At 41.5% G+C, this 118,107-nt stretch overlaps 2 protein-coding genes and 1 long non-coding RNA gene across 3 annotated transcripts in view; all 3 read right to left on the reverse strand.

The window, feature by feature from the left end:
* LOC308679010 (collagen alpha-6(VI) chain-like) overlaps positions 1-3,200 on the reverse strand; it is a gene marked incomplete at both ends in the record, with an annotated part of 61,175 nt that extends 57,975 nt beyond the window's left edge. Inside the window, one exon of the mRNA XM_081346246.1 lies at positions 3,191-3,200. Within this exon, the coding sequence (XP_081202372.1) occupies positions 3,191-3,200 (10 nt within the window). The remainder of the gene's footprint in view (positions 1-3,190) is intronic.
* Positions 3,201-27,520: 24,320 nt separating this feature from the next.
* Positions 27,521-117,115, reverse strand: LOC308679011 (collagen alpha-4(VI) chain-like; the record flags this gene model as incomplete). Its single annotated transcript, XM_081346247.1, has 33 exons — positions 27,521-28,152; positions 33,033-33,244; positions 33,419-33,515; positions 34,485-35,156; positions 36,528-36,618; positions 42,393-42,886; positions 59,869-59,968; positions 60,875-60,937; positions 61,207-61,269; positions 64,167-64,202; positions 65,134-65,187; positions 67,937-68,002; positions 70,038-70,100; positions 70,558-70,611; positions 71,144-71,188; positions 74,906-74,977; positions 75,902-75,955; positions 80,981-81,073; positions 81,177-81,322; positions 83,718-84,109; positions 85,784-86,262; positions 86,814-87,153; positions 87,599-87,761; positions 89,176-89,254; positions 90,732-91,114; positions 98,480-99,055; positions 100,552-101,136; positions 103,948-104,505; positions 107,949-108,500; positions 110,013-110,636; positions 111,566-112,171; positions 113,077-113,664; positions 116,482-117,115. The coding sequence occupies 33 exons, from the start codon at positions 117,113-117,115 to the stop codon at positions 27,980-27,982; spliced, it is 9,207 nt and encodes a 3,068-aa protein (XP_081202373.1). The 3' UTR covers positions 27,521-27,979.
* LOC308677129 lies at positions 45,591-57,896 on the reverse strand. The gene is made up of 5 exons (XR_014028424.1): positions 57,830-57,896; positions 53,380-53,430; positions 46,966-47,001; positions 46,560-46,622; positions 45,591-45,636 (listed from the first exon to the last, which is right to left on the reverse strand). It is a non-coding gene; the product is annotated as an uncharacterized lncRNA (long non-coding RNA).
* Positions 117,116-118,107: the final 992 nt, after the last annotated feature.

Here is a 118,107-nt window from a genome sequence, read left to right on the forward strand (position 1 = left end):
GAAGGAGGAAAAATCTACAAGGATTTTCCAGGCAGTTGCAAGGAGTCACTACTAACTTGAAGGCATTAAAAAACTTTCATTTTAAAAACAACACTGCATTCATTCTTTGACATCACTACTATCCCTTGCATTCTTGTCCCATGACTACTTTATAAACAATCAATCCCTAATAAAAAAAAGTGGTTAGTAAATGTGTCACAAATTTGATTTTCAGATAAAGGTTCTAGCAAGTTTCAAAAATCAAAATATCATTAACTTGCTTTAGCTCCAGAAGACACAGTTGGTTACACTCTGTTGCTCAGATTTTCTGAGGAGATAGAATGCTCAGAATGTTTGCTATGCGAACATTCAAACACGTGGTAATGTCTGAACAAGTGCTATATTTGTATCCTGATCTTCCATCCGATGAGGCCTCATTTTTTCCATTCTTTGACATAAATGTATAATTTCTTACACAGGACAGCAGAATGTATGCTGAAAGCCAAATATCTTGGCAAGGCTTTAATTTGCTTTGCATATGGTATTAATCTTCAAAAGCCAAACTAAGTCCCTGAACATCAAAATGGACTTTAGAAAATATATTTATGTTTGTAAACTAAGTAATCTGTAGAACAAAAATTAATTATTCTTCAGCCTTAATTCTGCTTTGCCTTCTTTTCACCAATTCAAAATGTGTTCTCTCTCATTGTTTTTTTTAAGAACACCAAGGAAGTCCATTACTGTTGTGACAAATGAAGGCTAAAACATCTCCCCACAGTGATAAAGCAGTGTTTCAGTATACTATAAGCTATACATTTTTTTAAAAAAAATGTTACCATTCTAACATATAGGATTTGAAGCTGGCTATTATGGATCCCTATCGTATAAAATCACTGTCAAATACATGTTGATAGCAAACAAACTAGGTGATCCTAATTTTTGTATTGTTGTGCAAAGATGTTATACTACAATAAGGAAATTTTCTTCCTTACTAAAATTTCAAAGGTTTTGCCAAATTGTTGAATAAACTGATCTATATCTGATTTAGATTATCCTAACATGATGAAATCTCCAGTGATTTGCCACTTTGTCCTTTAGCAGATTTCAAAATAAAGCTACAAACAATGAAATCAATTGAATATCAAAAATATAACTCAGAATCTAAAAGATTAGTTCCATCTCCCAGATGAGATCTGCAGTGTGCGACTAGCCATTTGCTAGAAAATCACATAGATTACAAAAAAGGTTGTTACATTCAACTCTCATTATGATTCTAACAAAATTCACTATTATGTAGGCCCAAAATATTTTCCTGCTTGAGGCAAAGAGAACAAATTTGTCCCCTGTATAAAGGCAAAACCAGTCATTTAGTCATCTGAGGCAAATAAAAAATCCCATTAATGTCTCTTCTTATAATAATAATAAAAATAACAGAATAACAGAGTTGGAAGGGACATTGGAGGTCTGCTAGTCCAACCCCCCCTGCTCTGGATCTGGGCCAGATCCAGCCCACGATTTAGATGTGGCCCAGAGGGCCGCCCTAGAGAGGATAAGGGGCTGACCACGGCTGCTTCGGCCCTGGCCCACCCCAGCCAGCCCTGGTGCTCCACCTGGGTGCATGCACAGGAGGCAGCGAATGCATCCAATAAGCAGCACTCAGCTATGATGATAATGATGATGATGATGATGATGATGATGATGATGTTGATGTTGATGATGATGATGATGATGATGATGATGATGATGATGATGATGATGATAATCCTGAGGCTGGGCCTGGACAGCTATCGGGTGTGGTCCCTATGGTTATGGGATTACCGGTCTTCTGATTGGTAGTAGCTTAGCCACCGTGAACCAACCCAGGCACCTCCCATCACCAATGATGAGAAGAACTTAAAAAAAGTGCCATACCAAATCAGTTGTCGCCCGGGTCAACAAGGACCGCTGTGAGATGCTATGGCTCCTGGACATCTGTCAAAAAATGGGCCACAGGGCTCAGTTGTTACTGCTGGGGAACCAGAGCGTACAACTGTAAAGCAACTGGAACAAAAGCGCAAAACCTGGACAACCAAAGAAAATTGAGAAATCATCCAATGCTACTACCAGGCAGAACCAACAGCCAGGGGATTTTTAAAAAAATGATGCAACTGTGGAAGGAAAAGCATCCGGAAAGTGATGTAACCAGACAACGATTAATGGATCAAACACGTTTCATCATCCGTAATAAAGTTTTTACAGATGTGGAAATTCAACATCTAGGAACAATGGCTAAAAAGAAAACAACAAGCAATGATGATGAACAGGCTGAAGAAATTGTTCCAATACCTGAACAAACCGACCAACAAACTGACCAACCAACAGAAGAAGCCGCAACACAGGATGAAGATTCCCCTGTGCAACAACTCGAAAGTGTAGAGCTAAGTAATCTAGCAAAAATGCTGAAAGAAAAGATTGAAAACCACATCAAAGAAAACACAGAAAGAAAAAGACTGCCTGCCATCCGTGAAGTGCATAGCAAACGAGTGAAATATCTACTAAATGCTGTGAACAACATTTTAACTTCCATCCCATCCAGCACACTGTATGAAACAAACCAACTAATGTACAGTACAGCCGCCGTTATAACCACAGAATTGGGTTATAAAATGCCAAAAAAGAAACCCACTGGAACACCAAAGTGGAAAATTCGACTTGAAAATAAAACAAAAAAACTACGAGGAGATGTCAGCAAATTGAAATACTTGAAAAAAGGAAAACTAAAGAATGAAAAGCTGAAAAATAGTTTATACAAAAAATATAACCTGAAGGAAAAAACAATAACAGAAATAATGGAAAACCTAAAACAGCGTGTAATAGCAACAGCAAAGAAAATTGAAAGATATGAAGGACGAATAAAACAATATTGTGAAAACGTTCAGTTCAGAAGAAACCAGTACCTCTTCTATCGGTCACTTGATGAAAATAAAGTCCAAACTACTGTTCTACCATGTAAAGAAAAAACCTTAAACTTTTGGAAAGAACTGTGGGAAAACCCAGTGGAACATAATAAAACTGCCTCTTGGATCAAAGATATCCAAAAACAAGCAACACAAAACAAAATGGAGAATATTGTAATAACCACTGATATGGTTGCAAAACAAGTAAAGAAGGTCAAGAACTGGAGTGCACCTGGCCTGGGCTAGCTGCATGGATACTGGTTGAAACACCTCACCAGCCTGCATCACCGCATGGCCAATCAGCTTGATAAAATGCTTCAAAATGCCACAAGTGAAGAATGGTTAACAGCTGGTCAAACATACTTGATAGTGAAAGACCTTGAAAAGAGCACAGAACCAAGCAACTACCGCCCAATTACATGTCTGCCAACAATGCTCAAACCTTTCACAAGAATACTGGCAAATTCAGTATTCAATCATCTGATGGAAAACAATTTGTACCCAGCAGAACAAAAAGGAAATTATAAAAAATCAAGAGGAACAAAAGATCAGCTGCTCATTGACAAAATGGTACTTAAAAATGTAAAATGACAAAAAACAAATTTAAATATGGTGTGGATTGATTACAAGAAAGCATTTGACTCATTACCCCACAGTTGGATTAATGTGTGTTTGGAAAACTTTGGAATCAGCAAAAACATCTGTACATTTTTGAAAGCAAATATGCAAAAATGGAAAACAATTCTAACAGCAAATGGGGAGAACATTGGTGAAATCAACATCAGACGAGGAATCTTCCAAGGGGACTCACTTTCACCACTATTGTTCAACATTGCATTAATTCCATTGACAATAATATTACGAAACACAAAACTGGGATACCACATCTCAAGCCAGCATGGCAAGATAAACCATGGATGACTTAAAACTGTATGCGAAAAGCACACTGAACTTGAATCAATACTCAACGCAATTCAACTGTTTAGCAGTGACATCAGAATGGACTTTGGACTTGGAAAATGTGCTATATTATCCATGCAACGAGGAAAAATGGGAAAAATAGAAGGAATAGAACTGGGAAATGGAAGTATTATGAAAGCACTAGCAAAAGATGACAGTTACAAATATCTAGGCATATTGGAAGCAGATTACATCTTGAATGGAAAAGTCAAAGAGTCAACACAAAAGGAATACATCAGAAGAGTCCGCAAAATACTAAAATCAAAGCTGAATGCTGGAAATATAATTAAAGCCATTAATGCATGGGCAGTCCCAGTGATACACTACCCAGCTGGAATTATCAACTGGACATTGGCCGAATTGGAACACCTAGACCAGAAAACACGTAAACTTTTGAACATGCAACATGCTCTACATCCACGAGGTGTCATCGACAGTGTCGAGCCCCGCTGGCTCACCACTCTCCAGGGATGCCTCTCAACTCCAGGGGGCACCAGCCAGCCCGGTGTTACCTGCATCCTGCTTCCGATGCGCCAACTGGCCTCCGGTTCCTTCTGACGGTTCCGCAGTAGCGCAGAGGGCTCGACCCACCACCCACATAGCGCGGAACACCTGTGGAACAGCCGAACAGTCGGGGCCAGCGCAGGCAGCCACCGAACAGCTGACGGCCACACCTGCGCAGTCTTTTCCCTCTGCTGGGCCAGTGCAGGCAGCCGCCAAACAGCTGACGGCCGCGCCTGCACAGTCTCCTTCCTCTGCCCTGCCTTCGATAGGGGTCCTTGGGCCTCTCCGGCGACCGGCTGGCCGTGACCAATCCAGAGCGGCGCAACCACCCCAGGAGGCACATGGCTGTCGGGCCGAACTGATGGTGGGGATGCAATGGACACAGCAAGGAACGACGAGGGCTGTGGGCGTGTACGTGGGGAAGGGTTTGCGTGGTACAAGTGGTGGGGATGGGGAAAGGACGGTCGGGGAAGCGCGAGGAGGGGTTTCAGGGACTGGGCCAGGTGTTACCTGGCAGACTCACCTGACGGTTGCTGCCGTTGCACAAGGAGCGGAGCTGGCGTGCAGGGAGGAGATGGGCAGGGTCTTTATTGGATTGTGGGCGGATGCTGGTTTGTGTTGGCGGGGTGGGGCCGGGGCGTGTTCAAACGAAAAAGGAGTGTTGGAGCAGGATGCTGCCAACACTGACTTTATTCCAGTTTAGTCTGACTGCTTGCAAGAAGAATAAACAACGTCACTCGTACCTTGGATGTGTCTGTGGTTTGTCGTCAAGGAAGCATTGTGACAGACAGATTGTACCTGCCAAGAAGAATAGGGGGCAGAGGGCTACTGCAAATCCACCAAACTGTAGAAGAAGAAAAATGAAGTTTGAATGATTATGTGAATCAAAGTACAAAAAAATTGCTGCAGGCTGTGAAAACAGAGAGCATTATCAAAATAACAGAAACAAAGGCAGAATATAAGGAAAAACGGCTGGATGATAGATTAAATAGATGGAAAACCAAAGCTTTGCAAGGACAACATTTGAAAAACATTGAAGGAAAATGTGATAACAACTTGACATGGGCATGGCTTTAGATGGGAACCATCAAGAAAGAAACAGAAGGCTTAATACTGGCTGCTCAAGAACAAGCACTACAAACTAATGCCATGAAAGCGAAGATACAAAAATCTACTGACAATCCAAATTGCTGACTTTGCAACAACAAAGTTGAAACTGTTTCACATTTAATATGTGAGTGCAGCAAAATCATGCAAACTGATTACAAAGCTAGACATGACCGAGTTGCTAAACTAATCCACTGGGCATTGTGTAAAAATATGACTTGCCTGTGTCTGAAAAGTCATGGGAACATAGGGTGGAAAAAGTTGTTGAGAATGAGAGGGTGAAGATCTTGTGGGACTTCTGAATACAAACAGATCGCCATTTGGAACACAACACGCCAGATATCACAGTTGTAGAGAACCAAAGCGTACAGTTGATTGATATCGCTGTACCACAAGATGCCAGAGTTGAAGAAAAAGAACTGGAAAACATTATGAAATACCGCAACCTGGCCATCGAAACTGCGCGATTATGGATGAAACCCATAACAGTGATACCCATTGTCATCAGGGCAGTGGGAACTATGTCCAAAAACTGCAAAACACATCAAGAAATTGCAGCTTCCTGCAATAACTCGAGCAAAGCTACAAAAAACTGCGCTACTCAAAACATCTTACATTTTAAGGAGATACCTGGTTGATACCTAGGATGCTGGCAGCAACCCATGTCAACCATTAGTGCCAGTCAATTTGAGTGTTCAGTTGACTGTGTTTCATGCTTTATGAATAAAAGTTTTAATAATAATAATAATAATAATAATAATAATGATGATGATGATGATGATGATGAAGAAGAAGAAGAAGAAGAAGAAGAAGAAGAAGAAGAAGAAGAAGAAGAAGAAGAAGAAGAAGAAGAAGAAGAAGAAGAAGAAGAAGAAGAAGACTGGAAGAGACTTTGGAGGTCTTTCAGTCCAACCCCCTGCTCAGGCACGAAACCCTATACCATTTCAGACAAATGACTGTCCAGTCTCTTGTTAAAAGCTTCCAGTGTTGAAGAATTCACTGCTTCTGGAGGCAGGTTGTTCCACTGGTTAATTGTTCTAACTGTCAGGAAATTTCTCCTTAAGTTCTAGGTTGCTTCTCTCTTTGATTAGTTTCAATCCATTGCTTCTTGTTCAGCCTTCAGGTGCTTTGGAGAATAGCTTGACTCCCTCTTCTTTGTGGCATCCTCTGAGATATTGGAACACTGCTATCATGTCACCCCTAATCCTTGTCTTCATTAAACTAGACATGCCCAATTCCAGCAACTGTTCTTTATATGTTTTAGCCACCAGTCCCCTGATCATCTTTGTTGCTCTTCTCTTTACTCTTTCTAGAGTCTCAACATCTTTTTTACATCGTGGTGACCAAAACTGGATGCAGTATTGCAAGTGTGGCCTTACCAAGGCATTGTAAAGTGGTATTAATACTTCATGTGATCTTGATTTTATCCCTCTGTTAATGCAGCCTAGCACTGTTTTGGCATTTTTGGCAGCTTCAGCACACTGCTGGCTCATATTTAAGTGATTGTCCACTAGGACTCTGAGATTCCTCTCACAGTTACTACTATTGAGCAAGGTACCACCTATACTATACCTGTGCATTTGGTTTTTCTTGCCTAAATGTAGAACCTTACGTTTTTCACCATTGAATTTCATTTTGTTAGATAGTGCCCAATGTTCAAGTCTGTCAAGATCCTTCTGTATCTTAAGCCTATTTTCTGGAGTGTTGGCCATTCCTGACAAGCAGCTTGGTGTCATCTGCAAGTTTGATGAGTTCACCAAACCATTGATGAAGATGTTGAAGAGCACTGGGCCCATAACAGAGCCCTGGGCCACCTCACTACACACTTCCCTCCATGTAGATGCAGTTCCATTGAGAACCACACACTGAATACGGCCAGTCAGTCAGCTACAATTCCATCTGGTGGTGATGCTGTCTAACCCACATTTTCCTATCTTATCAAATAGTAGGTTGTGGCCTACTTTATCAAATGCTTTACTGAAGTCCAAGTAAATTATATCCACAAATTTCCTCTGGTCCACTAATTTTGTCACCTGGTCAAAGAATGCAATAAGATTTGTCTGGCATGATCTGTTTTTGACCAACTCATGTTGGCTTTTGGTAATGACTTTGTTTGCCTCTAAGTATTCACTGATTCATTGCTTGATTATCTTTTTCAGAATCTTCCCAGGTATTGAGGTCAGGCTGATAGGTCTGTAGTTTCCTGGATCCATTTTTTTCCTTTTTTGAAAATGGAAACTACATCAGCTCTTTTCCAGTCCTCTCGTAGCTCCCCAGTGCTCCAGGATCTTTGAAAGATATAGTTCAGTGGTTCTGTCAGTTCCTTCAGAACCTTGGGGTGTAATCCATCTGGTCCTGGTGATTTGAACTCGTCTAGCAGTTTGAAAGCACATAAAAATGCAAGTAGAAAAATAGGGACCACTACAGTGGGAAGGTAACAGCGTTCCGTGCACCTTTGGCATCTAGTCATGCCGGCCACATGACCACGGAGACGTCCTCGGACAAGCGCTGGCTCTTCGGCTTTGAAACAGAGATGAGCACAGGCCCCTAGAGTCGGAAATGACTAGCACGCATGTGCGGGGGAACCTTTACATTTACCTTTTAGGGTGGACAGGTGCTCACTTACAATTTTCTTGCCTATCTTAATTTGTGTTTCTGACCTTTTTTTTACAGTATTGTTTTTTGATAGGTTGGACTGTTTTTTTCCCTTTCTATAAAGACGGATGCAAAAAACAAGGTTAGTTCTGCTTTCTCCCTGTTGGTTGTCACCGTCTTGCCACTTTCTCCCACGAGTGGACTAATCATTTCCTTAATTTTTTCGTGTTTTTTACATGTTGAAAGAAGCTTTTTGTTGTTATTTTTGACTTTTTTCTCAAGCCTTAGTTCATTTTGAGCCTTAGCTTTCCTCACTTCAACTTTGTATGCTTGGGCTGATATTCTGCCTTAGTTATTTGCCCCTCTTTCCACTTTTATACTTCTATACTTGTCATTTTTGTCTTTCACTTTATCAGAGAGTTCTTTATGCAGCTGTGCTGGTTTCTTTTCAGAGCTGTTATTTTTCTTCTTTGTTGGTATTGTGCTAGCCTGGGCTTTTATTATCTCACTTTTTGAAATTTCCCAGACTTCTTGAGTTGTTTTCCCCTTTGGGATTCTCATTCATGGAATCCTTCCCAAGTTGTCTCTAAGTTTATTGAGATTAGCTCTCTTACAGTCCAAGACACTAGTTTGACTATGTTCTATTGCTTGTGCTTGCATAATGTTGAATTCCAATATTGCATGATCACTCCCCCCCCACCAAGGTTCCTGTGGCACCTTCTATCATTTCATCTCTATTAGTGAGAATTAAGTCCAATATGGCTGATCCCCTAGTTCCCTTCTCTACTTTTTGGGAGACAAAGTTGTCTGCTAGGTTTGACAGGAATCTGTTTGATCTTCCACTTGGTGCAGAGTTTGTCTCCCAGTTGATGTCAGGGTAATTTAAGTCCCCCGTTACCATTGTGATGTGCTTCCTACATACCTTAGTTAACTGACTAGCAAAAAGTTCATCTATTTCCTCTGTTTGGTTGGGTGACCTATAGTATACACCTATGGCAATGTTATTTTGCCTCTTTTATATTGACCTAAATGCCTTCAAGACTGTTTTCATCATTGTTGTGCTCTATGTCTGTAGAGATGTAGTTATTTCTTATCTAGAGAGCAACTCCAGCTCCTCTTTTATTTAGTCTGTTTCTTTTAAATAATTTAAATTCCTCTAGCTGTGTGTTCCATTTGTGTATTTCATCCCACCAAGTTTCCATAATGGCAACAATATCATGTCTGCCCTCATTTACCTGAATTTCTAATTCACCCTTTTTATTGCTCATACTCTGTGTGTTGGTGTATAGATATTTGAATCCTTTATGGCTGATCTCGTGCTTACTTTCTTCATAACCTGTGTGGTGCCTGAGTTCCCCTATTTCCTTACCACCCACCGCTACATCTGAGTACAGAGTCACAAGGATAATTTTTAAGTACATTCACTGTGTACAGTATTAATCATATTCTAGTGTAAACTTTTAATTTGAACTGGGCAAACCCTTTTTTCATTATGTTATTCTCAATGCATAGGGAACTTTTTTTTTCAATATGTCATTTGAAGTAAGTTCTACCAGACTATTTGCTTTCTCTTAAAAGCTCTTCAACACTTGAGATGATTAAACATTGTTCAATTGTCATTTGAGAAATAATTGTATTCTGGAAGCTGTTAAATACCGGTAATATTTCTTGACACTCCCCTGACTGAAGATTCAGATTTTTGTTTATATATTTGCAATTAGAATTACTGATATTTCTGAAAAGTCATTATTCATGTAACCCTGGCCAGTTAATTTCATTTATTTGTTTACAGATCATCATTTGCAGAATGATTTTTTTAGTGCAAATTATTATCTTTCTATTGAGGTTTTGCAAATATCAATTTTCAAATCTGCCACTTAGGATATCCATTTGCTATTCAGTGTTCATTCCAGGAGAATAGTGTCCTGATTTTTCCCAAAGATTTCTTTAACTGTACCAATAAGCTTATGAGTCCACCTGGCACCACCCTGAGTGGGTTATGAATGAATGTACACTAAAAAAGCAGAGTGCAATATTTAATATCAATGAAACAAAACACAGCATTAAACATCCAACACTTCATATCATCTTTTTAGGTTTAGCTCTGTGATAAGATATACAGCTTCATCAAATATAATTTGGGAATATATTTTTGACTCCTTTTTTTTCAAATATACAATTTCCCCCCCCCCCTCAACACAGCTTTCAAAAGCTGAAAGACATTTTTTCAAATTAAGTGTTTCAGAGAATAAATGTTGTCAGTTACTGTTTTGTGGGCATTTGGGGAGAGGGGAGCTGTTATGTTATGTTGTATCATACAGCCCGTAATTTTGAAACATCTTCATGTGTGAAAATGGGGTGATTTAAATTTCCTATTGATTTGGGGTTAAATCCAGCATTATAAACATTAGCTAATAAGAATCCTCATTATCCATTGTTAGACTTTTCAGAGACTCCTAATCTAAGTAAATTTGAGACACCCACAGAAAGAAATTTTCCCTTTTTAATTCCCTCTGCATCAGCTTCTATCTCTGTTTTCTTAAACATTTTACAATAGACTTCTAAGAAAAAAAACAATAAACTAGAATTCAGTAGAAAAATCATTTCAGGAAGTCAATGGAGGAGAAATTCTCGTTTTATTTAAGTAGCACTAAATGGCATTTTATTTTATTTTTTCTAAATTATTTTTTATTAAAGAACACAAATAATATAACATACAAACAATAACTAAGTTCACTAGGGTCTATAAAGTGGAAATGGGAAGCTGTTAACACTGTGGTGATTAAACATTTCAAAATAGAAAATCTATATCGATGTTAAAAAAATTTCTAAAATAAGCAACTCTATGTTCAAATGTATTTTTTAAAGTTCTAATCTTCATCTCCCTTCATTTTTCCAGGAATTCCACACCATGTTTTTTAGAAGTACCCATCGCCTATATAACTTGGGGAGTTTCATTTTTAGATGGAGACAAGAAATTTTCTTTCTTACCCTCTCAAAATCCAATTTAGTTTACTTCTTTCAAAGCAAATAATCACAAGGTAGTTAATTTTTTTTACAGATAGACTTACTTTGAGTCAGATAGATTCTTTGTTTTTCTAATGCATTCTAAATCATAAATGTTGAAGACATTTTAAAAGGTATTTGCTAAAAAAGTTCAGCTGTGTTTTGTTTGTTTGTTTGCAACAGGTTTGCCCAAACAATAATATTTAGACCTTCTTTTAATACACATGATCTTAACATTTTGAAGAAAAACTGATAATGGTTACTATAATAGGTCTTCATTGAAATACATAAGCTAAAAGGTTATAAGATGATGCCAAGATTTATACATCTTCCCTTATAAAAACTATTGTATGTCATTCTTGTATTTAAATACTTATTTTGGGGAGAAGATTGAAAGTGAGCCCAATCACCATAATTTAAATAGCCATGGATATCCAGAACAGATATTTTTTAAAAAAACAAATAAAGCTGCAATTTTATATGCATATCCTGAAAACAGTTTCTGTTGAACTCAGTACATATGAAGAGAGATCTAATAAGAGACATTGTGTGCAGTAATGAAGTCTCTTGTTATATTCAGCACCAAAGACAGTTGCTGTTTAACAAACCTGCAACTGGTCCAAAGAATCTCAGAGGTGGGACTAAGTCTCTCTAATTGATTTGCAGTCCTAGGATGTAGTTGTAAAAATGTTGCAATCAAAACTTTTTGTCCTCAAAATTACAGGTTTATTTCCCTGTTTCTTAATTCCCTGTTTTTCCCCAACCAATTTTCAATGATGATTCTATCACTAGCCAAGGAGAAAGTGACCGTGTCTAAATTTTGACCTATGAGAATTTTTTACTAACCTGAACTGCTCTTTGGGACTCAATCCAATCTGGTAAATTCCTTCTCCAGGAGCAGAGCTTCTCAGATGGTTCTGGTATTTTGTAGCTTATAGCAAGAGAGAAAGGGGGGAAAAACTTGAAGCATCCTAAAATAAATTCTTCATATGCCTATTTGCAGGGTTAAATATTTTCTCCTCCCAATAAAATTTTGGCAACCAAAATGATGCCCGCTGATAACAGTTCTGCAAAGTCAATTTGGAGGGGGGAAAAATCTGAGCTGTTCCTGAAGCTTGCTTTGGTGGCTGAAATGCTAGAAGAACTCCAGTGGGATGAACTTCAAGTGATTTTCCTGGCCTTCCTTAATGCACCATTCTTGGCATTAGACAAAATTAACTGGAGAAGTTTCTTCCTTGTTCAATCCCAGAAATGATTTTGGATTCAGAGTAGACAGGCAGGAGAACCATTGCTGACTTGTATAAATATAATATATTCTTCAAGGTTTTGCTGAAAAATGAATGGTATGTCCGAATACATGCTTTAATACTCATAATGTGAGAGTACTTAAGGTTATTTCCAATGATAACAATGGAGGAAATGGCATTTTAAAAGAGGCCTTATATTTCATATTGAACCATTGCCCTGTAGCAACCTAGTCAACGCCCAAAATCTGTTGAAGGGCAAAGTACCCAAGTCACTGTCTGGGACATTGGATTGATGTCAGGGATGCACATCTGTGGTCAGGACCACCTGTGTTTCTCAAATCACTGGAGCTACTTTCTGAAGTCCTTCCAAAAATTGTTTCCAAAACATGATTTTTCAAATAAGAGTAAAGAAACATATTAAATGCAGGGTAGTGTAGGGGGAATAATCACATCATTTGCATTTAATTCATTCTAATTTAATTTAAATTAGATGAGATTCAGTAGACTGTATGTTTTATCCTGGCTCTGTCCCACCTCTTTATGCAAATAAAAAATAAAGTCTTTTTTGCATAAATCTCAATTCCAGGTGTCTTCTAGGCAACTGTAGAAAAGCCATTTATCTATGAATTCTCCTTAGAAGTTTTTGATTTGTCACTCTACACTATAGCTGCCTATTCCTGATTGTCTCCCATCCAAATATCAATTAAGCCCAATCTTGCTTAGCTTCCAAGCCCAGCCAGTAGGACCTTTTTAGGACACCATACAGAGCCCTGGGTTGTGTATTCCTGATGTAAGAGATGCTCAATTCAAGAACAATGTACCCAACTTTCAAAGAGAGGGAACAAAAATACTGGAAATGCTATGTTAACTTATATAGATGACAACATTACTTAAAGGGGACAATGTTTCATTAACAATGATTTTTTATTACCATTGCAAAATTGTACATCAATATTCATTCACCAAAGAGCTGGTGTGCATGTACGTTTGTGTGAAAAGGAGTATAACTTTGTTCAGATCTCTACATCTGAAGAGCCGTGGTGGTGCAGTAGAATGCAGTATTACAGGCTGATTCTGCCCATTGCCAGGAGTTCAGTCCTGACCAGGTCAATGTTGACTCAGCCTTCCATCCTTCCGAGGTTGGTAAAATGAGTACCCAGACTGTTGGGGGCAATATGCTGACTCTGTAAACTGCTTAGAGGGGGCTGTAAAGCACTGTGAAACAGTATATAAGTCCAAGTGCCATTGCTATTGCTACATGCCAATACATAGTGTAGTGACAAGGGAAAAAACCTGTATCAGGTCACTAAAAACAAATAAAGTCAATAGCTGATTAGATGGAAATTGTGTTGAAGATGTACCATGCTCATGATAGTGTTTGGTAGAGTTCTATGCTGATTCTTTCCTCTGCATGAGAACCCTAAAACTAGGAGTGTCCATAAGATGGTGTATTTTTTAAAAAGACAAAATGGCAGCCATAACAATGCAATTGAAGCTTCACCTGGTTTTTATGGGCATCATACATACAATGCATACACACACACACATGCCGCACATACAGACACAAACACCCAAACAGGTAGAACTTCGGTCACATGGCCATAATCACCATCACCTTTTGTTATTGTCGGGCCTCGGGAGCCCGACACTCAAAAGGGGGTCCCTCCACCCCCCCGGCACACCCTGCCTCCCTCCCGCCGATCCTACCCGGCACCAAAACGGCTCGGAAGGCCCCGGGATCCACGCCGCCACTCCCGCCGCCTCCGGACGCGCCGCGGCTGCTGGCCTCGCTCGGCGGCGCGTCAGCTCACGGCTCCCCGGCCTGGAGGGCTCCGAGATCCGCGCCGCCTCTTCTGCCGCCTCCAGACGCGCCGCGGCTGCTGCCCTCGCCCGGCGGCGCGTCGGCGCAGGGTTCCCTGGCCTGCGGCCTGCCCGGTGGAGGCTCGGGCCGGCTCAGCGTCCCAGCGGCCTGGGAGGCTTCGGGAGCCTCGGCCTCGCGGCGGATTGTTACAGAGACTCCGCCGTTGCAGTCGCCTTCTCTGGCCGACGTCATGCCTGCACGGGACTGTGTGGATTGGGAGCCGGCGCTGCCATTAGGGGATGGGACCTTCCCCGCTGCGGTGACCGGGTGGCTGGGGGCCTCGGGCGTGAACAACGACAGGGGGGCACGGAGTTGGGCGCGGCAGGGAGTGGGTGAGGGGGGGAGCACGGTGGCGGAAACACACGGGAGGGGGCTTACCTGTCAGGCCGACGGGCGAAAGGCCTTGTAGGGGAGGGGTGGGGAAGATATAGAGAGTGGGAGGGCGGGGGCGTGTTTGGGTGGAGTATGGGTGGGGTTTTTGGGTGTGTATATAGTAGCGTTGGCTGCAAGTAGCGGCCAACGCTGGCTTTGTTCCCTGTTGTGGCTGCTGCCTTGAAGAATAAAGTGTTTGCAGATCGCATCGGTTGTCTCCCGTTCCTGTGTTCGGCATACTGCCCTGCTTGCTGCAGGACGGGTTTTGACAGAAAGCCAGCGTTTTCCCCTTAGCATCGTGGCCTGACTGCCCTTCTGCTGTGTTCCGTTAGTGCGCCATGGCAGAGGGCACGCAAGGGGCTGCTTTGGAGACTGTATCGGAGGAGGCTGGCGTGGCCGGGGCGGAGGCGACAGCCCCTGCGGAGAGGGGCGTGGAGGACGTCCAGCCTGCTGTGAGGCCTAAAGTGCGGGATGTACCACCAGCAGACCCCGTGGTGGAATCCCAGGGTGCTGGTAGCCAGTCCCAGGGGGGGGAGTGGTGGCTGAGCTCGATCCTGGGGCGCACAGGGGTCGAGCAAGGATGAACGGGCCGGCCCAGTGGGGCTCCACTGGGCTGGAGGGAGCGTCGGCTGACTGACGAAGACGGAGAGGATTACAGTTATTCAACCGCACCCGGGAGCCAAACCATGGACGTGCTGCGCGATAGGTTCGGAGAAGTCGGGGCTCGTGACGGCGGTTCCTGGGTGGCCATGGGCCCCGACGATGACACGGGACAGTGGTCTCTTGGGGGGGCTCCCAGTCAGCCAGCAACGTCCCGTTTCCGACTGGCCAGCCCAAAATTCAAGGTGCCTGGGGAGGGTGGCGTTCGGGCCCCATCCACACGAGCACAAGGAGGGCGTGATGTCTGGCCCACGCCTGATCGAGGCCCTGGCCGTCCGGCACCCAGATCGGTGGGGGTGTCCCAGGCTCAGACCCGTCCACCTGTTGGACATTGGGGTCCGGGTGTGGTGTGGGGACCCCCACCGCTTACCACAACCTATGACGGGCATCCCGACCGCCTGGCCATGTTCCTAGGGCAGGTGATTAACCATCTGGACGGGTATGCCCATGCCTATCCATCACAGTGGGCGATGGTGGTGGCGGTCACCGCGTGCCTTCAGGGAGAGGCTGCAACCTGGGCAGCGGACCTTTACAGTGACCACGCCCGTGAACTCGGGGACGTGGGGCTGTTCTTGGAAGCTCTGCGCGTCCGCTTTGAAGATGTGTCCCGCTTACATCGCGCGGAGGCTGAAGTGTTAGCCATCAGGCAGCGAGGACGACCGGCAGAGGAGTATGTGCTCGAGTCCGAAGGGTTGCGGGCAGGTTACGCTCGTGGCCCGAGCGCTTGTTGGTGCACCACTTCCGGGCCGGTCTGGATGGGGCTCTCCGACGGGCATGTGTGGTGCGGGGGGTTCCTGCACGGCTTCAGGATTGGTTCCGGGTGGCGGTGGAGCTAGATATTGGGTTGCAGGACACCCGGGGCAGGCCAGTAGTGGGTCCTGGAACCTGGAGGGCCCCGGAGGGGCCGAAGACCGGGAGCCGGAAGCCCGAGCCGGTGGCGACACAACCCGGCCCCCTACCAGCATCCCGTCCAACGATCCGCTGTTTCCGCTGTGACCAACCGGGCCATCGGGCGGTGGACTGCCCGTTACCTCCGCTACGACCAAGTTCCAACCCTCCAGTGGCGCGGGTCCCGACCCCCAGGAGGGCTGCGGAACGCTCCAGAACGGCGTACCAGGTGGCCGACAAGACACCCCGAACATCAACACCGGTGCGTCCAGTGGGCCCGGCGGACGGACGGACTGACACATCCGATGGGTCTGAGGATCACGAGTACGAAGAGGACCCGATGGTAAGCGCTCCGGTGTGCCCTTTTGTGCTGCCTGTGGTGTTGATAAGCCCACGAACGGGTGAGAGGAGGGAGTGTAAGGCCTTGGTTGATACAGGCAGCACGCGCTGCCTCATTAGCCTGGTGATGGCAAGGGAGGCCGGTATCCCACTTCAACGGCTCCCCAAACCTATCCGATTTCAGCAGGTAGACGGGTCCCTTTTGGGTGGAGCACCTATTACGCATGTAACGGCACCGGTGAGAATGGAATTGGGTACACACTGGGAGACTCTCCGGTTTGTCGTGGTGCCGTCTATGACGGAGGCGGTTATCTTGGGGCTCACGTGGTTGGACAGGTGGGGCCCCACGGTTTGGTGGGAGGGGGGATGCCGACACCTCCGTCTCGGGACAGGGCCCCAGCCTCCTGCAAAGCATTCCTTCATGGGTCCGGAGGGGATTGGTGGGCCAGAGGGGGCCGCTGGGGTGGGGACTGAGTTTGAGACACAGGTGCCACGGGAGTACAGCGATCTCGCAGATGTGTTCAACGAGAAGGAGTGTGATGTTTTGCCACCCCACCGCCCGACGGACTGCGCTATTGAACTGGAGCCGGGGGCAAAACTGCCGAAACCCCGTATGTACGCAATGGCACCCCGGGAGATGCAGGAGCTTCGTCAATACATTGACAAGAACCTGCGGAGGGGGTTCATCCAGCCCGCTCGGTCTAAGATGGCGGCCCCTGTCTTGTTCAGGGAGAAGAAAGATGGGACTCTAAGACTGTGTGTTGATTATCGGGGGGTCAACGCGGTATGTGTAGAGCACTTGTACCCCCTCCCTTTGGTGAAGGACCTTTTAGCTCATTTGGCTACGGGCCGGGTGTTCACCAAGTTAGACCTCAGAGAGGCGTACTACCGTGTTCGGATTAAAGCTGGTGACGAATGGAAGACGGCTTTCAACTGCCCGCTGGGGAGCTTTCAGTTTAGGGTAATGCCGTTTGGACTGCAAGGAGCCCCCGCGGTCTTCATGCAGTTGATCAACCAAGTCCTGCATGACCATTTGTACCGGGGGGTCCTAGTTTATCTTGACGACATCCTCATATATTCGTCAACGTTGGAGGAGCATGTCGCCTTGGTCCGGAGTGTGCTGACCAAGCTGAGGGACGCCCAGTTATATGTGAAGCTCTCTAAATGTGAGTTTCACAAACCCCGGCTGGACTATTTGGGATATCGGGTGCCCTCCAACGGGGTGGAGATGGACCCGGGGAAGGTGGAGGCTATCCAACAGTGGCAGGCCCCACGGACCCGGAAACAATTGCAGAGCTTTCTAGGCTTTGCTAACTTTTATCGACAATTTATTCCACATTTCGCTTCCATCGCCCTACCGCTCACGGATCTACTACGGACTAAACAGTTGGCAACGGTGCCGCGGCCAGGGCAGAAGCTTGTATGGACCACTACATGCCAGCGGGCTTTCGAGGCGCTCAAGGCGCAATTTGCTAAGGAGCCCGTCTTACAACACCCGAACCCTGACCTGCCCTACGTAGTACAGGCTGACGCAAGCGATGTGGCTGTTGGAGCTGTCCTTTTGCAACGGCATGCAATGGGAGGATTACGGCCCTGCGCTTACGCCTCCAAGAAGCTAACAACCGCGGAGAGGGCTTGGGCTATCTGGGAGAAAGAAGCCTTCGCGGTCCGCTGGGCCTTGGGGACTTGGAGACATCTTCTGGAGGGGGCTAGTCAGGAGTTCGAGGTTTGGACGGACCATAAAAACTTAGAAGCCCTGCAGACACCCCGCCGTCTGTCTCCGAAACACGTACGGTGGGCCCAATATTTCCACCGCTTCCGGTTCCGCCTCAAGTATGTGCCCGGGGGTAGAAATTTTCTGGCGGATGCCTTATCTCGGCTACCACAGTACGATTGTCGGAAAGAGGAGGTAGTACAGGCACTGGTACCACCGCCCCGCCCGGTAGAGGAAACGGAGCACAGGGCCAATGTTGTGACAGACGGGTTTCTGCGGACCTGTAAGGGGGTTTTGGCGACTGATGAATGGGCACAGGCGCACCCCGACACCCTCTCGTTGCGGGATGGCTTAGCTTGGCACGGGGCCAGGCTGTATGTGCCTGCGGCGGCGCGGGACCAAGCGCTCTATCAATGCCATGATGCCAGGCAGGCAGGTCATTACGGGTTCGTGAAGACCCTGCATCTGGCCCGCCGCCAGTTCTGGTGGCCGACCATGAGACGAGACATCGAGAGCTATGTGCAGAAGTGCCGCATTTGCGCAACCACCAAGCCCTCTACTAAGAAACCGGCGGGCCTGCTACAACAGGTGGCAGATCCCGTACGACCTTGGCAGGACATCGCCATGGACTTTGTGGTCGAGCTACCGGAAAGCAGGGGATATAACGTTTTGTGGACGGTAGTGGACCTGTTCTCGAAACAAGCCCACTTTATCCCGTGCAAGGGATTGCCTTCAGCCCGTCGGCTGGCCTGGTTGTTTGTTCAACACATTTATCGTCTCCACGGGGTGCCACGACGTATCATCTCCGACCGTGGAGTACAGTTCACGGCCCGGTTCTGGAGGGACTTCGTGCGTTGTATCGGAGCAACACAGGGCCTGAGCTCGGCGTACCACCCAAGCACAAATGGAGCCGCGGAACGTGCAAATGCGGCGGTGGAGCGATACCTGCGTTGTTATGTTTCTTACCAACAGTCTGAATGGGTAGACCTGCTATCCCTCGCGGAAGTAGCCTACAACAACGCAGTGCATAGCAGTACCGGGTTCTCCCCTTTTAAAGTGGTCTCTGGTTACGAGTTCGTTCCTATCGCGGGATGTGACCAGGGGGCCCTGGCTTCCTGCACACCTGGGGAGTGGATGCACCGGTTGGAGGGGGTGTGGGGGATAGCTAAGAAGGCGCTAGAGCGAGCTGCAGGGTCATACAAAGAGCAGGCGGACAGGAAGAGACGGCCGTTTGCACCTCCCAAAGTAGGTGATCTTGTCTACCTCTCCACGAAATACCTGCGGCTACAGGTGCCGTGTAGAAAGCTAGGGCCCAAATACCTCGGGCCCTTCCGGGTTATACAGGTAATAAATCCTGTCACCGTCAGACTTCGGCTACCCCCCCTACTTGGAAAGATACACCCCGTCTTCCACAGTAGCCTGCTGAAGCCTGCTACAACCGCCTCTGTGGCGGTGGGGGAGGGCGGCCCGGGGCCTATACACGGCAACCACTATGAGATACAGGAGATCCTGGACTCCCGGAAACGGAGGGGGCGGGTGCAATACTTGGTGCTCTGGAAGGGGTACCCCATGGAGGAGGCCACCTGGGTACGGGATGGGGATGTGTACGCACCACGCCTTCTCCGTGCTTTCCACCGGAAACACCCGGGGAAGCCGGGGGGGACCCAGGGGGGGATTGCTGGTCATGTTACAGACTGCTCACCTCTCTCTCCTTGCATTCCAGGTGGACCCCTGGTAGAGGGGGCAGCATGTCGGGCCTCGGGAGCCCGACACTCAAAGGGGGGTCCCTCCACCCCCCCGGCACACCCTGCCTCCCTCCCGCCGATCCTACCCGGCACCAAAACGGCTCGGAAGGCCCCGGGATCCACGCCGCCACTCCCGCCGCCTCCGGACGCGCCGCGGCTGCTGGCCTCGCTCGGCGGCGCGTCAGCTCACGGCTCCCCGGCCTGGAGGGCTCCGAGATACGCGCCGCCTCTTCTGCCGCCTCCGGACGCGCCGCGGCTGCTGCCCTCGCCCGGCGGCGCGTCGGCGCAGGGTTCCCTGGCCTGCGGCCTGCCCGGTGGAGGCTCGGGCCGGCTCAGCGTCCCAGCGGCCTGGGAGGCTTCGGGAGCCTCGGCCTCGCGGCGGATTGTTACAGAGACTCCGCCGTTGCAGTCGCCTTCTCTGGCCGACGTCATGCCTGCACGGGACTGTGTGGATTGGGAGCCGGCGCTGCCATTAGGGGATGGGACCTTCCCCGCTGCGGTGACCGGGTGGCTGGGGGCCTCGGGCGTGAACAACGACAGGGGGGCACGGAGTTGGGCGCGGCAGGGAGTGGGTGAGGGGGGGGAGCACGGTGGCGGAAACACACGGGAGGGGGCTTACCTGTCAGGCCGACGGGCGAAAGGCCTTGTAGGGGAGGGGTGGGGAAGATATAGAGAGTGGGAGGGCGGGGGCGTGTTTGGGTGGAGTATGGGTGGGGTTTTTGGGTGTGTATATAGTAGCGTTGGCTGCAAGTAGCGGCCAACGCTGGCTTTGTTCCCTGTTGTGGCTGCTGCCTTGAAGAATAAAGTGTTTGCAGATCGCATCGGTTGTCTCCCGTTCCTGTGTTCGGCATACTGCCCTGCTTGCTGCAGGACGGGTTTTGACAGTTATCATATCCTGCAGGGGCCCTGCTTGAAATGTTTATGAACCCTTAATAATTTATTGGATACAAAGCTTAACACTTGGCTTTCCAAACAGCCAAAGCTGTTCAGAAGCTACTTAGCTACATTCACATAACACACTTAATGTAGTTATAGAATTAATGCTATTTTCTAAATTCATACAATACTTTGCAATAAATCATAAATAGACAAATAAGCTGTGTTCGCACATACTAAACCTATATAAAATAAGCAAGGTTACCACTAACCAACTTTAGTATGCTGTAAAATGCTACTGTTTATTTAACTGAGCGTCTTAAGCATGCTATATGAATTCAGCAATTGTCTTCAGTTGTTTTTTCAGACTTTTCCTAAAATGGGCCAGCTGGAAAGTTGAAACTTGACCTCACTCTATGTAAGTAATCACAAAACTATGTACTGATCACTTGTCTGGAACTAGTTTTAATCAAAAGAATTAAAGCATTGTGACGTTGAGACAGGGCCATGTTTTTAATAATAAACACCCCCCCCCCGAGTAAGGTTAGAAATGACTGCTCTGAGATATATTTCTTTATTAAATTTATATGGCCAATCAATTCCATAATTGTTCTGAATAACATACATTATGAAAATAAAATAATAAAGACCAAGCAATAAAACATACAACCTAAGATTCATGTTCGCATAAGAGATCTAAGCATCCTTCTTAGCCCAAAGCCTGGGGCAAAGCCATGTTTTTAAGGATCATTAGAAGAAGAGCAAGGAAGAAATCATATACATATAATTCTCTGGGGAGATGCTGTTCCAGAAGAGAGACATTGCAGTAGACAAGCCCAACTTCTTGGATCCCATTAAATGGCACCATTTGATCAATGAGACTCCCAAGCAAGGCAACTCCCATTGTACACAATGGACATAAACTACTAGAGAGATGATTCCTCATATAGCCAAGCCCTACACCATGGAAGGTTTTATAGGTAGCAACCAGCACCTGAAATTGTACCAGGAAAGTAGCTAACAACGAACAGAGTTAACTGAGTTAACAAAGCAGAAGTTACATGCTATGGCATGCTCACTACTACCTGAATTCACTGAGTCCTGTATTATCTGTCACTTCTGAGTAATCTTCAACCCTTTTGGGCTAGATCACAATATTCCTCATGTGAAATAACCAAGGCATGAATGACTGTCTGGAGGGGCTCCCTAAGCAAGTATGGCTACAGCCGGCACACAAATTGAATCTGTACAAAGGCTTTCTTATCTGAGCTGCTGCCTGTTTTTTAAGCAAGACTTTCAAATTTAGAAAACACTTCAAAATATATAATAATAACAACAACAGCAACAACTTTATTGTCACATTCAATGTACACCAATCGGCATACATCAAAATGAAATTTTGTTGCATACAGCTCTCCTCCAATATACACTCCTTGTTCGTGGCCAGCTCAAGTTACAGATCTTCCATTTTAGTCTCTAGGGAGCAAACGATGGCAAACAGGACAGATGGAAATGGAGCTCCATATGGATTATCCCTCAAATTAGCTTGTATTCCTGCACAGCAACTTTGCCTCCTTTCCTTTTTCTGATCCTTTCTCTTCTACCTTTTCCTTAAAGAGGCCTCACTTCTTTTCACCCCTGGAGAACTCTGCTGCCGCCTCCAACTCCTCCAAAAGCCTCTCTCCCATCCTCTGGGCCTGCCGACAGCCTCATCCAGTCCTTCACTCCATAAGCCCCGGGACCTCTCCTCCTCTGCCTCATTTGGAAACAGCCCTGATTTGCAATAGAATCCGTCGCTGGGCCAGCAGTCAGATCTTGCTGCCAACAGTACAATTTCAAACAACACCAACGACTTTTAATGGTCTCACCAACAGTTCCGAAATAGTTAGAAACTTGCCATGCCAGCAAAGATTGCTGGTTGTATGTCATATGTTAGCTTATTTCCATCACATTGCTCAAACACATTAAAACCTTCCTGATCATGTGGCCTATATCCCTTAATATCCCTCCCAAAACTTTTCACCTTCAAGAGCCAATGCAGCCACAGCCAATCCAATCCATCTTAGAACTCATGAATAAAGAAATGCAAACCCACTGACGACTAAAACTAGAAATTCTACAAGATTTGTTGGTTCTCACTCTTAATCCCCATAGTTGGTCCAGAATAATGCCATGATTAATGGTACTAAAAGCCAATGAAAAACCATGGAGAATGAGAATTCTTCCAGAAACCTGGCTTCCGGTTTTGCACAGTAGTGTAGCAGCAGAGGAATCACAGGGCTCCATACCCTATGGGCGATTTCTGCCTGTTAGGGGACCCTAAGTGGGCCTAAAGTCACCCTGTAGAGCAGGGGTGTCAAACTCAATTTCATTGAGGGCCGCATCAGCATTGCGGTTGCCCTCAGGGGGCCAGGTGGGTATGGCCGGGGTGGATGTGGCCTACTGGGTGGGCTTGTCTAGAGTGCATATGGCCTACTGGATGGGCGTGTCCAGCTCTACATCATTCGCATCAAGGGTGCCTATAGGGGCCTGGGCAGGAGAGGGACAGATCTGAAGGTCTCTGGCAGAAGGAGGGTCTCTGGGCCAAAGCCAAGGCAGAGGGGGCCGTTCCCTCACTATTTCCAGGATGGCTTCGCGGGCCGCATGAAACCACTTCGTGGGCCAAATCCGGCCCCCGGGCCTTGTGTTTGACATGTCTGCTGTAGAGGCTATAAGGAAGGGGGAAAGTCCAACTGAGTGTGGAGAAACAGCAGTGAACCTGATTGGTCCATGAAAAGCCCTCCAAAAACCAGCAGGAGAAAGGCTACCTTAACTTCAGTGTCTTGCACAAGATACAAACAGCTGAAGCCCAAAAATACTATGGAAATATATAGAATTGTACAGCATCACAAATTATAAAATGTGGATTCACAATTGCTTGAATTCACATTTAATATCCTGAAAGAATTGCTTGTTTGTTTTTCCTTTTGCTTGTAATTCTTGAAGTTGTTATTGTGAGCTTGAAAACATACAATAATACCAAATAAAATTACAGATATCCAAAGTGGAAGGGGAATGATGATTTCTAAAGGCCTCAATTTTGAATTCTGAATTCTGAATAATTTTGAACAACTCTTCATCTAACAGGAGTAGTCATGAAATATAAATGTAGAACCTAGAAAGAAGCAAAGCAAAGCAAAGAATCAGTCTTGATTTTAGTGTCTACATGGACATATACATATAATTTTCTTGAGAACAATATGAGAGTGGCTTGCCATTTCTTACTTCCAAGAGGGCTTTCCAGCTTCTCAGTCTCATCAGTGGTTATAGAATATCCTGGTCTTCCATTCAGTATTAGCCAAATCTGATCTTAATTTTTTCAAGATAACCAAAACAAATTAGAATCTGCCATTGCACACAAACACATAGGTTTATCTAGAAAATCAGAAAAAACATGTGAAGAAAATAATGGTGAAACAGCTCCATATTGTTGTCTTTTGGTCATCATAAATCAAACCCTAATTGATATTCTATCATTCTGCAGGATTTCCATGTTTGAAATCTACATGTATGGTATCTGCTTCCATAATCAATTGAAATTGTGTAGATTGGGGATGACTTTGGAAATAATTATAAAGGATCTTTCTCATAGAAAAATTCTTTTGATATGAATTCTTTAAAAACTATAGTAAGACTAAAAATTGGACAGTAAAATTGGATGCTAGAGGAAACTAGAAGTAATGAGAGATTACAATTAAAGAACACTCAACTCTACTACTAATATAGAACAAAGCAAAATATTTTAACATTGGATATATTGAAGGATATTTTTGAACAATAGATAGATTAAAATTAACAACAGTTAATTTTAAGAATGTCTGCCTCTATAGCTAGTGTTTAAAAGATGTTATCGAAGAGGAACAAATTTTACCTGACAAAATTGGAGACCGATATGAAAGTGGATTTAAAAATGACAGGGTACAAGAATCAAATAAAAAAAGATGTTACACTGGATATACAATAGAAGCCATTTTATATTTAAAATGGATATGCAAATAACAAGAGAGAGACCTGCATTATTTTCCTATTAATGAATTTACAAAAGAGACTTGTTAAAGCTTTGAAGAACTTTGTGAGAAGGGACAAAGGAAAAAAAATGAGAAGCCCAGTTCTGGGTCTTTATTTGGACTAAAGATCAAAATTGTTGGAAGCAAAAGAAAAGATTGGAAGTGAAAGGAAAGATGTTGTGTCACACAGTCAGCCAGATGTTCAAACTGGATTTTGCACTTTTATCCACCTATTGAGTCCTTCCCAAGGACCTGGGATAGACAGACATTGATGGTTTTGTTTATGTTAGAGGTATTGTTGCAGGATATAAGCTGTTCTAAGTAAAGCTGTCCCCTTGAAATTGACTGGTGGTGAATTGGTCGATGCTGATGGTGTTCAAGTGGTGCTGTGATTGTTCTGGGATTTTACATAAGGTACCTATTACTATTAGTACTACCTTGGCTTTCTTTTGCCATAGTTTTTCTATTTGTAGATATTTATATTTTTTTATCTTCTCCCATTCCTTCTCTTTTATTTTGCTGTCTTCCAGATATTGCCATGTCCACTATCCAGACTTTTTTGCCTTCCTTATCAACAATTGTTAAGTCTGGTGTATTATATGACAGGTGCCTATTTGAATTCTAAATTCCCAGAGCACTTTAGCTTCATCATTTTCTATTACTTTCTCTATTTTATGGTCCCACTAGTTCTTGCTTGCAGGCAAATGATACTTCTGGCAGATCTCCCAATGCACTATCACTGCTAATTTGTCATGTTGTTGTTTGTGTCAGTCTGTGCAACCTTCTTGCAGCAGCTAACCAGGTGTTATAAACAAAGTGTTATAAGTCGAGGATTACCTGTATTAAGCTAATATCCAGCCTCTGTTGATTCTTCTAGTATAGAAAAAGATCCTATTTTTTACTGGAATTTATCTATCCAGGACTAAACCTTGTAATTTCCATTTCAGAGGAACCATTTCCATCTTCCAGCCAAATGTGGATTGAATAAAGTTTTCCCACCAGATCCACTCTGAATTATTTGACCTCATAGAGTCCTTTCTCAAATACTTCAGTGCTATCAAGAGACCACACCATACATCCATCTATTAAAGAAATTATCTAAATAAAATTGGATTAACAGACCTGTTTTGGAATTGTACTACTCAGGTAATAATAGATCATAGTTTTACTGTATTATTTCTCCAGAATTGTTCTAGTTATTAAAGTCAGAACTACAAACATATCTGCAAAGTATTCATTTTGCTTGCTGGAATATGTTTATTTTGTGTTCTAGTAGCCTGTAAAATATAGCATATGGAAAAACAATTTGAAGATACTTTTGAGAAATGTAATAGTTGGACATCTATACATCTGGATTTAGGAATTCCACAGAGCATGAATAGGAATATTAAAAATACAGGAATGTAGCATGCTATAAATTTTTATAGGTAATTTCTCCATCCTGATGTGCATATATCATATTTATTCAAATACATTTCAATTAAAAGTGGGCTTTTTTCATACACTATGGTTCATGTTTACACATGCTTGCTCAAAATAAATCCATGTCCTGGAGAACTAAAGGAACTGTACAGTTTCAGATCCAAAAAGTGATGCATTGTTATTGTACAAAGGAAAGTAATATCTTCCTATCTGCATATGTATAATATTTATTATCATACTCATTTCAATGTACCAGTATGTTTTCAAAATATTTGAATTTCACCTGATGCTAATCCTTTCCTATTCTGTATTATGTGATCAAGATCTTTATTCTTACAAATAAAAGAAGACTGTGTATGAGCAAGAACAAAAGTCTATTCATCTTTAAAGTACCAAAAAAATCACCCTGCATTAATGGATAGAAAATACTTTATGAAAATCTGCGGTTTTGGACTATAGTAACGTTTCCACTAAAGTAGAACTGATATGTGCCAAAATTCAAAAGATTTTCCACTGAATTAAAGTACAATTTATTTTGTACTATTTTCTCACTGAAAGTTAAGATTTCCCAGTCAAGAGAAATGCATCTGTTTCACCTTGTGAGGAGGGATACATACAATAGCAGGAAAGGAGAACATAGCAGAGTTCTTCAGAACTTCTTTAAACATATGGACCTTCACAAATTCAAGGTCCAGCTTTTCTTTTTAATTAGGACATGAGGCAATCAGATTTGTTTACCATGAGAGCAAGGAATTTATGATAGAGTGAATGTCCAACCCATTGCTTATTTATAGCTCAGGAAATGTTTGAAGAATTACAAAGAACAATGTACAGAAAATCTTTTTTTGGCTGGAAGGCTTCCTCTCCTTTGGATAACCTGTTGAAGCCAAAAGGGTAGGAAGGACTAAAATAAAAGGGGTACAGAGAAAGGATGCTATTGCTTTTCTAATAAACTCTGACATCCCTCTCTTTTGTCTTTTTTTGTCAAGCTATCATCCATGTGAAAGGAAGAAAAGAGTTTTTTGTTCAATGTATTTATTTCTAACAAAAAGCAATATTAAAAAATTGTCCGCACTTCTGCATGCATCTTAGAAAAAAAAACATTTCTACATTTAGTTTTACTAAAGATAAATATACAGTTGTCTGAAATATCCTATTTTGCTTTGTTTTGTTTTTCTTTTGAACAAAATATATATTTAGGTGTTGTAAAGCAATATCAAGTTTTATTCAATTTGTAATGTATATTACATATTCTTTGTTCAATCACATAATTCGTTCAATATTCCCAAAGTAGATAATCTGAAAGCATGGAAATACAATAGCATTAAAAATGAAAAGAAATCTTACTGTTTTGTAATACAATTTTGAGTACATCACTGTATTCACATTATTCCATGAGTACAACAGGATTTATTAAGGTAATTGGGAACAAGATTGTAACTTCAGTCTATCAGCAAAAAAAAATGTCATCAGAAAACAAATTCTTAAGGACTAAGAAGTTGACAATACACAGGTTGATCTCCAAGATGCCAAATACGTTGATTTTTAAAATGCTTGTTGTTTAAAATTTGCATTCAAGCACATATGAATTGTGCAGATTTCCTCTCTGCAACAAAGAATTTAAAAACCTGTTTCACCTGAAGATGGGAATTTATATTTGATTCATTCTACTTTTTTTCTTATTTAGTGCATAGCTAGGCATACAGTTTATAAATTTTCACACTACAGTGATACCACACATAAAGCATAACATTCTTCTTGAGTTTCAAATCTATTTTTATTTCCACCACAGCCACCATACCAGTACTGGAAGCACATGTTTTGCTGTTTATGGTAGTACCACTTCAGAGTATAATTTCCACACTCCCCAATGTCCTTGTCTTTTGAACAAGCATCTATAAAATAAAAATGCTTTGTGGTTAGTGACATGATATCAAAGTACTTGCATAGAAACAATAAAGAATGTTTCATTGGAAGCCTTATATAAAAAGAAGAACTGGGTCAGTAGTAAAAAAAAAGAGTTAAGAAGAGAGTAAGATGAGAAAATCAAATTTCTGTGTTTCTTACTTGTTTACTTTTTATCTTTCTGGTTTCTCTTTTCATTTTTTTATACTCTTATTGTATTGTAAGATTTAATAACTAGCTATAGCAAGGATGGGCAAGGCCCTTTTGTGCAGTTGCAATAATTTTTTCTGCAACTTACAGTGGCGTAGCGTGGGTTGTCAGCACCCGGGGCGGGGCAAGGCAACCGGAAGCGGAAATAGAGGGGCGGGCGGGCGGTGACGTCACGGCACTGCTGAAAAGACGCGCCCCGCAGCGGCGCTCTCCAAGCAGGAAGTGCAGGCGTGAGACCGCGTGCACTTGTTCACTTCGGGTTTTGGGTTTGGACCAGATATTTTCCATCGCCGGCTATCACGGAGCCGAACCGGGCGACTTTTAAGGAAGGCTCTTATCTGGAGCAGTCCGGTGCGTTGAGAAAGAAGGGACCCCAGTTTCTTCCTTCGCGGAACTGGAATCCAAAGTCACCCTGCCGCCGCCCTCCCGCACGCCCGTCCGTCCGTCCACTACCCTTTCTGGCTCGCTCTCCCGGAGCGGATGAAGGAGACACGGGAGGGGGCGGGGGCCGGGAGAGGGGGAGGGCCTCTGCAGCAGGGGTTGGGCCCGTGTGCGCCGCCTGTCACTGGGCGGCGTGTATGTCGGCGGCCTGGCCCCGCCCCGGCTCTTCGCAGCCCGCGGCGCGGACAGAAATGACACAGAGCCTCGGTGGCTACCGAGCAGCTCAGTGCGAGAGCGCCCCCCCCAGATGTTGCGCCTGGTGCGGCCGGCCCCCCCTGCACCCCCCACGCTACGCCACTGGCAACTTATGACTCTAAGACAAGCAAGATGCTGTGTAGAACTATGTCCCACACACCCACTCACTGCTTTTTTTTTGTTTCTTGGCATCATGGGGAAAAAGAGTCCAATGAGTCCACAAATATAGAGATGTTAGCTTATCTTTGGCTTGCTATGGGTTATTAGCTGTGCAGGCCTTCTCAGCTGTCAAACCTAGTTTTGTTTCCAGTCTACCTTCTACAACACCATCGTAATTTATTATTGTTATTTTTCATTCCCCATTTTACTCCAAGGATTTTCAAAGCAGCTTACATACAAATTACAACATAAGAAATTAAGGAGTTTAAAAACAACCCCAAGAATGAAATTCCTTAAAGTCAGTACAATGTAGAACTAAAAAAATATCATTTCTTAATAATTGGAACATATAAGGAAACCTCACTCAACGTTAGAAAACCTTTCTTTAAAAACCATGCTAAGTGCACTAGAATTGAAAAGGCCCTCTTGTCTTCACTTCTGATGATGGAAAGATCCAGAGACAAGTAAGTCTTCATCACTTCCATTTCTGGCAGATAGAAATACTCTCTGCACTTGGAAGCAGAATCAGTATCCTTCTTTCAAGCCTGGCAAGACAGTTTGAGAGAGAGATTCCACATTTTTTTTCTATCAGCTCTTGAAATGTATCAAAGGAAAAGAGAATTGTGCAGAATTTTCCCCGGATGGTGTAAATCCCTGTACTTATTTCATCTTGAGATAATTAAAAAATATCTCTGTGTAATTTCCTGTCTTGCCTTGTATACTCAGTTCTCTAGTGACATACAGCTTCCTGATTTTTCTATACTTTAATTAGGTTTTCTGTCTAGCATAAGTTTTATCTCTTTATGAAACAAAAAGACTTTATATAGTCATTTGCTTTGATTTGAAAAAAAGCAAAGCATGGCAGCGTAAGATATTAAATATGAATGACATCATCCCAGCAAGCTTTTTGGATATTCAGCAGTTCCTTTGAATACAAGTTAGCAAACATTTCTTACCATATTTGTTCTGTAGCATTTTCAATAGGGAGTTCTCTCTCTCTCTCTCTCTCTCTCTCTCTCTCTCTCTCTCTCTCTCTCTCTCTCTCTCTTTAAAGAATAAAATAGAGCTGGAAGGGACCTTGGAGGTCTTCTAGTCCAGCCCCCTGCTTAACCAGAAGAACCTATACCATCTCAGACAAGTTGTCTATCCCAGTGGTGGCGAACCTATGGCATGCATGCCAGAGGTGCCACTCTGAGCCCTCTCTGTGGCCATGCATGCCATCGCCCCAGCCCCACCTCTGCCTGTGGCCCCCTCACCAGCAGCCTCCCTGAAGGAGAGTCGACCCCGGGTGCAGCCCGCACAGAGCAGTGCAGCCAAGCACAGGCAGCTGGGACAGGACTCCACCCTCACCCCCATCACACGCAGATGATGCTGTTGGGCATGGGCGGAAGGCATGGCACTGCAGGGCCACCTGGGTGTTCTGCTGCGGCAGGCCATGGAGGTGGTGGGTGGCCCTGCGGGCGGGTGGGCAGAGCAGCGGCAGAAGGGGCAGAGCAGGCAGGCAGAGCAGGGGCGGGGCAGGTTTTGGGCTCTTGGTCTCTAAAAGGTTTGCCATCACTGGTCTAGCCTCTTCTTAAAAATCTCCAGTGATGTAGCACCTACAATTTCTGGAGGCAAGCTGTTCCACTGGTTAATTGTCCTCACTGTCAGGAAGTTTCTCCTTAATTCCAGGTTGCTTCTCTACTTGATTAGTTTCCATCCATTGCTTCTTGTCGTGGCTTCAGGTGCTTTAGAGAATAGCTTGACTCCCTCTTCTTTGTGGCAACCCCTGAGATACTTGAAGACTGCTATCATGTCACCCCCTAGTCCTTCTTTTCATTCAACTAGACATACCCAATTCCAGCAACCGTTCCTTATATCTTTTAGCCTCCAGTCCCCTAATCATCTTTGTTGGTCTTCTCTGAATTTTTCCCAAACTCTCAATCTCTTTTTTGTTATATGGTAATCAAAATTGGCTGCAGTAATCCAAATGTAGTCTTACTAGGGTTTTATAAAGTGGTACTAATACTTTGTGTGATCTTGATTCTATGCCTAGGATTGTATTTATACAACCTAGGATTGTATTAGCTTTTTTGGCAGCAGCTGCACACTGCTGGCTCATAGTCAAGTGATCGTCCACTAGGACTCCAAGGTCCCTCTCACAGTTGCTTTATTTAAGCCAGGTCTCACCCAATCTGTACTTGTACCTTTGATTTTTCCTGCCTAAGTGTAAAACTTTGCTTTTCTCCATATTGAAATTCATTTTGTTGGATAGGGCCTATTGTTCAAGTTTGTCAAGTTCTTTTTGGATCCTGAGTTTGTCTTCTGGGGTGTTGGATACTCCTGCCGGTTTGGTGTCATCTGCAAATTTGATGAATTTTTTGAACAATTCACAACCTAACGGCTTCCAGACATGGTTAACTACATAACCCTACTAGTAAGATTTATAGAATCATAGGGCTCAAGGGGACTGAGGACATCTTCTAGTCCAACCCTGCATGCAATGCAGGAGTCCTCTTACTATCTTGGACAAATGATGGTCCAATCTTTTCTTGAAAATTTCTATCTATCTATTTATCTGTCTGTCTGTTATCTATCTATCTAATATTTTTTTTATTTATTTATTTATTTATTTATTTATTTATTTATTTATTTATTTGACATTTCTGAACTGCCCATCACTCTCAAAAGGTATGGCTATGGTAGTTGAAAATCTCTCCAGTAATAATCCCAACTAACCTAAACATCATGAAGTTAGGAAAAGGATGTTGTAGACGTTAATGGAATGAAAAGGCAAGATTCATTGAAAAATTCATTCCATATGTTCCTTAGCTTCTTCAGTGCCTATTGCTTAATCATATTTTTCTCTAAACTAAGGTATACAAAATTCATCAGAAAATAAATATCCCATTTCTTCAGTTTCAATGCAATTTTGGTTAGGATGATGAAAGAAAAAGAATGGAATTCTTTTCTGTTCTTTCCTCCAGAAATATATATGTTTCTGTATATTGCTTGGCTTTGTTATTCTTTTAGGTTTGGATGATATACTACCTAATTTGAAAGCCTATTGCCCAATATGTATTAACAATAACTGGCCTAGTTTAAATAATCAGTTTCAAAGCTACATAATTAAAATAATATTTCTCTATCAGCCTTTTCTCCGTCTTCTAATGTCTTCCAAATTGACTACAATCCCCATAATTCCAATTCTATTATCTTCCAAGCTGGATAAGAAAGGAATTATAGTCTTTAACAGCAGAGATTTCTTCATAATATATGTAGAGGAATTCAAAGCAATGAGATATTTCCATTTTAAAAACTGTATTACAAATCCAAAAATGGTGCAAAACTTTAAAAATAAAAAAATTAAGATGGACTTGAAAATCACTTAAATGGAAATACTTGCTGACCAGCAGGCTATTCTCCAGAGATTTCAGATCAGTGTGAAAGTAAGAATTTCAGTTTAAATGCATTGTTAGATGTAACTTTGACTAACGTTAAACTATAATAAGCAAAACCAAATAAGCGAAATGAGAGTCTGACTACCTTAGTGCAGAACACGCTGAAGAAAAATAAAAGAGGTGGGAAGGAATGGGGTACATTTCTTCTATGCCTCAACTCTTGTTGCAGAATTAACCCTTTGATCAGAAAACAAAACTCATTACTGAAATGTATAAATGGCTCTTTAGCTTTAGGAGCTTTGGCTGTTTTTCTCAAAACTTTCCCCATCATTAAGTGCATGTATGGCAAGCATTGCATCTTTAATGTATTATTATATAATGATAGATGTATTTCACATGTTTAGGGAATTTTTATAAAATCAACCAACAGGCAATTTTCAATATTCCAATTTATATAACGTGCACATACATCCATATTTACATACCCTTTGGTTTTTGTAGTTTCCCAAAACGTTTTTCAGTCTCTGTCCCATCCCCATTTTGAATACTGATGCTGGTGAAGTATTTATTTTCTCTTTGACCATATTGTTCTTCTCTTGGTCCTTGGGTGGTCTTTAAATTTTTATTTTGCACATTTTTCCTGGATGATTCTGAAGGTTGAAATAAATCATTATGTTTTGATTCAGAGAACAGAATCCTATAAAGAGAAAAGAGAGAAGAAAATGTGTTAGTTACACAATTTTGAAAATTATACCCAAGAAGTCTATAATTCAGATTTGTATACAATTATCCAACTTAGGACTTTCTGATCAGCTAACGCCTATGGCAATTATTGCCACTTACTTCTCATGAGAAGAACTTATTTTTTTACCTGTCAGTTATCCCTACAGCTTGCTGAAAGGTGTCTCCTCGTTCCAGGTTGTCACATTTTTCCTGCAGGTTTATAGGAGGATAAAGATTCAATTCCCCTGGGAACATGGGAGGAGAGGAAAGAAAAGAATACCAAACACTGTTTAGATCCAAATATTACAATAAATTACTTATTTGTAAATGGAAAAATACCATTTTAAAAATACTATTAAACCAATGTCCTCATGTTCACATACTATGATTTGAGGAGACTTGATAGTGAGTCATGCCCTGACTCATGCATTCCCGTCACATGCTTATATCTCCCATTAGATCAGGAATGGGGAATTATGCCCCCTTTATGACCTGTAGACTTCAACTCCAACAATCCCTGAGCCAGCATTCAAAATTTCCAGCGCAGCTTTAAACTACCAGAGCATTCAAAGAATGGCTGGCTCAGGAATTCTGGGAGATGAAGTCCACAGTTCATAAAGGGACCATAGTTCCCCACCCCTGCATTTGAACATAGGCTTGGGTAAGAGATTACTGAGACAAAGACAGAATAATGGCCTATGTTCAAACAAGGACACTGGCTTAATGTTAATTAGCAAATCAGAATTGTGATTGCATCCAAGCTTATTTTTCTAATTTGCCTGGGTTAGGAGGCTGAGCTTGTCGATCAGAAGGTCAGCAGTTTGGCGGGTCGAATCCCGAGTGCCACGTAACAGAGTGAGTGACTGTTACTTGTCCCAGCTTCTGCCAACCTAGCAGTTCGAAAGCATGTAAAAATGCAAGTAGAAAAATAGGGACCACTACGGTGTGAAGGTAACAGCGTTCCGTGCGCCTTTGGCATCTAGTCATGCTGGCCACATGACGACAGAGACGTCCTCGGACAAGCGCTGGCTCTTTGGCTTTGAAACGGAGATGAGCACTGGCCCCTAGAGTCGGAAACGACTAGCACGCATGTGCGGGAGAACCTTTACCTTTTACCTTTAAGCATCTCTAGCAAGCCATGTAGATGTCAAAATAACAAGTGTATCAGGTATCAACAAACAGTTCCACAAAAGGAATTAAAGTATACCACTTACTTTTCAAAAGATTTAAGAAGGCCTTGCTAAACCTCAGAGCATATGGCAATTCAAGCTTATCAACTCTGCCCATATGTAATAGGTGCTGTTCCACTGGAACACTGGAGAGTTCTGCCGTTTCTGAATCATCAGCTTCACTGCCAAGGGCCAAGGTAAACATGGTGAATCCTTGACATTTAGCTTCCAATGACATTTTTAGAAGTTTCTCTCTATCCCAGGCGCTTGTCTTACTTCCCAGTATTGTAAAAATGACTTTGTGCTTTCTTGGCCTATCGACGTCCATGAACACATTATTAATGGTCCATTCCAGGGCATGACCCACAGCTGATGGACCTTCCAGCTGATGTAGTGATTCCTGAATATGCCTTTTCATCAGATGCTTAGTGTTGTATGTAGTCAAGTCAAACTCTTCAGATACTGGGCTTGATAATTCAGTCCCTGAAAAATTTCTTGGAGCATGTTGTACCAGAGCAACTCTTGCTTCTTTGTCTGACTCAAGTGGCAGGGAAGCAATATCAAAATAATCCAACATGTTGCTCATGAACTCCTTCATAGTTTCAAACTCGTCACTGTTGACATCCCGAGAGCCATCCATGATATAAGCTATATCCATATTTATATTAATCGGAGGGGGTTCCATTATTTCACATTGTGAAACAGGATTACATGTATCTGTGGAAGAAGCACAAAGTGGTAACTGTTTCCATGGAGTGACTGAAAAGATGAATGCATAGAGATAATATTTTGATTGGCTTCTCTTTTATAAATGTTTCTCAGTAAATGAATTTGAAATTACCCTCCCTCAGAGATACAAGAAATGCTATGGGTACGAATACAGGAAATTACAGTGTTGATAAATTTGAAGAGTATCTGGTTTGAGAAAGCATTTTAGGGCAGCCGTGATTAGAACTTGATGCATGCTTTAAAAAAAATCTCTCTATGTGATGTACTCATTCATCAAAACACAAACTACACATTTTCCTCTTTTTTCTTATATGCTGAGAATATTCTGCACATTAACTGGCTGAATGTATTTATTTCTTATTATTAAGAAATTAATTGATTTTTCAGTTCTACTTTATTTTAAAAGCTAGTAGCTGGGAGTATCCAGCGGCAGGATTTGGGTTTTTAAAAAGTCACTAGTGCCTATGCAATTGAAACCATGTCCCTTTTTCAGTTGTGTTACCAGCACAACACACATAAAAAGGAGAAGGGGTTCAAACACACAGCTGTAGCTGTCATCTTATTTTTTTTAATCCCTGCTGACAATGCCTCTGGTAGAAGCAATGGACATAATGAGTATCACGTTATTTTATAAAACAAGAGTAAAACAATAGCCCAAACAAAAGCAATATACGAAAGTAAATGAAAATGTATCAAATTGCACAAAAATATTACTTTAAATCGTCCTATTTAACTCAACCATATCTTCTGCTCATAATGAACTACTTATACAATTTCTTTAAAAATATTTTAAATAATGTATAAAAAAACCAAACAATGAATCATGGTCCACAGGTAGAATACCTTCTCCACGTAATAAATATAGATTACATTTAAGATTATGGTAACCTTCCAGTTTCAGACGTTCCTTGCCTTACAATTTCCTTTTTTTTCTTATTAGCATAATTCTCTGAAAGATTGTAATTTTTATCACTAAGCCAACTAAGCAAGACATCTTGGTTTCTAAATTTCCAGCTGAGCTTTATAGTACCAGATCATTCAAAGTCTTAGCTTCCATCTTAGTCTACGGGGTAGGAAAAGGAAGTAAAATCATTGAAATTATTTAACCTATGGACTGATGTTAGGATGCAGAATTGCACTGTAAGTGTGCACCGTTCGTTCTATCATTTTTCATCATCGCTGTTTTTACCAAATACCTATGATCTTAACATGACATCTTTTTGCTTAATTTTACCAGAGAATATCTGATGCTTGCTAGAACCATATACAAAGAGATAAAGGAAATTTGAGTTCTGAAATTAAAAGACCTAGCAGGTATATATAACCATTTTAAGAAATAACGAGGATCATTGAGCTCACCATAGCAGAGAGAACAAAGTGAAACATAATTCAATCTCTCTTCCTCCTTGGATTCCCAAACAAACAATTTAAATCGACCAGTATCATCTGTCTAGATAAATGAGAAGACAACATAGGAAGAAAAGCATTGGAAATATTTTCTGAACTGCAAGGTATTTTATTTATACATGCACACACAGAAACATACACTTATGTAGCTAGAAAGGAATTTCAGGGGTCTGTTAAAGTCCATTACTGGAAGAATAACAAAATATTAGAATTAAAGGAAAGCTGCAGCCTGCTTAATAACAGGAAAACAAATAATGGTAATGGTAATATGTATGCCATATTTTAGAAAGTGGAGTGGAAATAAAAAATGTTCAACTGGTGCTAAGAGCTTCCTTTTATTTTTATATCTTAATCTGACAATCTGGAATAAAGGGGATGTCCATCTTTCTACAGACTTTTCATAATAAACATTTTAGAATTATTATTTGTACTGCAAACTTCATAAAATTCTAAATTTCAAATGAGAAGATTCAGTTACCCCTTGGTTCATAATGGAGGTTCACATAAGTTTGGCTTCAAGTATGAATTAATAGTGTGTTTAGCCTTTCTTTGACCTAGCTTAATTGCTGGGGGCCCCTTCATGGATTACTGCCTTGTCGTGGCGAAGGGGCTTGCGTAATTCAATGAAGCTATGAGCTATGCCGTGCAGGGCCACCCAAGACGGACAGGTCATAGCTGAGAGTTCTGACAAAACGTGATCCACTGGAGAAGGAAATGGCAACCCACTCCAGTATCTTTGCCATGAAAACCCTATGGACAGTACCAAAAGGCAAAACGATATGACGCTGGAAGATGAGCCCCTCAGGTCGGAAGGCGTCCAATATGCTACTGGGGAAGAGCAGAGGGCTAGTACTAGTAGCGCCAGAAAGAATGAAGCGACTGGGCCAAAGCCGAAAGGACGCTCAGCTGTGGATGTGCCTGGTGGGGAAAGGAAAGTCCGATGCTGTAAAGATTTTTTCTCCATAGGAACCTGGAATGTAAGATCCATGAATCAAGGAAAGCTGGACGTGGTCAAACAAGAGATGACAAGACTGAACATCGACATCTTAGGTATCAGCGAACTAAAATGGACAGGAATGGGTGAATTTAATTCAGATGACCATCAGGTATACTACTGCGGGCAAGAATCCCTCAGAAGAAATGGAGTAGCCTTCATAGTCAATAAAAGAGTAGGGAAATCAATACTGGGATACAATCCTCAAAATGACAGAATGATCTCAGTTCGAATCCAAGGCAAACCATTCAATATCACAGTAGTCCAAGTCTATGCCCCAACCACCAGTGCTGAAGAGGATGAAATTGACCGGTTCTATGAAGCCCTACAGCACCTTATAGAAGTAACACCAAAAAACGATGTCCTTATCATCATGGGGGATTGGAATGCTAAAGTAGGAAGCCAAAAGATAACTGGAATAACAGGCAAGTTTGGCCTTGGAGTACAAAATGAAGCAGGGCACAGGCTGATAGAATTTTGTCAAGAGAATACAATGGTCATAGCAAACACTCTTTTCCAACAACCCAAGAGACGGCTCTACACATGGACATCACCAGACGGTCAACACAGAAATCAGATTGACTATATGCTCTGCAGCCAAAGATGGAGAAGCTCTATACAGTCGGTAAAAACAAGACCAGGAGCTGACTGTGGCTCAGACCATGAGCTTTTCCTCGCAAAGTTTAGGCTTAAACTGAAGAAAGTAGGGAAAAGCACTAGGCCACTCAGGTATGAATTAAATCATATCCCTGTTGAATATACAGTAGAGGTGACAAATAGATTTAAGGAATTAGATCTGATAGACAGAGTGCCTGAAGAACTATGGACAGAGGTTCGCGACATTGTACAACAGGTAGCAACCAAAACCATCCCAAAGGAAAAGAAATGCAAGAAAGCAAAATGGCTGTCTGAGGAAGCCTTGCAAATAGCTGAGGAAAGGAGGGAAGCGAAAGGCAAGGGAGAAAAACATAGATATGCCCAATTGAATGCAGAATTCCAGAGAATAGCTAGAAGAGATAAGAATGCCTTCTTAAATGAACAGTGCAAAGAAATAGAAGAAAACAATAGAATAGGGAGGACCAGAGATCTTTTCAAGAAAATTGGAGAGATGAAGGGAACGTTTAATGCAAAAATGGGCATGATAAAGGACCAAAATGGCAGGGACCTAACAGAGGCAGAAGAGATTAAGAAGAGGTGGCAAAATTACACAGAAGAACTATACAAGAATGAGCTTAACGTCCCAGATAATCACAATGAGGTGGTCACTGACCTCGAGCCAGACATCCTAGAATGTGAGGTGAAGTGGGCCTTAGAAAAGCTGAGCAACAACAAAGCTAGTGGAGGTGACAGTATTCCAGCTGAGCTATTCAAAATCTTAAAAGACAGTGCAGTAAAAGTGCTACACTCAATTTGCCAGCAAATTTGGAAAACTCAACAGTGGCCACAGGATTGGAAAAGATCAGTTTACATTCCAATTCCAAAGAAAGGCAGTGCCAAAGAATGTTCAAACTATCGCACCATTGCACTCATTTCTCATGCTAGTAAAGTCATGCTTAAAATCCTACAAGCTAGACTTCAGCAGTATGTGGATCGAGAACTACCAGAAGTACAGGCAGGATTTCGAAGAGGCAGAGGAACTAGAGATCAAATTGCCAACATACGCTGGATCATGGAGAAAGCTAGGGAGTTCCAGAAAAACATCTACTTCTGCTTCATTGACTATGCTAAAGCCTTTGATTGTGTGGATCATAACAAACTGTGGCAAGTTCTTAAAGAGATGGGTGTACCAGACCATCTTATTTGTCTCTTGAGAAACCTATATGCGGGTCAAGAAGCAACAGTGAGAACTGGACACGGAACCACTGATTGGTTCAAAATTGGGAAAGGAGTCCGGCAAGGCTGTATACTGTCGCCCTGCCTATTTAACTTATATGCAGAGCACATCATGAGAAAGGCAGGGCTAGATGAATCAAAAGTTGGAATTAAGATTGCCGGAAGAAATATCAACAACCTAAGATACGCAGATGATACCACTCTAATGGCAGAAAGTGAAGAAGAACTAAAGAGCCTCTTGTTGCGGGTGAAGAAGGAGAGTGCAAAACTTGGGTTGAAACTTAACATTAAGAAAACCAAGATCATGGCATCTGGCCCTCTCAATTCCTGGCAAATAGATGGGGAAGAAATGGAGGTAGTGACAGATTTTGTTTTCCTGGGCTCCAAGATCACTGCAGATGGGGACTGTAGCCAAGAAATTAAAAGACGCTTGCTCCTGGGAAGGAAAGCCATGGCAAATCTAGACAGCACACTAAAAAGCAGAGACATCACCCTGTCAACAAAAGTGCATATAGTCAAGGCTATGGTCTTCCCAGTTGCAATGTATGGCAGTGAAAGTTGGACCATAAGAAAGGCTGAGCGCCAAAGAATTGAGGCCTTTGAACTATGGTGCTGGAGAAGACTCCTGCGAGTCCCTTGGACTGCAAGGAGATCAAACCGGTCAGTCCTAGAGGAGATCAACCCTGACTGCTCTTTAGAAGGCCAGATCCTGAAGCTAAAACTCAAATACTTTGGCCACCTAATGAGAAGGAAGGACTCACTGGAGAAGAGCCTAATGCTGGGAAAGATTGAGGGCAATAGAAGAAGGGGACGACAGAGAATGAGGTGGCTGGATGGAGTCACTGAAGCAGTAGGTGTGAGCTTAAATGGACTCCAGAAGATGGTAGAAGACAGGAAGGCCTGGAGGAATGTTGTCCATAGGGTCGCGATGGGTCGGACACGACTTCGCAGCTAACAACAACAATTGCTGGGGGAATGGTCTGGTTTGCCTCCATATATAAAGGCATCTGATGTCTCTCCCCAGTCCATTGCTGAATATTCCAGTTCAGAACTCAGGTTGGACCCCAATGGTCAGAATAATGCTAATATTTTCCACTCCTGGGAACTTGGTCATTGAAAAAAGTTGCCCACAAAAACACCTCCACTCCCCTCTATAATTAAATTCCATCCAGCAGACAAGAACATGCACCATGTTCTAATTCACTCCTAATCTTAATTTAAATGAATGTATCTGGATTCACTTTCATATTTTCACAGAGATGCCTTATGATTCCCACTGTTTTGAAAGAAAAAGAGCAGATTCACTCAGTGCTATAGAAAAATTAAAGTTTACATTGATGGAGAACATGATCAAAGGTAAATCAAGGTCATCCCAGGCATTATTCATAGGGGGGGGGGGAAATCAAGCAAAATACTCCCTTCAGAGTTGGCTGGATATCTGTCAATATGGCCTGGTATTTTACAACTGATTCCAAAGAAATTAATTATTTCTTTTACCGTTCTCAAGTTTACAACTTTTGAAACTAAACCAAAAGGATTTAAAAAAAAAACTGGCAAGAAATCAGAGTAAAATTCAAGATTCTGTAAAAATCATTATACATTTGGAATGGGAATCTAGAATGCAATTTGGCTCCCTAAAATGCACCATACAATAATTAAAATGCAAGAATAATCCTGGATTCTATGTTTGCTATCCCCAACATGCATTAATTACCTCATTGGGCCTTCATGTTTCTAAATATCAAAAAAGAAAAAAAATCATGTCAAGTACACTGTTACTAAACAATTTCTGGGGTTGAAAGAGATTTATTTTCTTACTTATTGCCCAAATCCAATAATCTGTAAGGATACGTTTTTGCTTCAGATTTTCTTTTACATATAACTAACTTCAAAGGACCAAGTGAAAATGAATTAAGCGTTGTGATTGCTAATTTTATATTTGAAATAAAAACCTACACAACACAGACCAAGTTTAACAATCATTGCTCCAACGTATAGATATACATAGGCCAATGTTCTCCATCCCTGCTTTATTTTTATTTTTTTAAAACAAGTCTATAAACCACATCTGAGATCAAGTTGCAAAAGGTTGAAATTTTAATAAATAAATATGATAATCTTCCCATTTCACTCTTCTGACTTTATTGTTGAAATTAAATTTGCACATTTAATATTCAACAATGCATAAAATGAGAATTTGCCTATCTGTTTTCCATTACCCAAAATGACACTTGAATAATATAGCTATACTGGTTTCATTCCATGTAATCTTATTCTACTGCTAAAGATTCCCTGCAGCAAATAAATCTAGTCTTAGGTATGTGCAGTGGGCTTTTCCTGCTACTTGACATTTGGGAGGAGAGATAGAAAAGAAGTTAAGTTTCAGAAACAAGATGTGGGGTGTCAGAGAATGAATGGGGGTCTTACCCACTTTGGTCTCTGGGCTCACACTGTTTCAACTGCTCACTCTGGGCAATGAATGGTTGTAATTTATTTATTTGTATTTATTTGTATTACGTCTTTATTATTTTTACAAATAACTCAAGGCACAAACATATCCAACACACATTCCTCCTCCTATTTTTCCCACAACAATAACCCTGTGAGGTGAGTTGGGTTGAGAGAGAATGACTGGCCCAAAGTCACCCAGTTGGCTTTCATGGCTAAGGCATTGTACAACATTCACATACATTCAAGGAAAAAAAAATTGAGAGCACTCCCATCAGGAGAAAATATTTTCTAAAAACAAACATCTGGAAAATATTTCTAGACAATGGAGAGGAGTCAGAATTTAGTTATAATTCTGATGGTAATTTCTGAAATATCATATCAAAGTCCAGTTGACTCAATTTGCAGACAACTCTATCTGGATGACTGGGAATCTTCAGTGATAAAATATGTTAGTCACATCCATATTGCTACTGACACCTCTCTGATCACACTCCCTCATCAACCTGCCAGTTATTTTTTTCTGACGATGACCTCCTTACCAAAAATGCTTCTCTGACATTTGATGTTTCTCTCAAAGCAATGACTGCTGGGATAATATCTAAAGCGCTGAATTCCAGCACAGCTGTATTGATGGAAGCAGCATCTTGTGATGGGCCAGCAGTAAGGAAAACAGCAACTTTTTTTATAAGAGCCCCTTGGCGATGACGTTTAAAAGCATTCCTGGCAACAAAGCGCATGGCCCTTCCGATATTCCTTTGGCCTGAAGACCTCTCCAAAGGAATTCCCTGTACTGCCTCCATAAGGAGATCTTTCCTCTGAAAGTCGGAGAACCGGATGAGGTATTTTATATTGGTATTGTATGAAAGCACTGATATCCTAGCACCAGTTGGGCAATTGCTTCTGCTAATGCTCAAATCCTTCAGCAAAGACTTCATAATGTCTTTCATCCTTTCAAAGGAAACTGGAGTAACATCTTCAGACATGTCAAGAGCGAACACCACTTCAGTTGGGTAAACTGGACATTTGCTATTGCCTTATAATAAAAGTAAAAATGTATCAGAATGTTTCTTGGACTTAGAGAGCACAACTTTTTTTTCTTAAATATGATCTAATTCAAGTAACTTACCTACACAGCAAGCTGGATGGGATAAAAGAAAGTTGTTTTAATTCAAATTGTTATACTTATTTGGCCATCTACACAGTGTCAATAAACACAACAGAGAATTTGCTCTGAGCATGTTCTTTGTTCCAATATCCAATGAAAAATTGGCTTCAAATTGGTTTGGATAAAGCATTAAAAATATGTCACAATACTAGTATACCTTTTTTAAGCCCAAGTATATGTTAAAATTTAACTGAGCCATTAAATGGCTTTGAAAAATTTGCTACTGTTTTGTTTAAATATAAAATATTAATATAATTTAAGGGAATAATTGATTTAATTTAGGAATCAAATTGAATTTTAAAAAGCTAACATTGTTCCCTTTAAAACAGAAAAATTGTACATCTATAAGTTCACACTTTCCTTCTTTTTAATCTTCATTGTGGCAATTCCCATTTATCATCTACTATAACCAATGTATAATGATCTATTTATAATATCATCAAAGACTTGGTTACTGTAGTTCTGCCTCTTTTCAAAGTAAACTCAAGGAATATGCTTTCTTCTAAATTTGTATAGCTGGGGATTAAATAATTTAATACAACCAACCAAAACAAAATGAGTGGCTTTCTTAAACCTGATAATAGTTTTAGTAGTAATAGTAGATACTGGTAACCTGAAGTTACTACTTACGGCAGTTTCCTCTTGTAAGGTTCACAAGTTGACATGTCTGTAGACAACAGGAAAAATAGTATGATTAGTAGCATATATCTGTGCATATCTGCTCAGAAACCTACAGATTTACTGTATATAGGAAGTACCCTATCGATCTTGAGATTTCTTCTTAGCTTTGAAGTCAGTTAGAATTTCATAACTTTCCCAAAGTTTTCATTTAGGCTGCTTCTCTTTTCCTGCTTAACTCATGGTTTGCCTAATCAACAGAACTTTTGAAAATCAACCGCTATGAAGACCTTTTCTGTTTAAATATATATTTTTATAGTTAAATTAATTCTATATACAGAAAGGGTAGTAGTTAGCAATGTCAAATATAGCAACACATACCGTTATAGCAGTTGTGCCTTTTGGACCTTTTGGACCCTGGAGAGAAAGAAAAAATGGATTTATAAATGGATTTAGAAAGAGAGATAGTGAGACAGAGATAAATGATAGACAGACAGGTAAGAAGCAACATTAGAAATTCCTAAACCAGTACTTTTTCAAACCCACCAATTTGATATGCTTCTATCTTCATTCCATTCTTATGGTATTATTTAACATAGGGAAACCCAGACTTGGATTTTGTCTGATATATTTTTATATATTTGTTGGGCGTGTATTTTCTTGTTAGAATTAAAATACAAATATCATTAATTGTGGCAAATTTGTCTTGCTGTTACTACAACATCTGTTCTCATTTACAAAATATTTCGTTTTTAATCTTTTTAATTTTTTTTATGCCTCTGAAATAATATGATTTAGTGGAACATCAGGAAGTACAATTGTTTTATTAAATTTAAGCAAAGAAACATGCTTTGTTTAAATTATTTAAGATATTTAATAGTTCCCATAAAAGAAATGGTCCTGACTTACAACTGGTTCCTCAAAGTTATCACGGACTCCCCCAAATCTATTTACAATCCATTTTTGAAGTTATGATGTCTAAACAAACACACCCTATGATCATATGATAACATTTTGGATTCTTGGCAACCAGCTTATCTTTATAACCATTTGCATCATCCCACAGTTACAGGATCATGAAGTGTAACAATTTTTTTGCCAGTTTCTAGCAAAAAAAAAATCTAATTTCCAGCAAAAAATAATCACCCATTGGGGAATTTGACTCACATAATGACCATGACTCCATTATGGTCATAGGTTGATGACTACCTCTATTACAATATATCTATAGTCTGACAAATGCCTTCCTTGGAACCACATGACTTATATCTCCATCATTTGGAAAAATTAAAGTTTTCCTAGAGTTAACATCACTTAGACCTGTCTTCCCACCCTGACCTCCCAAATGTCTCCATCTCAGTTCTTTTCTCCTTCTGGAATACAAACATGGAGCTTTTCTACATACCTATATTCAATTGGCAGTCCATTACTCAGTAATCACATATACCCATAATCATGTGTAGTAACATTCTTCCTATGACAAGTTGCAATAAACAAAACACTCCTTAAATGTGTAAATTTAAATACAGCCTGATTGATGTACATCTCATCTTCTTTTCAAGCCTGTGAGATGCAGGGGGCAAGGACCTTCAGACAATGTTTTTTAATTGCAGCGCCATATTATGGAATAGCTTTCCTCTTGAAATTAGGTAAACGTTTTTAACACTGTCTTTCTAGAAATTACTTAAGACTGAGCTGTTCCAGACAGCATTTGGAAAAGAAGCTATCATCATTGCAATAGTTTGCATTTCATCTCCTTATTTCTTTTTAATTATTATTTTAAGTTGGTTTATGTTTGATAATGTTTCATATTATATATTTCATATGATATAAACTGGTAGGATTGTCTTGAGGTTTAGCAGTACAGAAGATCATTCAATAAAATAAAATAGATTTAATTTGGTAATGTTATTAGGTTAAATTTATATTCATATTACCATTCTTCCAGGTGGCCCTTGACTGCCTGGATTACCCTTTGTCCCTGGTGTTCCATCTCTGGCCTTAAACAAATTCAGAGAGCATGTTAATTGAATTGACAGAGCAATCTGGCTTAATTTTCGTTACAAAAATTGCTTCAATGATATCAACTATACATTAAGGCAACTGGATTCTTCTTTAAAATAGCTGAAACTAGGTACAATGACTACATGCAGCAGTAACTCTCTGCATATAGTAAGATGATAATCGAACAATTATTAATTAGATACAGCCATACTAATACGGGCCTTACATATTGCAGTTGTCCCAAAATGCTGAAAGGGATTCACATGCAAGACCATGTTATGATATAGTACTTTTGTGCATATCCTGCTATGACATAGTTATCAAGTTGAATATTGCTAGTGTTTGCATTATTTATAAACTACCGAAGAGTTTAGATCCAGGTTATTTTAGACACCACTTCCTTGTATGTGGACCTGCCCTTACTCTAAACTCTAAACTCAGATGACTGAAGAATTTTAGGTGATCTGAAAAAAACGCTTCTATTCCCCAATATAATTGTATGTGGGAATGACCTTGGAAGGCAAAAGGAAGAGCCACAGACTACTAGGCTATGATCAGATAAGAGGAGCTGAACCCATAGAAAGAATAAGGGCATGGCATATATCTCAGAAGGGACCATCTTTAGTGTCCTGAATATAAAGGCAAAGGGGGAGGGATGTACTTCCAGATTTGCAAGAGTCTGATAATGAAACCTTGCAATAAAGTTAGAGCTAGTACTTCTATGTGTGCTTCTTGTCTGCACTGTCTTGGAAGGCAGACACACATAGTATTGCACCTCTGTTTCCACATCCAATATCTTATTTTGAAACTAAAGGGGTCTGCTGTACATATAGGGGGGGGGAGTAAGAATACAATAGTGTTGAGGGCCGTTAGAATCTTCCATTTCTGCAAAAGAGAAGCAGCAATGAAAATGTATTACCCTTTGTTCTTTAATTCCTTTGGCACCTTTGTTTCCAGTATTGCCTGGATCACCAATTTCCCCCTATAAAAGAAAGCAGAAGCAGAAATTGCAACCGGGAAACCAGCATGAAATGATGTGAGAGTTTCAGATTTAGCATTTGTGTGTGTGTGTGTGTGTGTGTGTGTGTTTCTCAAAATGAAGCTGTAAAAGGTCCCACTGCAGATATTTAACCTGCAATCCGAGATTCCCATGACCCCCACCTCCCTTTTTTAAAAAAAATATTAATTTGGATGCAGTCAATTGTTGTTTTTTAATGTTACTAAGAGGTGAGAACAGAGAGAATAAAAATGGAGAAAATTACCTAATGTTCTAGTCCCAACCCAAAATTTAAAACTTCACTATCACAACATTCACTCTTGCACACCTGTCGTCCAGGGTTTCCAGGAGATCCAGTCAATCCCTGATATTAGTAAAACAAAAACACAGTGTTGGTTTTCAAACTGCTTATTCACAGTTTAAAAAAAAATCAGTGGATTGTATTATATATGTAAACAGTTAAGTTAAATGTGTTTAAACGGGTTACGTGAGGAAAAGCAAATCTGACAGGAGAACACGCGGGAACTTTGACAGCTGTCAAAGTTCCCCCGCACAGCGCAGGCGCAGCCACTGACAGCTCGCGGCTGTCAAAACACCGGACCATGCGGAAGCCTAGCTGTCAAAGAGAAGACGACGCGGATTGGTCCGGATTGACGCGGCGCCAAAAGAAACACTCCTGATTGGCCCTCGCTGACAGCTGCCGGCTATAAAAGCCGGCAAGGTTATTCTATGTCTTGTCTTGCTCTAAATAAAGTCTGTTAGTACTAGCCTGTCGTCCCGAGTGGTCCTTCGGCTACTTCACTGGCGACGAAGGTGGGATCGCTCCGGAGCTGAAGTCACAGCCAAGGGAGAGAGTTCCTGAGCTGAAGTCACGGCCGAGGAAGAGAGTTCCCGGCAAGAGCTGTCACTGGAAGTTTTAACTTCCACAGGAGCGACCCAGGACCGGACGACATGGCAAACTTCGGGCGTGTGAGGGAATTCGATACCCGCCATCCCGAGAGATGGCAATCACACCTAGGACAGGTCGAGGGATTCCTCCTCGTCAGTAAAATCACTGACGACAGGGCAAAGGCCGCTGCTCTACTATACATCAGCGGACCTCCAGTGTATGATGCTGCCGTGGGCCTGTTCAGCCCGGTGCCCATCACCGAGGTCTCCTACGCGGACCTGGTGGACCAGCTGAGCAAGTACTATATGCCGGCTCGCTCAGAACTGTACTGGCGGGTCCAATTCGCCCAGAAGAAACAGCGGTCAGACGAGCCCGCCAACGAGTTCATCGCTGGGGTCAGACACGCCGCGCGGAACTGCAGCTTCCCCGACTTGGAGGACCGCATCAGAGACCAGGTGGTGATCGGGTTGAGGGACGAGAGGCTGCAGAAGAAGCTGACATCCAAACCCGACATGAGCCTGGCAGAGCTGACTAGAGAAATTATGGCCTACGAGCACAGCCACAAGAAGAAGCCGACTACCACGACCCCAGAGAGCCCTGCGACCGTCTTCCAAGAAAGCGCCACCCTCAGCGACAGCGATGAGTCGGTGGATTTCACCGACGGAGAAGCCCTGCAACGCAGAATGGAACGCAGGCAACCAAGGAGAGGTGACACTTCGGAGCGCCGAAGGTCCAGGAACCCCCCTCCGCCACCTTCGCGTTACGAGCAACGGGCCGCCTGTGCCAGCTGCGGGGGCAACCATGCCAGGGGAAGCTGCCGGTTTAGGAACGCTAGGTGCCACAATTGCGGGAAGACCGGCCACATCAAACCGGTGTGCCGCAGCAAGGGCCGTGACAACATCAATGACTTGGAGGCAAACTCCCCAGGTAGGCCAGCTACCCAGGCCAGCAGAGAAAAACCGCCAGGGCCCCTGGTAGAAACAATTGACAGGGTAAACAGTTTAAGCTCTAAGGTTAAGATCAGGGTAAGAATTCAGGGGGTGCCCTGCCTCATGGAAGTGGATTCGGGATCAGCAGTCTCCTTAATTTCACTGAAAACTTATCAGGAGATCTGTCAACAGGGAAAGGAAAGAATTCCTCTGAGGCAAACCCAGGTCCACCTAGCAGACTTCCAGAAAACCCCCATTCCTCTGGAAGGGAAGGCTAAGGTTACCGTGCAGTACAAGGAGTTCAAGGGTCCCTTAGAAGTCCTAGTTACGCCAGGAAACCGCACTAACTTGATAGGGTTAAACTGGTTCGGGCCGCTGGGAATCGCCATAACCGGGGTAAATACAATTCAGGCACCCAGCCTAGAAGCCGTTTGCAACAAGTATGCAGACGTCTTCGATGGCACGTTAGGGAAATACACCGGTCCCCCCATCTCCTTACAGTTAAACCCAGCAATCCAACCAATTAAAATAAGAGCTAGGAGAGTACCCTTTGCCCTTAAGGAAAAAATTGAAAACGAACTCGATCGCCTCATAGATCTCGGGGTGCTCGAACCAACGGAAGGGGGAAGCTGGGAGACCCCTATAGTCACCCCAATTAAACCTAACGGGGAAGTGAGATTATGTGCGGACTATAAAGCGACCCTCAACCTAGCCCTCAGTCCCCACGCTTACCTGGTGCCAGCAGTAAGGGACGTATTTGCCTCTATCCGCTCTGGCGCCATTTTTGCCAAACTTGATCTCACGCAGGCGTATTTGCAACTGCCTGTCACCAATGACACGGCGGAAGCCCAGACAATTGTCACCCACCGCGGTGCTTTTAAAGTGAAAAGGCTCCAATTCGGCATATCGGCGGCCCCGGGTATTTTTCAGGGTATCATGGAGAAAACCCTGAAAGGAATACCCGGGGTCTGCCCATATTTCGACGATGTTCTCATCGCCGGAGAAAACGAAGCAAATTTAGCTGACAGGCTGTCAGCTGTGCTGAGCCGGCTCAGAGAAGCCGGCCTCAAACTGAAACGGGAAAAGTGCTCTATCGGAGTCACATCCACAGAATTCCTAGGGTACAAAATAGATGGCCAAGGCATCCACCCCACCACAGAAAAACTAAGGGCTATTCAAACAGCACCAAGCCCAAAGAATAAACAAGAGCTCCAAGCTTTTTAGGATTATTAAACTTTTACCATGCCTTCCTTCCCCATAAAGCCACTATCGCGGAGCCTCTGCATAGGCTCCTAGACAAGGGAACTGCTTGGTCCTGGACCAAAATACATGAGAATAGTTTCCAATCATTAAAAAAGATTATTTGCCACAGCTCAACGATCACCCTTTTCAGAGAAGACACCCCAATATGCATCGCTTGCGATGCCTCTCCCTATGGAATCGGGGCAGTGTTAAGTCACTTATTCAAGGATGGTACACAAAAACCCATAGCTTTCTATTCCCGCACTCTGTCTAAAGCAGAAAGGAATTACGCACAAATAGACAGAGAAGCCCTAGCAATAGTCGCTGGGGTTAAAAAATTTCACGACTACCTTTATGGGAGGCCCTTTACTATATTTACAGATCACAAACCCCTTCTGGGCATATTCACGTGGAATAAAACGACACCACAGATTCTCTCGCCGAGAATACTATGGTGGTCCACATTCTTATCAGCCTATTCCTATCAGTTAATACACAAACCGGGGAAGGAATTAGGACACGCAGACTGCCTCAGCAGACTGCCCATTCAAAGCAAGGACTCAGACCCAGCCCCAGCTGGACTGATTCTAGCAATCTCTCAGCTTCCAGATTGTCCTCTGTCAGCAAACATTATAGCCAAGAATTCAGCTAAAGACAAAATACTTAGCAGAATCCTTAAATGGGCCACAACAGGGTGGCCAGCACAAAACCCACACCCCCAATACCAGCCATATGTTAGCAGAAAAAATGAAATATCCACTCATAGGGGATGCCTACTATGGGGGAATAGAGTAATAATACCAGAAAAGAACATAAGCCAGACATTACACATTTTACATGAAGGACATCCAGGCATCGTCAAAATGAAGGCAATGGCTAGAAGTTATGTCTGGTGGCCGGGCATAGATAAAGAGATAGAAAGATATGTGGGAGGGTGCTATACCTGTCAAGCGACCCGGAACGAGCCACCCCAGGCACCAATCCACAAATGGGAAACAACAAAAAACCCATGGTCACGTATACATTTAGACTTTGCAGGACCTATCCAAGGACAGAGTTTCCTAATTGTAGTGGACAGTTATTCTAAATGGTTAGAAGTCACCCCCCTTAAGAAAACAACGTCAGAAGCCACTATACAAGCCCTAAGAAAAATATTCGCCACACACGGCCTCCCAGACACCATAGTTTCAGACAATGGCCCTCAATTCACTTCTCGTGAATTTCAGATATTCGCTATGAAGAATTGTATTAGGCTGGTCACGTCTGCGCCCTTCCACCCATCAAGTAACGGGATGGCTGAAATTATGGTACGCTCCACAAAAGAAGCTTTAAAAAAGTTCGTCAAAGGGAATTGGCAAAGGCGACTCAGCCAATTCCTAATGTCACAACACGCAACCCCATGCACAACAACTGGCAAATCACCAGCGGAGCTAAGATGGGGAAGGAGGCTGATAACACGGCTTGACAGACTGCATCCTGACACATATCCAGAAGAACACGAACAAACCCCCCCCCATCCGCACATTCAAGCCAGGGCAAATAATATGGGCACGATCTTACTCTGATAAAAACAAATGGGTCCAAGGGACAGTGCTACAACAAACAGGACCCATTTCTTACCTAATTTCCACACAGACTCAGGGCAACCTACGCCGCCATATCGACCAACTCAGACCCAGACAACCGCCATACACACCAGACCCCCAAACGGCGGAACTCGACCGGCAAACCCTTCCTGAAATACCAACGAACCAAGAGGAAGAAGAGCAAGGATACGCGCAGCCGGCAGACCCTGACAACGCCCCACTTCTACGTCGTTCTACCAGAAACCGAAGGGCCCCCACCTACCTAAAGGACTACCAGTGGGCAGGTTCCAACGACAGAGGGGGAGGAAACGATCCAGGGGAGGGGTAAGGGGTGTATTATATATGTAAACAGTTAAGTTAAATGTGTTTAAACGGGTTACGTGAGGAAAAGCAAATCTGACAGGAGAACACGCGGGAACTTTGACAGCTGTCAAAGTTCCCCCGCACAGCGCAGGCGCAGCCACTGACAGCTCGCGGCTGTCAAAACACCGGACCATGCGGAAGCCTAGCTGTCAAAGAGAAGACGACGCGGATTGGTCCGGATTGACGCGGCGCCAAAAGAAACACTCCTGATTGGCCCTCGCTGACAGCTGCCGGCTATAAAAGCCGGCAAGGTTATTCTATGTCTTGTCTTGCTCTAAATAAAGTCTGTTAGTACTAGCCTGTCGTCCCGAGTGGTCCTTCGGCTACTTCATGGATATTCTTCTTTTTAATTACTGTTTAATTAAATACATATGTGGCACCAATATTGTTTTACTCAACAGCCATCTTGGAAAGCCAAATCCATAACTGAAATAGCTTATGCCTTTTAATTGATTCAACAAGTGTCTATCATAAACCTTAATGTCCCAAATAGGTTTTTCTATAACACATCTGGTTTAAAACGTATCGCAAGCCATGTATTCAAGACAAAGGAAGTGACAGAATACAATCACCTACTTAGAGTTGCTTATTTGCTGACATACTAAAGAATTATTCAGATTTCCTCTTCCACACAACATTAACCACATAAAGAAAAATTGCAGTAGTTTCTGCACAAAACAAATGGAACCTAATCATGGTTTAACCAGTGTTGTTCTTCAAATGCATAAGTTTTCATAGAAAATATTGCCCAAATAGGTCTCCATATAAATATTTATGTGCAATTCTTTACATGTTAGCATTACAACAACATTGCAGGACATTACTCTGGCAATTAAGGTAAAAAAGGGCAGAGCGAATCAGTTCTGATACAACGACCATTAAAAAACAAACCATAAAACAGTTAGCTAGTCTTCTTCTGAAGCAATAGTTCATGTAAAGACCATAGACTCTATCCATCTTTTTAAAGCATTTTTTCAGTCTTTCAAGAAGAAGGAATTTCTAATGAAAGAACCTTTTTATATTTCCTGATGTATAAATTGGATGGTCAATGTAATGCTGTCTACGTTGTAGGAAAGATTGGTTTAGTTTCTTCCAAACACAATCTATCTTTTCTTTCAGTTATAATACCATAAGAACTTAGAATTGTTGATGTTTCCTCCCCACCCATTTTATAGTATACTAAAATTGCTTGCTTTTGACATAGAAAACCCTGATGATCAAAACTGTAGCTTATTCTAATAAAAAGTTGGATAAAAGTAGCATTTTAATGTTAATTTGGAATGGTTTCCATGACTACTTCAGCCAAAACATATAGAATTTTTAATTTAGTCCTCCATTGATGAACTGAACTTTATTGCTTTCTCTTGCCTTCCATGGAGTGGTTTGGATGCATAGATCTGTACTTTCCGTAGTTGATTGTGGGTTTTGCAAGCGTGGAATGAGACCTATGTTTGCAGCAAATGAAAACAACCATTTTCTACTTAACACAAAAACTAATGTAACATATTAATTACTTATTTTTGAAGAATTAGATCCCCATAATCCACTCGAAATACAATCACTAGAAACTTTTATGTAAGTCACATGAAAGCAGAAAGGTTTTTAGTAGGTTGACTCCAATTTATTTTTACTGAGGTACCGTAAGAAGTATTCTCAAATAGTTGCAGTCTGAATGTTTGTATTATCACTAGATTATGTTTATTTGTCCAAAAAGACTAAAGAATAATTCTTACCTTTGTGCCTTTTCTTCCTACAAGGCCATAGCCATTACTACCATCAACGCCCTATAAAATATGGGAAAAAAATAAATGGCAAATTAATGTTAATATATTCTATTAGGGCAAGCCTAACATTAGCCAGTGAGAACTAGTTTGGTGTAGTAGTTAAGACATCAAACTAAAAACCTGGAAACCCTGAGTTTTAGTCTTGGCCAGTCACTTTCTCTCAGGCAAACTACTTTTGAAAACCTTGCCAAGAAAACTGCAGGGACTTTTCCAGGCAATCTCTGAGAATTGGACAGGAGACAATATTTTTAATCAGCTAATTCTGGGTGAAAAGAAAAGAAAGGGAGATTTTTTTATTTATTACTTTGTTTATGACATAGAGATCCTTTTGGATGTTTTGCTAAAATAACATATATGTTACACAGAGAGGTTCTGCTTCATCTGTGTGGCAACAGCCCTGCCCGAGCTGCTCGACACCCTCTCAGGGTTGGCGGTGGAGTTCCCCAGGCTTACAGTGCTGGGTGACTTCAACCTGCCTTCCCTGGGAGAGTCGTCGGAGTCAGCCCGGGAGTTCATGGCTTCCATGACGGCCATGGACCTGACCAAGGTAATTCAAGGCCCGACTCATGTGGGGGGTCACACTCTCGACCTGGTATTCCTGTCTGGATAGTGGTTGGATGATCTTGGAGGGGGTTCACTGGTCATTGTTCCCCTGTCATGGTCCGACCATTATCTCCTGCAGCTGGTCTTCTGTTATGCCACCCCCCGCCGCTGGGCTGCAGAACCGACCAGATGGTTCCGCCCCAGGCACCTAATGGACCCAGAACGGTTCCAGATGGCGCTTGGGTCTATACCCATCGCCCTCACTCACAGCCCAGTTGATGCCTTGGTTGATGCCTGGGAAAAGGCGGCCACTGAGGCACTCAACTGTGTTGTACCCTTGCGACCACTGATCCCGTTGGGCTCCATGGTTTTTTGCAGAGCTCCGGGAGATGAAGCGTCGGAGACGGGGTCTAGAGAGCGGTTGGAGGTCCAGCCATTCCGAATCTGACCGATTGCAGTTAAGAATCTTCATAAGGTCTTATTTTGCTGCAATGAGGACAGCGAAGGCTAATTACTTCGCTGCCCTCATTGCATCTGCAGATAATCACCCGGCTGCCCTGTTTAGGGTGACTCGCTTCCTCCTCAATCAGGAGGTGAGAGAGGAGCCCTTGCAGGGTCGAGCTGAGGAGTTTAGTCATCATCTGACGGACAAAATCGCTCAGATCCGGGCCGGTTTGGACTCTAACTGGGCAGAGTCTGATATGGAGGAATCGGACGGTCTTGAGCATGTTATCTGGACTGGGTTCAATCCGTTTCCCCTGATGATGTGGACAGGATTATGGGGAGGCTGTTCCACCACCTGTTTATTGGACCAGTGTCCCTCTTGGCTAATTTATGCAGCTCGGGAGGAGACACGAATCTGGTTCCAGGCAGTAATATCTGCCTCTTTGAGTGAGGGTGTCTTCCCCGCCACTTTGAAGGAGGTGGTGGTGAGGCCCCTTCTCAAGAAGCCTGCCCTGGACCCAGCGATTTTAAACAACTATCGTCCTGTCTCCAACCCTTGCTTTCTGGCGAAGGTTGTTGAGATTGTGGTGGCGCATCAGCTTCCTCTGTTCCTGGAGGAAACTGATTATCTGGACCCGTACCAATCGGGTTTCAGGCCCGGGTACAGCACGGAGACGGCATTGGTCGCACTGGTGAATGATCTCTGGCGGGCTCGGGACAGGGGTTGCTCCTCTGTCCTAGTTCTATTAGATCTCTCAGCGGCTTTTGATACCATCAACCATGGTATCCTATTGCGGCGTCTCAGGGGGTTGGGAGTGGGAGGCACTGTCTTGCAGTGGTTCTCCTCCTATCTCCTGGGCTGCTCACAATCGGTGTTGACGGGAGGGCAGAGATCTGCCCCGAGGCCTCTCGTTTGTGGAGTTCCTCAGTGGTCGGTTCTCTCTCCCCTCTGTTCAACATCTATATGAAGCCGCTGGGCGAGATCATTCATGGTTTCCGGGTGGGGCATCATCAGTACGCTGATGATACCCAACTTTTTTTCTCCACCCTGAACCAACCCAGTGATGCCCTCGCCGTGATGTCCCACTGCCTGGAGGCGGTCCAGGTCTGGATCGGGAGAAACAGGCTTCATCTCAATCCTGCCAAGACTGAGTGGCTGTGCATACCGGCATCTCGGACTAACCAGTCCATTCCATCTTTAATGGGGGGTGAAGTGTTACCCCCCCGTCGATAGGGCTCGCAACTTGGGTGTTCTCCTGGACTCGCGGCTCAGTTTTGAAGACCATATAGGAGCCGTGACCAGGGGGGATTTTGCCCAGGTTCACCTGGTGCGCCAGTTGCGGCCCTACCTGGACCGAGATGCCCTGCGCACAGTCACTCATGCACTTGTGACCTCCCGATTGGACTACTGCAACACTCTCTACATGGGGCTGCCCTTGAGGACCACTCGGAGGCTCCAGCTGGTGCAGAATGCAGCCGCACGGGTTGTGATGGGGGTTTCCCGATACTCCCATGTAACACCTCTACTCCGCGAGCTGCATTGGCTTCCGGTTGCCCTCTGGGTGAGATTCAAGGTGCTGGTGATGACCTATAAAGCCTTTAATGGCTTGGGTTCGGGATATCTGAGGGAACACCTGCTGCCAGCATCAAGCTTCCTTCGTCCTGTGCGCTCCCACAGGGAGGGTCTTCTCAGGGTACCGCCGGTAAAAGATTGCCGGTGGACAATACCCAAGGGGAGGGTCTTCTCTGTGGGTGCGCCGGCCCTTTGGAACCAGCTGCCTGTAGAGCTTAGGACTGCCCCTGACCTTCGCTCATTCCGCCGGGACCTGAAGACCTGGCTCTTCGAGCTTTCTGGCCTGGACTGAGAGTATTAACTGGGGTTTTAATTGTATTTTAATTGTAATTGGGGTTTTTAGTTCAAGGTTAGTGTAATCATTTTAATTGTTTTTAATTTTTGTAACTTGTTGTATTGTTTTTTTAAAAAACCTTGTGAACCGCCCTGAGTCCTACGGGAGAAGGGCGGTATATAAGTTTAATAAAATAAATAAATAAATAAATAAAATCTCAAGCAGCCAAATGCACTGGATCAGCACACCATGTTTTGGGAAGCTCTAGCCAGGCAAGGAAGAAGGATCAAGCAGCGATCTAGCCTTAAGTTCTTGTGCAGCTGCAAGAAGCATAAGTTGACCATCACCATCCCAAACTCCATGGAACCTTATCTGATTATTCTCAAGGGAAGGCAAACAGTCTACAGAGAATCTTGTAATAGAGATAAAACACAAAAAGGGCATTGACTTAGACCTTTCCTAAATAGATCTGGTTCTTTTGACTGACACTATATGACCTTGGAGCAATGACATTTCAAGAAGGATGTGGGACCACAAGTGTACTGATTGTAATAGCAAGATACAATATATAACAAATATTTTAGATAAAGTAACTGAAACTATGAAAAGTCTGAAAACACAGTAATTTCTCTCCTTGCCTTGGGGACAAATTGTTTGTTCCAGTACAGGCAGTCCTAGTTCAGTTAATATCTTGTTTAGTTATCTTTTGCAGTTACAATGGTAATGAACAGTAAGTTTATGATCAATCCCACATTTATAACCTTTGCAGGTCTGTAAAGCAAAGGAAAGTAAGATCAAAAGCATAGTCGTGGTTTCACTTAGCAACCACTTCATGTAAATTGGTCCCAATTGTGGTCACTAAATGGGGACTGCCTACATTTAGAAAGCTACACTGCCACAGCCACGTGCTATCATCACCGATTTTTCATAGTTAAGGATAGTATATAGGTGAACAATAATCTATCTGAAACTGGAATTCTGAAATCCTGAATTTTTATACTGTTAGTTTTCAGTTAGGAATTATGAATTATAATCAACATTGAAAGAGTTTAACTTAAACGTCTTACCAAAAATCAAATATATCCCAACTCCAGTGACAAGTTCCTCTTTCTCAATCTTGAGCTTTTGCATCAAGTTAAAAAACAAGATTTGTTGTGAAGTTGAGGAGTCCAGTGCTTTAAAAATAAGACTATTTCATAAAAATAATTTAGAAGACAATTGCATGTGTTGCTCAGATGACCACATATAAAAGACCAAAAAAAGTCAAGATGGAAGCCACAACCATATGATTAAAACTCTGTCCTTTTTATTGCCATCACAATGCACTTAAAAAGAGGCACAAATTCAATTGTGTGATGGTGGCTGCCATCTTCATTTTTTTTGATCCTGCTGTTGATATTCTTTAATGTTGTTGTTTTCCTTGAATGAAACAAATTTTCTTAACACTGAGATAAAACTCTTGCAAACAATGGAAACGTCATGAACTTGAAACAAAAGATGAAGGAGCGTCAGTCAAATAAACCAGGAAAAAAAGAGGAATTCAGAAGCAATTAGGTAAAACTCACAGGAAAACCTCTTGCTCCAGGTAGCCCCTTTTGCCCTTTTTCTCCAGGATTGCCTTGTTCACCCTTTCATGGAATGAAAGAAATATTAGACACTCAGCCGCATTAACTATTGCTACCAATGATCCAATTGCAGTTTTCTTGCTCCCACCGAAACAAGAAACATAGGTCTAACTGTACCTCTTCACACACCAAGGAGGGTTTGGTGTAACAAAATGACAAAACCATATAAAACATGGCCCTTCTCATAGAAAGCTAGATGCTAAGGAAGCAGGATCCACCATTTTGTCTAGGAAGGTATGAGTTAGGGTAAATGCTGAAAAATCACTGCACAAAAAGTTTAGGTAGAACAGAGTATTAATACTGCCCAGCATTGTGCCACAAAAATGCCGCTCTTGAGGAAAGGGAACATATTCCCATGAGAAATCAGCGAGATTGGAAGATAACATAAAATACAAGAATCCCTGTACAAAATGCTCACTTTTTGCGCCGGTAAGATTGGACATGGAAGTCAGTATCACTAGCTTGGATTTACAAGTCAACCAGCATTGAAGTTAAAAGGTTTGCTGCTGCTTTTTTCCAAAAGAAAAGTTCAATGAATCCAACCAAAGGCTCTCTGATGAGTTGGATTCAAAATCAGATAGTTCTCATCTAACATGTAATAATTGGGATGTTGGTGAATATAGTGACGTATATTGGAGTATGATTTAGAGAAGTTAAAGCTCAGACTTTTCCACTCAACCTATATCATAAATGTACATATTATGGGAATTATTAAAGAGAGGGTTTTATGTATGCTATCTTGACCTCCTGCAGGTAATGTGAGCTATAAATCAAATAAAGAAAGAAATAACCATTACTAGGTAAGTGGATACACAGTTAAATGGTCAGAACTGATTAAGTGAGTTTATGATAAATATACAATCTCTAAAGCTCTTTCTTCGTTTCTTCATAACATTTTTGCTAATCTTGGGAAACTCTATCTTCCTCAAATTTATTTAATGTAGTTTTTAGCATAGTTTTCCACCTTTCTCTATTTCCATGACTTATTTTTTGCAATGCTTGTGAAATTCTACCTTCCTTATATTTGTTTAATAGAGTTTTTATCCCACATTTCCACTCAGATCATGGATTACTGCAAGTGAGTTCCAGAAAATAAAATGTAAACAATAAAATGTTTTTTTTAAAAAAAAATAAGAAAAATGCTAATGGTCAAAAGCAACAGGCCCAAAAATAGCCAAACTAAAATCAGGCCAAAGACTTCTGACATCCAGCCCACACTTGACAGAATATGGATTTTAAAAAAACCACATAGATATCTTGGAGTAAAAAGTTCTACACATACTGAATACTCAGACCAGTAGTTCTTTTCCCATAGCCTATCAGTTGCATTTTACAATAGATGGGACAAACCTATGCCAAGAAATTGTCACTGCTGTTCTCATTAGGCAGGCAAGAGACTACCCAGGGCCTGAATATTTAGGACTTTAAAGGAGAGGACCAACTCTTCCAGATAAATCCAGCAGACAATATGCAGGTAATCCTCACTTAACAGCTGCCTTGTTAGGAATTATTACAAGTTATAGAATAGAGGTACTGAAAAAGTAACTTTATGACCGGTCCTCGCACCTATGACTATTACAGCATCCCTGCAGACATAAGATTGAGATTTGAGTGCTTCAGAAATGGCAGATGTTATACCCATTATAAAGTCATGTGATCACTATTTGTGTGCTTCACAGATGGATTCTGACAAGCAGAGTCAATGGAGAAGTCAGAATTAAAATAGCAAATCATAGTCACGTGATGTCTTGTTTAATGACCATGTTGCTTACTGAAGGAGATGCTGATCCCAATTGTGGCTGTTAAGTGAGGACTACTTTGTAGTTCAAACTTGGAAAAAAAACACCTCAAGACTCGTTTTTATATTGCACCAAGTTCAAAGGAATGTGAGTAATCCCTGTGTTGGACAATTGTTTATACTGTATTAATAATAGAAATGATGTCAGCTGCATTTTATTTAAAAAGAAATGAATTTGTACCTTGCCCCCATATCACTGAAAAATCAGGAGTGCTCACCTTTGGTCCCACACGGCCTCCTTTTCCTATAGCACCAGATTCGCCTGTGATTCCTGCATTACCCTCCAATCAGAAGCACATATTGAAAGTTAGTTTTTAAAGAAAATGGAATTCCAGACTTTTATGGCACAGAATTAATGGCATTTTTTTTCAAGTACACAGCTAATGGACCTACTGCCACAGATACTACTGGCAGCCAAAATAGTTTTTGTGTTTTTTCTGTAATCGTATCCAAGTTTAAGCAATGTCTGCTAAATCACTATGCAGAGAGACACAGACATCCTATTTGCTCTACAGATGAAACTGAAGTCATTTGTTTCTTTTTTTAAAATGCCAATCCATGTCTCATGAAACAATCCAGGCCCACAAGTTATCTTTGGGGGAACTCACTTATCCAAAGGAATGAAACTTCAGGGAGAGAGGGATTTTTCCCAGAGGAAAAAAATATATAATAGAATTGATAAGACTGAAGTTCTAAGGAGAGAAAGATAAAGGAATGATGGTAGTAGTTGGATGCATTCTTTCATTAATCAAAATCTTTCTATGTCTCCACACATTTATATGTACAGCAATCATGATTTAAATCTGAAATTTGATGAAGGCTTAATTCTCTTGCAATTTATGTGAATTGTGTAATGGTGCCAATATGTGAAATACATTATTTGTGACAGTTGATCCGATTTGTAGAATAATATCATTGTGGAGATAATATAGTTTGATTAAATGACATCATTGCAATGACATGGAGAATAACAGATGCCCCTGTTTTCCTCAATCAGTTTATTAAAGCAAGATTCACTATACAAGAATGACAAAATTATTATGAATTGTTATTCTGTTGCTGAGGACCTGTACCAGAGACAAATTCTTTCTAGGTCTAATCACATATATAACAACACAGACATACAAAGAGATAAACACACATAAACAATATTTAGTTTACCAAAAGTACGGTAATTTCCACTTTACCTGATGGCCAGGTATACCATGAGGTCCTATGGGTCCAGGTATTCCTCGTAGCCCTAAAACACCCTAGTGAGGAATAAAGAGAAAAATTAGATTCAATATTAGTGAAAATCCATGGACCTCAACTCCCACGGCTTGAAGTTGAGAATTGAAGTCCATACATCTTCACATCACAAAGATTGAGAAATCATCTCACAGGATTCTCGTAGGGAAAATAGGAGGAGGAAGGCATATTGAATATGTTTGCCCCCTCAAGTTATTTGTAAAAATAATAAAGGTGAGGTATACATACATACATACATACATACTGCTGCACAATATAACTTAAATATTACCGTTTGTCCTTGTAGCCCAGCTTCCCCAGGATAGCCCTGGTTCCCTTCCTTTCCTAGTTCACCCTGTTAGATAAAAAATGAAAACATAAAAGAAATATGTATTTGTAAACCCAAATCCACTGATATTATTGTATTCTTGCCAAGTACTGACAATCACTGCTGCTAACCATATTAGTCACAATCCTAAAGGGAAGGAGACAAAACTACATGAGTATAGATACTTAAGCCACCTACTTGCCTCCGTTGCATCTTTCTTCAGTCCAATAACTTCCAATACCACTGGACTGGAAATGCTATGATTTATACACTACAGTAACCACCATGGCTGGGAATTATGAGAAATGCAGTACAATAACTGTGGATGGTACCAGATTGAAAAAAGTTGATGTAAGAAATTTAATAGGGTGTAGGATGCATTTTCTTATTAGCAATTTAGAAAAATATAAAGCCACAATTTTCTGTTTTTGCAAAATTAAAAAATAAAACAAATCTAATTTTGACATCAGTCATTCATATATACACATCTAAAGTTTCTGATATTTCACTTGAACATTTATAGAAAAAAGAGGGAGGGAGGGAGGGAGGGAGGGAGGAAGGGAGGAAGGAAGGAAGGAAGGAAGGAAGGAAGGAAGGAAGGAAGGAAGGAAGGAAGGAAGGAAGGAAGGAAGGAAAGTTTTTCACATGTTGATTCCTATCATTTAAATATTAATCAGTACATGTAGTCAACCTGGCTACATGTCCTGACTTTTACTTAAATGATAGGAAAATTGCCATAGCGCAAAACTTCCATATGTTGAAGCTGAGTCTGACTTAAACGCTCCTCTAGTTTTACAATAACATATTTCCTTTCACCATAATTGACTATGTACATATGAATGAAAATCATTGGGAATAACATTCCTTTCTTGGTCTAATGTTTACATTCTTCACATTAATATTGTTTTTAAAAATGGAAATCAAACCTATTATTTTCAGTTATACCTCATCTGCAACGTACCAAGCACAGATGCCTTTGATAATTCAGTTGAAATTTTAGAACAAAGACAATGTGAGCTATTCTAAGAAATAACTTAAGTTTAGCCATCTGAGGCAATATTTAATAAAGAAAGAGTCTAGATATAAATAAAAGAAAACCTAGCTATACAAATGATAAAATTTTAATGGAAAGATATTTTCCCATAACATTTTACTAAAGTGAAGGAAAAGAAATGTTTTATTAAAATGTCGAAGCCTACAGGGCCCTCTAGGGTTTTATAAGAACATTGCCAGTGAGTAGCTAGATTGTAAGGCAGACAAAAAGGAAATTATACTAAAGTCAACCCAGATCACAAGGTAAAGAAATGTTTGGTATGCAAGATTCCTTTATCCAACTACAATATTCATCTAATGGTCCTACTGGATTTCAGACGGAGCTTCACTGATGTTTTGTTACATGATTGGGTCAATGGAGCATCTGCAGGTCATGGTCAAGATTGTTCACAATAAAATCACTCAGATTTGCTCTCACGTAAACTCTAGCAATGAAGGAACAGTATTGTGATGTTATCTGGGGTGGTTTAAATCTATTAGTCCCAAAGATGTGAACACAGTCCTTGGATCTCAGATGCAGCCCCTTGTATTTTTGATCCATCTCCCTCCTTGTTTATTAAGAGGAAAATTGGATCCTTATGTGGTGGTAAATGCTTCTCTTGATCATTCCAGCTGCTTTGAAAGTGATGAGATTGCATCCATCCCCAAGAGAAGATAGCTGGATCCAGTCAATCTGGACAGTTTTAATCTGGTTTCCAACTATATTTTTCAAGAAGGTAGTTGAGAAGATAGTCAACATCCAGCTCTGGGGACATGGATTATCTTGACCCTTTTTAGTTGGATTCTTCAGTTTACTCTGTATCTTTTATTGGGCCAGTCTTTCTCCTTTAGCCTTATAATTTTAGTGGAGATTTCTATATGTAGCATTGTCTGCTACCACAAAAAATGTAAAATATAAATACAATAATGGGGTGTGATGGCTCAATGGTTAAAGACACTGAGTTTATCAGCTGGAAAGTTGACAACCTGGGTTCAAGACCCAAGCATTGCACAATGGAGTAAGCTCCCATTCCTGCCCTAGCAACTGCCCATCTAGCAGTTCAAAAGCATTAAAGTAGATAAATAGGTATCCCTTCAGTGGGAAGGTAAGAGTGTTCCATGTGCCTCCGCATATACTGTAGTCATGCTGGCCACATGAACATGCTAATATATTTGTAGAATGCTGGCTTCCTTGGCTAAGAAATGGAGATAACCCCTCCCTGGAGTTGGAAAAGACTGAACAGAGGAAACCTTAACTTCATCCTCTAAAAATACAGTGAATAAATAAATGTCTGAAAATGCAGCACATATGGCCAAATAATGGGATGGAAAATGGCATTAAATTTCACTATTTGAAGTATGAAGTATTTGCTATTTTTAAGTTGATAGTCAGCAAACATTCAGCAAAATGAAATACTGTCAAGTAAAATAAATTAATTAAAGTACCGAATAAACTCAAGGAAGGAACATTGTAAGGGCAGGAGAATTACTGGCAAAATACAGACATGAAAGTGAAGTAGGTGTTAAACTTTGTAATCAAATAACTAAAAAATATTATTAAGAAAAAAATATTTAAAAGAATGCCTAAATTAAGATCTGGACAGGTTGTACATCATGATTTTTTTTAAGTTTAATTATTGGCAGTTCAAGATTTGATCATAATGATAAGAAAGTCAACACCTTTTCCAAGAACAATTAGAAATATCATTAATTTTATGAATGTCAGTTTTCATTTAAATTGTTAATTCCGCATATCAGGATTGATTCAGCACTGGAATAAGTCTGTAAAAGCATTGATTAGTATTCATGAAATTCAATGTTAAATGAGAGAGAGAAGAAAACTCAGACTGTTCTCAGTAAAGCAGTAATGTGTGAATACAATGGTTACTAACCATTAAACCAGGAGGACCTCTTTGCCCAGTAAAACCCTAAAAGAGGGAAGAAAAAGCAGTTATAGTATCTCATACTGAAGCAAGTTATAAAACTACAGGAAATCCTTGATTTACAACCACAGTTGGGACTGGAATTTCTGTTGCTAAGCAAGGCAGTCATTAAGTGAGTTGCATCCAATTTATGACATTTTTAATTGTGGCTGTTAAGCAAATCAACACAGCTGATAAGTGTATAACCTGCTAGTTAAGTGAATCAGGGTTTCTCCACTGACTGCTTGTCAGAAGTCAGCTAGGAAAGTGACAGACAGGAATCATGTGACCAAGGAATGCCGCAACCATTACAAACTGCTTGCGAGTTGCCAAGTGCCTGAATTTTGATCATATGACCAAGCAGGGGCAGGGGGGAAGGGCTTGTGTGATGCAGATAAAAAATGAGCAAGTCTTTGTCCATGCCATTTTGATATTTTTGACATCTCCTATAGCCCTCTTTGTAACTATAGACCCCTTTCCTTCTTTTTTACAATGATGTACCTGTCATAGGCTAAAGCATCTTAAAACGGAAAGAGAAAAATATAATGCGGTGATAAAGAGGAAAAGACCAGGCTTGTATAGAAAAGGATTTAATAAGCTTAAGAGGCTTTTTTCTATTTGCCTAGGGCTGTAGTTCCCAAACTGTGTGCCACATCATTCAAGAGCATTGCAACAAACTCACAGAGGTGTCATAGAGCAAAACACAGCAATGTTTGACATCCATGAGACACCAGGTGAATTGCAAGCTGTGGTATACCATAAAAAAAATAAATTACTGAGATACTAGGGGCTCCATAAACTTTTGGCAACTTGTGACTTTACTTTGGTCTATGTTGTATTAACTATAGCTAATTTTAGAATATTTTAAAGAGAGATTACATTTGAGAAAGGGACAGGACTGTTGTGACTATTTGTTTTCTTTGCATACTAGTCTTACATTAGCACCAGTCTCGCCTGCTTCTCCTGGTTCTCCATCATCCCCTGGTTCTCCCTGCAAAGGAGAGCAAGATTATTTAAAATACATTTATTTTTTAGGTACCATAATATATTGGTGATGAATTCTGACCTGTGATTGAAGCAAATGTTCACAATATGGCCTGACTTTCTAAGCTTCCTCGTTACAACTGTGAGTGTATGTATGTGTGACTTGCAAACACATTTGCTGTGTAAACATGCGTGTATAAATCTGATTCAGTCTGAAAAAGCCAAGTAACAGACACTTGCAAATTCAGTTCATGCTGCCAATGGTATCTTGATTCCGTTTGGCTTCAACTAACTCTGGAAAGCTGCCAAAATCCAGAGGAAAACAATGAAACATAGTGCACCTCCGACAATCAGGCCTTAGTTAAGATGGAGCCACTAGACCAGGGGTCAGCAACCCACAGGTCCGGAGCCACATGCGGCTCTTTCATCCCTCCACTGTGGCTCCCAGTCCTCCGCCACCTAAAGAAAAAGTTTAATCAATCAATTCCAACTTCTCACGGGGGAAAAAAAGATCTCATGAAGTTGGAATTGGTTGATTGAACTTTTTTTTAGTCCCACAAACAAAAGATGTTTGTGGGCAGTCCAACAAACAAAAGAAGTTTGTGGGACTGCCCACAAGCTTCTTTTGTTTGTAAGACTGCACACGGCAACAGAGGAAGTGATGGAGGACCATGTCAGAGCTGGAAAGAAAGTGCCACATGGGTCCAATAAGGGCGGGTGGTTTTCTGCCAAGCATCTTGTATGAAGCCGGGGAAATGGGCTGGGTGGGGGGAGCTGCCAATTCCTCTGCCATGAGGCTTGTCAAATTCCCCCCAGTGGCCATGATCCCCCCCAGCCAGCCAGCCACCATCGCCCAACCTACCCCTCACCTGGCCAGCTGGCTGGCAAAAAGCCTCACCACTCTCCTCCTTGTTCTCCTCCCCACTCTGCTCCATCCAAGTTGAAGAAAGTGGAGACGCAGCAGCGGGATTGCTCTCAATAAGACAGGTGCATACGAGCGAGCAGCGCACCCGGCTCTTATTGAGAGTAATCTCTTTGCTGCACCTCCACTTTCTTCAACTTGGATGGAGCCGAGGAGCCACTGGGGGCTTCTTGAGTCGGAAGGATGAGCTTTGCTGCTGGGCCATGCCTGGGTTATGCCCTGCCGCTGCCTCCCAAACTCCTGGGAGTTTGCTGCTGGGAAAAGCCGCAGTGGCAGGGCGCTCCACACAGGGGAGGTAGGAGGGAAAAGTGGCAGCAGGGCATGTTCCACATGGGGGAGGAAAGAGGGAAAAGTGGCAGCAGAAGGGCGCTTTGCATGGGGGAGGTAGGAGGGAAAAGTGGCAGCAGCAGGGCACTCCGTGCAGGGGAGATAGGAGGGAAAAGCGGTGGCAGGGCACGCTCTACATGGGGGAGGTAGGAGGGAAAAGCGGCAGCAGGGCATGCTCCACATGGGAGAGGTAGGAGGGAAAAGTGGCAGCAGAAGGGTGCTTTGCATGGGGGAGGTAGAAGAGAAAAGTGGCAGCAGCAGGGCACTCCGTGCAGGGGAGATAGGAGGTAAAAGTGGTGGCAGGGCATGCTCTACATGGGGGAGGTAGGAGGGAAAAGGGGCAGCAGGGCATGCTCCACATGGGGGAGGTAGGAGGGAAAAGGGGCAGCAGCAGGCACTCCGTGCAGGGGAGATAGGAGGGAAAAGTGGTGGCAGGGCATGCTCTACATGAGGGAGGTAGGAGGGAAAAGCGGCAGCAGGGCATGCTCCGCATGGGAGAGGTAGGAGGGAAAAGTGGCAGCAGAAGGGCGCTTTGCATTGGGGAGGTAGAAGGAAAAAGTGGCAGCAGCAGGGCACTCTGTGCAGGGGAGATAAGAGGTAAAAGTGGTGGCAGGGCATGCTCTACATGGGGGAGGTAGGAGGGAAAAGCGGCAGCAGGGCATGCTCCGCATGGGAGAGGTAGGAGGGAAAAGTGGCAGCAGAAGGGCGCTTTGCATTGGGGAGGTAGAAGGAAAAAGTGGCAGCAGCAGGGCACTCTGTGCAGGGGAGATAAGAGGTAAAAGTGGTGGCAGGGCATGCTCTACATGGGGGAGGTAGGAGGGAAAAGCGGCAGCAGGGCATGCTCCACATGGGGGAGGTAGGAGGGAAAAGAGGCAGCAGCAGAGCACTCCGTGCAGGGGAGATAGGAGGGAAAAGCAGTGGCAGGGCACACTCCACATGGGGGAGATAGGAGGGAAAAGCGGCAGCAGGGCACTCTGTGCAGGGGAAGTAGGAGGGAAAAGTGGTGGCAGGGTGTGGTCCATGTGGGGGAGATAGGAAAGAAAAGCAGTGGCAGCAGGGCGCTCTGCATGGGGGAGTTAGGAGGGAGAACTGGTGGCAGGGCGCACTCCACACGAGGGACATAGAGGAAGAAACAGCAGTGGCAGGGTGCTCTACACAGGAGAGGAGGTAAGCAGCAGCAGCAGTGGAGTGCTGGGGGGGGGGAAGCAGCAGCGTTTTGTGGCTTCCAGTATTTTCTTTTCTGTGGGAAAGGTGTCCAAATGGCTCTCTGAGTGTTTAAGGTTGCCGACCCATGCACTAGACAGTCATTGAGTGGCTCTCTCTTTTTATTTTTGATACCTGTGATACACCTGAATCTCAAAATGAATTTTAATCAGCACTAATAAATGAATAGATAACATACTGATTCAGTATCATAAGACAACAAGATGCAGACTAGTCAAAATATGCAACATTATGTTTAGAAATAGCTATGTATGCTCTTAATGATTTGTAGATGATTGGATACCTGCTGCCCCATATTTCCTTTTTTACCCGGAAGACCAAGTTCATTGTTGTCAGATCCAAGAAACCCCTGAAAAGAACAAAAAAGCTCTTAAGTAGCTTCACAGACTTCTGCTTTTTCTGCAGCTGAAAAAAATGAGTCAGTGTAATAGAAGCTTCATTCATCTTAGTATAAAATAGGTTTTCAGTCAAAAGCAACAGAGGCAATCAATGTGGCCGGCAAGAAAATCTTTCAATATAATCTGAATAGCTGGATTCATGACTGAATGTATAAATACCTTCATGTAAAACAATTTCTATTTCCCTACCCTTTAAAAAAATACAGCAACATTCTGAATTATTGAACCAAGTAATTTCTTGTGTTTTCAACAATGGACTGGGAGACATCATGTCTTATAGTAGTATATCTCTGCTGAATTGTATGTATCTATATATGTTTAAAAACTAAAACACAGATCACCAAGACTAAAAATTTATTTTTAAAAATTAGCTTTTGTCAGCAGCTGCTGACATCGTCAGAGTTCTAGCCAGGATTGAAAATCATGTTTTTATAATCTCTGTAACGTCAATTGTTTGGCTAACGAGCATGTTACTGGGTCTATTTGGCTCATGCCCTCCTGAAATCTATATATGTATATACAAGAAATGATATGCATTAGCTCCTCCTGAATAGGAAGTTTACATAGGGCACTCTTTTGAACTTGAATCTTGGTTGAATCAAAAGGTTTTCAAAGTTTTTATGTACACTTTGGCATTTCTATTGATCCTATGAGGCTTGATAAGTTCTTATTCCTGATTTGTACCTTGACTCTGATTCTATGTTCAGCTCTTTGCATGAACGACAAAGGAAGCTTTTACCAGGTTATGAAAGCAGTGACACATTGTAAACTCCTCTCCTTTTATTGATGTATGCAATGTCATGGTGCATGTATAGAAGGGGCAGAACTTGAATTGAAACACTGCAATATTAGTTCAATTTGTTAAGCAATTGATAACTGTTGCTGGGAAGCTTCAAGGCCTCTTGTATTCCTTATTTGTATTTATTGTTATATGGTTTGTGGTTCTTCAGCATTAAATTAGATTAGAACTGAAAAATTTACAACACTTCCAGGGCTGCACAGTGTAGATTTTTATTTTTATTAGATTAGAATAGATAGCAACCTAGATGAGCAATCTGCCACAAAGTTATATAAAGCTTTCTTCAATGCTATTTCCAGTTTTTCAATTATGATCAGTTCCAACTTACAAAAACTTCCTACTTAAAGAAAAAACAAAAAACTTTCCAAAGAACTTTATGGCACCAGAATCAATTTTACAAAGCAGTTACAAAAGTTTTCATGTAAGCATGGAACAGAACAATACAGTAAGTCTTTGCCAAACTGTGTACTATATGGATAATATCATAGCTTTCCTGAGAAAAGCATTCAATTATGCAGAAGGGAGGAAGGAAGGAAGGAAGGAAGGAAGGAAGGAAGGAAGGAAGGAAGGAAGGAAGGAAGGAAGGAAGGAAGGAAGAAAGAAAGAAAGAAAGAAAGAAAGAAAGAAAGAAAGAAAGAAAGAAAGAAAGAAAGAAAGAAAGAAAGAAAGAAAGAAAGAAAGAAAGCTTTTGAAGTTGCAATGAGGGGATTTAGACAACCAAGACAAATGGCCCCATTGCTCTTAAATGCTTGCTTCTCTGCAGCTTTGAGACTCAGCAACTGGAAGAGGCCTCCAGACATGTGCAAAACATGGTGGTGCCTCTTCCAGCTACTGCAAGAAAAGACTGAAAAGAGTGCAGTTCCAGAAAGGAAGAAATATCAAGTTAAGAAAAACCAGTCATATCACAAATATCTGTGTAACGATATCAGCAACAATAACAACATGGGTTTGCCATGGGTTTTTTCCCCAACTCCCCAGCCAAAGTTACATTCTTTGGTATTCCATAGTACTCTCCTGTTCAAGCACTAATGAGGTCCAGTAGTGCTTAACTTTGTAGCCCAAACAGCCAGCCCCCCCCCTCTCTCTCTCTCTCATGCAAAAAATAATTCTAAAATTGTTATTTCTAATTATTGTCATTCCATTCCATTTGCTTTTTAAAACCAAAACAATAGCTGTTCTTAACTTACATTGTCTCCTCTTGCTCCAGGCTGTCCAGGCTGACCTGGTTCTCCTCTAGGGCCTTCTCTACCCTTTGGCCATGAAGAGAAGAAAGGAGAGTTCACTTAGGGTTCATCCGCCTATCATCCCAGTCATTGTTTGGTGCTCTGTAATCATGTTCACAGTAGTAAAGTGGAAAGGAAGTGGCTTAAAGTCATTTAACTCTAAGCTGGGTTATAGCATTTGTGTCTGATGCCCCTTGAGGTAGATCAATGGGCATTAATCAGTCTCTCTGTGTAGATAATGCATTTATTTATCATATAATCATTAATTCACATGACTGCAAAAAGTTTGAAGCTTGCTGACAACACTATATAGCAGTTTTCCCCTTTTTCAGATGCATTGACACTATACATGTAGGAGAATCACCAGCAAGAAATTTTGGGAGTTGTGATCTCAAGAGATCTGGACAGTGACAAATTAGGGAAAGCTGCAAGAAATTATAGTGCCCCCTGCCCATAATTGCTTTCAACATAGAATTTGGTTTACCCTTCGTCCTGAATGTCCCTTCTGTCCATGTGATCCAGGAACTCCTTGTTCTCCCTAGACCCCAAAAGAAAAGGACAGTAATTCAATAACCTTATGAAACATGTTTCTTAAAAGATCTAGATTAGAGATGATCTCCAATCTTTCAGGAGACATCTGGAAAGCCTTTGTGACTCTAATCCTTTTTAAAGTCGCTTTTACAAAGTATTCATTAGATTGTAACATTTAAACAGATGATCGGTTTTGTGACTTAATTCAGTTCTGCATTTATTCAGAAGCTATATGCATCTTTAAATCATCTACATAAAAATGGGATCATCAAATTGTGCTGCTGGCCTAGAAACCAGGAAACTGAGTTCTAATCCTGTCTTAAGTATGAAAGCCACTAGGGTGACTTTGGGCCAGTAACATTCTCACAATCCAACCCATGTCACAAGGTTGTTTTTATGGGGAAAATAGGAGAAGAAAGGAATACTATGTATGTTCACTTCCTTGAGTTATTTATAAAACACACATATACACACACTATATGTATGTATGTAAGCACATATGTATGTATATGGAGGATAAAAATATATTGAATAAATACCTCCTGTCCATCAATACCATCAATCCCAGAATTACCAGGTTCACCCTGTTGGAGGAAATATAAGTATGAAATTCTTTGTTATTTTTGCAGCATCAAATAAGAAGTCTTCCATGCATGACACATTCTTTTTTCTCCCTTCCTCTGAATATAGCTTAGGTAAAGGTAAAGGTTCCCCTGCACATGCGTGCTAGTCGTTTCCGACTCTAGGGGCCGGTGCTCATCTCCGTTTCAAAGCCGAACCGCCAGCGCTTGTCCGAGGACATCTCCGTGGTCATGTGGCCAGCATGACTAGACGCCAAAGGCGCATGGAACGCTGTTACCTTCCCACCGTAGTGGTCCCTATTTTTCTACTTGCATTTTTACATGCTTTCGAACTGCTAGGTTGGCAAAAGCTGGGACGAGTAACAGGCACTCACTCTGTTACACGGCACTCAGGATTCGACCCGCCAAACTGCCGACCTTCTGATCGACAAGCTCAGCGTCCTAACCCACTGAGCCACCGCGTCCCTTATGAATATAGCTTATGTATCCTCAAAGGCCTGATAAACCAGCACTAACATATATATATATAATGATACAACTAAATAGTTCTGATGAGGTTCTGCTAACCTAATAATAATAACCATCGGCACTGACAAATTCATTATCAGTCAATTGAAAAATGGAGCTTTACTTGGAACAATTTACATCCTGAGACAATATACGTAACACCATCAATCATCAATATCTGCCTATCCCAGATCCTTGGGGAGGACTTGATAAGCAGGCAAAAATGCCATATCCAGTCTGAATATCTGGCTGATTGTGTGATGAATCATAAATAATAATATACTGATAAAGAAAAAAATAAAAGCCCTACTCAAATTAACTCACTTTCACTTAATAATTCTGGGCCATTTTGAGAGCATGTCTGGACCTTCATGGTCCCATGACTTCATCACTGTATTTGAAAGCTTTGTTCTCCCATTCTCTCCTAGACTAGTCTTTCAAGAGTAATGTAGCTGCGTGATTCTTTATCTCCCACTCATATGAACAATTTCATATGACATATAATATGAAAGACATGAAAGGGAAAGAGATGTTATAATCAAGTACCTTCCTTCCCCCCCCCCCCGCCTCTTCACATGCAAGAGAGAAAGACATTTTGTTTCTTAGGACTTGAGGTGGAAGTGTAATTTTGTTTGTTCCTTGTTCTCAACATTGCAAGCTCAGCAGAAGTGGGGGGGGGAATAAAACTTTCCCCTGTCCAGTCCTATTCAACTCTAGGAAATGTTTCTTAGTCAAGAGAGCCAGCATTGTCTTTGGCCGGCAGGTCTATATGCCAAGGTGTTGTTACCTTCCCACCCAAGAGATATCTTTATCTGTTTGTATTTGCATGCTTTTGAACTGCTAGATAGGCAGGAGGCAGCCAAGAAATTAAAAGATGCTTGCTCCTGAGGAGGAAAGCTATGGCAAATCTAGACAGCATACTAAAAAGCAGAGACATCACCCTGCCAACAAAAATGTGTATAGTCAAGGCCATGGTTTTCCCAGTTGCAATGTATGGCTGTGAAAGTTGGACCATAAGAAAGGCTGAGCGGCAAAGAATTGAGGCCTTTGAACTATGGTGCTGGAGAAGACTCCTGCAAGTCCCTTGGACTACAAGGCATTCAAACCGGTCAGTCCTAGAGGAGATCAACCCTGACTGCTCTTTAGAAGGCCAGATCCTGAAGTTGAAACTCAGATACTTTGGCCACCTAATGAGAAGGAAGGACTCACTGGAGAATTCTGGGAAAGCCTAATGCTGGGAAAGATTGAGGGCAATAGAAGAAGGAGATGACAGAGAATGAGGTGGCTGGATGGAGTCACTGAAGCAGTAGGCGTGAGCTTAAATGGATTCCAGAAGATGGTAGAGGACAGGAAGGCCTGGAGGAACGCTGTCCATGGGGTTGTGATGGGTCGGACATGACTTTGCAACTAACAACAACAAGGCAAGAACAGGAGCTCACGCCATCAAATGATACTTGGTTCTCAAACTGCTAACTTTCCAGTGATAAGCCCAGCATCTTAACTGCTAGGCCACCACACCCCATACAGCAGAAGTGAAAAGAATGACAAACCATCTTTATCCTGATTTTGAAAGATGATGAGATAAAAATAATGAAGGTGGAGGTGGAGGTGGAGGTGCCCTTATTCAGTCCCTTAGGCTGCAAAAAGTCCATATCTACCAACTACAAGATAGTAATAATAATCAAAATAAATCTTCCAGTCGTATCTGTTGAACAAAGCATTTTATTACTCTATTTTAAAAATTTGCCTACCTTTTTTCCTCTATATCCTCTTACTCCCTGAAATGTAGAAGAAACCAGGTGTTACACAGAAGAAATTCAGAAGTCCTGAAACAGATTGCCAAATACAGAGTATTTTTCTGAACTAGAAATACTAGACAATCAGAAATGCAAATTAGCATTCAGGTAGTGGGGATTAGTAGATTTTTTTTTCTATACTGCCTTACAGTATAGTGATACTTCAAATGCTCATTCCCAGCAATTGTTCACCTCACATTAGGAACTCGGCAGCTTCTTTCTCATTTTTTTATTGTTCAGAGAAGCATAGAAAACAATGCATTTCTTACCACCCATAAGATTCCTACTGACTTTTAATCTGAAGTTCTTATGTGCAAAAGTGCTTTGCCCTCCCCCATTTATTGTGTTCAAAGCCCTATGAACAAGGATATTATATACCAAGCACATTTGTTGGGTGAAAAAAAACACACACCCTTCAACTCTTATTTTAACAGGAGCCAGCAACTCTAGCTGGCAAATTAGAGCAGTTGAGCCATGTGCAAACTTCCGTATCTTGTCATATTCTGTTTGTTATTGCTGCTACTGCTGGTGTTCAATCTTTCTTTTTTGAGAGATTATTTTTCTCATCTTCTCAGGGACACCTTCCTTTTGGTAAATACAAAATATAATTTACTGGATAAAAATGCACACCTTATAACATGGGAGAACTCAGAGTGTGTGTCAGGACCCACCCCAAACCACGTCTTAGGAAGACAAAATTCTTGGAGTCAAATCTATTCCAAAAAGAATCTTTACTATGACATGCTTGGTTGTAGGAAACGAGACAGGACTTAATATTATTCCACGAAGTAAACCCTTATAAAGAGTTCCCGGTTTAACCCCCCTTAACCCCATTTGTTCAGTCCCCCATCCTTTATCTCGTATCATCCCTCTCGTGGGAAAAAGGAACGTAGGACCCTTCATGTTTATTGCTCTCTTCCGTGACACAAGCCAGATGCTAGCCCCCCCTTTTGTTTCCCCAGTTCAAAAGGCTTCTCCTTTCCTTTGAAATGCCTAATACCGGTTCAATACACATCTATTCTCTTCTCTTTGGGAGATGGCAGAATCCATGGAATAATGTTTGAAACATTCCATTTATGAATATGATATAAATGGATTCTGACAGTGTGGTCAAATTGTTTCAAAGGCAGCCACAAAAATGCAATTCAACTTACACTTGTCTTTTTTTTATGTACATCACATAAGCAGAATATCAAACACATCACTGTGGCCACCATTTGGATTTTTTTGAAGGATAACTTACAGACACCCATGCATTCTCATTTCTTGAAGTGGAAGAGAACTATGAAATCATTTTTCAAAATGAAATGAGCACACACTGGAACCACACCAAGATGGTAAGAAATGAAATAATATGAAGTGTAATGTCACAAGAACACCTAAAGTGATCCCTTTGGGAAATGGTTTCAAGACTTGCCTTGGGACCTCTAGCCCCAGAGCATCCAACTTCTCCTTGCGTTCCATCAGAACCCATCAGACCACGATTTCCCTAAAGCAAAATAAAAAAGTGAAAAATTGGAAAACCTGTCCTTTGAATATGCCCAATGCCTTAGATACATTTGCCTTCTCTTTGAAGGATATATGGTTAATATCTCTAAGTAGAATTTCTGAAAATTGCTGAGTTGTCTCCTGACTACATGCTGTAAAATGCAGCCTTTGCTGAATCAGACCTAACAATAACTAAATAATGTAAGATTAACTAATGAGATAGACAAATATTACCAAAAACTATTTTTTAATACTATAGACATATTTAAATTGTGAACTTGTTCAAATTTGAGCTTACTGCACAGGTTTGTTAAGAAGCACATACAGACACCTGAATGAACACACATCCTGATGAAGGAAGAAATGAAGCAATCTTTTTCAAAGGTATAGTTCAGATGTACATATTGCTAGCATTTCATCTTCTTCTCCATCACCTATGTTTTATATTATTTTCTCCTTATAATAAGCTTTATTTGATCAGTGATCATAAATAATCTACAACTGAGGCATTGAATAAGATCTGCTGTATTCTTTAAACCCTATTCCATATGACTGACACATTCCATCTTATAAATGCCTGTCACAGAAGTATTTGTCTGGCTGTGTGCCTCTGCGCCTCTCTCTCCCTCCCTCCCTCCCCCCATCTCTGTCTCTGTCTCTGTCTCTGTCTCTGTCTCTGTCTCTGTCTCTGTCTCTGTCTCTGTCTCTCTGTCTCTCTGTCTCTCTCTCTGTCTCTCTCTTTCTCTCTCTCTCTCTGTCTCTCTCTCTCTCTCTCTCTCTCTCTCTCTCTCTCTCTCTCTCTCTCTCTCTTAGAATGTTACAAAAATAAGAGTTAATGTAGATTGCTAGGGATAATTCCAGGTGGTCTTATCTTAAGTGACCACAACGTATTCTTTGAATAATGTATTCTTGGTGTGTTACTTACAATTCCTCCTTCTTCACCAGGATGGCCTGAATAGCCCATAAAGCCTGTCTTTCCCTGAAAGATAACAAGAAGGACAAAGTCAAACTTAATTCAGTATAGTGTTGCATCTTATTGATAGCAGAGCTCTTTCTTCTGCACTTCAGCAAATGCGTTCCTCAAACAACAGAATACTTTCCTAACAGTAAATTATTATACCCAGATTGCATGTTCTTATTTTGAAATGTATAATAATTCCTTAATTAAAGACTATTGACCAAGCTCAACACGACTAAAGAAAAGTGATAGTGTTTTCTTGCAGACATTTCATTATCCAACTAGATGACATCATCAGAGCTAGAAGGAAGTAGAACCACTTTATATAAACAAAGAACAGACCTCATTCCCTTTCACTAAACAACTAGATAGCACCAATAATGTTACCAGTTGAGTAATGAAATGTCTGCCAGAAAATAAGAGACCATTAGGGACTCCACAGTTCAATCCAAATATTTTCTAAAGGTGAGACTAAAGAACAGTCAGGATTCAAAGCACATCGGACCATGTTTGAACAATATGTTATGCCAAAAGCAAACAAACTGTTACACAGCATAGTGTTCATATACAAATTATTGTTGGAAGAGATACCATTAAAAGATATTTTTAATTTTATTTATTTTATCCATCCAAATATCTAAATACATCCAAATCAATTGTGGGCTGGCTCAATTATTCAGTTCCTAGCTAAGGATTCAAGAAGACATCATAACATGTCTATTGTCTCAATAGGACAATCTTTTACAAAATAATGCAAAGAGAAATAAAAAAAAATTAAAAGTGCAAAATATTTTGTGAATCATTTGACACTGCACTAAGACCTCTAATTATACCCAATATGGCAATCTACTTTTTCTTGCACCATCTTTCAATCTTAATTTGTAAATCACAATATTCTGTTATTTTCTTCAGGGTTTTTTTAATCAATTGAATTGTCTCCTGGTATCATCACATCAGTGAACCAAGGGGATCATTTTTATAAGTAATATAATATACTATATTGCTAATGTATGGTATATTTTCACTGCCTGTTTGAATTTTCATTTTGTTTTGCAACTTTTGGGGTGGGGCAGGACACATAGTGGTTCTTGCATATAGCAAAAACTAATTTTCTACATTAATTGCAACGAACATTTTTGCAACCCTGTCATGACATTGTTTTTATTCTGTTTAAGTGATTTTGCTACAGTCACTGATGACTTGATCTACACTTTCATCTTCAATGTTATATAATTCTTTTCTTGTCTTTCTACTTTTTTCCTGTGTTCATTTCACCCAAAGATCTACTCTTGACAATATCCACATTTGTTTCTCCTACATCCAATATTCCTCATAATTATAACCCTTCACTAATTCTCTCATTCTTTCAATGTAAAATATTAAATTAGTTGTATTAAATTATTCCATTTGAATCATGATGATGATGATGATGATGATGATGATGATGATGATGGTGTCATCCATTCAATCATGTCCAGCTCTTGGTGATCCTATGGGCCAGGTCTCTCCACATCTTCCAGTCTTGTACTACATCTTTGAATTGTTCTATGCTCTGGCTGGTGTTTTTTGGCAGTCTGGTTTCATTTTCCCACTTAAATACAATTGTAATTGCTTTCTCCAGTGAATTCCCCCACATGACATGGCCAAACTAAGTGAGACATTTGAAACATACAGACCCTTTCCTAAGCATATAAAGTAGTCCCCATTTTCATTCAACCTTAGGCCTCTGAGTGGACTAATTATTTGTCTCATTTCCAATCTCTGACCTTATACTCTCTCAGAATATTTCTTCCCCCAGATCTCATTGATTCAGAATGATGCATAATGTTTTCCAAAACTCATACCTGATTCATCCAGATTTGCTATTCACTCTAGCTATTGTCATATTGTATGCCTTTAGCTTTCCTTCACAACTGACCCTACCACTTCATTTCCAGCATATATTCAGCAATTCCATCTCGATATACCATCTTCAATCATATCTATTACCCCTTTACCTTTCTCTATTGATTTCATAGACACATAATGTATTTGTTTTTCTTTCAGCTGCTTCATTTGTTAATTCATTATCCTTATGATTAACTTTTCTTACATTTCAAGTTATAATCTTTTATGACATGATTAATCACTAAGTAGACCTATAAACATCGTCCTCATCATGACTTTGGCCAATTAAGGCTTTTGCATAATTCTTTTTCTAAGAAAGCGAAAACATTGAATAGGTTACCAACTTAGTTTAATTCAAGTCATTCCCAGCTAACAGCAAAAGCAGTTTTCTCCAAGCATTTTCATGCTATCCAGGGCAGGGTAAGATCCCTATCTGGAGGCTACATTTCAGGACAATATTCTGTTGCCCAGATCTCACCAATTAATATGTGCAATGTCATTTACAATAGAAATGATACCAAATGGCAGTTTGCCCCTCCTCATGATGGTTTAATATTGGCTAATGAGAAAGAGAGTTATTGGTTCTTTAAATTTTTAAAAAATAGGACTGGCCTGTAAAAGTCTCAGTGAGTTTTCCTGTTCTCTCTGCGGTTGTTTTATTTATTTATTTATGCAGAAAATAAGGTTTTATTATTTATTTATTTATTTATTTGTTAAATTTATTTACCACCCATCTAGCTTGAGGCTACTTTGGGCAAGTTACAACAGTGAAACAGAAAGAAATGATAAAGCAAAATGTAAACCTAATAATAGGAAAGCAATGAAACAATAAAACAGTAAAAGTATAACAATATAAATTAAAAAGATGGGCAGGGGGAGCAGGAAACTTAAGGGGAAGGTAGGATCAGCCAATTAATCCAGAAGCCATCTTCAGTATTACTATATATGACTGAAAAAATTCAAAAACCACTAGATGGCAGCAAAGTGATATAGAATACTAACTCTTAGCTGCCACCTAGTGATTCAAGAGTTTTTTTCCTTTGTTGTGAACTTCAGCAAATTGCCATTTGTCAGCCTCCACATTGAAGATTGGTTGGGTACAATGTATATGTTGCTCTGTAGTTAGAAACAATTTTATGGAAATAACAAGATAGAAGATAGATCTAAAGCTATCTATAAAAGTTTGTTGTTGTTGTTAGTTGCGAAGTCGTGTCCGACCCATCGCGACCCTATGGACAATGTTCCTCCAGGCTTTCCTGTCCTCTACCATCTTCTGGAGTCCATTTAAGCTCACGCCTACTGCTTCAGTGACTCCATCCAGCCACCTCATTCTCTGTCGTCCCCTTCTTCTCTTGCCCTCAATCTTTCCCAGCATTAGGCTCTTCTCCAGTGAGTCCTTCCTCCTCATTAGGTGGCCAAAGTATTTGAGTTTTAGCTTCAGGATCTGGCCTTCTAAAGAGCAGTCAGGGTTGATCTCCTCTAGGACTGACCGGTTTGATCGCCTTGCAGTCCAAGGGACTCGCAGGAGTCTTCTCCAGCACCAGAGTTCAAAGGCCTCAATTCTTTTGCGCTCAGCCTTTCTTATGGTCCAACTTTCACTGCCATACATTGCAACTGGGAAGACCATAGCCTTGACTATACGCACTTTTGTTGACAGGGTGATGTCTCTGCTTTTTAGTGTGCTGTCTAGATTTGTCATGGCTTTCCTCCCCAGGAGCAAGCGTCTTTTAATTTCTTGGCTACAGTCCCCATCTGCAGTGATCTAGGAGCCCAGGAAAATAAAATCTGTCACTACCTCCATTTCTTCCCCATCTATTTGCCAGGAATTGAGAGGGCCGGATGCCATGATCTTGGTTTTCTTAATGTTTAGTCTTGGTTTTCTTAATGTTTAGTTAACATTAATTATAAAAGTTTAGTTAACATTAATTCAGCAAGGATTTCTGACACTTACATAATAGCAAAAAAGACACTGGTTTGTGCATCCTAAATTATATGGCAGGCATAAAAAATGCTTGGGCAGCCAAGAAATTTTGGAATCATATGATGTGGAACTCAAAGTAATTCCTATGTTCAATTCTTAAGCTGTATATGCTTCCCCCCCCCCCATTGTCCTAATTAGTGAGGCTCTATTAAAGCAAATACAGGTACTTTGTTTGGCCCTGTCAAATAACAAAATGTGCTTGCCATTTGAAGCATTAAGAGTATGGTAAGATGAGCTTCTCCAGTCAGATTGCCCTTAATATCTGTTGAACTATTATTTCCAGCACTCCTAAGCAATATGGCTACAAAGAATGCTGTGAAGAAAATCTGAGTCTAGTAGAGCATGGATAGAAGATCATCTCTGGAATTTTCATTGTATGTGTCTTTTAGATGCTAGTGCAGAAAGCCAAACATATAAACACAGACCGATTCCTTCCTTTACTTGACTGATTCTTTCCTTTATTATATAGAGTGGGGAAAGATTGGCCCATGCTGGCTCAGGAATTCTGGGAATTGAAGTCCACAATTCAGAAAGGGGCCATTGTTCCCTACCCCTGCTATAGATCATGCAATCCTAGTTTCTCTTTCGTTCTTTATTAGCAGAAGGGGGGGGCTAAAAACAGTGCGGTATATGATCTCTTTCTGATACCGATAGTCCTCAATTTACAACCATATGAGGGATCAGAAAATTTATCATTACCTGGTACAATCATTACATGAAACATCACACACAATTTTATAATTTTTGCTGCAGTTGTTAAGCAAATCATTCATGGTCATTAAGTGAGATATCATGTGACCCCAACTTGTGATCTCCTGCTGGCTTCCCATTTGACTTTGCTTGTTAGAAGTAATGAATTTGCCTGTTGGAAACTAGTTGGGAAAATTGCAAAGAGGATAGCATGATTGCAGGACGCTATGACTCTCGTAAATGTATGATGGTTGCCATATGGTTATAAGTGTGGGGACTAGTAGTAAGTCACTATGTTAGCACTGAAGTAATTTGGAACAACTGCTAAATAAATTATCATTAAGCAAGGACTATCTATATCAAGCAATAAATTAACAGTATCCAAATGATGATTTCAAATTTAAAAGCACATTATCACTCCATCTTGTACTATGTAAGCATTAATCAGCATAATTTGCAAATAATTTCCTTAACTATTCAAATCTTACCTTATTTCCAAGATATCCAGCAATCCCTTGAATTCCATCTTCCCCAAAACATTTGCAACAAACTTTACAGCATTTTCGTTCTATAATAGTGTCCTTCAAAACAATAAATGCAAATCAGTCATTGTACAAAATTTTATTAAATTAAAACCTGACCTGGCTCTCCTTTTATTTTTCATTTTGCTGTGAAGAAACTTACAATGGTTCTTCTCAACATGCTTGGTAATTCAGGGTTTCCAAAATATAAAGGCTCCCGATAACTAAATCCTCTACCAAACTCAAGTTCTTGCAACATATGATATTCTGGAAAATGTTTTAATCCAACAATCCAGAGTGCATTTAGCCCTGAAAAACAAAGGAAGGTTGCTGTTTGATTTTCTAAATTAGACATGTGGCTATATAAACTGGATTTACCTTTTTTTTCCAAGTCTGGGGAGAAGACAAGGAGATATCAGTGTTATTCATAAAACAATCAAAACAAAATTTCCTGAATGCTTAAAGGCTCAAATAAAGACTGTTATATTATGAAATGAATGTATTTGTATGTAAATAATAAGCAAACTAAAGCAAAATAAGGACAAACAGCATGTTCATAAACAGTTTTCCTTTTCTTCCCCCTTTTAGCTAAGCTGGTAAAAAGCAGGTTCTACTTAGATCAGGAACAAGTTATTGTACAAAATAAATCACTGCTGTTCCTCTACTGTAAAACCAAGAGTTGTTCATGTGTGAATCCTAGATTGTTTATGAGAATTTATATGGCCACCTCAATGACTTTGGGTGGCTTACAAAAAGTAAAAACCCAATATACAAACATTAAAAACAATAACACACACACACACACACACACACACACACACACACAAACATTTCCCTGGTTAAAGGTAAAGGTAAAGGTAAAGGTTCCCCCGCACATGCATGCTAGTCGTTTCCGACTCTAGGGGCCGGTGCTCATCTCCGTTTCAAAGCCGAAGAGCCAGCACTTGTTCGAGGATGTCTCCATGGTCATGTGGCCGGCATGACTAGACGCCAAAGGCGCACGGAGCGCTGTTACCTTCCCACCGTAGTGGTCCCTATTTTTCTACTTGCATTTTTACATGCTTTCGAACTGCTAGGTTGGCAGAAGCTGGGACGAGTAACAGTCGCTCACTCTGCTACGCGGCACTCGGGATTCGACCCTCCAAACTGCCGACCTTCTGATTGACAAGCTCAGCGTTCTAACCCACTGAGCCACCGTGTCCCTGGTTACTGAGGTACAATAATTTCATTTAGCTGCATGTTCAGATTAGGGATACAAAGCTATATTGTTACAAATTTTGTAGGAAAAAAAATGATTTTTGATCATAATATTTGGATGACTCATAGTCAGAATGAAATATAGGTAACATTCATTATTCCCCAGAAGAAGAAGAAATCCAATTCCCTCTTGAAGGATTTTATATAGTTGTTTTTTGTTTCTGTTTTTTTGCTTTCTTTCCATGTAAGAAGTACTTGGCATATTCACATCCATGTTTGGTTTCTCTCAAAGGTTGATTCCCCCTTGCATGAATAATAGGAGTCCAGCTAACATTATGCTCCAAGCATGCTGATGGAAATGCTTCCCTGGAGGAGAGGAAAAGTATAACAACAGCTCATTCATCTTATTTTTGGTTTGGGGCAAGGGGTCCAATTTTCCCCTTTCACTCTACATTTTTAAAGAATGTGCTTCGCACCGAGTTTTACCTTGTATTTTTCACTCCTTCTTAATATTTTCATACCGCAAACTGCGATGGGTTGTGACCTTGTAGAAAGCAGTATAAAAAAACTTAGGGTTGACATCATCATTACCTGGATGACTGAGAATCTCCATGACATTTATATATATATATATATATATATATATATATATATATATATATATATATATATATATATATATATATATATATATATATATATATATATATATATATATATATATATATATATATAAAATTATATATTGGGTTGTACGGCCATGGAACATATTCTGAAGATATAATGGGGAGGAGGACTGCAAGGGAGAGGGTACACCCCAATTTTTTCAGAATAAACTGATTCCAATAATGAAAGCAAGCCATGTGCTTTCATCTTAAAGAGGTAAAAACAAATGAGTTCACTAATTCTCTAGGATAGCAAAACCTTCTAGGTGATCTTGAATTCTTTGTCTATCAAAATGAATTGGAACAACCAGTGGAGAAAGATTTTGGGAATTAGAATCTGCAATGTTGTGGGTGCAGGAAACAGTCGACGCTAGGCAGATAGTTCAGCTCTTTATTGGGAGGTAGATTCAACAGGGGAATAGGGTTACCTGTGCCCTTTTTATACCTGGCCAGGTGTGCTGCCAGCCAATCAATTCAAACTGGACTTTCCCACTGAAACTAAACCCAGCCTGCAGCAGTCGCATTACAGTGCCACCTAGTGGTCTCTGTTGATCTGCGTTCTATACGCTGTAACCCCAATACATAGCACCCCTTCCCCCTTAAGCATGAACATTTCTTTTTTATACATGCATAACTATATACATTGTTTAATTGACAGACACATCCGTTTCCCTATGGTCGCACATAGTCTTTGAGATAGGCCAGAGGCCTATGGGTCCTAACTGACTGTCTCTGTGGTCTGGCCCTGTCCTGAGCAGCCGAGTTAGTTGGTAGCCTTGCTTCGTCCCCTCCCAGTGAACCTGTCCCACTGTCTGATCTTGTAATTGGTTCATTGTGACTACCTTGGGCCAGTGCCCCAGTGTCTGATCTTGTAACCGGTTCATTGTGACCACCTTGGGCCAGTTGTTGGCTGGGTTGAACAGGCTTTTCTGACAGCAGGTCTGGGTCCTCCTCTGCGTCAGTTTGGTGGTCCCACAGGCTTGTGGGTCCTGAAGGCTGTTTCCCTTGTTGATTGCTGGGCGGTGATCTTTCAGGAGCTCGTCTCCTGACCTGATCGATGTGTCTCTGGATCTGTCGACCCCCTTCCACCCCAATAATGTATGACAAGGGTCCTGTCCAATCAACCACCACCCCTGGAATCCATACATGTCCAGACCCATAATTCCTGGCCCAAACCCGGTCACCAGTGTGAAGTTCCCTCGGGGGGTTGGTTTGTTCCTTTTCCACAGCTATTCTGTCAGGGTGAAGTCTGTCCAGCTTAGTGATAAGCCTTCTGCCCCAACAAAGTTCCGCTGGGCTCTTCCCAGTAGCCGTGCACGGTGTGGTGTGTTGGTTTAGTAGGAATTGGGCTAACCTTTTGTGCTAGTCACCGCTGATGATGCATTTCAATGCATCCTTTGTTGTGCGCACCATGCGTTCTGCCAATCCGTTGGTGGCCGGGTGGAAGGGCGCTGACTTGACGTGTTTAATTGTGTAGCTCCTCATAAAAACCTGGAATTCAGTGGATGTGAATTGAGCGCCATTATCCGATACCAAGACATCTGGGAGGCCATGTGTGGCGAAAAGTCCCCTGAGCACCTGGATTGTCCTTGGTGTGGTCATGCTAGTTACTGGGACCACCTCCAGCCATTTGGAATGGCTATCTACTACCACTAAGAATAACTGGCCCTGGAATGGCCCCGCGTAATCAATATGGATGTGGGACCATGGTGTGTGTGTGGCCTCCCACTTGTGAACAGGCGCATGGGGCATCTCTGGTCTGGACCTTTGGCAGACATAGCACCCATTCACCTGCTCCTCAATGGCCTTGTCTAAAGCCAGCCACCAGAGGTAGCTCCTCGCTAGGGCCTTCATCCTTACCATTCCCAGGTGTCCTTCATGTAGTGATTGTATGACCCTGTCCCTTAGCTTCTTCGGAATGACTACCCTGCTACCCCACAATAAACAACCCCTGTGCGTGGATAGTTCATTCCTGTGTGTGAAATACACCTGGAATTCTGGGCCTGGGCTTTTCCCTTGCTACCCGGTTTCTACCCATGTTTGCACTCTGCTCAGGATTTTGTCTGCAGTAGTTCCTGCAGCAATATCCTTAGCATTTAGCGGGCATTCTGGCAGGTCCTGGATGGCCAGTATTTGAGCTGCCGGTGCAGCTAACCTGAGTTAGTGGCAGCCTACTTAATCCATCTGCATGGCCCATATCCCTCCCTGGCCTGTATACCAGTTTACAGTTATAGGCCAATAGGAAAATGGACCACCTGAGCATCCTTGGGAATAAAATCTGAGCAGTTTGCCTGTCCGTTGTGAACAATCCCAGCAGTGGCTTATGGTCGGTGAATATGGTGAATTCCCGGCCATACAAATAATTGTGAAACTTTTTTACTCCCGCCACTATTGCCAGTGCCTCCTTATCTATTTCAGCATAATTCTTTTCCACCCCTGACAGTGTCCTGGAGTAATAGGCGATGGATCTTTGGGTCCCGTCCCCTTCCAAGTGACTCAGGACTGCACCCACTCCATATGGGGATGCATCACACGCGATGCAAATGGGTTTGGATTCTATAAAGTGAGTCACAGTGGACTCACTTGACAGTAATTTTTTTAAATTCCTGAAACTCCTGTCCTGACTCTGGCTCTAGCTCCACACTGCCTGCTTGTCCAGCAGTCTGTGAAGTGGCTCAGCAATTGCTGCTTTGTTTGGGAGAAATGAATGATAGAAATTCAGTAGTCCCAGGAACGCCTGTAGCTTTTATTCTTGGGGGTGGGGGCCATCTTGATGGCCTTTATCTTGGACTCTGCAGGGTGGATGCCCTTGGCATCAATCCTGAATCCCAGGAATTCTGTGGCCTTAACGCCTATGCTGCATTTGTCCTTTTTTAATTTATGTCCTGCAGCACGAAATCTTCCTAACACTGCCTGCAATCTGTCAGCTAATATCTCTTCCGTGTCTCCAGCGATGAGGACATCATCAAAGTATGGACACACTCCTGGGATTCCCTTCAGAGTTCTCTCCATTATTTCCTGGAAAATTCCTGGAGCCACAGTCACACCGAACTGCAATCGGTTGACCCTAAAAGCCCCTCTGTGAGTTACAATAGTTTGCGCATCTGCTGTCTCCCAGGTAACTGGGAGCTGCTGATATGCCTGCACCAAATCGAGCTTAGCAAAAATGGTGCCGCCTTGGAGTGCAGCAAGAACGTGGCTGATGGTTGGAACCGGGTAAGCATGCGGATTAAGTGCTTGATTAATCGTGCACTTAAAATCTGCACAAATTCTAACCTCCCCATTTGATTTGAGGGGAGTAACTATTGGGGTTTCCCACTCTCCCCCCTCTACAGGCTCTAATACTCCTTGTTCCACTAATTTATCCAGTTCGCTCTCAATCTTTGGCTTGAGAGCGAAGGGAACTCTCCAGGGCTTTCATCTAATGGGCCTAACATTAGGGTCTAATTTAAACAAAATGGGTGGCCCCGTGTATTTTCCTAACGGTCATCGAACACGTCTGCAAACATTTTGCAGACGGCTTCGATGCTGTTGGCCTGGGTTTTGTGAATATCTGAGATACTGATGCCCAGGGCCTTGAACCAATCCAACCCCACTAGTCCTCCGGCCTTCAACCACGAGGACATCCAAATGCCCATGGAACCCCCTGAACCCCACGGACAATGTGGCCTCCCCCTTGATTTTAACTGGGGTGTGTTGAAAATCGGTCAATTTGATATCGGAGGGCCTCAATTTGACCCACCTTCAGCTGCGGTCGCACACGTGTTTAAAAGTCTCATGTGAAATCACTGAGACCACTGAACCAGAGTCCAGTTCCACCTGGCAGGGAATTCCCTGCAGACAGATGTCCAATTTAATTTTGGGGATGAGTAACCGGTGAACCCCGGTGTTACAAATTTTAAAATAGTCTATGACAGAGTGTTGGAGGTGCCCAGTACCTGATAATGCCTCGTCCTCAGACTGGATCTCATGCAGGCCATCTCTGGAGCAATTCCAGCAGACTGCAGCGATGTGGCCTGTTTTTCCGCAGGCCCGACACTTGGCCGTGCAGAATTTGTAGGCTGCTCTGGTGTGATTTCCCCCACAGCCTGCACACTTGGGCTGGCCGCACCGCCTCCACAGCTGGAGCACTTGTGTTGCGTCATTGGTGTTGTTGGCCTCTTCTGGGTTCCCTTACTGTTGTTGCACCCCGACCGTTGTTGTGGAACTTGGTTCCGGTGAACTGCGTCGATGTCGGTGGACTCTTCCGTGAGCCTGTTCCTGCTGTACGCAGCATTCCTGTGGTGCATGCCCTCTCCTATGCTGCTGGGTCAGGGTTCGCTTGGGTCCACTCCATCGTCCATGTCTCTGGCTAAGACCTTGTCCTGGACCCGCTGGAAGGTCAGGTTCGGCCTGGCACAAAACTTCTGCCACAACCATTTGTTGCGGAGGCCAAAGATGATCCGGTCATGAAGCCTCTTGTCTAGATTCGTGAATTTGCAGAAGCGGGCGGCCTGTCGCATGCCCGCTATGAAATCTGCCGCTGATTCACCTGGCCGTTGATCCCTTTTTTCAAAATGGAATCGCCAGGTCAGCTCAGACATTTTCTGGTTGAAGTGTCTGTTCAGCTTTTCCACGAGGTCATTGTATGTAACAGCTTCAATGGCTGTCAGTGCGCACAAGCCGACGGCCAGATCGTGAACAGCGGGGCCACTTGTGCACATTAGAGCCGTGACCTTCATACCGTCCTCCATGATCCGATTTACCTGTAGGTAAAATTCGACCTGGCTCAGGTGTGACTCCCAACGCTTGGGGCACCTGGGGTCGAAAGGCTGGATCTGGCCGATCTGTGCCATGCTGCATCTGATCCTGCCGGTCCTGCTTCGTGTAGACCTCTAGCGCGGTGGCTAGCCGGTTGATGTAGAAGGGAGAGAGGTGAAAAGATGCCTCTTTCCACCCAGCGAACGATACTGTCCCTTCGTGATTTCAGCTCTTTTTGAAGCAGGATCCCACCTTCATCGCCAGTGCAATGTTGTGGGTTCAGGAAACAGTCAACGCTAGGCAGGTAGTTCAGCTCTTTATTGAGAGGTAGATTCAACAGGGGAATAGGGTTACCTGTGCCCTTTTTATACCTGGCCAGGTGTGCTGCCAGCCAATCAATTCAAACAGGACTTTCCCGCCAAAACTAAACCCAGCCTGCGGCAGTCGTGTTACAGTGCCACCTGGTGGTCTCTGTCAATCTGCTTTCTATACACTGTAACTCCAATACATAGCAGAATCTAAGACCTAGCAGCTCCAAGTTATTTTGATGTGGAGTTTTATGTTTATTAATAATATTGATGTAATTAGGTTTATAATTTATATAGAATCCTCTTAAATTTAATTCTCTAACAGCTGTACTTGAATTTTAGCAACTTGAATATATTCAGTCACTATCCTAAGGATGAATACTTCCATACAATAAAGTCATGAATGCAGATAAGTCATGGGTGCTTTTTCAGCCCTGAAATGTTTTCAGACCTATTTGTAGGGGTGATCTTAGTTTTCTGAGAAGCAAGGAAGTTGCTGGAATCAGCTGTCTCTTTAACACATGTTGAGCACATTTGGCTAAAATTTAAAAAAACCCTTCAAGACAGCTGATAAAATATAACAATTTTGTATCCAATGTGTTTTGAAATGAATTCTTTTTAGAGGATATCATTTTTTACAGATAAATCAAGACAGTTGGAATCTGTTCTTTCATTACAGTTATTCAGAAACAGAATTTTTTCTTAAATACTTTGCAAAAATAGCTGATTGATTTTCCACCTCTTTTTGTTCTGAGTCTTCAGCACACATAAGATTTCAACATGTCTTAAAGTACCTAGATATTTTTTTCACCGATGTTTTGGAATATCATATCCAGCATTGATTGCCCTGTATTTATTGTTAAGCATTGGAGTGATCATGCATCAAAGGACTGTACCTCATCAATTTTTTTGGCTAAAAAATTAGCTTCTAAGACAGAGTGCATTTGGTTATTTGCATTGCTACAGAATTATATTTCTCTAACTAATATTTCAAAGAGACACAGGGTTTTAAAATGCTGTTTGGCAACCTCTAATAAAGTTACTCTAGGAAGTTCTGTCTTCATCCTGGAAACTACAATAGTTTACAATAGACAATACTTTAAAATTTTATTATAAGTAAAGAAAAAAAAGGGATAAGCAAGGCAGACTCCAAAACATTAAAACACCTTTTTTCCTTGAAATCTATCCTGCAAATAACCAAATATTATGGTACAATAGTAAAATGCAAAGATCTTTTTTATTATCTGAATACCTTGTCCACGGAGACCATCCACTGTAGTTTTAAGAACGTCTATCCTATCATTGGGTCCATCAGAAAATATGAGAAGAGCCTGTGATTGAAAAATAGCAAATGAAGATGGCATATCACATAGGTGGGTTTTGCAGGAAAGCCCAGCTTAGGGGGTTTGGGCACATCAAAAAGTTGTATGATAGATCTTGCAGCTGACTGTAATATTTCACTTTCTAAAATTTGACAGAGCCTTGTAATGGACCATTACTTTTAATAAGGGAAACTGAGAGCCATCTTTGCATACTACAGGTTACCATAAGTGGCCAATTGGGAAAGTTGGTCAAAATGGTAAACATGGTAGCTGAGATAGAAGTCTTATTCTTCTTTCTATTGTATGATAACTGCCACTTTCTCATCCTTTTAAGGCTTCCCTTGTGACCTATCATATATAAACATGGTTTCCATGATTCTACCTTGGTTAATTAGCAGTTTTCTTCCTACCCTCCAAACAAATAAATATGCTTCCATTTCTGCCAAGAAATAAAAATGATATTGGCCATATTCATTTTTTTAAAAAAGGAAATTAGATTTGGCAGCCCCCTCAGATAGAAGGTCCTAGTGGGCATTGTGGACTTTTGATGAGCCACAAAGACTGCAAGACTATTGCCTAGCCATCCAAATTTTTGGTTAATTATATGATAATTATATCACTCATCACTCTGCAGACACCTGAAAGGATGTGATAAAAACTTCTTGCCCTCCCCTGTCCAATTTGTTTGCCTTGCAAGGATCAGAATACAGCACTGTTTTCACATTAGATGGACTTTTAACTTCCTTTCCTTTATTCATTTTTTCAAAACTTATGATTATTCCTCAGAGGATATGCCTGGAACAAAGAAAGGAATCACTCAATACTCATTGAAATGTGCTTAGGTCATTACTGCTACATTACTGCTAGCCTTGGTGGAGCAGTGGGCTAATGCCTCCTTAAGTAACACCAGCTGCCTGCAATTAGTGCAGGTTTGCATCCCACCAGGCTCAAGGTTGACTCAGCCTTCCATCCTTCTGAGGTAGGTAAAATGAGGACCCAGATTGTTGGGGGCAATTAAGCTGACTTTGTAATAATGCCGCTTGGGGTGTGTGTGAAAGCCCTAATAAGCAGGCATATACATAGAATGAAGGCTACTGCTAAGCTTGTAAGCCGCCCTGAGTCTTCGGAGAAGGGCGGGATATAAATGGAATTAAAATAAAATAAAAATAAAACCTTGGTGGAGCAGTGGGCTAATGCCTCCTTAAGTAACACCAGCTGCCTGCAATTAGTGCAGGTTTGCATCCCACCAGGCTCAAGGTTGACTCAGCCTTCCATCCTTCCGAGGTAGGTAAAATGAGGACCCAGGTTGTTGGGGGCAATTAAGCTGACTTTGTAATAATGCCGCTTCGGGGGGCGAAAGCCCTAATAAGCAGGCATATACATAGAATGAAGGCTATTGTTGCTAAGCACATTGGTTTGTGCTTAAATTGTAAGCCGCCCTGAGTCTTCGGAGAAGGGCGGGATATAAATGGGATTAAAATAAAAAAATAAAAAAATTAAACAACAGCAAAATTATTACCTTCACATTGGCAGAGTCCACAGTAACCAATCTGTCCCAGAAAGACTGCAGGAAGTCCACTGTAAAATGAGTTTCCACAGTTGTTTGTACAGCCCAGAATTTCTGAAAGATTTCATCGCTGTAACTTTCAAAACCTGAGTCAAACAAAGTTGGGTTGCTTTCTGTGGATACTTGGTACCTGAACCTGATGTTATCTGCAGTTACTGCAGTACAACTGATGTTGTTTACAAAACTCATTTGTTGAATGATCTGAGGCAAGAATGCTTGCATTTTTTCCTTCAAACTGGCTGCAGATGGAGAACTCGCAGGCTCAGAGATATCCACCCCTATAGAAATATCTATCTCACAATCTGTAAAAAAGGGAAGGAAAATGTGCAATTATAAAAGTTATCTTTATCTACAATCTTTCCATCAGGACTGAGAATAGAAGTAAAATAGTAAAAATTAAAAATAGATGTTGTAGTCAAAATATCTGGGTAATCTTCAATTAATATAATCTGGCTTGAAAAAAACACTTGCTTTGTTGTTACTATTGTTATTGTTACTAGGAGTATATTTGTAACTCAGGATTGAAATGAGGGGACCTTGATGCTCTCTGAGCTTGGTTGTTTTCCTGAAAACATTTCATTAACCAAACTATGGTTAAGTGTGTCCGTATGTTGTGGAATTAAAGAGTTTTCATCGTATCTTCTGACTAATAGTTGGTGGTTGTGGCTGCATTCTGCTACTCTTGTAAGATTCATATGGACAGACATAACCATAGGTTCAACTGGGAAACTGTGACCATCCAAGACCAAAGCAAGTCCAAAAATGCTAAAGAATTTCTGGAAGCCTGGCACTATGACAAATAGACACATAGACATAAACAGCATCTACATACTGTGCAAAAGAGACAATCAACAAGCCAAAGAAAGAACAAAAAGATCAAAGCACTTCCCCACCAGCAATCAATACCCAGATGAGCATAATTTAACACCAAGTTTAACATCAAACCAATAATCAAGAAGTAAACAATATCCCTGTTGTGTAGTGAGTTCGTTGCGCAGGAGGCGAATGAGCTCAGCAATGGTCATGTTTATTTGCTTGCAGGATCTGAACTGGAACTGAGCTGCAGCCTGCAGCGATTTATAGCCTGGACCCTAGGTGGTAGCCAATAGGTTTAAAGCAACCCATTGCTGCCTAGGGGCAGCCAATAGCAGCACCGGAGACGGGGTGTCTGAGTTGCTGGGAGCCGTTAGCTAGCTCCAGCTTACCACATGGTGTTACACTTAAGCCCAATAGGTAACAATCCCTATCCAAACAAGCTAACAGTAAACAACCCAAACAAAAAATTCCAAGAAACCCTTTTTGTTACTTGCTGAAAATATCTTAACACTGGGATTTAAAAAAAAAGAACTGGTGTAATCCCAGTTGGAATGATGCAAAAAATAAATCAAGACTTTCCAAAGTATAGACAAGTGGCAGAATATTTTAGCTCCAATAATAATCTTGCAGGTATCAGCATAATGAGATTTTCTAGCAATCAAGCAATTCTGGACTATGACATGGATCAGAGCAAGCCCACATGTTTGCTTGATTTTATCATTTGAAGTAGATAGTTTATTAAGGGAAACATACAGATTCTCATTATTTGCTATGTCCTATAGTTACCATAAAGACTGAATTAGCAAATACTGAACCTCAGCTGGGAATGTCGGATGGCCAAGTTGGAACTGGTCAACTCAAATTTTCTGTTACTCTGTGCAAGTCCATGAATAATCACAAGTAATAATAATATTAGTATTGATTCTGGGGTTACAAATAAATTTTAGCAATTAGGCGAATTTGCAATTATGAAATCAGTGAATAATGAGGATCACTGTTTTTTATGTTTCTCAATAAAAAGTTAAGAATTAAGCAGGATGACAAAGATGGTGGATGATGCTCTTTTTTTCTTTAAGTGTTTCGGAAAATGTAGAAGCCTCTCTCTCTCTCTCTCTCTCCCTCTCTCTCTCTCTCTCTCTCTCTCTCTCTCTCTCTCTCTTTCTCTCTCTCTCTCTATCTCCTCCCTTCAAGGCCCTACATGGCAGGTGATACCTTAGGGATCACCTGCTGCCAGCGTCAACTTCCCTCCGCCCTGTGCGTTCCCACAGAGAGGGCCTCCTCAGGGTGCCACCGGTCAGAGAATGTCGTCTGGTGGCCCCCAGGGGGAGGTCCTTCTCTGTGGGCGCCCCGGATTTGTGGAATCGTTTGCCTGTTGAGCTCCGGATGGCGCCTGACCTTCGCTCCTTCCGACGCGATCTGAAGAGTTATTTGTTCGAACAAGCCGGCCTGGCCTGATGGGGGATGGGTTTGGATTTTATTGTTGTTTTAAATGTATTTTAATCTATTGTTGTAACTTGGGCATCTCGTTTAATTCTTTTTTAATTTTTGTATTTTTGCACTTTTATATGTTTGCCGTGTTCACCACCCTGAGTCCTTCGGGATAAGGGCGGTATACAAATAAAATTATTATTATTATTATTATTATTATTATTATTATTATTATTATTATTATTATTATTATTATTATTATTATTATTATTATTATTATTCCTCCCTCTCCTTCTCCCCACCTCTCTCCCCAACATAGTTACTATGGAATAATTAAGCGTATATATGAATTTCCTTAAAATTTGGCACATTTTTTTAAAAAAATAACACAAACATTATGTCAGTGCACCAACACAAAGGCTTATAAATGTTTTTTTAAAAGTTGTACTCTGTTTTGCATTATGTGCTCTGAAAACAACTTAAGGGAACAATAGAACTTTTTTTCCAAAGTTGCAAAATGATCAGCTTGTGATAGAGCCAAGAGGCTCTAAGCAAGCCACTAGATGCTGCTATAGCATTTTACAATTTACTATGAACAAGTTTTTATTAGTTGTGGGGACTGTTTGATTTGGATAATCCCAGATGCGAACTTTTGGGCTGGAAATAAACATTTGATGTGCTAGCTTTGACTTGTTCATGCCCTGCCACCAAGAAGATTTCTGTGAACTTTAACAATGATCCTTATGATGTCTGTATCAGGACAGATGATATTCCAATTTGAACTTGGGTATCAGGTAATCTAGACTCTTGCATTTCTAATAAAATCTCCAAAGATATTGCCCAACATATTCCATGGTTGATTCTTTATTGCTTCTAACACACGGGTCGGCAACCCGCGGCTCCGGAGCCGCATGCGGCTCTTTGAGCCATCTCCTGCGGCTCCCAGCTGCCTGGTGCGCGCGCACCTCTTTGAACGGGCAGTGGTGCGCGCGCACCTCTCCAAATGGAGAGTGGCGCCGCCCGTTCCGAGAGGTGTGCGCGCACCTTTCCGAAGGGCGGAGGTGCGTGCGCACCTCCCCAAACCTGCAGGTCTCCACGGCCCCGCTTCTTGCGAAAGCTGCCGCGGCCCATCTGCACGGCAGCTTTGCAAAGCTTTGGAACCGGCACCAGGCAGCCAAACTTTCGGGAACCCTTGGTTTTTTTTTTCTGACATTGCAGCTCGCCCTTGAGGATCGCTTACTGAATTCTCCGGATTTTGTTTTGCTTCTTTCCCCCCCCCAACCCCACTCCCTCCACCTCTCCCCGCCGTCTCCAGGCCCGGTTGATTCGCTTGCCCGTGGCGGTAAAGGAGGAGAGAATCGAGCGAGCTCCCCAACAGCGAGGAAGCCGCAGCAAAACGCCCTGCCTGCCTGCTTCTTTCCGCTGCCTGGCTGGGCTGGCTGACTCTCCCGCACGGCTCGCTTGCCTTGGGACCTAGTGTTGTTTTGAAGGGAGCTAACATGGCGACGGCTGCCTCCCTCCCCCGATCGGGGGTCTTATTGGGTGGATTCAATGGGGAGGGTTAAGGATTTAAGGTTAGATGCTCCCCTCCCCTCACTTTCTCCAGAGAAGGCATGGAGAGAGCAGAACCAAGGGGGGGGAGGTTGAGGAAAGCGGTTCCACAATGTCTGGCTAAGAGGGAAAAGCCAGCGAGCCAGTCCCGGGAAAGATCCCTACCGAGCAATCGGGAACCGCAAGGACTGGGGCAGCGGAGGCGGCTCCCGGAGAGCCCGTGCTCCGGGCGGTCACTTGCTTCGCGTCTCCTGAGGGAAGGGGGGGGCGACTGGAGCGGGCGTGTTTCCTCGCCTGCTGGGCGCCGCAATTTGCCCGGGGAACGCGTGGGCCCCGAATGGCAGCGTGGAGCGAGGAAGCGGACAGCCAGGGCTTCCCCGAGAGCCGCGGCCACACAGGGTATTCCTTGCCGCGCAGGCTGCTGAAGCCTGGCTCTGACGCCACTATGCCTCGGCTAGACTCCGGTATGGAGTGAGCGAGCGAGCGAGTCCGCTCCGCCAAACAGTGGAAGCAGAGTCCCCGGCCGCCAGACTCAGCCCGAAAGGTGGCCAGAGGAGAGCACAGAAGAATAGGCGAGACCCCTTTCTGGTCTTCGTGAGGTAGCGCTGTCTTGTGGAAGACAGCCCCCCCCCACCCCACCCCCGGTTGCCACGTCCGCCTCTTGACACTTTCACGATACCCCACCCCCCTTTTTTGTTTGTTTCTTTTCACCAAATGAGATACAAGGGGGGTGGGGTGGCTTCTTGGACCCAGTCCGGGAGACAGCTGGGGAGGTTAATTCCCCTTCAGGCGTGCTCTGAGACTCAGGCGCGCGGCGCTTTTCATTTGCGGAGCCGGGGGAAAAAAGTTGCCTTTCCCCAAAGTGCCGCGACACCCTTGAAGCGACTCGTAGCGGGCCCCGTTTTCCCCCCCTCCGTGCAACATCTGGCTATTCCCCCATTTGCCAGGTCTGCAACTAGAGGCGAGCGCCTCGCCTTCAGCCGAAGGGCAAAAGCCCGATCTCGTCCCGCTCCCCTGTTCCCTCAGAGCGCTGCCGGTGGTCAAGTAAGTGAGGCTGATGATTTATTTACACGTGAGACAGGGAGAGATGATTTCTTTATTCCGCCGGCGAGCACAGCACCCGGCAAGCTTTGGCGAGTCAAGAGCGCGGCTCTGGGAAGCGCGCCGGCCTTTCCTGCCTGGGTTTTATGAGGGACGAAGTGAGTTGGGCTGGAAAGCTGCGAAATGACCGCGCTTTTCCGTTCTGCCTGGGAGGATAAGGACAAATATTGTTAAAAATTGTTTTTAAAAGAAGCATCCCCATTGGATATCTTTTCTATGCAATATGTTGATAATTTATTTCTACTACTCTTGGAAACATCTCTTCATACCTCTCTCTCCAGATGATGTTTTAATGAGGTAATTGCTTTACCATATTTATGGTATCTTAAACCAGTCTAAACAATATTGTTATCCTTTAGCGGCGGTTTGGAGAGTGCGCGCGCACCTCTCCCAAGGACGGCGGCGGCTTTCTGACGCCTCCGGCTGGAATCACACCCATTAGCAGCACCACCAGGAGCGTCCGCCAGGGCAAACGAGGGGAAGGGCGGCTCCCCCAGCCTCGCAGATCCTCGGGAGCGGCAAGGACCGGGTTTCTGCTCGGAGGGAGGGGGGAGCGCAGGGGCCAGGCTGGGCACGCGAGGCGTTGTTCCCCTCCCGCACGCGAGGCATTGTTCCCCTTCCTGGCTGGGCTTCTTTGGGATGCTGGCGCCTGAACAAAGGGCGGGAGCCGCCCAAGGTGGGCTGCAGCAACTCGCTTCTCTGCCCCCCCTCCAGGCAAGCGGGGCTTCATCCCCCGCCTCTCCGGAACTGCCCGCGGCACTCCGACCCTCCCACTTTTAAAAGCCGCTGTTCTTAGGAGAAAAGCCCCCGTCGCCCCCTCCCCCCTGCGCGCGCCGGCCTGGCCCCGTTTGACGAACGCGGCAGGTCTCCGGACGGGATGGTGCGCACCTCTCCGAAGGGGAGACCCGCCGCCGCGCAGGTGCCTCCCATTTTGTGCATGCGCAAAATTTTTTGCGCATGCGCGGGAGTGGACGCACGCGCGCGCACTTTTTGCAGCTCCCACTTTTTTGTTTGTGTGACGGAACCGGTTCTGAGTGGCTCTTTTACTTTTTCCGGTTGCCGACCCCTGTTCTAACAGATCATATATAACATGTGTCACACAGCCTATATAATAATGTTCAGATGAATAGGAGGAAAAGATACCCTTAATTTTAAAACTTTCCAACTGCAAAAAGCAGACCTTTCTGGAATGCCTGTCACTTCTAAATCACTTTTGGTCCTCCCCTCCCCTTCCTTTCTTTGTGGGCCGTAAACATATTGTCCTGGATAGTGAAGTTAAAGTTCTCAGAACACTATTATGAAAGCTCAAGTTTGTCAATTTGAATGATGAGAGCAGACATTTGAGACAAGATCTGCTTCTAATATCTGGATTCCATACAAAGATTAGTTCATAAATATATTTTCTTATTAGATACATGCTAAGAATGAATAGTTCCCATATACTACAAAAAGCAGTGAGAAACACAGCATCATTAGATAGAGACCATTTAGGCTGATCAGAAGTGGCATATAATTATTTTTAATATTAAAAAATGTATTCAAAAGGGTGAGGCAGATGGTAAGCAACCAAATCTATAACTATAGAACCAATCTGATAAAAGAAATTCTGTATCACTAAAACTAACTGTACTTCTAGAGATAATATTGGATCCAAGGAAGTGTAATATATACATACACATATACATACCCAACACACTGATTACAATAGTGAAGCAATTGAAACACATTTAATGACACATCTGTCTTATCTGATTTTAATGACAACTTATCAACCTTCGTCTAGTATATTATTATATTCAAATTCTGATTTAAGATTATTCACTGCCTCATAGTTTTGATATAAAAAGGTAAACCTTGAGGACATCTGCATATTTGTGATACTTTTAACTCCAACTCTGAATAATTTCTCCAGGTTGTTTCATGTAGATACAAAACAGCATATATTAAATTAAAAACTGAGTCTCATGGAATTCATAATATAACTACAGTAATTTCTTAATTGTATTTTAAAATTATTGTTACAGTAGGATAGTGTAGAGCTGTGGTGGCTCAGTGGCTTACTCACCTCAACTTCTGCCCACTGAACAGTTTGAAAGCATGTTCTATGTGAGTAGATAAATAGGTACCACTTCAGTGGCAGGGTGGGGAGGAGGAACAAGTTGGTACTCTGTGCAGTCAGTCAGATTTCTGCTGGCTCTGAACCTTCCTATTTATGGCACCGATTTATGAGATGGCTCCTGGGAAGGGAGGGGGCCTAGGATGACACTGCAGGAAGAGCCATTTGTCTTTCTTTCTACTGCGAATCCAGCTCATCCTACTAGCACTTTGGGAAGCATGCGAGTATGCCCTACAACAGACCTGGTAAATTGGCAGCCAAACTACTATTCTGCACTAACATTTTGGTCTCCTGGCTAATGTAACAACAGCAAATGAGAATGGAGAAGAAAGAAGAAGGAAGAAGGAGGAGGAGGAGGAGATTGATAACATTGACTTGCTGTTGTCATTTTTGTGTTCTTTTAAATTACTATAATCTACTTTCCTTAATATCTAATGCATTCAGTATTTCTTAAATTTCCTCTTGGATTCTCTTCACACAACTGCAGCCTTTTTTTCCTCTTTTGATAGATAAATATCCTCCTTAATTGAAGCAAAGCAATTATTTAAAAAGAAAGTATTAAAAACTATCTCATATTTTGCGAATAAAATTAAACACTCTGAGGTGGAAAAAATAAGATGGAGATGTATAGAGTTTTAAAAATGCTGAGACTTACCTGGAGGGGGTTTATCACCAGGATTACAGATCTCTCTGACAATCTTCCTTGTATCACTTTGCAGTTGTTCAAAGTTCTCCAACAGATACACTCTGCTAGCAAAGCCAGCAATTTTTTGGAAGTCAAAAGGACTTAAATTCCCAATGCCTATTACAAAGATGTGGATGCCATCTTTTCTTAGAGCAATGGCTGCATCCTCCACTTTGTCATCAGAGTGCCCATCTGTGATGACAATCAAATACTGCACCACCCCATTATATTGTCGACCACCATTCACAGGTTCAAAGAAGCTCTTGACAAATTTCAACCCTGCGCCTGTGAAAGTGCGAGCTTTTAACTGAGCAATTGCATCAATCTTCTTTTTTATGGCATTATTATTAAAAAATTCATTGAGATAAAATTCTTTCTGAGGTTTTGTGCTGTACTGAGCCACTCCAACCCGGACCTTGTCCTTTGCAATCATAAAGCTATCAACTACTTCTTTCATGAACGTCTTCATAGTAGAAAAGTTCTGTGCTGAAATGCTGTCTGAGCCATCGATCAGAAACACAAGATCTGCCTCTCCAGTATCACAAGCTGCAGAAAGAAAATCCATTTGATTGTGAGATACAAAAAGATGAAGTAACTCTCAACACACCTAAGGTAATATTCTGAATACACTTCTAGGAAATACTGTAGGTTCTATTGAGCTCAGCGACACTTACTTCTATAATACTAAAATTATTATTGGGTAATAATTCCACACAAATCAATAGATTTTCTTTCCAGAAAATGTATTCATATTCTGTTTTATATATAATATTTTGTATTTTTGCAAAATTAACAAATAACTTTTTAGCACTGAAAATACCACAGGTAATTCTTGGCTTATGACAATTCATGTAACAATGATTCAGAGTTACAACAGCATTGGAAAAAAAATGACCTGTTCTCAAAGTTATAGCTGTTGTACCACCTGTGCAAAATCACATGATTGTGATTTGGTGCTTGGCGATTAGCTCACATTTCCAACATTTGCACCATCCTGCAGTCATGTGATCACCATTTACAACCTTTTCAGCCAACTTCTAACAATCAACAGTCATTTAACAGTTGCATGATTTACTTATTGACCGTGTGATTTGTTTAACTACCAGGGTCATAATGATCACAAAATTGGTTCTGGTCATGGGATGCCTTGTTCAATGAGTGCATCTATTAGTGACCAAAATTCCAATTGTGGTTGAAAGCTGAGGACTATCTGTACCACATAACATAACAAAATGTAATGTAACGTAACAGTAATAACTTAACAGACAGCCATGCTCAACAGATCTGGAGTGTACCATGTTAAAAAAGGGTAGGTTATCTCATAACATATTACACTTTGAAGTACTGCAAGATATATTTTTTTCTCCTAATGTGTGCCTTGAGGACTGAAAACTGTTGGCTATTTATAAATATAAATATTTATATTTACCAAATATAATATAATATTTATATTATTTAATCTTGGTAAGCAGATAGGGGAGCTTCTGGTTGTTGTTGTCCTATTTCTCCTGAAGTGGCACACTTATTGTATTATATTATTGCCTAACAAAAACATTCTGCAATATGAATAACAGGGGAGCTGAAGTAAATGAAATATACTTCTTTCCAAACGAAGATCAGTAAATCACATGAATCAAAGGCATAGAAAAGTAAAATATTTTATTGTATCTTGTACTTCCCAGACCAAATTCCTGCTTTTAGCTATATCTAGCATAATATCCCAACTTGACCCCCTACCAAAAGTTTGCAATGTTTCATACTGACAAAACATAGCCAAGTGTTTTCAAATTTAGGTATGACAGCTGCTTCTCATTTGGCCAAGATGCAGATTTTTAGAAACTACCTTGCCAAATTAAGGGAAGCAAGGAACAAAATGAGGGACTGTAGAGGGAAGAAGTTCAACTAGTGTCCAAATCAATTCCTCCAGTCCATCCCAAGTGGCTTTATTTGCCAAGTAGAGAAGAAGATTCAGTTTAGTGTGGCAATATAAAACGAATGCTAGTAATAAATCAAATATATACATAAACAAAGGTTCTAGTTACCTGGTTTTGATTCATCACATATAAGATACGTTATGTTTTCATATAAACTGTCCAGTGTGTTGTAACTGGGAGTAAAAAACCATTTTCCCTTCTCACCAACTATTTCTGCTAGTTCTGTTCTACTCGCGTCTTCTATTCCTACTGCAATGACCTGGATGCCTTCTTGCTTCAAAGCCTGAACTGCTGCTGAGAGATTAGGTCTATCTGTGGGTGTTGTTGGTTCATCTGTGATCAGGACGATGATCTTTGTGATATTTAGGTATGATGTTCGGCCACCATAAGCAGCACCAAAGCGTTCCCTTGCAAAATTCAAAGCTCTTGCTGTAAAGGTGAATTCTCTTAAAGGAACCAGGTTTTTAATGGCTTCCCTGAGTTGAAATTTTGTGGAATAGGTATTTAGCTGAAATTTTTCCTCAGGTAGAGTCCCAAAAATAACAGCTCCAAACTGAGCATTGTCTTTGCCCACAACTGAATCATTCACAATTACTTCCATAAGCCTTTGAATCCCCTCAAACTGCAGATCTGTAATGTCTCTGGATCCATGAACTACAAAGATTATGTCAGCAACTTCAGTTCGCTTGCATACTGTCATTAAAAAAACAAAATGGCAGTGTTAAAATAAATTTCTGCTTCTTTTGCTTCAATAATCTAGTGTCAAATGCTTCCTCACCCTTGCTGTTAACTTTTAGGACATTTCTTTGAAAAATATGAATTGCTAAAGGTGAAGTTAAAATAGAAACAATAGAGAATAGTGCAAACATAACAGTGTGATGGCTGCCTAGAGGTTAAGAGCTACAGCTCTCAAAAGCTCCGGGATAAATCACTCTGGGAAGGGATTGGTGAAAGCTGTAAATTAGCAACATCCAGAGGCTGCACCCATGGAAAAAAATTCTTAAATCAAGGTAGGATTCATAATGAGTAAGTCGCAGCCTTTGGCAAAGGCAACTGTTGACAATAAGGAAAATCATCTTGATGGAGAGGAGGGATCTGTTACCAGTGCAACAAGGAGGGAAATACCATTTAAGCCAAAAAGTGAAGGAAGAACATGACTGATATCTCTCTAATTCATATGAGGGGGAAAAGAAGGAAACCTAGATAGTTCTTTATTTACGACTGTTTGTTTAACAGTGGTTCAAAATTATAATGGCCTTGGCCACAGGTAGGCAACCTCGGCTCTTTTATGACTCATGGACTTCAACTCCCAGAATTCCTGAGTCAGCTATGCTGACTCAGGAATTCTGGGAGTTGAAGTCCATGAGTCATAAAAGAGCCGAGGTTGCCTACCCCTGGCCTTGGCAAATGTGGGTTAATAACACTTACTCAGTTCTGTACTCATGCTTAAGACGTACCATCCCCATGGTTACAACTGCAATTTGGGGGCTTGGCAACCAGCTCACATTTACAACTGGCTGCAATATCCTACAGTCATGATTACAATTTGCAAGATTTTTTGCCAATTTTTAGCAAAAAAAACCCACCTATTGAGTAAGCTGGATTCGCCTAATGACCATGTGATTCACTTAAAAACTGCATTATTTTCTTAGTGATGGTGGTAATTTACTTTGTGACTGTCATAAATTTTTTTATAAAATTGATCCAACTTGAATTATGACTGCAATGTGTTATGATGGAAATTCTGGTCCCATTTGTGTTCATAAATTGAGAAGTATCTGTAATCTGACTTGCAACATTACTACTTTTTTGTGTTCCATTCAGTCATATCTAACAAGTCTCTGCATTGTTACTTTAGCAAATTTTAATAAAAGTAATTTTAGTCTTAATGTGGAGTTGATTTTTTGGTTTCATCTATGTTTTGGTCGCTGACATCAGAATTACCCAAACTACTTTAAAATGTATTGAATGAACCAGAGCACTTTCTACTCTCTTAGCATCTAACAAATTATAGTAAACTCTCTCTCTCTCTCTCTCTCTCTCTCTCTCTCTCTCTCTCTCTCTCTCTCTCTCTCTCTCTCTCTCTCTCTCTCTCATTGCATAGCATCTTGTAAGATAACACTTGTAACATTATATAAAATAACATGGACTTCATCAGATGCATGGACACTTTTCTTAGGAATATGTAGGCAGCTATCATGTAGAGTAGAGGAAATAATGACTATAGCTGTTTTGTGCAGTAGGGAATTGGACACTTTGTGAAGCCTGTTGGTTTCTTTTGAATAAGTCACTTTTTCCAACTGTCCTTCAAAAAATATGTTTTTTATAAGGATATAATGCAAAATGTTCCAGTTTTGTTATAAGAAAGGAAGAAAATATACTGTATAATCTGCATTAGAATTCCTTCAAATTATATATACGGTATATATATATATATACTATATATATATATAATGTATATATATATATTATATATATATACATTATATATATATATATATATACTATATACTGTATATATATATACTATATACTATATATATATATATATATATATATATATATATATATATATATATATATATATATATATACAGTATATAGTATATATATATATATATATATATATATATATAATGTATATATATATAATATATATATATATAATATAATAATAATGGGACTCAATGTTCTCATCAGTCAAATAAGTTTGAAATGATCATATCGGTCTCCCTTTATTCTTTGTTAGCAAGCCAAAAAATTTACACACACACACACACACACACACACACACACATATATATATATATATATATAAGTTCTGATCTCAAATCTTTTACTGCTGTTTTCTATACAATTACTTGCCCTGTGAGGTAATCCAGATAAGAAATACAACCAGGAGTATGAATCCTGACTTTATTATAAGGTTACATTGGTTGGGTCTCACTCTTCTGGTGCACTGGAACAGCATTAAAACTTGGCCCTGCCTGCTAGCATGGCATGCAACTTTAGGGTTGGCTGATGACTTAAGGGCAATCCCTCTGTCTTTTTAACTTCTCAAATTGATTTTTTTTAAAATTAGTCTACTTTTTTATTGAAAAGTTTTAACATACAATTTTTCTTTAAATTAGTCTACTTTTTTATATAGATTTTATGGCTTTATTTGTGAACTGCCCAAAAACACTCAATATACACATTTGATTAATTAATAAATAGTATTGCAAGATTAAAAATATTTCTCCCCTTCTTTCCTTTTACTCTCAGGAAAGCTTGCCTCTCGTATAAAACATTTCCCACATTCTTCCTCCTGAGGCAGAGATCTCTTTTACATGCTGTCCAGTTGCCCAGTCTGTGGCTTTCCCTACTGTCTCCCAGGTCATTCCCACATACTATTACAATCATTAACCCTGACCCTGACAATATCTGGCTCTGGGTTATAGCAGAAAATATGGAGAGTGCAAAATAATTTTCTGAAGAAATAACGTTTCTCGCTTCAATACTTACCCTTGTCAGGGTTGCAAATCTGAAATAGAATTGGTTTCACCAGAAACACGAGTGATAGAAAATAATCCTCTGAAAATACTTTATCCTGAGTTCCAGCAATGTCTAAAAGCTGGGAGTTGTTTGCTTTCAGTATTCCAATTGCATAGATGATGACACCTTTCTTCCTGAGTGCCCTGGCTGCTCTTCTCACGTCGTCGCTAGATTCCTCATCTGTGACCACTATCAAATATTGTTTTACACCCAAACGCCCTCCCTCAGATTTGTCAAAGTAAGGGGAGGCAAAGTCTAGAGCTCTTCCAATTCTGGCTCCTTCTTGAACCTGCCTCATTGTAGTTATTGCTTTCCTCAGGTCAGCCTTGTTGTTGTACTTGTTCAGTGGGAAAACTTCTTCTGGATTGAAGCCAAATTGGAGCAGCCCAATCTGAACCTTATCAGTCCCAACATCAGACTTGTTCACAATTAAATCAATGAAATCCTTGATCTGTTCAAATTCAAACTGATCCATACTTTCTGATGTATCAATTAGCAAAATTATGTCAGCTTTCAAGTTTTTACAGGCTGAAAGTAGACAAATGAAAAAGATATATAAATATATTAAATAAATTTGCAAAATATTACAGGCCCAAACAATAGGACATTTTCATTTCAAAGCAATAAGTCCTTGGCATTCACTACCTAAAAATGTTTTTTGACTGTACACAATGTCTACTCTTCTTAACAAGAGATTTTTCCAGAACCTAGGCTGCATTTCATCTTTGCAACTGAGTTTCCACTTTTAAAAAAATAATGGGCTTTGTTCAGCTTCCTAAAATAATGCAAAATTAATTTAATTTAATTTAATTTAATTTATTAATATTTCTATACCGCCCTTCTCCCGAAGGACTCAGGGCGGTGTGCAGGGCAAGAATAAACACAAAGCTACAAAAATTAAAAAGTAATTAAATACATGCCCATAAAAAACAATAAATACATTAATAAAACCCCAATAAAATGATAGTAAAAACCCCACCAATCCCCCCTCAGGCCAGGCCGGCTTGTTCAAACAGGTATGTTTTCAGATCGCGGCGAAAGGAGCGAAGATCGGGCGCCGTCCGGAGCTCAACCGGTAACTGGTTCCATAGCTCCGGGGCACCCACAGAGAAAGACCTCCCCCTGGGGGCCACCAATCTACATTCTCTGACCGGTGGCACCCTGAGGAGGCCCTCTCTGTGGGAACGCACAGGGCGGAGGGAAGTTGACGCCGGCAGCAGGTGTTCCCTGAGGTACTCCGGACCCCTGCCATGGAGGGCTTTAAACACCATGACTAGTACCTTGAATCTCACCCGGAAGACAACTGGCAACCAATGCAGCTCACGGAGCAGAGGTGTGACATGGGAGTATCGGGAAACTCCCAACACAACTCTCGCGGCTGCATTCTGTGCCAGTTGGAGCTTCCGGGTGGTCCTCAAGGGCAGCCCCATGTAGAGAGCGTTGCAGTAGTCTAGTCGAGAGGTCACGAGCGCGTGAGTGACTGTGCATAGATCATCCCGGCTTAGATAGGGCCGCAACTGGCGCACCAGGCGAACCTGGGCGAAAGCCCCCCTAGTCACAGCTCCTATGTGGTCTTCCAGGGTGAGCCGTGAATCTAGGAGGACTCCCAAGTTGCGAGCCCTATCTACGGGGGGTAATAATTCTCCCCCCATAGCAAGAGGTGGAATGTCTGAATAAACCCGGGATGAAGGTATGCAAAGCCACTCGGTCTTGTCGGGGTTGAGTTGAAGTCTGTTCCTCCCCATCCAGACCCGAACCGCCTCCAGGCAACGGGACATCACGGTGAGGGCATCACTGGGGTGGTTTGGGGTCGAAAAGAAAAGCTGGGTATCATCAGCATACTGATGATACCCAACTCCAAAACCACAAATGATCTCACCCAGCGGTTTCATATAGATGTTGAACAGGAGAGGCGAGAGGACCGACCCCTGAGGAACTCCACAAATGAGAGACCTCGCGGTCGACCTCTGCCCTCCTGCCAACACCGACTGCGAGCGTCCCTGGAGATAGGAGGAGAACCACTGTAAAACCGTGCCTCCCACTCCCAATCCCCCAAGACGCCGCAGCAAGATACCATGGTCGATGGTATCGAAAGCCGCTGAGAGGTCTAATAGGACCAGAACAGAGGAATGCCCCCTGTCCCGGGCCCTCCAGAGATCATTCACCAGCGCGACCAATGCCGTCTCCGTGCTGTACCCGGGCCTGAAACCCGATTGGTACGGGTCTAGATAATCCGCTTCATCCAGGACCAGAGGGAGCTGATGTGCCACCACACTCTCAACAACCTTCGCAAGAAAGCGAAGGTTGGAGACAGGACGAAAGTTGTTCAATACAGCTGGGTCCAAGGCAGGCTTCTTGAGGAGAGGCCTCACCACCGCCTCTTTCAAGACGGCGGGGAAGCTACCCTCACTCAAAGAAGCCGATATAACTGCCTGGAACCAGCTGCGTGTCCTCTCCCGGGCTGCATAGACCAGCCAGGAAGGGCACGGGTCCAATAAACATGTGGTGGTGCTCAGCCTCCCCATGATCCTGTCCACTTCCTCCGGAGTCACAGAATCAAACTCCTCCCAGGTGATATCGACAAGACCACCCGTGTCCTGCTCGACAGACTCTGCCCAGTCAGAGTCCAGACCGGTCCGAATCCGAGCGATTTTGTCCGACAGATGCTGGTTAAACTCCTCGGCACGACCCTGCAAGGGATCCTCCCTCACCTCCTGATTCAGGAGGGAGCGAGTCACCCTAAACAGGGCGGCCGGGCGATTATCTGCGGACGCGATAAGGGTGGCGAAGTGGTTAGACCTCGCCTCCCTTATCGCAGCGAGATAAGACCTAGTGTAGGTTCTTAGTCGCAATCGATCGGATTCGGATCGGCTGGATCTCCAACCGCTCTCTAGGCCCCGTCTCCGACGCTTCATCTCCCGGAGCTCCACGGAGAACCATGGGGCTCGACGGGATCTGCACCGGGCCAGGGGCCGCAGGGGTAATGACTTGGGAGTTTTTTAAGAAACCTTTAAACAGCAGCTGGATTTTTGTTGGGTTTTACTCAGTTAACTATATTGCATATATAACCATATAATAGGCATATGCTATGGAGAAAGAATGAACAGTAGCTATGTTTTATATTATAATATTCATGCCGTTGTATTTTCTAAATAAAAATACCATTATAATCCAGTGTTCTTCACATTTACAGTGTTAACCCCTGAGAATTATGTAGTGAAATAACATCTTTTAGTGAACTACTATGTGTTCCTAATTAAACAATCCAAGCAGAAGTCACCAAGATGTGTGGACTTACTTGAAAGCTCTATTTGGAAGTCTAGCTAGGAGCTTGAATGGCCTGTTCCATGGAAACACTTGCAGATCTTGTAGGGAGTACAGAAACTCCCTTAAAGTACTTATTAAAAGGAAGGAAGGAGATCACAGGAGGGAGAGAATGGAACATCTATCACACACTCCCTCCAGCTGTAATTTAATGTGGGTAAGATCATTATTCTTTTTGGCATGGAAGTAACATAAAATTTAAGGTTTAAAATCTATTAACCAGTATGTGTTATCAAGGGTTGCCTTATTTCTTTATTTTATTTTCTTGCTCATTTTTGTCACATTCTCATTTAATAAGAAGTAAAACTAAATTCTGCTTGCTCATGAATTTACTCTCATGACTTTTCTTTAATAGGTCTTAGCTACCCCTTATATGTAGGAAAAAAACATCAAAAGTGAACCTCATATGAAAGCTTCTGTACTTGAAACAAGTGTAAGCCATACGGCCTTCCCACGGGATATCCCTTAATAATCACCCCAAAAGGGTGGAGATTTATCCAGCAAAGGTGAATTCTTTTCAGATGATGCTTTGAAAACATAAATATGATCCGTGTTGGAAAATTAAAAGGAATTTGTTTCCATATAAGCCTTCAAAAGATTGGTTATGATAAAACATTGAGAAACTTTCATTGAAGAAAACACCTTACCCTCAGGAGAACAAATATCCTGTGCAATATCATGTTTGATGAGCTTCAGGGAATCAAAATCATTCACAAAAAACATCCTGTCTTTGGTCCCAGCTATATCTTCTAGTTCTCTTTTAACAGCATCCTTGACACCTATGGCATATATAACAATGCCTGCATTCCGCAGCATTTCTGCAGGCATGGTCACTTGATCCTGGGATTTACCATCTGTAATAACAATGAGGAACTGGGGGACATTGTCCCTGGCTGAAGTTTTGAACAAATTCTTCATGTATTGTAAAGCTTTTCCAGTTTGAGTGCCACCACCAATCTGCCAGATCGCTTTTATTGCTTCTTTTAACTGGGTCAATGTATCGTACTCATTAATCAAAAACTCTTTATTGGGATCACTTCCATATTGAACCACCCCAAAACGAACTTGATTGGGGCCAATCTGGAACATGCTAATCACTTCATTCATAAAGACTTTCATATCATGGAACCCTTCGGTCTGTATACTGCCAGAACCATCAATCAAGAAATAAATATCTGCTTCCTCTGTCTCTTCACAGCCTAATGAAAAGTAGAAGAGAGGAAAGTAAGAATGACAATTCCTTTACTGTGAAGCCTACACTCACTTTCAATAAACATCAGTGAGATGTTCTACAATATTATCTCAGCTTCCCCTACTACTTATCCAGTAGTTCCTTGCACAAGATTTATGTAAAGAACTACTGCCTTAAGAACAAAGTAGGTGGTGTATTACAATTAAGGGTGGAGGAGAAGGTTGTTGAGTTCATACTAAGTATGAAATTATATAATTTCTAATTTTTGAAGCCAAAACACAAGCCGAGACTCAGTAAGTCCAAAAATTTGAAGGATTACATTATGTAAAATAGTAACAACTCTGTATGCTAGACAATATTATAAGCAAAAAGATATATACTTTGAGAAAGATGCATACATATATAGTTTAATGCAAACACTCAAGCATAACAAGACAAAATGGCCATATTCATATGCATACAATGTAGCTCCTGTTAGCTTACTGTAAATTTAAAGGATGTAATTAAAGGCATAATAATTATTTTTCTGCATCCTGTTTCTTTCCTAGAACATTTTTTCTTCCCAGCCATTTCTAACCTCCAAGCTTTACTAGGGGCAATTTAAAATCCAAAGTTTGAAGATGGAGCACAGATGGGAATCTAATTAAGAAGTTCTATTCCTCCCACTCACTATATTCTTTCAATGCTGTCCAGCTTTTGCTTTATGGGAAATGGGGACAAGACACAGAATAAAGCATGGATCCTTTAAGTTGGGGAAGCATGAAAACATCCCCAAAGTCAATCACATCCTGCAAACTTTATAGGTAATTATTGAAAATAGTTTAGTATTTCATTATGTAGTTTTATTTGGGCAAAACAATTACCGGCCCAGTGTCTGCTTCTTTCCCTCTTAAGGGAGGGAGGACAAGATGCTTTTGAACAGAGTCACCACAAGCAACTTTGCTGGCAGTTAAACAAAGCTATAGCTTCTTTTCAAGTTGTGACAATGGATTGGACCTCAAACACTCTATTTGCAGTGGCCAGCACATTGCTTATCCCACACATAATAGAGCCTTCTGCCTTTGCTAAACACAGCTTTCTCCAAGCCTTCCAGATTATGCAAACAACAACTCACAGAATTTTCAATTACAATTCTATTAAAATGGCTAAGAATACTAGATATGGCAGTTTATATTCTGGAAGAGAAATCTAACAGGTGAAGGCTGTGCTGAAGACCTTTTTTGGGGGGAGAAAAGAAATAGGTAGCAGAAGGTTGAACGGTGTGAATAGAATCAGAATAAGAGTAGGTTGATGATGGCAAGCTTCCCACCTTGATTCAACTATCTTTCATTTGATATCATCCACCCCTTACCTTATTTCTCTCTTTACTAGCTGCCCAAGAGAGAAAAAGAGAAAGAAGAAATAAGCATATGTGTGCCTAGGCAGATAAGGTAAGTCCAAAACAACCCCTCACTCACATCTAATTTTCCAAAGTTTATTGAAATGGGATTTGAGATTGATCAAGATATCACTCTCTTACCTTCCTTCAGGGAACGAACCCGCACTGGAATTGAAAATGCTTGTGAAACTATTTCACTACAAAGTTGTTTTTTGATAACATATTCCAAGTTCGATAGTTGCAAGAAATATTCCATGGTAGTAACATGTTTCCTTGGGGGATAAGATGCAATTTTGTATAGTTGGCTACTTGCAGAAATGTTTTGAATACCCACAGCATAAACTGTAACACCTGCTCGGCGAAGCTTGGATGCAGGAACAGTGAAATCATCTAGTGACTGACCATCCGTGATCACAACAGCCAATTGCTGCACTCCTTGACTTTTCCTGCTCCCTGCTCTTTTGGTGAAAACTTTTTTCCTTAGGAAGTCCATAGCAGCACCTGTATATGTTTGCCCACCACGATAAGGCAATCTTTTTAGATAGTTCATAACCTCTGATTTGTCTTCAAATGTATTCAGGCTAAACTCTAATCTTGGTTTATCGCTGTAAAGTACCAAGGCAACTCGTACATCATCTGGGGCAATTTCCAGAGCATTGATTATTTTGAGCAGAAAAGTCCTGATCAATTGAAAATTCTTTTGACCAATGCGAGTGGATTCATCCACAAGAAACACAATGTCTGCCACTGAGGCAGTGGAGCAAACTATGAACAAAATAAGCAAATAAAAGTTAGTAAAAACAAAGTGATAACCACACAATCTTAGAAGTTGCATGAGACTATTCCCCAGGTAAGTGTATTTAACATTGCTGACCGACATTTATTTGTTTAAGAAGTAAGGCCCAAATAGATGAAGAAATAATTGGAAATCCTACCAAAAAGTTAGAAGATACCAGGAGAATAATACTGAGGACTATATGCTGAAGAAAGAATGGAAGCTCATTAATGTAAACACTTCCCTGATTTGCTTCTGTTTTGCAAAAAGCCATGAAGCTATTTTCCAATAAGTTAAAGTCAAACATACCTGTTTTAACTTAGATGCTGATCAGAAATATTTGCTGGTTTGAAAGTAGGTAAATATTTTCAGTAGGTAAATATATATCATAGTTCAAATTTAGGAATTTAACCCAACCTCATAATATAAGCAATATAATTAGAGCCTCTCTTTCATGACATGTCATGGCCCAAGGCTCCTGGTATTGCTGGAAATTATCCTGATGTTTTATTAGTAGGTCTGTCTAACAATCATATATGAAGGGAAAAATTTGAAGTATCTATGACATGCACATTGCACCTATTGGCAATACTTAAAGAGGCTGTGCTGCCAACTAAATTCCAGAGAAGAAAGGCATGTTTAAGAAAACACCAACAGTTGCAATATACACAGTCATAAACACACTGAAATAATTTCCCCTTTGAATCCAGAACTCTGCACAGACCTGATTATTGAAGTCCTTTTAAGAATTAATGACATTCTAGTTCAAGTAAATCCATCTGAGAAAAATTCAGGAAATATTGTTCATTAACTTCATGAGGAAATATAATAACAATCATGTTTTGTTGTAGAAGCTGAATAAATTATATTAGCCTCCTTCCTATTTTAATGTGTAGTTCTTCTAGTGATATAACAATACCTGCAGGCACACTGGCATCTAAAACAGCCTCATACTCTTGCTGGACTGGTGCATCCACAATATCTATGACGATTTTCTGAAGCTGATCAAAATACTCTATGTCATCAACCTGGTCAAGTAGAGGGGAGGTAGCAATCACTTTCATTTCTTCCTCATCAGACTGTAAGACACCAACTGCTGCAATGTTCACTCCCATTTCTTTCAGTTCTTTTGCAGGTTTCCTGACATCATCTTCCGATTTAGCAGAGGAAAAAATCACTGTAAATTGTGGTGTTCCTTGCCGAAGACGGCTTCCGGCTTTCTCAACAAAATAGACTTCTCGCAAAAATTGGAGAGCACTGCCAGTCTTCAAAGGGCCTCCCATGAATACAGTGTTCTGCTGAATATGGTTAAGAATATCTTTCTTCGTCTTATATCTATTCAATAAAAATTCCACTTTCCCTCCTTCGCTGTACTGTGCAAGTCCAATCTGGTGTTTTTTAGCGCCAATGTCTAATTGTTCAACAATCTGGACAATTACTTTTTTTACTTTTTCAAAATTGGCAGATCCCATGCTGTTAGAGGAGTCCAAAAGGAAAACAATATCAGCATAGCGCTTTGTGAATGCTGTAGGAAAAATAGAACAGCATGCTTTTAAAAGACGTACACTCATACAGGATGGAATAGAACTCACATTACAATTGCAACTTATTTGTGGCTAGCCATTTCCTACTGTTCTACTGTGGCAGCTATTTTTTAAATGATACCCACATGCTCTCAAAATCTTTTTTTTTGTCAGAAAGCCCCAAGAAATCACTTACACAAAGTAGGTTGGATTTAATTAGTTGCCGATTTCTATGGAGTGGGACCCAAATCTCCCTGCCTCTTAACTTCAATTTCTTTTCAAGAATTCTTTACCAGACAAATAAACATTCAAGAGATTATTGTGTAAAGCTGAATAATTATATCCTACCAGATTAAAATCTGGTTGAAAAAAGAACAAAATAATCAGTGTCTCCACTCTAACTCATAGAGGGATATACCGTACTTGAATATATACAGTCTGACTTCCATAATTCCTTCTGTAACGTCTGTCTTATAAGAGTGGGAATGAAGATAATAACATTATTAAATATAAAAAGACAATGTGTCATGCCTATATTGCCTTCATTTTCTGTTTTGTGAGCCTCAGAGCATATTGTTGATATTCAGCAGCAAAGCTAATTACACATACATACACAGAGATACTTTTAATGCCTTTAGAAATGGCCAAAAATGCATCCAAATGTCTCTGGAACACTAAGTTTTAAGTTTTTTTTCTGTGCAAATGCAACTTTTAAAAAAGTCTTTGAATTTCCAAGTAAAGTAAAGCCTGAAAAGTTTTCCAAATTAAATTGGTGTCATAGAAATCACAATACAAAAAGAAAAATGCACCATTTGCCCAAAAAGAAAACTGTATAACTTAACACGGAAATAAAAGAATAAAAATACCTTCTGAAATCTTACATTACCACCAGAGGCCATTTAATTACCTTTAATTTGGCTCTCCAAAGCAAAGCACATTGTTTCAAGAAGGCTGTTGATAAGGTCTTGAAGGATATCAAAATTGTCAATATTAAACAGAAACTTATTAAAAGGTTGGTTTGCAATATTCACAAGTTCAGTGGTGTTCTGGATCCCAATGCCCACCACATAAATTAAGATTCCTTCATTTTTTAATTTGTGGGCTGGAACTTTAACTTCATCATGTGACTCCCCGTCTGTGAGTAGGACCAATACTTGTGGGATGTTTTCTTGAATTCTGCTCCCAGCAGATTCAGTGAAGTATTCTTCCTTGATAAAATCCAAAGCAGCACCTGTGTGAGTGCTTCCTTTCCGTAAAGTTAAGTTCTCTATATGTTCTAGAATATCATTTTTCGAAGGATATTGGTTCAGATGAAACTCGCTAAAGATCTCATCACTATACTGGGCCAGTCCAATTCTGACCTGGTCATGACCAACGAAAAGGCTGGAAATCAGGTTGTAGAGGAAGCTTTTCACCTTCTGGAAATTCTCCAGATCAATGCTTGATGAACTGTCCACCAAAAACACAATGTCAGCCACAGTGGCTTTTCGGCATACTAAATGAGAAATATACATATATAAGAAGAAAAAGGAGAGTTCATTAGCCCTTTCAGTCTGAGGTTATTTCTGGCTTCAAATATAACTTGAGAATTTCTTACTCTCATCATATAAATCTTTTTTCCCAATGAATTTAATTTTATACTCAGAACCAAAATAAAATATTTAAAAATATTATTTCAATATCCCTTTGAAATCATACATTTATTCCTTCATAAAAATATTAGCCACTTCTAGGCCAGTCATTATATCAACTTGCTTAATGACATCCAGTGCCTGAAAATGTAGTTAGCTGCTAAATTATAACCCTTTATATTCAAAAGACCCAAATATCTTCTGTTCTCGGAATAACTCCCATGCACTGCTAGGCTTAAAGTGTAAAAATCAAAATCTTTTAAAAGGAAGCCTGGAGAGAACATCTAATGCAGACATGTCAAACACAAGGCCCGGGGGCCGGATCCGGCCCACGAAGTGGTTTCATGTGGCCCGCGAAGCCATCCTGGAAACAGTGAGGGAACAGCCCCCGCTGCCTTGGCCCCGGCCCAGAGACCCTCCTTCTGCCAGAGACCCTCAGATCTGTCCCACTCCTGCCCAGGCCCCCATAGGCACTCTTGATGCGAACGATGTAGAGCTGGCCATGCCCACCCAGTAGGCCATATGCACTCTAGCCATGCCCACCCAGTAGGCCACACCCACCCTGGCCATACCCACCCTGCCCCTTGAGGGCAACCGCAATGCTGATGCAGCCCTCAGTGAAATTGAGTTTGACACCCCTGATCTAATGTATTCTATGGAGGAGCCTAAAGATGAAGCAATGAATAAAAATGACGAGCTATAATACTTTGGATAAGAGGTAAGGTAAGGTAATAAAAAATAAAATAAGATAAAATAAAATAAAAATGTGCACGGCCCAATTATAATGGGATTTAGAACCAATTTCAGTATTCTTGGTATTTGATATACTGTAATGATACACTTGCCCTGCTAAAGCAATGGCTTTCAAGCCACACTTTTAATTGCAACAGATATGAGTCTAATAAATAAACACATAATAACTGGCTTTTGTCCTATAGTTTTGATAAGCTAAAACTGTCCACCTAAGAATAATTTAAATGTCCACCTTCAGGATGCTTGGACAATAATTACAAAATAGGCACGTGAATAAGAACTTCAATTTTCTCTTAAACTAAGAGGATTACTTTTTCTCTTTCTCTCTCTATCCCTGATGCTATTGTTTATCTAGGTGTGATGGTAAGAAATTTTTTTCATCATATATATCTTAAACTGAAAAATATCCCTGTCTGTGAGCACTGGGGAACCAGCCTATTCTGTAAAAACTGGTAAACAAGCCCAATTCTTACAGAATGGTAATACACATCTCATGCGATTGGCAGACCTTTCCATTTTATAAAACTTCAGATGAATTCAGTGTCCCATGAAATTATTCCAGATAAGATGCATTTATATCTTTCTCAATGTACATGCTTGGGGAATGATACTGATAGAGTTATCTAGAAACATGAGGAGTTTTTAAAGGAGGAGACATGGACATCTAACTTTAATTTAGTGAGTTGTTTAGAGAATTGCAGATGGATTGACTCCAAACAAGTAGATATTTCAAAGCTTCAGTGGGAAAAAATAGTTCTATGACCATTTAATGAAAACCAGGCCGGGTAAAGGAGGAGAGAGAGAGAAAGAAAGAAGAAAGGTTTGTTTTCACAAATGTTTATAGTACCTCATTTTATTTTTACTCCTCTTAATATTATGACTATTAAAATGTACAACTGACTAAAATGAGAACTAAGTCATGCTGCACTAAGCCCTAGTGGGAAAGGATGTAAATTTTGGGACTTTCGAAGTATAGTATTTTTTATAATTCACTTTGCTATGAAAGAACTAATTCTTGACCCTTTGGGTTTTTTCCCAAAGGATATCTTGTAAAATGCTTAGGGTCATAAAATGAAAATTGGCAGCATATGCATTTTAAAAGTAAACAATAGTCGGCAGTGAATAGAGTTATCCTATTAATGTTATGAGATGGCTGAGTAGCGGAAGTAGTTCCTATTGCATCACACAAGGAAGTAAGGAGGAGAGAATCAGTTTGGTCTAGTGGTTAAGGCATCAGGCTAGAAACCAGAAGACCATGAGTTCTAGTCCCACTTTAAGCATGAAAGCCAGCTGGGCCAATCATTCTCTCTCAACCCATGACATCAGGCAACAAGCTGGTTGGTCAATTCCAGTCACAAGCAAGTGTTGACCAAAAAAACAACAACACACAAATCCTGCACTTGTGGGAAAACACTAGGAAGGGGGGGGGGAAGAGGTAAAAATGAGATAGGGAGGAGGCAGTGGTCTTACTCCCTTTACAACAATAAAATTTACTGGAAATGATTTCTAAATAATCCTGAGCATCTCTTTTTATAGTAGAATAAAAATTTGGAGAAATTGGAGCACCAATTTTAGTTTGCTACTGTACTCGGTAATTTAGTAAAAAATGCCCTTACCTCTCTTTAGTGCAGCCATCCCCAGAGAACTTTGCATACCCCACTGAGATACCTCATAGGATTACAGAATAATGTTAATGCATCTGGAGTGCAAAGTCTTGTTGGAGGACTGGGGGAGAGGAGGGAGACTGCTTTATCCTTGCCATGCACTTGATGAACAACAGATTCCCATTTCCTACCATAGGCCTGGCACTGGATAAGATGTTGCAAATTACACAAGCCACTAGTGTTAGATTATATTATTTGTTGTATATAAAATAAGGGGTAGGTGGCCATTTTTCATGTAGAAAATAGTTAGCCTTTTAAATTTACCTGGAGAAATATGTATAAAGTCTTGAGAGGCTTCTTCAACAGTAGTACATAACACTTGGAGTATGTTCTGAGAGATACCTTGCAAGCCAGCAAAATCTTCCACATTATAAACGTGCATTTCATCTGGATCACTAGCAATTTCCTGAAGCTCAGACAAAATAGCATCTTTGATGCCTATGGCATAAAGTATGATGCCTGCATTCTTGACTTCTTCTGCTGGCCCAGAAAAGTTGTCTTGACTTTGCCCATCTGTTATCACTAGTGCAATTTGGGGAACGCCTTCACTGTGTCGACTTCCAGCCATTTCATTGAACTGCTCATCTAGCATAAACTTCAAACTTTTTCCAGTTTTGGTACCCCCACCTTTGTAGATTAGATTTTGTATTTTCTCTAAAATGTCCTTTTTCTGATGGAAAAAATTCAACAAGAATTCATTGCGAGGATCATCACTATACTGAATCATCCCAACTTGAATTTTGTCTTTTCCAATGTCAAAACTGTTAACCAATGTGTAGAGAAAGTCTTGTATGATTCTGAAGTTTTTTGGTCCTATACTCCATGATCCATCCACCATGAACACAATATCAGCGACAGAAGCTTCTCTGCAGACTGAAGAAACACATGATAGTTTCATTTTCCATTCTTAGCATTAATTAGTTGGTGGCTAATTCACTACCACTGAATGTCATGATCATTAGTTAAAATAGTCCAATTTTTGAAATTTTCTAACAATCACAACCCGTATAAATTATGTGAACAACTGAAGCTTTCATATCTTACTTTTGATTTGGGGTGGGTGGGTGGGGAAGACTCTCGATGCCTACTGATGAATACTGAGTACTATGTCAATTGAATCATTATCTCCAATTATTATTGCAGAAATGTTTTTCTTTTTTCCAAAGTATGTACTATTCAATTACATTTTTTTTCTTTCTCCACCTTCCCCCCCAAGCTGAAATACCAAAAATAGTCTTTTACTTATTTTGAACAGCAATGGTTTATTTTTGCTTCTTTGTTCTTCTGTAGAAGAAGGATAGTGTCTAGGACAACTTCCTAACTAGTATTTCCATGTTTTTGAACTATAAACCTATTGGCACTGAGCATGGGGCAAAAATGGCAGTATAATCCAAAACTCTCTAGAAATTTCAATTAGTAAACATGCGAACAGCTGGAACTATGATCATTGAAGACCATTCAAGATCTTTGAATGATCTTTCATTCAAGAATATTCAAAGGCTTCCACCCTTTCCCCTTACTTTCCAAGCTCCAAACTAAGCTTGCACAAAGCTGCCAAATTGCAGCATTCGCAAATGGAGGATTTTCCCATTTGGAAAGGCTGTGACTGAATTCAAATCAATGACAATTGCTCCAGTCTTTGGATTATTATATCTATTTCCCGAATCTTATTTTCTTTTGAAAACTAAGTATATTTTGTAATTGATCTCATTGAATATCAAAGTATGACATTACCAGTAGCTTGAGCATCTGTGTAGCACCAAGTAGTTAAAATGGAAACAGTAAGAATGTAGCTCCAATTATTCATCTTGAACACACCTCCACAGCAAATACTTTTAAAAAGAAAAAAAACCTCAATTATCCATTCTAGAAAAAAAAAGATCATACTAT

The sequence above is a fragment of the Vipera berus genome, assembly GCF_964194415.1.
Source record: "Vipera berus genome assembly, chromosome: Z".
In the NCBI taxonomy this organism is placed as follows: Eukaryota; Metazoa; Chordata; class Lepidosauria; order Squamata; family Viperidae; genus Vipera; species Vipera berus.